General features: G+C 38.7%; 1 protein-coding gene and 1 pseudogene across 3 annotated transcripts; one reads left to right on the forward strand and one right to left on the reverse strand.

The window, feature by feature from the left end:
- Positions 1 to 5,607: 5,607 nt before the first annotated feature.
- Positions 5,608 to 70,568, reverse strand: RAP1B (RAP1B, member of RAS oncogene family). 3 transcript variants are annotated; one of them, XM_030866348.3, is made up of 9 exons: positions 52,074 to 52,234; positions 44,950 to 45,118; positions 15,785 to 15,866; positions 14,640 to 14,708; positions 13,336 to 13,392; positions 12,277 to 12,417; positions 10,119 to 10,262; positions 9,183 to 9,299; positions 5,608 to 6,952 (listed from the first exon to the last, which is right to left on the reverse strand). In XM_030866348.3, exons 3-8 carry the CDS (start codon positions 15,839 to 15,841, stop codon positions 9,213 to 9,215), a joined length of 555 nt encoding a protein of 184 aa, XP_030722208.1. In that variant the 5' UTR covers positions 15,842 to 15,866; positions 44,950 to 45,118; positions 52,074 to 52,234; the 3' UTR covers positions 5,608 to 6,952; positions 9,183 to 9,212. The 3 variants fall into 3 exon arrangements, with proteins under 3 accessions (XP_030722208.1, XP_060162063.1, XP_030722206.1); XM_060306080.2 differs by lacking the exons at positions 44,950 to 45,118; positions 52,074 to 52,234 and adding an exon at positions 70,541 to 70,568; XM_030866346.3 differs by lacking the exon at positions 44,950 to 45,118 and having other exon boundaries at positions 5,610 to 6,952; positions 52,074 to 52,233.
- LOC115858482 (small ribosomal subunit protein uS8-like) lies at positions 19,210 to 19,594 on the forward strand (annotated as a pseudogene).
- Positions 70,569 to 144,179: the final 73,611 nt, after the last annotated feature.

Raw genomic sequence — 144,179 nt, forward strand, 5'->3', positions numbered from 1 at the left:
GCAATCTCATGATAAAACTTCAACGGTTGATAATTTGCTTCCTGTGGATCAAGAAAGAGTGGTTTCTTGAGATGGAATCTACTCCTGGTGAAGATGATGTGAAGACTGTCGAAATGACAACAAAGAATTTTAAATATTACATAAACTTAGCTGATAATACAGCGGCAGGGTTTGAGAAGATTGACTTGAAGTTTCAAAGAAGTTCTACTGTGGGTAAAATGCTATCAAACAGCACTGCATGCCACAGAGAAATCGTTCATGAAGGGAAGAGTTGATCCATGTGGCAAACGTCATGGCTGTCTTATGTTAAGAAATGTCCACAGCCACCCCACCCTTCAGCAGCCATCACCACTGAGGCAAGACCCTCCACCAGCAAAAAGATTACATCTTGCCAAAGGCTCAGATGATGACTAGCATTTTTTTAAGCAATAAAATACTTTTAAATTAAGGTTTGTAGTTTGTTTTAGACATAATGCTACTGCACACTTAATAGACTACAGTACAGTATAACTTTTATATGCATTGGGAAACTAAAAAATTTGTGACTTGCATTATTGCAATATTCACTTTATTGCAGTGGTCTGGAACTAAACCTGCCATATCTCTGAGGTGTGCCTGTAGTTGCTGAACAGACATCCACAGACCTGGTACTAATCCGAGGATGGTATTTCTAAAACTATCCTATCATCTCCTTAGATTAGTAGCTAATTCCCCACCAAGAAGTATATAAAGAGACAGAAATTATGATGCAACGAGAGAATGAACTACTGCTGGCCTTACCAGTGTAAACCAAGTAGAGGGGGACACTGTCTTGCCATCAAGAATGCTGTATTCTCTGGCTATAGAAGGCTATTTGCTGCCTTCTACGCCCTTGTCTTTGTAACAGCAATCCTTTGTACTCCAACCTTTCTCCTCCCCATCCCACTGAGGCCAGGCTTTCTTACATTTCTTTCTCTATACTTAATCCTTATGAAAATAATTTCATTCACACTCATGGTTTCAGTTGCCTCCTGTATGTCAATGACTTCAAAGTCTAACTGTTAAAATCCACCTCTCCTCAGAAGATACCCTTTAAAACATTTCACTTAAAATAAACTTCATCATACCAAAAAGTTGTTTCGCTCATGCACTAAAAACCACGATTTCTTGTTGGCTTCTGTATTGTATCATCATTGGTTTCAATCCCTCTGGTTTGGCTCATATAACCCGGTATTTCACTCTTTCCTTCAGCTCCCACATCTAAGCCATTAAACAATTCTCCAGTTATTCCTTTTTAAAACTTTGTGGGCTCTCCTTCTCACCGCAGCTCCAACGCTATCACTTCATGCTTACACACCCAAGCAGCCTCCAAGCTGGCTGGGTTACCTCCAGCTCGACCATTTTACCTCCTGAGCTATCTTTCACACAGCTGTCAGAATCTGCTGATTAGTCATATTACTCCCACTCTATGCTGTAGCCATCTGATCTTGCTCCATTTCCAGTATGGAAAGACACTCATTTTTTTCTGCCAGCCATGTAGTTCTCCATCAGTGGTTGATTTGCTCAGAGAATCTAATTAACACTGACCTGAGTAAAACGCATAGAAATATAAATCAAATAGTCCATACAAGCAAAATACAATTTTTACTCTTAGTCACTTGGATTAGTGTGGATAATGGAGCATGAACTCTCTGTGGTTAGATATGAGGTACTAGATTTTTGCTTATGAGATACTTTCTGACTGGCCTTCCCCACCACTGATACATTAAGCACCTTGCCAGCAGTGACTGGGTTTATTCTCTCATTTACTTTTTCCTACTCCCCTCTCCTCCAAACACAGCACATTTCACGTCTGACAGAAACAGAGTTTCCTGTTCTGAACTTAGTGCTCCCAGGGGGCATAAACTACCAAACTATAAATAGAAAGTTCAATGGGTAATAATGGTAGGTGACAAAAACACTGAAGGCTTTGATCTCTGCCTATTTAAAAAACTGCTGTACCCTTTTGATTTAAGTGAATACTCTATTCACATTAAAACCTTGTATGATCTGCCTTGTTTAGTATTCAGGAAAAAACGTGCATTTTGACCCAAATGTTGAATATGGATAATTATTTAAGTCACTGTATCAGGAAAATCTGGTTAAACTAGGTTTGTAATATAACAAAACAGTAAAAATTCTCTCCACACCCTTTCAAATAAATCAGAATAGAGAAATTAACTGCCTACAAATGATAACATCTTTATACATATTAAAAACGATACCATGCTTTTCTAAAATCATTAAGTTGTCCCAAATAGAAAGTTCTGAGACAGTTTGTTTTACACCAATTGAGTTTTGCTCATTTGTTGACTCCTCCCCTCCCCCCAATAGAATGTAAGCTCCACGTGAGCAGAACATCCCTGCTGTATCCACACTAGCATAGTGAACAGTGCTTGAACCATGGTAAATATGCAATACTCAATGTGTTTGTTGGTTCTTAAGATACAAAAATCAGGTGGATATCCCTAATTCTGGAAAAAATCTTTAATTTTTAAGGTCAGTAATCTATAGGCCACACAAAGGGTGTTTTAAGGGAACAAGTTCAAAGTATGTGCAACATATGGATTACTTCTGTAGCATTTAGAAAACCGACCTATTCAGCAATAAGTATTTTATTTCTACCTTTCAAAGATAAATTAATGTCAAGCCTACAAACTTAGTTGCTCCATTAATAGGTTTAGAATTTTGACAAGTATCAACAATAGCATAAAAAGGACTCATACGTTCTTCTTTCAATGGTCAGTTAACGGAACAGAAGTTTAGTTCTGTTTTCTATTTCACTTCTCTCATACATTCATAAAATACCAGATGTACTGACGCACTGTAACAAATTATAGAACAGATTAAAAAATTTTTGAGTCTTATAAGTCACAATTTGTTAAGGCTCACTGCTAGTTTGAGAGATAAAGACTGCAAACACTGGGACTTCCCTGGTGGTGGTGCAGTGGATAAGAATCCGCCTGCCAATGCAGGGGACAAGGGTTTGATCCCTGGTCCAGGAGGATCCCACATGCTGCAGAGCAACTAAAACTAAGCCCATGCGTCACAACTACTGAGCCTGTGCACCACAACTACTGAGCCTGAGTGCCGCAGCTACTGAAGCCCGCGCGCCTAGAGCCCATGCTCCACAAGAGAAGCCACTGCGATGAGAAGCCCACGCACCACAATGAAGAGTAGCCCCCGCTCACCGCAACTAGAGAAAGCCCGTGTGCAGCAACAAAGACCCAATGCAGCCAAAAAATAACATTAAAATTAAAAAAAAAAGACTGCAAACACTATGATTATTTCTAAGATAAGGCTGTAGGAGTATTAATTATAAAATACTGTAACTCTACATTTCCATGATTTAAAGAGTGGCAGAATAGATGGGGATTAAATTCAATGAAGACACAGACAAACCAGAAGAAAAAATGTTGCAGTAATGAGTTTTGATTCTAAGCTATCTGCCCCACATCTAGAGACGATTTAAAAAAAAGCAAAGCAAAGTTATTCTCATAAGCAGAGGTTTTAAAACTTCCTACTCATAATATCCACGTGTGGTAAAGATTATATATTTAAGGAAAAGAATTGAATCAACATGCAAGTTAAAACAAGGTTTTTACACTTTTTAGAAAAATTACGTGAAATACCACTGTTTTTCTCCAAAAATTTGCTTTTCTCCAAGTATCCTTGGGGACATAAAAAGGGACTCATTAGTTTTCTGACTTAATTATTTTAATATTTTTGTCCATTTAAGTACCAGAAAAGTCAATCTACATATGATTTGCATTCCTAAGCTGCAGTTATTATTTTGTATGGGAGACAATGGTGTTTTTTGCCAAAACCACAGCCCCATTTCTGTTAGCAAAATACAAAATAAAAAGCAACAAAAATATTGACCTGGAGGATGACACTGGCCATGTACTTCACTCTCTTTAACTCCTGTGAAGTAGATGCTACTATCATTCCCATTTTACAGGTAAAGCAACTGAGGAAACTAACCAGGGTCACAAGCTAGGAGGTGGCAGAGCTGGGATTAGAAACCTAGGAAATCTGGTTCTGGAGCCCATCCTTATTCACTATAGTAAACTGTATTTTTTTTTTTTTTTTTTTTTTTGTGGTACGCGGGCCTCTCACTGTTGTGGCCTCTCCCATTGTGGAGCACAGGCTCCGGACGCGCAGGCTCAGCGGCTATGGCTCATGGGCCCAGCCGCTCTGCGGCATGTGGGATCTTCCCAGACAGGGGCACAAACGCGTGTCCCCTGCATCGGCAGGCGGACTCTCAACCACTGCGCCACCAGGGAAGCCCTAAACTGTCTGCTTTGTACCCCTAACACTCATCTGTAATTAATGTGTTGTTTCCCACCAGATCAACAGTTCTCAACTGGGGCAATTCTGCCCTTCAACACCCCTCTCCCCTTTCCCTGAATCTAACTTGGAGGACACTTGACAATGTGTGGAGACAATTCTGCTTGTCTCAACTTGGGGGCGGGGGTGGTATTACTGACATCTAGTGGGTAGAGTCCAGAGATGCTGCTAAAAACCCTATAATGTACAGGAAAGCCCCCAACAACTCATCATCTAGCATACAGCATCCACAGTGCTGAGGCTGAGAAACCCCAAAGTAAAGTATCAATCCTAGGGGGCCGGGTCCTAAGTTGATCTTGGATGCTGCTCTATCCTCAGACCCAGAATAAATGGCTGACAAGAAATTACTAAATTTATGTGTTGGATATTTATCTGTTTTTAAGAGCCTAGAACGCAGCCTGGCACATAGCTGGTAGGTAACAAACATTTATGAAAGTAACTGAATTAACGGTGGTGCCCTCAAAGAGGGCCAAATGGATGTAACAACAGGACATAATAAATTGAAGTGATTTTAGTGCTCCATAATTCCACCTCTGGCGGATTTAATTTTCTCCCAGTGACTTTAAATAAAACCAGTTCTGCCAAAACAAGTCTCTTAGTTAAGTGGGGTTTCTCAGAGAATATTTTTTTCTTTAGATAACATGGAACCTTTTAATATATGGAACTCTGTGAGTGAAATATGTAAGGAATAAGACATTTTTCTTTTTTAAAATGAAAGCTTTTAAATGTCCCATTCAAATATCAAGTATTTAGGGGATTAGCAGACATCCCTAAATTAGATGGTATCACTAGTTAATTGCTAATATGCTCAGTGGCTGGAAAATATTTTGATAAAGTTTGAGTTAAGATTCATTTACAGATTTCAAAAAAGAACTGAATTACAGCACATCTAAGACAAACACTCATTATATAAAAAGAAAGTAGTACTTGAGTCCACTTCATTGAAAGATTTTTATGACCACAAGTACAACTGCGCCCTATTGTTTTAAAAATAATCTAAGTGTAACACCTGCCAAAGTATTTTCAATTCTTCCTCCTATACCTCAAAGAGCTACTGAACACTGCCCAGAAAGCATACGTTCATAAGTAATATTGCTTGATTTACAAAATTCTTTCCAAAGGAAAAATTCAAAAGATGGTTATGTGGATATTCAAACAATACTAAGAACAATATCTGACTTCTTTCTCTCATCATTTCTGTAATTAATGAGTCTGCCCAAATGTTAAATTATGAAACCACGCTATGCAAAATGCACCCATTCCATTTAAAAAGAAGTTAAACCCATATTTATTTACTAGCACTGTTAAACATTACACAAAACACATTCAAGTGGCAAGTAATTATAATGCAAGCCCTTGCATGGCAATCCAAATTTATTGAACTACTGATGCTAAGTTATACAAAATTGCACCACTTTAATTAAGGCTTTTAGTTTACATTTGGCCACCTCAAAAGTAGTTGTAACATTAGGTTGGTCAATTTAAATACTGTGGCTCCCTGTTGGATAGACACACAATCTTTACACCCAAACGTTAATGCATACAAAGCAACAAGGCATTGTTAAATAAAACAGCAATAGTTACTGCAACTTAGGCCTTGTGACCAATTACACATGATTAAAATTACTTCCCACATTCACATCCACAGTACTCGTCCACCATTTAACATCTCAACCAAAACGTTACACATGTGAAACAATCACTAACAGGCAAAAATACTAAACCTGTATATTTGGTATTGCAAATACACTTATGCATGAGCAAGCAGGGGATTCACAGTGAGAATCTACAGCTGCAGAAGCCTGAAAATGATTTACAAAAATTGTTAAATCATTAAAAAATTGTTTGAAAATATACACTTCTTGTTGTAGACCCCCACTGTACACACAACTATAAACATTGTTCCCTATGTAAACAAAAAAGGAAACATATAATAAAAGATTTGAAAAGTCTGGACATTTCCTTCCCAACAGATATTAAAGGCAACGTCTTTAATCTAAGACATACTGAAAGGACTATCATATTTTAAAGACAAGATCACTGTCTCCACAGGTTTTTAAAAATTAAAAAAACTATATAGCTGTGTTAATCAAAGCGCTTATTTGTACAATACAATGATAATGACCTTGAATTTCTTAAAAAAAATTACAATAAGCTACAAGTATCAAAGAAGCGAAGTTATCTGGAGTAGTCTATATAGGAGCTCTTTGGACTTTCTTTTATTATGCTAAAATAGTGGTGCTTTTAGGATTTACATTATTGTACTCTCCAATACAAAGTATAGGGCGTGTTAAAGTATACAGTACACCATTTTCATACATGTACAACATTGGTGGATGAAAAATGTCTCTTAGCAGTAATACTGGATTGTAGCCTCTGGTTTTACCAGCTGCATACTCTAGGACTATTATATAAGTAAAAATCTCTCTTGTGATACTGGAAAGTGATTAGAATGTGCAAACTGATGTAGTAGCTTTCATCCGCCTCTTAAAGGGTACCACCACAGAAAGTCCATTTAAGATGTTGGTAGGTTTAACAAAGTTGGAATGCTGGCACTGTTGAATTGGGCAACAGTTCTTCAGACCTGTCAAAATGAGAAAATTAAATTAATTGAAAACATGGGGTGTAAACAGCACACTAAAGATCCAAAGGACATATTAAGACAACAGTGCTAAAGTGTCAGAAATAAATATAATACAGGTTCTTATCCTCGTCATTACATTATGACCAGGTACCACGATTCATGGCAAAGCATAGGTAGACATTTTCATCTTTTTTGGAATGACTTCATCTATTCTGCTGCCTTCTTGAAAGTCAGTCAAATGTAAGTTGAGTGTACCTTAATGCAAATTTCTTTGTATTACCTTCCAAAGATTAAAAGCAAGGAAAAAAAAAAAAACACCACATTAAAATTGTACATTAGGTCACCTTTACTAGAATTAGGATTATAAAACAGACATCAATATTAACAAAATGGCTGATCTATAAGTGTTTACAACCCTAGAATTACATGAGGAATACAGAATGCACATCTAACCAGGCTTTCTAGTATTAGAAAATCAAGACTTTTCTTCCCTACTCTTCCAATAAGAGTGGCTAAAAAGCTGGTGCAGAGAAGTGAACAAGATAGAATTTATTTCACGAAGGCTCTCTACAGTTGACAGCTATATACTTTTTAATTCTACATAAACAGATTCTACCAACTCTAAGATAGATGTCAGAAAAGGCTGTTATTACACTAAAATCATACCAAATTAAAAAAATTTGAGTGATGTAAAGAAGGTAAAATCAGAACTCACGGGTCTGTCATTTATTTATTTAACTTTGGATGATTTTCTGCACACATGCCTGGGCTAAAAAAATGTTTCTTTTTTTTTTTTTAACTGGTTTTCTGGGAATCAGATTTGTTGCAAGCTTCAGAAACGTTGTTAATATAGATGTAGCTGATGAAATAATTTCCACAAATGCTTTGAACTTTAAGCCCTCGTTTGGAGTCTGAATGAGTTTTCTAAGTTTCCTAAATCTTAGCAGGTTGAATGTAGCAAATTGGAAAGGACAGATGGGAGTGTGTGAGCTCAGGCACATGTGTGCTGCTAAGAATGGGCATGTGGTTGGAAATGAGAGGATATAGAACATGAGAGGTTGTATCTCTAAACAGAAAGCCTTAAATGGAGAGTAGGGACAAAAACTCTAGAGAGATACAGAATCAGAGTTCTATGGTAGTATAGGGCCATTTAACACAGGAAGCAGCAGAGCTACAAACATTCAAAGTTCCCAAGGATAAGAGTACAGTAAGATATGGTTTAACAATACCTGGCAAACAGCAGCTAATAGGTAAGGGTTTACCATGTGCCAGACACTGAACTAACTGCTTTACAAGTATTAACTCATTTAATATGACTGTTTTCAAAAACTATGTTACAGTGTTGTATGCTCAGTTTTCCTTTGCTGTCTCATCTCAGGGTTGTATTTGTGGTTCTCTCTTCCTGGGAACTCTTCATCCCCTACACAATTTCTACTTATCCATCAGATTTCGACTTACATGTATCTCACTCTGACAGACTTTCCCTGAATCCACAGTTCACATCTGACTGGTCTGGTGCCCCAGTTAAATGCTCCAATAGCACCCATAATAGTGACTAATTATGGACTTGGGAGACAGATCACAGTTCAAATTCTGAGCGATGTACTCAGATCACTAGATTCAATTCTGACTAGGCTATTCACTAATTGCAGGGCTTGAACAAGTAACAATCTTTCTGTGCCTCAGTTCACTCATCTGTAAAGTGGGAATTATAATTCTGCCTCACAGGATTGTTGTGAGAGTGCAATTAACATATATAGGCAGTACTTAAGACTGCCTGGCACATAATATATAAGGGGTTTTTTATTATCAGTACCATGCTGGACTTATTCTGCAATAGCATTTATCATATTTTGCAATTGTTTGTCTAATTCTCCAACTAGACCTTAGTTAGCTTAAGGCAACAAAGAAGAAAGCAGAGAAGAATGGTTTTCATCACCACTGTATTGTCAACACAAACCAGTGACCCACTGAGGCATGAGTATATACTGGATAAACTCATCTAGAATTCTCACTTATGTGGAATACCTTACTTCTGATGATGATATATAAATGAAATAATTATTTTAATTACTAGGATATCATATTAACTCGTATCTTAAAAGGGAAGTAACCATTTCTCTTTTAGGAAAAAAAATCCTATATTTACTTTCTTAACCCTTAATAAAGTTGAGGTTAAAAATTAGAGGAAACAAACAAACAAAACAGAGGAAAAGATAAATCAACATACCTGGCTCAGAGCTACAATGCATTTAGTATATTAAAGCAGCTGACATGACGACTTTTTGCGGGCCTTCCCAGGCACTGGAGTTTTTCTGTTAATTTGCCGCACTAGGTCATAAAAGATCTGCAAACACATTAAATTTTTAAAAAAATTTACAGGGGAAAAAAAGCCCCCAAAGAACTAAAAGTGAAAGAGTAAAATGAAAAAATTGAACTTTCCATGAACTTTTCTCCAGAAAGCAAATATTCTGTTCAGTTAAGGAATGAGAGTAAAGCCAGGTATTCTTATAATCGCCAAGTTCTTTTCTGTTTATTTTTTGGGAGGGCTAAAAATCGTTCTCCTCAAAATAAATACGGAGTTGAAGGAGCTGCAGGGATCTTAGTTCAGACAGAACATTTACCACCATCCAAAGAGAACAATTATGTACTCTTCTTCAACTCTATGTATCCTTATTCTACAACATTATTTTAAGTCCCTTCAAGGCAACAACCGTTCATGCCTTTTTGAATTTGTCCTTGCCTTCATATACCTGAAGACTTAATCTGTCTTCCCCATCCCTATTATTTTCTGTCCAGTTTTCCTTCATTTTATGGTAAATTCCACTGTACCAGTATTTAATAAAGAGGCTCAAAGAGCATTATTGCTTATTAACATGCATTTACTTAGACTTCTGCCTATATGATCAACACAAGACTTCTGCCTATATGATCAACAAAGCACCCTGAGTACTAATTAACCTGGGGTTGTGTTAATATAGACTCATTATTTTCCATTAATTTTGAATGCTAAATTCTGCCTATATGATCAACACAAGACTTCTGCCTATATGATCAACAAAGCACCCTGAGTACTAATTAACCTGGGGTTGTGTTAATATAGACTCATTATTTTCCATTAATTTTGAATGCTAAATTCCAAATCATGAGTTGTATTTCACCATACCTCATTAACATTTATTTTTGATTTTGCAGAGGATTCTAAGAATGCACAGTTGTTCCATTGTCTTGCTAAATTTTGACCTTGTTCCTTTCCTACAACTCTTTCATCTTCCAAGTCACACTTATTACCAACCAGAATCATTGGAACCTAAAAAGGGTAAAAACAAGTAAACAAATATGCAATATAAATTCAAATCAAAATTCAAATTCAAATATTTCTAAGGATTACTTTTTATACTATGCCAGAAAAAATGCTAAGTTAATAACGTGTAATAAAATTTACAGTTAAATATGAAAGCCTTGACAATGTTAATTTAAGAACTTTTCACATGAAATTTTTTTAGAAAACAAGCTATGATCTACTTATAAAAGAGGGTGAAAAACCCTTAAAATTATAACACAATGGACTTTTATTTTATTTCGGCCATACCGCATAGCACGCGGGATCTTAGTTCCCCAACCAGGGATTGAACCCGTGCCCCCTGCAGTGGAAGCTCAGAGTCTTAACTGATGGACCGCCAGGGAAGTCCCTCACAGTGGACTTTTAACTAATTATAGTAAGCAAAACACAAAACCTTTTTAAAAGGAAGTGCAAAAGGGTATACCATAAAAAGCCAATATATTCCGAAATTTTAAAATGTTTCTCCAAGGGACATAAATCAATTTAAAATTTTCTGGTTTTCTAACATGTATTTATTAAATACTCATTCCCAATTTCATAACACAAAAAGGAGAAATCTGGAAAGCCCCCAAAGCAGAACTTTTAGCTTCTCATACAGTGTATATTAAAAAGCCAAAAAGTAAAATCATCTTAATTTACTAAAAATCTAGACCATATTAATCACGTGTTTGGATACATGTGATGTTTGTAATTTTAGAAGGACACTACAGGGAAAAATACTACTTATGCTGCAAAACTCCTATTAATCATTTAGAGATTGTCTTTCTAAAGAAGTTTTGGAAAAAATCCAAACTAGAAAATCAAGAATTTTGGCTTTTTACACAACTACTGAGCCTGCGTGTCTGGAGCCTGTGCCCCGCAACAAGAGAGGCCGCGACAGTGAAAGGCCCACGCACCGCGATGAAGAGTGGCCCCCGCTCGCCGCAAGTAGAGAAAGCCCTCGCACAGAAATGAAGACCCAACACAGCCAAAAATAAAAAAAATAAAAAAAAAAAAAATTTTTAAGAATTTTGGCTTTTTAAGGAACAGATATATAGTATTATATTAATAAATACCTGTTTAATGCAACTGACAGAAAACCATAGTAGTTACCAGAGACACTGGTAAACAAACAGCTTTACCGAGGTTGCTGTAAGTATGTCAGGGTCCCCCAAAGTTCTCCTGCTTTAGAAGTCCAGGAAATGGCAGCATTTCCCATAGGTGCCCTCAAGCTCTCGAAATATTTGCTATAATTAAACTATACATAGTACAGTGGTTCTTAAAAATGAAGTGCCCAGACCAGCAGCATCAACACCATTTGGAAATCTGTTAGAAATACAAATTCTTAAGCCCTATCCCAGACCTACTGAGTCAGAAACTCTGAGAGTGAGGCCTGGCAATCTAACCAGCTTTACAGGTGATTCTGATGCAAGATCAATTCGATGCAAGATGAATTTATATATAGTGAAGAGGAATTAAAATAATCCATTTGAAGTTTCCTAAAGGGATTAAACTCCATTATGGTGTACTCTGAAGGGGCATGTAAATTTACATTAGAATCGAATATATCTGTTGCCTTTCTTTAAAAATTATTATTATCATTATGCTCCTTCTGTCACAGTTGCTTGAGATCTGTTCATATGTTGTTTTGATTCATGTTAAAAAGGCTCTTAAATCTGCCAGAAATGTGGCCAGAACATCATATGCTCTATTAGTAATATTTGCCACCAACACCTCTCCTTCTTCACCAAATCATGATTTTAAAACAGGAAGGGTATAAAGTTTATTTTACACAGGGGAGAGGAGGGTATTTCTCACTTTTTACATTATATATAGTGTTAAAGATATGTTTTTCCCCATCAAGGAAAAGCTTTTGAAAAACAAACAAAGCCCCCCAAATACATTAACTTTAAACTGGATTTAAATTCAAACCTTTAAGTTGGATATCACTATAATAAGGGTTTGAAACAAAATATATTTATATATTACGAAGCCAGCTTACATCATCAGTGTCTTTAACTCGAAGAATCTGTTCTCTCAGATCTTGTAAATCATTAAATGTGGACTGTGCTGTGATGGAATAAACTAATGCAAAGCCTTGTCCGTTTTTCATGTACAAATCCCTCATTGCTGTAAATTGTTCCTACAGTAGAAAGAAAGAATCATTAAAAAAAAAAAGTTAAAAAAATGTTTTGACAGATAATTTGACAATTTTCGAAGTCGATAATTAGAGCTCAAAGAAGAATGCAGTAGTGTTATGTAACATCTCTTAAAATTACAGCCTGTGGCTATTTGAAAAAATCAGTATTTCAAGAAATAAGTGTTTTACTTAAAAATAATACACCAGAGCAGATTTATGTGCAGTAAATATACTCAAGTGGAACAGAAATGTCCTGTGTCCAAATGCTAAAGGCAGCTTTTTAATATATCATAATGTGTAAGGCACCCAAATCACATCACGTTACCCACAGCTAGCTCACAACGCTCTAGTTCTATGGGGGCCACCAGCACGTTACCTGTATCTTGCCATTTTCCCACACTTTTCCTCCTTCACTAAACTGTAAGCCTTTGAGTGTAAGAATACAATACACAGCACATATCAGGTACTCAAACATTAGTTGAATGAATACCACATATCCAGAATAAATTTTCCCTTCACCTTCAGATACCAACAAATCTAGTTGGTCTGTAAATATATTGAAGGAGGAAAGATAGCATTCAAAATACTTCATATAGCCACTGAGGAATAAATGTACACTCTAATATTATTTTCCACATTATTTAATAAATGGTAATACAGTTTAACTTGTTTTAAAAGTACTAGCGGGACTATGAAAACTTTCATACAAAATTTCTACTTATTTCTTCAATAAATGACCCACTGCAATGGCAAAGCACACACACAAGAAAAGAATTCAAGAGGATAAGGAAAACAGCTTTAAGATTTAATGCAAGCAGTACTTTTAAATAAGCTTAACTAATGTTTGTCTACAGAATACTAGCATCTAAAGGTCAATACTGCACAAGCTGTGCATATACTTTGGTACTCTGTTTTACATACCGTTCCTGCAGTATCCAAGATTTCAAGCATACACTGTTGTGCATCTACTTCAACTTGCTTGGGGAAAAATTAAAATAGATATTCATTTTTTTAAACGTATACAAGACTACTTTAATATACCCAACAGCTAATATGATATTTGAAACAGAGACACAGATTATAGCAACTTCACAACTAATTTCAAGCAATCCTCACTTTAACAAAACAGGAGAAAAAAATAGCTAGAAAACAGGTCTACTGACCCCCAAATTGCATTAGGTGCAAAAACCATGTGTTCTGAATTTAACACAAGGATATCTATTGATACAAGATACACAAGATCCAACCTCATATGAATCACTCAGCACTTAAATCTGGAGAGGAAACGATTTCAAAATAGCTCAAAAAATTATTTTAAAACCAGTAATAGTTCCAATAATACCAGAAGTAACTGTCCATCTCAATTCTCCCATACTTTAGATATATCTTCATTTCTCTAGATAACCACATCCCCTTCACCATATTGGAACAACAAAATTTCTGGGAGCAAGGAAGCAGAGGAGAGCTATCAAATAAATTATATATCCCTGCTACCCTTTTTACCTAACATTTCCTAGGGAACAAAGTTATATACGTGGAAAGAAGAGTAATATTGCCTCACTGCTGGGGTGCAGAAAGGGGTTTCCAGTTTGTTTTGGTAGACTGTGGACACAGAGGGAGGAACGGAAACACAATGTCTGCACAGCAGCAGGGGCCAGGCTGGCCACTATATCAAGGTGGATAACTCTCTCCCTGCTAAATAAAAAATCTCTGCGCATTTATAGTTTTATTGTCACATGTTGTACAAGTGAACATATGGACAGAAATAAACCTTTCTACTATTATGAGCAGTGGAACTTTCTCAAGGAGTTGTAAGTAGGAAGGTTAGGGAGACTTTTGTACTTATATCTTTATATTAAAAAGAAGGGAGCCTGAGAGTATTCAGTCTTTGGGGGGCAGAAAGGGGAGAGAAACATGGAGCTACCACTTGAAATGCATGGCCCAGCTCTAAGGTTAGTGTGTCAAATTACAATTTTGTGGTCAGTATAAACTTAAAATTCTTTGAGAGAGAGAGATAAGACAGAGAACAAGAGTGACTGTTTGAGATTCTCAAGCTGGTAAACACACAATGCCAGGAAATAATCAGGTGTGATCTTTCCCCACTAATTTTATAAATTAACTCTGCTTCTTCGTCCTACTTTGTAAACAACATTTAATAATTATTAAGCTAAAACAAGAATTTATATTTAAAGTCAAAAGCAAAAGGCCTTCTAAAGTTAACATACCTTTCTATAAGAATCTTCTATCGTAGGATCATATTTTTCAACAAAAATTCCTTGAACAAATTGTACAGTCTGAAAAAAATTAACATACCATTATATTCCCCCCAAAAGAACATATTCAATTCTGCACATTTTAAAGTATTGACTTCATATAGCTAGTTATACCATTGATTAAAAAAACATAACCGCAACTATATTTGAACATACGCATGTGGTGGGAAAATTACTTTAGAAAGCTTTTTTAAAAAAAGTTAATAACCACCAAGCTCCTTATTGGTTAAGTCTAAATTTAGAGATCATATATTGAAAAATCATTAAATGGCTCCTGTTTCAGTCCTAAGGGCTTAAATTTGAATTTTAGTTAGAAAGTGGCTAATTATCTTGTGTACACACATATGTGCACACTCACAACACCTCCCCATTACTTTGGATATATTTACAAATGAAAAAGCAGTTCATGCTCCATTGTACACACTTCTCAGTTTGATCCAAGCATGTCGAATTCTGTGCTAGGTGTTTAAGTGGCAAAGTAAGATGGTCAATCTATCTTACTGTGGGGCTTTGCTAAACTCTGAACTGTGCATCAAGTTATTTCCCGTAAGTTTCTCTCCTTCCCCACCCACCACTGTCAAGTTGTGTCTTCTTTCTTGCTTTACTATTTCTTGATACAGAAAACATGGTGGGACAGTCAAAGGTAATCTTTGAAAAAGTTTTTTATATAAGGTGTATTTAATTTTTGTAACAAAATTTGTATTGTAAGCCAACTCACAATGAGATGGACCAAAATTTATTCCTGTCTGGCTCTGAAATGCAGACACCCATTTATATGCGCTGAAAGTCAGTCAGTTAAAGAACGGACTCACTTTGGCATAATACTTCTTTGTGTTAAATCTCTTTATGTGTTCTTTCCCTTCCGTGCTTAGTCCAAACTGTATTCTAGTCTGGAACCCATGTTTCAGAGAGAATATGATCTACCCAGATACAACTAAAAGTTGACTAAATTACAAGAAAAATATTATATTACTTCTAAAATCATTACGAGATTTCACCTTAACAAATAAATAAAGACAAATAAGCAAAACCTAAAACTCAACAGAAAAAGAACACGTCTTGGAGTAAATAGCTTGTGTACAGTGAGAATGTCTTACCAGAGCAGATTTTCCAACTCCTCCAGAGCCAAGAACGACTAGCTTATACTCACGCATGGTGCAAATTTGTAAAATCTAGTACCTTATTAAAGAAAAAAAAAACAAAAAGAATTCTTAAGTACTATCTTTGTATTCATGTCCTTCTTATATAAACAAGACATTCAAGCATTTATTTAAAATGACTACTATACCATATTAATATGGAGCATTTCACAAACAGACTTACTAAAGGATGCTGCTGGTGGTGCCCTTTACAAAACATCAGAGGAGGAAAGAAACTGCAGAATTATAGACGTGACTTTTAGCCCTATCCTAAATTCAATTACAATAAAATATTTACTCCATCAAGAAAAAAAGGGAGGAAGGCTGAAAAACAACATTAAGGGGCATTCTGTTAGCTATAAGATGGCAATAATAGACATGTTATCCCCCTTTACTGAACCATCTGCAACCCTGAATCACAAGCAGTTGAGTGCCTACTAAGTACAAGGATATACCCAATGAACAACAAAAAAATTCCTGACCTCAACTGAGCTAACATTCTGGTAAAGATGAACACGATAGGGGAGAGGTCTGCAGACAAATCCAACTGACTACCTGTTTTTGTACATAAAGTTTTACTGAAATACAGCCACACCCATTCATTTGTGTATTGTCAATGGCTGCTATCCTGTAATGGCAGAGCTAAGTCATTATAACAGAGGCTGTCTGGTTCACAAAGCCTAAAATATTTACCATGTGGCATTTATAGAAAAAGTTTGCTGGTCTGAGATACATAAACGGTAAGTGAGTTAGCAGAGAAAGCAGACCAAATATATATTCCTGAAGTGGGTGTGGGGTTGGGGGACAGATGGGGTGGCACAAGGAAACTGAAATGGTCAGGAATCAGAAGATCTCAAGAACACGAAAGCCCAGACTGAAAAAGTCTACTGAGTGTTCAGTATGCTGAAATGGTGGAAATCAAAACAAAATAAAACTGAAAAGAAACAATCCATACCAAGGCTCATCATTAGAAAATTTCAGTACACTAAGGAGAAAGAAAGAGAGATCCCGAAAGTTTCAGGGTGGGGAACAACATGAGAACACAAAGCTCCCACATTCCTAGAGAAAAATAATTGGCCAGTGGCCATGGTACAAAAGTAGCCACCAGAATAGGTTTTAAACCTTCTTAATCAAGAAATGACAGTTCTTTAGTCATAGTAACACAATACCAGGACTGGTTTAAACACATTTAACCAACCAAAAACCATTTGCTTCAGTGAATATGCTTCTGCAAACCAGCCTATTATTGATAGCCCCTTATTTCTGAAAGTCAGTCAGTTAAGAATGGACTCACTTTGGCATAATATTTCTTTGTGTTAAATCTCTTTATACGTTCTTTCCTTCCAGTCCACACTCTTAGAAGATAGCATTTGTTTTACCTATCTCTATATGCCATCTCTTTATTTCTTCTCAGGACGCCATGTCTAATTCCAAGGACTTCTTTTCAAAAATTTCTCCTTCACTCCCACCTTTAAATACATGGATTATTTCCTGTGTTTTCTCCATTCCTTAATGGGGGGGTGGGGGGGTCAGGGAAGCAAATATAAAAACCACCAAAGAAGTCGGCTGCTGACTTTCTCACTTACTAGTTCCTACATTTCTAAACTTACTGAACTCATTATTTCCATAGACTTTTTTCCAGTTCCGGAACACTGTCTCCATAACTTTTGTGAACTGCATGGTTCTTACCAGATATGATTTTAGGAAAAAGGATATGAAATAAAAGTTGAATCACCTTTCAGCTTTAAGAATATTCCACATGGTAGTCTGCATTTAATTTGGGACAAATAAATCTTTCTTTGTAAACATATAACTCCAGTCAGGTTTCTTTCTTTTAATGTAAAAAATCATTTAAAAATAGGATTACTGGGCTTCCCTGGTGGCGCAGTGGTTGAGAGTCCGCCTGCTGATGCAGGGGACACAGGCTCGTGCCCTGGTCCGGGAAGATCCCACATGCCGCGGAGCGGCTGGGCCCGTGAGCCATGGCTGCTGAGCCTGCGCATCCAGAGCTTGTGCTCCACGACGAGAGAGGCCACAACAGTGAGAGGCCCGCGTACCGCAAAGAAAAAAAAAAAGGATTACTTAGGTGATAATTCTATTCAGTTCCATGCACACATTAGCCAACCCCATGGACCTACATTAATATTTGAGAAATATTTAAAAATAAACAGGATTTTCATGAAAGATGCCTTCAAATAAATTTTTGTTTCTGAACCCATCTAGAGGGAATATGGTAACTTTGGGGACAAGAATTTCCTAAACATCCCAAAGAGCAAACCAACTAACTTTAACACAAATAAAATTAGACTCATCTCCCTGCATCTTTTATCCTTTAGGTAGCTGGGCTGTGTCACTTTTTGATGCCTTCTTTGTCATTGTTTATCATTAACTTAAAAAAAAAAAAGAAAAAAAGACTTACTTCAGTGAACACGCAGCAAAATGCCAACCAATCAGCAATTGCCTCACCTGAGTAACACTGCTTTTTACTTGTTGACATTAACTCACTCCTGCCTTTGAAAGTCTGTGAATCTTTGGACTCTGAAATTCCCTAAAAACCCTATAAGACTAGCAATCTGCTCTGCTCAGGGGAGGCAGTATCAGACCAGGATAGCTTTTCCTTAAGTAATCAATAATTTCAGCTTTGTGTTTTCTGTTTATATATTGAATGGTGTCTCTCGTTCTTTGGGACAGTCAACCTAAGACCCTCATTTGGCATCACTCCAAATGATGCCCTTAGACAAACAAGTGTACTGAATGGGCTGCCTGTGTCCAACTTGTTTGTTCTTTGATTTTCCTATCAGATGAGTCAATCTCAACAATGACGGGTGCTCCAATCAGTGCTTGAGCTCACATTGCTAACTTTGTTACCCTAGGATTTGTACCAAGTAGGTTTTTGTATAAGGCAATTAGGCCTTTTGGCTTTGGCTTGGAGTGTCCTATTTGATAAATATTTTTGCCATTAGTTTATAATTCTTCAGCTACTTGCTTTGCTTTTGTTCATCTACTTGCTCAAAATTTTGTCTCACATGTTTTGTTTTGTCCTGTACTGTCTTGCTTCCATTCATTGAATAAGGGAGTGCTCCGTGTGGAATGGATGGACACAGGCCTGAGAGCCTCCAATGCAATTCAAACTGGCCCCAAGCACTAAAGGTTAAAGATGAGTAACATCAGTGACCAATTCAGGCAAAGTTGAGTGATGGGCCAAACATCACCTCGGGTCACTTAAACTTTCATGACAGCATTGCAAGGTCAATAACCATGGGGTTTATTATGTGGCACCTTCCTAACTTCTGCTTGATCAGGGAACCTGAGAATCTGTTTGTAAGGACACATTTGTTAAAAAAAATTTTAAACTCTTTCTGCCATCTTTCTGTGCTGATATAATGGTGCACACGAAAGTCCTAGCTGATGCTCTCAAGAGCATCAATAATGCTGAAAGGAGAGGCAAGTGCCAGGTTCTTATTAGGCCATGCTCCCAAGTCATCATCCAGTTTCTGTGATAATGAAGCATGGTTACATTAGCAAATTTGAAATCAATGATCACAGGGCTGGGAAAACTGTTGTGAACCTCACAGGCAGGTCAAACAAGTGTGAAGTGATCAGTCCCTAGATTTGATGTGCAACTCAAAGATCTAGAAAAATGGCAGAAAAACCTGCTCCTGTCCTATCAGTTTGGTTTCACTGAGCTGACAACTTCAGATGGCATCACGGACCATGAAGATGCAAGATAAAAACACAGGAGAGAAAATCCTGGGATTCTTTTTCTAGGGATGTAATACAAACATGCAAATAAAATGCCTCAATGGGGACTTCCCTGGTGGTCCAGTGGTTAAGAATCTGCCTTCCAATGCAGGGGATGCGGGTTCGATCCCTGGTTGGGGTACTAAGATCCCACATGCCCTGGGGAAGCTAAGCCCACATGCTCTGGAGCACACCCTCTGGAGCCCATGCGCCACAACTAGAGAGAAGCCTGCGCACGGCAACAAAGATCCCATGTGCCTCAACTAAGACCTGACAGCCAAAAAAAAAAAAAAAAAAAGCCCCAATGGAAAAAAAATTTAAAGCACTCTTAAGACATTTTTATCTAGGAATAATTTACATCCAGTAAAACAAGCAGATCTTAAGCATACAATTAAATGAGTTTGGGCATATGCCAATACCCTCACAACCACAAACACAGCCCTCATTCAGATTTAAAACACTTCCAGGGACTTCCCTGGTGGTCCAGCAGTTAAGAATCTGCCTTCCAATGCAGCGGATGCGGGTTCCATCCCTGGTCGAGGAACTAAGATCCCACATGCCATGGGGCAGCTGAGCCTGCGCACCGCAACTACTGAGACTGCACGCCACAACTAGAGAGAAGCCTGCACGCCGTAACGAAAGATCCCGTGTGCCGCAACTAAGACCCGACACAGCAAAATAAATATTTGAAAATTTATATTAAAAAAAGATTTAAAACACTTCCATTACCCAGACAGTTCCCAATGTGCCTCTTCCCACTTAATTACCCCAACACCGTTTTCTTGACTCTAGTGATCTCTTTCTTATTTGCCAAGGCCATACCTCTTCTAGGAAAAACTTCTGTGTCTCTTATAAACTTCCAATATAATCTCAACTCTTGCACTTACACTGGTAAATTACAAAAATGGTGACTTTGACAACTGCAACATAACAACAGGACTTACGGCCAACTTTTTTTTTTTTTTTTTTTTTTTTTGCGGTACGCGGGCCTCTCACTGTTGCGGCCTCTCCCGTTGCGGAGCACAGGCTCCAGACGCACAGGCCCAGCGGCCACGGCTCACAGGCCCAGCTGCTCCGCAGCATGTGGGATCCTCCCAGACCGGGGCACGAACCCGCGTCCCCTGCATCAGCAGGCGGACTCACAACCACTGCGCCACCAGGGAAGCCCACGGCCAACTTTTAAAATGTCAAAATTAATACTTTAAGAGGAATTATAAATATAGAAAAATTATGAGACAAAAATAACATTCAATAATCAACTTCTCTAATTGGTATTCTGAAGCCTCAAAATAAAATGACTAAGATTGTCTCTCTTTACTCCCCTGCTCAAACCTTTGGAAACCTACCCTCCCTGAATCATTGTCTCTTTATACTATCCACAATACCCTTCTATTCCATCTGCTCCTTACTCATACCTCTGAAATGAACTACCTTTCTTGGGGGTTTCTCAGCAAAGGAAAAATTATACTCAACAACCGCCTCTTTAAATTGCTGAAGTGGAAGTCAGAGCTATAGAAACTGAATTTAAAGACTGGTCTAGAATTTAGTTGGGAGTTCTGCTTAAAGATTTTTCTAAATCTCAGGTAGACTGACAGAAATTTGTTGCAGGATCCCAACTTACTTACTAATTACTTAATTTCATCATAAGGAAAAAGGTTAAAAGCAGCATGATAGTCAAGACCAGATTCAAACAGCCCAGCCTGTTAAAAAAAAAAAAAATTGGCCTTGAGAGAACAAGAACCTATTTAGGAAATACACTATTTCAGGGCTAGATTGGTCAACATTTAGTATTGTAGACAAAATGAACACTACATGATAGGAAACAAAATAAAAATTGACTCCAGGAAATTTTAAAGGGAGACATGTCCCTTCTTTCTGTAAATGGGCTCAGACCTGAATAGGAAACTGAAAATGGAAAATCAGAAAATCTACAATAGTTGAGCATTTTCAGAGATCCTCACAAAGTAAACAAGCTAAAAAGAAAAATTAAACCAAAAGGTCTTTGTTTTCTAAGAAATGGGGGCCTATGGGTGAGGAAACTTGTACATACTGACTAAAAAAAGTAAACATTTATGTGAACTGCATTTCTTAATGCGATGCCTGGGGTCCTACTTCCCAGTTGCTTCATTTACCCATAAATGAGTATTACTTGTTGCTAGAATGAGTCAGGTTCATCCATATTATTGCTTCTATTAGTAATTTGTGTTCCTTCTATCTCTTTATTATTGATAAAAAGCAGATCCACTGTATGGATATAGATAACATTTTCTTTATCCATTCACCCGCTCATGGACATTTGGTTTGTTTCCAGCTTGTGGATATTATAAATAATGCTTATCAATTTGTTTTAATTTTAGTAACTCAACCAAGAATTTTTACTGCAGATCTCTAAGATCACAGGAAATTGAGAACATTTCAAATTTTGAAGTAGGAAATAAAGTCATCAATAGACTTTCAAATTTAAAAACATAGTGACAAAACATATCTAACTTACCAATAAGCAGCTTTCTAACAAGGAACACTGGTAAGTAACAACCACAAATGAACAGTCATTCTCTTTCATTAATTTTTTTGGCCAGTATTTCCTAATATGGACAAACGACCAAAATATTTTTATTTAAATCCTAATAAATACCAATGCTACGGATATTATTTTCCTTAAAAAAAAAAAAAGTCTAGCAGTATGAAAGCCAAGATTTGAGCTAATACCTGCTTTTCAAATCTGTGCCTTCTACTACACCAGCTTTGAAAAACTGTTCACATATTCTAAGCCTGGGATAAAACGTGGATTTCATTATGAATGCCAACTCTGATTGACTGGCAATGACCATTACTTCTGTTTTAAAAATTTCATGCACAATTTTAGGATGGGTAGAGTTATAACAGAATTTCAAAGGGATTTGTGATAACTGCTGTTTGAGACATTGAGAACAACTGTTCTCTTTCACTGAACTCCAAAAGAGGGACAATTTTGACAGCATAGCATAGTGGTTCACAGCACCTAAGTTTTAAATCCTCGTTCTGTATAAACTTGGCAAGTCATGAAACCTTTCAGAGCTTCCCTTTCCTTACAGGGAAAATGGAGACAGTAATGCCTACATGGGAAGGTTGTGAGATGGATACACAAGAGCATAAACTCCACAAAAACAATAATTTTTGTCTGTTTTATAATATCCCCGAACCTCAAACAGTGACTGACATATAGTATGTGCTCAACTAATTAAAGAATGAAATGTAGTGATTTCCCTCAAGAGTACTTACACATAGTAATAATCAATAAAAGATAGCTTTAAAAATAATTATAACAGCAATGGTCTGGGCTACTGCTCAATACAGTGTAGGAGAACTGATGTTCCCTCAGTTGAGAATCACTGCTCTACCCTTTTACCTACTAGCTTAATAAAACATTAAGAATGCAGGAGGAGGGCTGCTATCCAGCTTCTGTCTAATTTAGAAAGTTTCTTCTAGTTAGGCAAAGAGGTACAATGCATAGCCAGAACTATTTTATACAATGCATAGCCTAAAACTATTTTCCAATCATATGTGGGTTTCTATCCTTAATTTAGTCCTCCTGTCACTACAACCAGTTTGGAACATGTTAAAATCAACTGAACTATATTGTAATTCTTTAGCTATACTTACTATTTAAGCATCATCTAAGAGGCACTTTTATTTATTTATTTTAAACATCTTTATTGGAGTATAATTACTTTACAATGGTGTGTTAGTTTCTGCTTTACAACAAAGTGAATCAGTTATACATATACATATGTTCCCATATCTCTTCCCTCTTGGGTCTCCCTCCCTCCCACCCTCCCTATCCCACCCCTCTAGGTGGTCACAAAGCACCGAGCTGATCTCCCTGTGCTATGTGGCTGCTTCCCACTAGCTATCTGTTTTACGTTTGGTAGTGTATATATGTCCATGCCACTCTCTCACTTTGTCACAGCTTACCCTTCCCCCTCCCCATATCCTCAAGTCCATTCTCTAGTAGGTCTGTGTCTTTATTGCCATCTTACCCCTAGGTTCTTCATGACCTTTGTTTTTTCTTCTCCTTAGATTCCATATATATGTGTTAGCATATGGTATTTGTTTTTCTCTTTCTGACTTACTCCACTCTGTATGACAGACTCTAGGTCCATCCACCTCACTACAAATAACTCAAATTCGTTTCTTTTTATGGCTGAGTAATATTTCGTTGTATATATGTGCCACATCTTCTTTATCCATTCATCCGATGATGGACACTTAGATTGCTTCCATCTCCTGGCTATTGTAAACAGAGCTGCAATGAACATTTTGGTACATGACTCTTTTTGAATTATGGTTTTCTAAGAGGCACTTTTAGAATACATTTTAACATCTCTGAAACTGGAATGTACCTTATAGCAAACTCCCTTGTCAATACAAAAAGCTAATTATATGTCAGTATTTTTAATCATTTAAAAATGTAGTTTAGGGAGAAAGACTGGGAAATAACTCTCCTGTAAGTCTTTAAAAAACATTACAATGGGGCTTCCCTGGTGGCACAGTGGTTGAGAGTCCGCCTGCCGATGCAGGGGACATGGGTTCATGACCCGGTCCGGGCAGATCCCACATGCCGCAGAGCGGCTGGGCCCGTGAGCCATGGCCGCTGAGCCTGCGCGTCCGGAGCCTGTGCTCCGCAACAGGAGGCCACAGCAGTGAGAGGCCCGTGTACCGCAAGAAAAAAATATATATATATATTGGTAACTACTGGCAGTTAAAAAAAGGGGGGGGGATTGGATGAAGGCAGTCAAAAGGTATAAACTTCCAGTTATAAGTGCATAAAAGGGATGTAATGTATAACATGATAAATATAATTAACACTGCTTATATTACACAAAAGTTCCTAATAGAGTAATAAATCTTAGGAGTTCTCATTACAAGGAAAATATTATTTTCTATTTCTTTAATTTTGTATCTATACGAGATGATGGATGTTCATTAACTTATTGTGGTAATCATTTCATGATGTATCTAAGTCAGTTCATTATGCTGCACACCTTAAGCTTATACAGCGCTTGTACGTCAACTTTATCTCAATAAAACCAGGAAAAAAAAGTGGCCATTAGAAAATCAAAAATGCCAAGTTTAGCCTGTCACTCAACTCACAATGAATTATAATTATAAAATATTCATGTTGGCAAAAAAGGGAATTTTTCAGATAAATAACATGCTGATTGTGATGTATGTTTAAAGAAAAGACAAGCTTAAAAGAACCAATTAAAATTCTTTCAATTCTATTTTTAAACCTTAATAACTAGTATGCCTCTTCTCAAAAAGGGCTAAGAGTTAACTATTAAACATTACAAAATTAAACTTATTATTTTAAGTGCTTTATAGAAAAATACTCTATACAATGTAAATACTGACATTTTAAACATTTTCCTCTCTTATATAAGCTGTATTTGTCTTTTTTATTAATTATCATGCTAAAAAATCTGGAAAGAAAAGATAAATAGGGTAGCAAAGTATTTAAGTTCTAAGTACTTGGATTGTATTCTGAGAAGCCTGCTGATCTGTTGTGCCTTCTTGTACATAAGTAGGAAATAAGGATTAAGACACACACAAAGATACAAAGTATCTTAGAAATTATTAGAAGTATATTAGAAATTACTGACAGATGGTAACTAGACATCATGGTGATCATAACTTTCATAATGCATATAAACGTTGAATCACTTGAAACTAATATAACATTGTTATACTTCAGTAAAAAAAATTGAGAGTTCTGACTATTATGTATTATTGCAGTGGACTGCCATTTAAAGAGATGGGAAGAACAATTAAAACTATTTTATAATCAACAGAAAAACTGACACTGAAAGAGACTTTAACAACCTTCAAGTTAACGGCAACACCATCAAAAAGTGTTAGATGAAGATGTCAGCAATGGCGGATATCTCGGCTAAACATTTTGCCAAGAATTATGGTGCTATTGGTCAACTGTAAAACATTCTAGTTTGATTTCCATTGTAGGTGATGGGATTTGATTTTGTTGGTTTATATATGCTCTCTTTTATGGCATTTCTTGTACGTAATGGCATTTATCCAAAAAATCTGAATGCAGTTTGGAAGTTATCTGTAATGAATTATAAATTAACAATAACCTGTTTATATATTAATCTGAAATTCCAGAATTATTTGAATCAAGCTTTAATCTATGAATTCACCAATTATATTAACTCATTAGTTAATGAGGGAAACTCAGATGCCCATTTTTTGGGGGGTGGCTAAACAGGCAAGAACATAGAATACGTGCAAAATGAATTTATCAGTAGTGCCATTTCTCATTTATACTTCTTCATCAGCGAGAAAGTGCATATATACAAGTAGACATTTATCCAGTTATAAATATGAAGCATGATTCACACAGCTTCTCCAACAATCTAACATTCCAAATGAAGAAAATCAATTAAATTTGTAAAGAACTATCAAAACACGGAAAATTCCACTATGGTTACAACTGGAAGTATTTTCTACATTAATTTTTCAAATGTATAAATATTTCTGCTACTTATCTATGAATAAAAAATTTAGGGGGTAATTTTCGGTATTATATGTCGTTTGCATTTAAAGATTCCTAATTTTAGTTACTTATATAGATCCCCTAAAATTTGTAGGACTACAACCAACTCCTGGATCAATCGAAGTAAGTGATACATTAGAGACTTATCTTTGCTTTCATTGGTTCTTTTTATCAGTTTAAGCAAGTGTTTAATTCTAGTCTCAGAGAAAATCATAGCAAAGATATGTAATGACAAGAAAATAAAACCCCTATGGTTCCTTCTCAAGTCAAGTTTCAGTGTCGGCTTTGTAATTGCTTGAAATGAAAGTTGAGGAAAGAAGACACAATCATATTCTACATAAAGTTCAGTAAATTTATTTAAGATAATATTTCATCAATCAGAAATGATTGGCATTTTTACAAAAATACAGAACAATAATGGATGCTATAACGATTCTGAGCAGAAAATTCTGAAGACATTTATGAGTCAAAGAAAATAAAAATCAGTAAAGTTTTAGTCTAAATGTATTCACTATATAAAAGTACATATCAAAAAGCAAACAACTGATTCAATTATCTACCATTCTGTATTGCATATTTTTCCTTAACAAGACCTAGGGCACACCCAAGTTCAGATATTACTGTCCCCAATTAAGAACTATAAGAGTAAATCTAAATATCATCGGGGGAATTTTAAAAAGCATTACAAAATGATAAACAGATGTACTAAAAAAAACCTCTTGGCTATTTACTTCACGTTGACATTTACTGAAGACCTACAGTGAACCAAGAATTGTGCTAGAACCTGATGATTAAAAAAGAAAACCTAAGACATGACACCTTCTAATCAAGATTACTGTATTATAGCATTCAATATTCAACATTCATATGTGAGTCCCTTCTGTATGTTAGGCTCTGTTCCAGGCAAAGGGAATAAAGCAGTGAATAAAAGACACTGCCCCAATAATTTACTGCCCCGGCGTGGGGTGGGGGAACAAATAAAATCAATATAAAATATGTCAATCTGACAAGCACTATGGAGAAAAACATATAAAACAAGTTAAGGGAGATAGTGTGGGAATGGAGAGATTATAGCTCAGTACCCAGTCATTTCAACAAACTGATATTAAATCCTATTTTTAACAAAACACTCTACCATTAGGCTTTGTTCTGTTCAGTAACTTTAATATTTTTGGTGGGATAACGTTCCAACTAATTTGTGGCTGAAGTTAAATGTGGATTGGGGAGAGTCACAGAGATTTTGTCTAGGATCCACGAGAGAGCTCATGGCTTCTATGCCCCTTCTTCCTTTGCTAATAGGGGTATAAATGGGATTTCTGGAGGAATCTAAACATTAGCTGGTCTTAGGAGGTACCGTTATTCAACATGTACAAAATGCCCCTCGGTGATTTCCTTTGCCAGCTCTGGACAGGAGGATATTCATGATTCCCCCATTGTGTAGAAAGAATAACACATAGATCAGGATAGAAGAGAATGCTCCTGACTCATGAATACTCAGGATGCAGTCCTTAGGAGGGTAGTGTCCAGGAAACATCTTTGAAGTATTCCTCGCACTATCTCAGCCCACATTGATCGTTCCTCTGACAGGCTGCACCAAATACTTTAGGATTTAATCATACACTATCTTGTCTTCTAAGAGGAGGAAAAAAGCTGTAGAAAGCAACATTATCTTGTGATTTAAGAGGCTTGGCTCTATTTTAGAAGTTAAATAATTTGAGATAAATAAATTTATTCTCAATTTCCAGGTTCCTTTGTCTGTAAAATGAGGAAATAAGGGAAAGTGAAGTATTGAGCAGAGATGCCTTACTCAGCCCGGTAGGCATGCAAATGCCTCAAGCAGCAAGGTGTTAATATTAGGGAATGGTGTGGATTGCAGCCAAATAGAGCGAATGCTTATACAGCTAAAATCTTTCAAATTCTAAAAACTGTGAATATTGTGAAAACCAACAAATCTATTTGAGTTACGGAGATTTGGACACCAGTTTTTTACTTCTGGACTGGATGAACTCTAAGGTCCCTTTCAATTCCAAAATGTACTGTTACATCAAGTTTTGAAGAATTATAATTCAGATATAATTTTTAAAGTATCCTAATGTTATATTCCCTCTTCTTAATTAATATAAAAAACGATACACAGTTGACCCTCGAACAACATGGGTTTGAACCATGTGGGATCCACTTATACATGAATTTTTAAAAATAAATATGTACTACACAATTGGAGGTTGGTTGACTCCTTGGATGCTCAGGGCTGACTGTAGACTTATACTTGAATTTTCGACTGCACGTGTATTGGTCCACCTAACCCTCGTGTTGTTCAAGGGTCAATTGTAAAATTCTATGTTTGTAATAAAATTTAATGATAATGTAAATATTCTTTTCCTAACTTCATAATGGAGGGTTAATATTATATAGACATTTTAGAATTATCATCTTTCAAATATAATATAGATAAAACTAAATAAAAGACTGGAAACAATAAGGACAATCTCCCTATTCATAGGCTGTCCTATGGGAAAATCTGTCGACAACTACTGGGCATTCAACCAAGGCAAGATGCAAACGCCTTCTACATTTTCTTCTTCCTTCTGGCATGCTAGTCCAAGATGCTTTGTGCAGTTAAGGCTTCTTTCAAAGTAATTTAAGATTAGGGCATGGGCATGAGATTCTCCCTCAGGAAATATACTTCTCTTCAACTATCACCCCAAATGAAGAGATTGGTTGTAGAGGGGATTATACATATTGATTATGGGGATTAAGATTGGGAAGTAAAATATAAAAAGAAGTAAAAAGTGGTTGTAAAGGAGAAGTCTATATATAAAATATGCAAAAAATGTGGAGTGGGGACCAAATGTCACCAGGCTGACCCATAAAACACTGAATAATAGATTCTAATTAAAGACTGCTTTAATCCTATCCAGGATAAAATATAATACACCATCAAACCAAAGGAATTAAGGAAACTTTGGTTATATTAATCCAGTAACAAAATTTGTATCCACAAGGGTACCTTGAAAATGCTTGAAATCAAGATTATCTTGAAAAGCAAATACACTGATTCTTTGTTTTTAAATGATGGACCTATGTTTCAATAACACAAAGCAATCCTATATTTTAAGCAAAACAAATAATCAACTGATATTTTTAGAGACATTCCTTAACCAAGTGTGGCTAATTCATTATCAATAAATAAAGAAGCCATTTGGCTAAGTTTGAGGACCAAACTTAGTTTTTCCTTATACCATAAAAGTAAAACTTATACTACCTTTGCAGCCCAGGGTGGTAAAACATGGATTCTAGAAATAAGAAGACCTAGAACTGGCCACCTATGCAATTTACAAGTGACCTGTCACTTATTTCTAGGCTTGTGTTTTTATGTGTAAAATATGGACAATGTAAATACCAATTTCACAGAGTTGATGGGCAGATTAAATAAGAATATATATTATCTATAAAAGCCTTAAGTGTTAGTCATTAACATTATCAATTAGATGCAGAGTAGCCATTATTTATTTATTTTGGTGTTCCCTATTTGGTCTAGAAATGTTTGTTGAATAAAAGAATGACTATCTAAAGACTAATAATTCATTTCCAGCAAAGGAAAGAAATACTTAGATTTTTAAAAGGCCACTAACAAGTTACTTTTTTAGGTAAATTGCCATTTAAGTTCATCAGTTATTGACAGATGTCATGAATTCCAATGGAATTCTTGACATTAAAAAAAAATGAGGGGGACTTCCCTGGTGGCAAAGTGGTTAAGAATCCGCTTGCTAATGCAGGGGACACGGGTTCAAGTCCTAGTCCAGGAAGATTCTCACATGCCGCAGAGCAACTAAGCCCGTGCGCCACCACTGCTGAGCCTGCACTCCAGAGCCCGCGAGACACAACTACTGAGCCAGTACCAAAGCCTGTGCGCCTAAAGCCGGTGCTCCACAACAAGTGAAGCCACCGCAATGAGAAGCCCGCGCTCTGCAACGAAGAGTAGCCCCCGCTAGCCACAACTAGAGGAAGACTGAGTGCAGCAACGAAGACCCAATGCAGCCAAAAATAATAAAATAAATAAATAAATAAAAATAATAAAAAAGAGAAGACTTAAAAAAAAAAATGAGGGGACTTCCCTGGAGTTCCAGTGGTTAAGACTCCGCACTTCCACTGCAAGGGGCATGGGTGTGATCCCTGGTTGGGGAACAAAGATCCAGCATGCCACGCAGCGTGGCCAAAAAAATAAAGAAAGAAAAAAAAGAAAAGGAAAAGGGGGGAGAGGGGAGGAGAAGAAAGAACGTTTGAGATGCTTTGGGCATATATCTTTAAAAAAATTTTTTTTTAATATTAGTTTCTTATATTTGCCCTGTAAGAATTGTAATTTCAGTAGAAAAGAAAATGCTCTGGGCTTCCCTGGTGGTGCAGTGGTTGGGAGTCTGCCTGCCAGTGCGGGGGGGACACGGGTTTGAGCCCTGGTCCGGGAGGATCCCACATGCGGCGGAGCAGCTGATCCTGTGCGCCACAACTACTGAGCCTGCGCTCTGGAGCTTGTGTGCTGCAGCTGCTGAAGCCTGGTGCCTAGAGCCCGTGCTCCGCAACAGGAGAGGCCACGGCGATGAGAGGCCTGCGCACCGCAATGAAAGAGTGGCCCCCACTCACTGCAGCTAGGGAGAGCCTGCACACAGCAATGAAGACCCAAAGCAGCCAGGAATATTAAAAAAAAAAAAAAAAAAAAAGCTCTACAGCACAAATAGTATTAAAACCAACAACTTTTGGGTTCCAGAGACACCTACTCTCAACCCCATAATCTGACTTATTTATTATTATTTTTAATCTGACTTATTCTTTAAATCAGTCTCATTAATAAATGTAAAAAATAGGTTATAATAAGAAACAATACTTAAAAAGTGATCAGCGACATTTCATAGTTCCTTTCCATTAAAATTCTCCAAATAGCTACAGTCAAATTAAAATTCTTCCAAAACATTGGTAACTAGCAATTTTCCTATCCTCAAGTTGTTCAGCTACGACCTCCCCCCTTTCATCCCCCCCAGTTTGAAATTCTGTGATCTTAAATTATAAATAAAGGGCTAAGTAAAAACACTTAACTACTGGTTCCTGAAGTCAAGTGACACTACTCCCACTAAGCACTTTCTGGGGAGATGATACTTGATTTCTCCTTTCCGCCTCCAACTCCCGAAGTAGTATTTTAGCAGCTAAAGAGGATTACTGCGCTCTCTTCTCACTCCTAAATAAAATTAACTAATTCAAACATTAAAAGAAACTGGACTAATCTTTTGGACACAATGACAGTGTTCAAAACTTCTGAGCAGATTAAAAAATTATTTTTTGGAGGAAAAATTAAGAGGTCCAAACATTACCTCACACCCTCTTTTAAAAATGTTTCCAATCTTACTAACTTAAATTCTGCCAAGAAAGGTCTTCTCTGTGAACTAGATTTCTAAATCTAGTCGAGCATAGAATTTGTAGACTGTCAAACTGTTTTACAGCATTTTCTCTATTCTGACCATATTTATAACACCTCACAGAGGAATAAAATTCTTCCTTTACCCTTTTCATGGACTAATGTTGCCAGTAAATGAAGCTTATTCTAACATATACTATGACATGCAATTTAAAGTCATGTTTCCAGTTTTATTACTGGACTTTTCACTGTAGTTACCTTTCGAAGTTCAGTACTTGATCACATCTCTGAGAGAATATATTAACTACAGCATAAAAATTTATCACTAATCTAACAACTGCAGAAAAACCATATAAAGAAATCTTAATAGATTTCTCAGTCAACAATACATGAGCAACGTAGTTAAGTGACAAAAAAAAACAGAGATCCCAAAAATGTTTCAAAATCAGGCAAGAAGAAATAACGGGGGCTTCAAGATCACCATATTAGTTTCTATCAGATCCCTCCAAACAGGCTGGATTTGGAGGGATCTGACAGATTCCTCTCCCCTGCTCCCCAGGTCCTTGGACATGTCCTAAAAATTAACCTGTCAGTTTTTTTCCTCTGTCAGATCTAGCTGTAAATTCTATAGGCATACATAACTCAAAATCTGCTGTGTCTTCTGAACTGAATTTAGGTAACCCAAGTATGGACATTAACTTTATTATTTGCTATATATCTTAGAATCTGATACACACACACACATACTCACTCACTCACACGGAGGCCTTAGTTAACTGTATTTTAAATTGAAAAAACAAACAAACAAACGGTAAAATAGGAAAATATAACAACAGTTAAGAGCACAGGGCTTCCCTGGTGGCGCAGTGGTTAAGAGTCCGCCTGCCAACGCAGGGGACATGGGTTCGAGCCCTGGTCTGGGAAGATCCCACATGCTGCGGAGCAACTAAGCCCGTGTGCCACAACTACTGAGCCCTCATGCCACAACTACTGAAGCCCGTACGTCTAGAGCCCATGCTCCGCAACGAGAAGCCACCACAATGAGAAGCCTGCGCAGTGCAACGAAGAGTAGCCCCCGCTCGCTGCAACTAGAGAAAGCCAGCACGCAGCAACAAAGATCCAACACAGCCAAAAATAAATAAATTAATTAAAAAAAAAAAAAAGCATAGACTTTAGATCTGATTTCCTGGATTAGAATGCCAGTTCTAACACATATTAGCTAAGTGACCTTGGTCATGATATTTTAACCTCTCTGTGCCTCATTTCCTCATCTGAAAATGGGAAAAAACAGTACTTCTTAAAATTAAAAAAATTTCAAATAAAATAAATTATTCCAGGCAAAATGCTTAACACAAAATAAGCAGTCAGTAAATGGTACTTGAAAATTTTTTTATCCTATCTAGCTGTCTACAGTGCTTAAAACTTGAAGCACCTATAAGACTTCAAAAGCATACTATAGTATACTACAGAAAATTGTATACCCTAAGGAGTTGTCATTTGTCTCTCTTCTCCACCCCATTACCAAGTCTGATCCATTCTACCCTGATGTTTCTGAAATCAATTCCATTCTCTCCACTCCATTACCTCATAAGAACTCTCATTTCTCATGTGGAAAAAAGGGGGATACAGGATGCAAATATGAAGGGAAAAGGTTAATTTATTATACACTTGAATGTCCATGAACAGATTAGAGATGTTAGTTTTAACTGTGAAGACAAAGAGGTAGGGCATTCCAGAAATCTGAGAAAAAACAAATATGACAGCTATATTTCGGTGGCTTTTACATCCCAGAAGATGCTTTGTAAGTATGGAACTTTAAAATGTTTATAGTGTTTGTACTGTGTTAGCTCGCAATCAAGTCAATTTTACAGAACAAAATGCTATGGGTGCAGAGAAGAGAACTGTCTGACTGTAAGGATATATCAGGCAAGGTTTCACTAAGTGGATATTTAAGCCAGACCAGTGGATATTTTAAGGGAATAGGGAGGTTCACTGAGAGATAAGGGCATTCCAGGAAAAAGGACTAGCATGAGAGAATTCATTACATCATGAGTACATGGGGAAGGGGGTTAGGTACAAGAGGAAGGGGAGCCTTGACCTGCATTCTATAAGAAACAGAAACAAAGTTTGCAAGTTGGGAAATGATATGAACATATCTGTGTTTTAGAAAGAATACAGAAGCAGCTATTAGTTTCCTGAACTCTGGGAATTCAGTAGGAGTTTAATGCAGGTAAGAGATGGTGACCTAAGTCAGTGTAGTGGCAGAAGGAATAAAGAGAAAGGATATTTGAGAAATTTCTAAGTCAGACTCAAGAGAACATGAGGACAGACAACACTGGGTGAGGAAAGGAAGATGAGATGCAGCATGATCAAAAAGATGGATAGTGACACCATTAAAACGGATAGGGAGCCTAAGAGGAACACACTTGGTTTAGTAGGTATCTTTTATCTTTTGGAATAGGTCTCAAAGACAATGGAGGAAAAACTGACAACAGTATGGACATGGCAGTAGCATCTTTTATTCTCAAAGCGATTAGAAAGAAGATGCTCAATGCCTGTGTTCAAAAGGCTTCAGGTACAGAACGGACACTGATTTGTTTAGGAAGATTATAAATGTACCATGTGTAATTTGTTTCACTCAATATTTCTGGTGTATTAATTTGAAATATACAATTTATTTAGATGATTACAAATCTCAATTTAAGGTTTTATAATTTTAGTTGTAAGCCTTTATCTTTGATGGAGTCTTTTGCCAGTTTATGAGAAAAAGGAATATGAACAGAAAAAATTAGCACTGTACAAAACCAAAAATCTTTCTAGGCTTAATGAGCTTCTCAGTGTAAAATACTCAGTGACTAGCTTGTATTGTATGTACAATAAACCATAACATATAAAAATCACTTGCCTAGACTGTGTCTTTGGACTTGGTCCTTCGTCCTTTTCCTCTTTATCTTAAGCCTTCTGTAAACAGGGCAGAAGTAAGCACCTTACATCCTATTTCTGATTTCTCTAGGAATAAATAGATACTACGGCTATGGTGACACCATTGCTCGTGTTTACTCAACATTCTTTTAAGGTCTAGTCTAAAAATAAAATGTATCTATTAAAAATCAACAAAAACTACTACAAGCAAAGAAATGCAGATTTCCTCCTTCTCTTGTGAAAAGGACACCATTCTTTTTTGACTTTAATCTAAATGTTCCCATTTTCTTGTCTTCTCAAGTCTTTTCATCACCCAAATCCGACCTTTACATTTCTATACAGGAATATAATGTTGGATACACTTGCTTTAAAGGCTCAAGTAATTTTTCTACAACAATGTCCATGATATAAGCTGGCAAGTCTCACAAGGTGGCAAAAAGAACCATAAAAAGCTAAAATAACAGAAGGACTCTATTCACATTCTTAAAACAAGAAAAATAATGAAAGGATAACAACCAAGCACACCATCCCAGAAGAGCCTATTTTAGCCAATAGATTAATCAAATTAAGGACATCTTTTTGGTATAGGTAACAATATTTTTAATGGCTCCTTTGCATCAATACTACCAGGCACAGTGCATGTCTCAGAATAGTTTATGTCCCACAATGGCTCAACTGCTGACCAAATTTGTAAGGATTTTTAGTAGCCACTTTAAGTTATATACCTGCTATTAGAGAGATCTCAGCCATGGTGTTCTCTGATTTACATAACATGAACACATACAAAAGCTAACTGCAGCACAGGAATGACTAGGCACACACTACCCTAGATGTTTCCTTACAAACACCGTCTCTGTTAATCTGTGATCAAAGCTTAAACCGCTTTAAGAGGAAAATTTCAAGCTGCCTAGGACTTTGCTATATCTAATAAAGTACATTTAAATAAAGCATTAATCATCCGACAGATGATACAATTTTTAGTTAAGAAATTTAGTAGCACCACCTTCTGATAAGGACACCATGATGTCATACACAAATATATTCCTAAATAATTAATCAAATGCACTTCTGTATTTTCATTTGAATATTAAAGAACATCTATCCAAAATAAATAATATTCAGAAACTTAAGAAATAAAAGCCCAAGTGTCCCAACACCCCTCTCCCACTAAGCCAACTGTCTAGTTACCAGGCATTTATTAAACTGTGCTAACACAGTGATAAGCAAAAAAAATAGCCACATCAAAGTGAAATCAGGGTGACCAATAGTCCTGATTTTAGCACTCAGTCTTATGTCCCAAGAAATCCTCAGTCCTGAGAAAAACAAGGTGGCTGGTCGTCTTTTGTGGAATACATATTGATAGGAATTTGCTTCCTCTCATGTTTCATAATTTTAAAGATGTGGAACTGTGAAGGCTTAGAAAACATCTTGCAGGGACTTCCCTGGTGGCGCAGGAGTTAAGACTCCACGCTCCCAGTGCGGGGGGACCCAGGGTTCGATCCCTGGCCACGGAACTAGATCCCACATGCATGCCGCAACTAAGAGCTCGCATGCCACACCTAAGGAACCCGCCTGCCACAACTAAGGAGCCTGCCTGCCACAACTAAGACCCAGCACAACCAAATAAATAAATAAAAACATCTTCCCGGCAATCAATAAAAAAAAAAAATCTTGCAAATGTACAAGCTTATTTTTTTTCACAATGTGATCATACTCTTCTCTGAAATAAAACATGGACACTAAAAACCAAACTGTGTACATCACTTAGTATAAGAGCAAAGTTTGAGTGTGTATGGTAACAAACAATATTTGTATGGCCTTTACAATTTACAATGTATTTTGACACGACTTTTCTCATTTGGATAAAAATTCAAGGAATCTGTCATGAAGGAACACTGTCCCTTAATTAGAAAAGTATAGCTTTCATAGAATTAGTATCTGAATATGCATTAAGTGCAAGTGATCACAAGAGTTACAAAGATGAACGAAACATACTTGCTCTCAAGAAGCTTACAATTTTGTAAGAAAGGTGAGACAAAAATCATGGAAAATATCATGAGAAAAACAAAAATACTATGGAAATTCAGAAAAAGGTCGGCAGCAAAATGTAGGAATATGATTAGACTACAGTAGAAAGCACGGTCTGAGTGGACCGCAAGGTACAAAGGGACAGGAAAAAAAAATAGCAAGAGAGTCTACGGTTAAGATAATGAAGATCTCTGAGTATTAGTCAAGAGATTTGACTCATTTTGTAATCAACAGTACTGGATATTTTGAAGAAAAACATACCAATATTGAGAAAAACTAAAGCTACTTTTTTTAAAAAAATTAGTTTTATTTATTTATTTTTGCTGTGTTGGGTCTTCGTTTCTGTGCGAGGGCTTTCTCCAGTTGTGGCAAGTGGGGGCCACTCTTCATTGCGGTGCGCGGGCCTCTCACTATCGTGGCCTCTCTTGTTGCGGAGCACAGGCTCCAGACGCGCAGGCTCAGTAGTTGTGGCTCACGGGCCTAGTTGCTCCGCGGCATGTGGGATCCTCCCAGACCAGGGCTCAAACCCATGTCCCCTGCATTAGCAGGCAGATTCTCAACCACTGCGCCACCAGGGAAGCCCTAAAGCTACTTTTTAAATAAAAGGAGTTCTAACAGAAATCTGGACAATACATCTAGAAAAGTTAAGCATTTTATTAAATATGATTAATATGTGGCCTACTTTTAAAATGCATGGATTGATTTGCAAGAAAAACCTGTAACAAAATGAAAACCAAAATTAAGAGGTCAGAAACAATATGCTGCATAGAGGAAAGAAGTTGCAAGGGACTGGCAGAAGATAGTTAAGACAACTGGTAATTTCAGTTTTATCCCACAACGCCGTACGAACACTAAGTACCTACTATGTTCAGGCAGTACAGATACTAGATCCACACATCTTAAGCCTCCCCCTTTTAATAACAGGATGTTCACTTTGATACCACAGCATCTGATATTTAAAGCATACTGAGATTACTTTTAGTTAACACCACGACCACAGAACATGGCACTTAGGGTATTTGCCTAAGATCTCACTTGTACTGACAAATGAGGCAGATGTATGGGCCAGGCCATATTTTTCCTCAAAAAGCCCCTTTGGATATGCCTAAAGCATAAAAAATACTCAGTTAAGGCTTAAATAGTTCATGGCCAGAGATCTATGTATAATGTTAATTGTTGCATAACCAACACTTAACACAGTGCCTGGAATACAGAAGGCAATTATTTGTTGAATGAATCAAAACCAGTTTCTTGCCCTAGAGCAGGGGTTGGCTAATTCCAGCCCACAGGCTAAACTTCACCATGTCTGTTTTTCGTAAATAATGTTTTGTTGGAACACAGCCATACAACTGCGTACTGTCTATGGTTACTCCTACTAACACAGCAGAGTTGAGTGGTGGTGACAGAATACGTGGTCCACAAAGCCTAAGATATTTATTAACCGGCCCTTTACAGAAAGTGTGCTGATATGCCCTGGAAGAGATAAGGATAGATCTTGTCCATTAATTCACTGGTGGCAAATGGGTTTTAGCTCAAACAGCAACTCAAAATATTAATGGCTACCTGGAGTGCAGTGTTAATAATGATTCTGGACTCAAAGGGAAAGAGTTCTCAGTTATCAATGTCTACTATGGGTTAGGGAAAGGAGAAACAGGACTGTAACTAAAAAACATTTGAAAATTTCTGCTGTAGAATATTTCACATAGCTAACATGTTGTCTGATAGTTTTACAAAGATGAATTAGTTAGCTGCAAAATAATACGCAAAAACCTCTACAACAACAACAAAAACCTTGAAAGGAATCACTGAGGATGGTCCACCTGAATGCTTAAGACTGTCTATCAAAAACAATTTTGGTTCTGGCATAGTTGATGTTGCTCTATTTTATAACATTCAACAGGCACCTTATACACTTAGTCAACAGATTCAGCTGTCAAGGCCATTTGTGAGGATGATAAAAAACAGTGTTATTAGGGGAACCTAATGTAAGACCCCAACATATCCCAAAACTCCATCAAGCTTTACAGATAAAACTGAAAAGGGCATCTTGGGTAAAGCACTGAATTTTTACATTTGGAGCTAAATCTGATCTATTAAATCTGCTCACTTTGATTTTGGAAGTAGTTAACATAATAAACAGCTTAAGATTAAAGCATTCATGCCACTAGGGCTCTGCAAAGTTTCCTTTCAGATTTGTTTCAGAAAAATCCTTTGTGTCTTGGTCCTATGTTAAGTACTTGCACCCTAGCTACCAAGAGAGGCTGAAAAACCTACCATTTTCATTTTCTATAAAGCAAGGTTATACATCAAGACTCATTTAGGTCTGTATCTATTCAGACACTGATGAGTCTCTCTAAAGATAAATGTAAACACACACATCTGTATGTCCATATAATAAGACATTTTTCATCAGATATTATGTTTCTATTAGATGTAGCCTGGCCCATATGGGCCACACCCTGGCATGATAGGAAGTTAAGGAGCCAGGCATAGGGTATTTGAGGAGGTGGCAAAACAAAATCACTGATGGGAATGGTGGGAGGCGATGTCTCAAGGTCAGATCAAATTTAAATCTGAAGACCCAGAAGCCTGGGAGAAATTAAAGTGACATTAGAGCAGTGGTTTCTGTGATTATTGTAGGGAGTGGGAGTGCGTGTGTGTGTGTGTGTGTGTGTGTGTGTAAGTTTTAAAAAGCACCTCTGGAAGACTCTTAACACCTCCCTTCCTCCTTAAGACCCTAAGACCTATATCCTAGCAAAGAAAGATCAGGGTCTATCAGAGCTCATATTATTAGTCTTCTTTGATTCCAAGTAAGTGTCCCCTAATTTAGCACAGAAAAGGAAGGTCTCTGTGTTCCTCAGGTCTCCAGAAATCAGTATTTTAAATAATCCTCAGTCATTTAAATAATCCACTCTTAACATCTTAGCTTCCACATGTCACAGAAAAAAAGGACAACACCACTGCAAAGGGTTAAGAAGGTTAACCAGATGTTTTACTCTGTTCCTAGTGAAGCCACATTTTCTCCAAGTCTCCTGAATTTGTGATTCCAGAATGTAACACTTACACCGAAGGTGCTCAATAATGTTTGCTGAATAGGTTGCAGAATGAGATGACTACATCAACCACAGAGATATCCCCATTAGTTAGGGAAAATATGTGCTTTCATGCATTTTAAGAAATCAAAGTGAGGCTCTTTACTACCAGCAGACAGACCAGAATTCAAGTTAAGGGTAAGGACTCCAGAACAAACCACACCCACTTTTATGACTGGAAGAATGCCACAAATATTTCTTTTAACATAGATACTCAGATTTTATAATACACCACCCTCCACAAGGATGGGGGAACATTTTTTAAACAATTTTACAGTCTATTTCAACACAAGGTTGAATTCAGAAATAAACAGAATTAGTCTTTCATGAGAGAAGGAACAAATGACTACAATTTTTTTATTTCATTTTACTGTTACCTTCCTAAGATTAAGACAAAGCTTAATATGACTGCCCCCAAATGCATTTGAAGCCGTAATAAGAATGCCATAATTTCAGATTGTGGGTTTATAATCTGCATTGCATTCTAAATGAAATTTCAAGACCAGGACATTCCTAATGGAAAATCCCCTAGTAAATGTGCCACAAGTTCAGAGGAGAATAATTAACCAACTAACAAAAAACAGTGGAAGCACAGGTACTTCTCATAGTTTTCTCTAATAATTTTAACATCTTAATCTAAGCAGCAGTTTATGCTAGTTAATGCCCACACTGGCTTGTGCAGCTAGCTGTCTTATAAAGTTGTTTTAGACTAATATAACAGTTCTTCCTTTTATACTCTAGCCTCTTCAGTTTATTCAAAGAGGCATTTAGTACCCAGTATAATAAAGACCACTTAGAAAAATAAAAGGCACGCCACACTTTGTAAGCCATAAATAATGCTTACATTTGGTTTTTCCATACATTATTCCACTTACTTGCATAATTATTAGGTCAGTAAGCACTTTTATTTTTTATAAAGCAGTTTTGAAACATGCCTATCTTGGCAATTCTATAAGATACAAGTCAATATACAAAAATAGCACACACATGTTTTCATTCTTGGACATTAATATACACCAAATGAATGGATAAAGACAATGAGGACTGAATCTGGGTGTTAATTAGGTTGCAAGAATAAGGAGAGCAATGGGGAAAACACAGAAAGCTAGCAGGCACTTCTTATAATCAATCCTGAGTTTCAAAGTAGCATCTTCAGATATTTACTTCTTTCCTTGTCAATACCAAGTGATTCCATCAAGGATGTTAAAACAGATTACATTAGTCCTACAGTATTCCTATTCTAACCTTCTCTTGTGCTCTTACCTCACAATTATATGTATTATGTAATGCTTACAAATCTATCAATTGGGACACAAACTGCAGAGTTTAAGACTTTAAAAACTGATAAAGAAGAAATCGCATCTAAAATATGAGCTCTCAAGCATTACACTTTTTTTTAACATTTACTATTTTCCAGGCACCTATATACACTGATGAATTTCCACTACTTCCAAACATTTAACCAGACTCTAAGGAATTAGGTGGTTCTCCCATACCTGTAAAGACTCATCACCCTCAGTAGTGCCTTCCACCCTCAGTCTGTGTCAAAAATTCCTTGGCAGAAACTGTTTCTAAGCTAATTGCCTCAAACTAACATTTTCAGACCTTGATGTCCTCCCCAAAGACACAAAGTAATAAAGAGTAAAGCCTTTCCAACTATTTCAGACCCACTTCTCACAGAAATTCTGAAATCAGAAAATCTCTGAAATCTGCAAGTTTAATTTAGCGGCAAAACCTGACCCAACATAAATTTTTTTCACAGCAAAACTTCACCCAAGCACTGATGTGCGGCTATTTAGTTTTTATTTATCCCATTAAGTGTAACTATTCATATTTCACTTTAGAAATATTAAGTGCTTGATTACTCTTACTAATATGCAAAATAAATCTTTCCAAAAAGTTCTGAATTCCAAAATACCTGGCACCAAGGGTTATATAGGTAAGGTATTACAGACCTATAATCCATTTCACAAACATCTACTAGAGCAAAATACTCTCTTAAACATACTCTGCACTTTTCAATTTCTAAATTGTTGTCTACTCTGATTCACTGTTAGTCTAAAACTTACGTACCCTTTTAATATCATGTACAGATCCCACCTCATTTTTTTTTAAATTAATTAATTAATTTATTTATTTTGGGCTGTGTTGGGTCTTCGTTTCTGTGCGAGGGCTTTCTCTAGTTGTGGCAAGCGGGGGCCACTCTTCATCGCGGTGCGCGGGCCTCTCACTATTGGGGCCTCTCACTATTGGGGCCTCTCTTGCTGTGGAGCACAGGTTCCAGATGCGCAGGCTCAGTAGTTGTGGCTCACAGGCCCAGTTGCTCCGTGGCATATGGGATCCTCCCAGACCAGGGCTCGAACCCGTGTCCCCTGCATTAGCAGGCACACTCTCAACCACTGCGCCACCAGGGAAGCCCCCACCTCATTTTTAATGTCTTCTTGGACTACGAAAGCCTAAAGGTTTTCACTTCTTCCTTTGATTCTATAAGCACTCATCTATATCACTCATTTGGGTATTATTATTATTTTGAACTATTTACATTTCATGATGATTAAACTTTCATGTCTTTGTTAAGAACCTTTTGTGCATAATTACTCAATTTAATCATAACATACAGCAACTGAGATCAACCAGATCCAATTATAGGCAGTCAGATGAACGACTCCTCAAAAGACAGATGCCCTAAGTAATGAGGGATTATAGTTGGAAATAAATGTAACACTTAAAAAAATTAGTGTAAGAAGTAGCCTATGATGGGAATTAATAAGGACAAACCACTGAACTCTTCATGTATTCTTTCAATTAAAATAAAACAAATTTGAGCACTTACTATGTGTGCCAATTACCATTTGAGACTGTGTTGGAAAAGTGACATGGTGTTTCTTCTCTCTTGAAACATTTTCGAGGGGAAGAGAGGATAGATGAATAAATAAATATAATTATTTGGTAAGAACTGTGAAGGTAATAAAGAGGGGATAGTCCTTTATATAAGGTGATCAGGAAAAACTTCTCTGCAGATGAGACATCTGAACTGAGATGTAAGGTTCAGACTAAGGCAGAACTGCGGACAGCTGAAGAAAGAGCATGACAGACAGAAAGCAGTTGTAAGCACCAAAAACTCAAAAGGTGGTAAAGGGCTGGTGGGGTCAAGATCAGAAAGAAGTCCAGTATGGCTGGAGCTTAGTGAGCAATGGAAAGAAGATAAAGTTGTGAAGTAAGCAAGAACTGGACCTGGTTTTTATTTTAAGCCACTGGGGTAGGAAATTGGGACTGGAGGGTATTACATGATCTGGTTTACATTTTTAAAGGATGACTTTGTCTTCTGGGTGAAGACTGAGGAATGACAACAAGTTAGAAAGTTCCTGTAGGAGTCCAGGCAAAGATGACTGCGGCTTTAACAAGGGTGATATCACAGCAACACAGGATTTTAGAGCTCAAAAATACCTTAACTGTTAATCAAACTTTGTCTACATAAAGATAAGTTCTAAGAGAGGAGTTAACTTGTTCTAGGCTTCATGGCCTGTGCCAGAGGGAACTGAAGCCTAGATCACGCAGGTCAAAGTTACCACTACTAAACCATGCTACTTAAACAGGGTAGAATCAAACTACTCAAAACTAGCACATCACGACTTCCCTAGCGGTCCAGTGGTTAAGAATTTGCCTCTAATGCAGGGGGTGCAGATTCGATCCCTGGTGGGGGAGCTAAGATCCCACATGCCTCGGGGCCAAAAAAGCAAAACATAAAACAGAAGCAATATTGTAACAAATTCAATAAAGACTTTAAAAGTGGTCCACATCAAAAAATAAATACAGCATATTCTAAAACAAACAAACAAACAAAAAAGCAAAACTAGCACATCATTTCTCAGTTTAGCCCTCATGCTCAATGGAATCAGTTAAAACTTATGAGAAAAAGTGAAATAAGTTAAGTGTCCAATCCGAGCACCTGAAGGTTCAGAGAAAAGTGCATAAGGGCCTGTTGGGAGTAAAAGGAGCAAAAGTACTCTCAACTCACACTGCATAATTATGAAACTTCTACTCTAATACCATAATCTCTAACTGACAGAAAATATCAATTTATCCTCTACATAGGACCCACTGGTGGACAAGACGTATCAATCACTAAAGCACCGTAAGTGCTTTTCAAAGTGGAGTTTATCATTTTTGCTCAACCAGAACTCTAAAGTGAATAGCAGTAACAGCAGCCCTGCTCATTAGAAAGAGAACCTCTTAATCACCATCTTCACTCTTTTCTGTTCTACTTCCTGCCCTTCCACCTCTTCACTATTATCACCATCATCACTTTCATGGAAACAATAGAAAACTTTTATAAATGCTCTTCCGTCCTTAAAAGCTTGCAAATCCTGTATTCTCTTTGTTCAACGAAGATCAAGTAAGGTGACAAGGCTCTTGGAGGAAAAAAAAACTTAAGTATAAAAAACCTAAAATACAGGGAATTTCAAACATTTTTCAGCTAGCAACTTAAACTATATAAGCAATAGTGAGTGGCAACTTTGTGACTAATTTGGATGTCCAGGACATAAAATATGATCTCAGTATGTTCCCTAATTCAGAACAGCTGACCAGTTAATTATTTAATATAGGGAGAACTAAAGCTTCCTATTAAATGAACGCCCCCTACTGTGGGATTAGCTCACGGGGGCAGGAATTCTATAGGGCTTATTCCCTGAAGCTATCCTGAAGCTAGTTTTTTACACTTATTTCTTCCCTAAACCACTCCGAATCTTTCTCTTTCTCTGATGCCAACCCTGTTCTTACAAACAGTGGTGTTCAGACTCAATACTCTCTTTATTCACACCCATTTTATTATTCCTAGGGAAATAACTGGCACTAAATTTCCAAGAAACTGGGTGCAAACTACAACTACAAACTACAAACTACAACTTATGTATCTTACTTCTTTCATAACCTGAAACTTGTTACTTGAACCAAATGCAGGTTGTCCTAAAAATCCTTTAAAATTTGGAATGGTCCTAAGACATGACTTTTATGAAAAGAGTTGTTTAACAAGGATTGCTACAATTATTCTTAAATAAACATGAAAAAGAAAAAACTTTCTCCCAGAAGGTAAAAACATTCTCATTTGTTTTGGAAAAGTATCTAGACAACATCAAATTCTCAGGTCAAGGACATCAAATTCTCAGGTCAAGGACACATGATTAAACTAGAAGTGGGAAAAAGTACATAGCTTTACTACATGAAAGCTACTACATATCCTAAAATTGTGAAAGTCAACTATTAAAAATCTGTTTAGGGTTATGTCAAAACTTGAACATATAAGCAACCTATCTATGGTTGAGTAATCAGACGTACAAAACAAGTATTAAAACCAAAAATTGACTTAAAAAATAACAATTACCTAATCTCCTACTGCAATCCAAAGTTGAATGGGGGGAATTCCCTGGCGGTCCAGTAGTTAGAACTTGGTGCTTTCACTGCCAGGGCCTGGGTTCAATCCCTGGTTGGGGAACTAAGATCCCACAAGCCGCGCAGCGCAGCAAGTTGAATGGACTGCTCAATGGAAAAAACTGCAAAGAAATTAAACTTAAAATGATTATATATTAATGAGATTCTAAGATAAAGCACATGAAAACACTGCCTCACATTTATCTATGGTTCCTATTCTTCTCTACTCCTCCAACAAAAATATGTTCAATATACTGCAAAGCATGGAAAAATGAGTAATACACACAAAAAAGTAAATAATAACCAGACATTTGGGAATATTTTAATGGCCTTTCAGATAAATGTGGATATTCTCCTTTGATACTATACCAAAACTCAATTGGCTGAAATATATTGGAATGGGTAACCTTATCAATAAACTCTACATTCACATTAAGACCCACTGGTCTTGGGGGCTTCCCTGGTGGTGAAGTGGTTAAGAATCCACCTGCCAGTGCAGGGGACACAAGGTCGAGTCCTGGTCCGGGAAGATCCCACATGCCGCAGAGCCACTAAGCCCATGTGCCACAACTACTGAAGCCCACGCGCCTACTAGAGCCTCTGCTCTGCAACAAGAGAGAAGCCACCACAATGGGAAGCTCATGCACCGCAATGAAGAGGAGCCCCCACTCGCCGCAACTAAAGAAAGCCCGTGCACAGCAACGGAGACCCAACGCAGCCAAAAAAAAAAAAAAAAAAAAAAAAAATGATCCATTGGTCTAGCTAGATCTTTGTTTCTTATCCTTGCGTGATCTTATAATATCATGCACTGGTGACTTGGAAAATATTGGCTTACAGAGTCATGTGGATCTTCAAATATTGACATATTTCATTATACATTATTTTAAAAATCATGTCCATTAACATCACCAATATCATCGGAAAAATCTTCCAAAATTCTAATTTTCCCTTGAAAACTAGAACTTTATCATTGCCCGTAAATACTGTCAATCTTTTCCTTTTAAAGATCCAGGTTCGCTTCTTGAGAAAATGTCAGTCTAATACCCAAGTCTGAAAAACTTCTTCAGTTTGTCAAGCATTCTTTCAAGTAAAAATGGTGTTCATGAAGAAAGTGGCTAATTCAGCTTGCAACTCAAAAATCACACAAATGCTTTCCCTAGAGGCAACCATATTTCAGTATGACAGCAGAAAAAGCGTTTTAAGCATACTTCCTATTTTGTCACAGTACATTAAAATGATATGTACAAAGTTGAGATCTGATAATTTTTTTTTTACTTCTTCATCAAGTGCATTTAGACTTTTTTTTAAACTGTGAGTGCATGGCACTGAAGGATATGTACCATGACTGCTAATACAGGGAGGTACTCTCACCTGATTTGTTCTTAGATGTCAAAAGTTTTACCCACTTTTGCTTTTGTACATTGGTATAGATGTCAACACAGAGAAAAGGCAAAGGACATCTCAGTATTATTGTAAACAGTTCTGTACTTGTAGACTCCCTCAAAATGTCTAGGCAATCCCCAGGATTCCTTGAACCATACTTTAAAAACCACTGAGCTACACAATTTATTTGGTCACAATCACAATTATTCTTCCTTACTTCTCATTCATACCTTAATAGGAATCTTAAAAATTAAGCAATCTAATCAACTTCAATTGGCACTAGCGATGCTACAGGTGAACAGAAGCTTTATACGTCATCTTTCCCACTGAGGAAGCAAAGAGGTTCGGAAAGCTTACAAACTTTGCCTAAAAACTCACTGCACTGGTATGATTACAAGCAATACTTATTTTCTTCATTATACTTTTCTGTATTCAAAACACTTTAGTGCAAAATCTCAAGTTCAACAATTTCAAGAGCAGAATAACAGATGCACATGTTTATATACCTCATTACTATCCCTTGTTATTATCTGTACAGTACAGAATTCAAAGTTCCTGAGGAATTCCCAAGTTTTGCTATAGTTACTGAGGAGCTTAATGATAACTTATAAATCTTAGAAGCAGCAGCTATAACTATGTTAGCATAATGTAGTCTCACTGCAATCTAACAACACGTAGGTAACAGTTGGATGCGATATGCACACCACTTTGACACCTACAAACTATTAATTAAACAAAAAGAGCTTATATTTATAGTCTTCATTCCCAGTAACTAAGAACTTTTAGAAACTCCCCCCCCTTTTTATAGAATACAGTGACTTGAAAAATATATTCTAATAAGAAGGATAAATTATAGAAAACTCAGATAATTAGAATTTTGCATAACATTTTCCATTTCCTTTCTAGAAGCTTTTGCCAAAAACTGTTATTAAATGGACAGATTTTCTTTCATCTTTGTGCCCTTCCCACAAGGCAAAGAGGAGGAAAGCAACAGGTAAAGGTGATCCACCAATGGGGCAATTAGTTCACTGTATATTTTCAAAATAAAGTTACTTAACAAAATGCTAAGTTTTAAATAGAGGAGAGAAAACTATTTAATTAAAAGTACATATTTACTGAAATAAATATTTAAGGCAACTACTGAAAAACTCAGCAAGAAGCTCCATGATGTAGCAAAAGTGATGATTCCAAGAAGTCAATAACTGAAAATGTTCAAAATTACGTATAACTATTTTTTTTTTTATTTTTTTTTTTTACGTATAACTACTTTTAATGGATGCTCTCTTCCTTTAACATCTTTAGTCTGCCTGTACAACAGTTAAAAACATTCTATCCCCACCACTGGAAAAGATTACCTAGCAAGTTATCTCATGGGATCAGAATCCAGCTTAAATTTAAAATGTCTCACTGAAATAAATAAATACATACATACATACGCACACACATACAACTACAAAATTACAAAACAGCATAACTACAAGAGTTAAGCGTTAGGAACCAGCCCAATATAAAATTCAAAATCAGAACGTTAGATAATTATTCTGTATAGTTAGACTAAGATTAATTTAAAAGTGAACACATTTCTAGTACCTGAGCACCTCATATATAATTTTAAGTGTGGTAATACTCCAGAATATTGTTCTGTATAGTAAAAACCAAATGGAAATTCTGCAATCTATGTTGTAATTTTTTATTTTTTATTTTTTGGCCGCCGCGCGGCTTGTGGGATCTTAGTTCTCTGACCAGGGATTGAACCCTCCGCCCTCTGCGGTGAAAGTGTGGAGTCCTAACCACTGGACCACCAGGGAATTCCCCAAATATTCATTTCTTTCTTTTGTAAGTTTTAAGGTTCCTTGGAAACTGTTTACAAATTTTGATCCACTATTGATGCAAAGAAAAATTCTTCATAAATCGCTACTGAAATAATAATCAGTTGCTGTTGTAGCCTTAATTTGACTAACATTGGGAATAAACACACCAGTGTTAGGAAGTATGGAGAAGTGGTATTTCTTTTTGTTAGTGGTGTATTTTAAGAAGTGATTTTAATTTTTTGAAGGCAGCACAAAAGTTCCTGATAGTCTTTCTTCTCTAAAATACAAATTCTATGACTAAAGGGATTGGTCTTAGAATCCAGTGATCAACTAGGTTCAAACAAAGTACAAGAGATTATACAGCAAGCCAGTCTTTACTGCAAATAGATAAATTCATCCTATTCCTTGCACCTAATGCTTCCATTGTGTTCATAACATTTCCAAAGGACTAATAAATGAAAAGACTTAAGTTTTCAAATGGTAATTAGTACCTTTAAGTACTATTGCAAAATATCTTAACACTGAAAAACATCAGGCTTTCAGCACAAGGGTAAGCCACAGTACAGACCTCCTGCTTGCTGAAAAATCTATCCAGTGTTAACAACGAATCATTGCATCAGCCAAAATATCTGTTTCTTAACTTTTTCTAAAAGAAATCCAATTTGAAAAGGGTAACTGTAAAAACTTCAGCCTAATCTCTGACTCTAAGGGTCTCAAAAATTATAGGAGGGGGAAGAAAAATCAAGGCATAAATTTAGTCACAACCCTATATGATCTTACAGAGTTTAAGATCAATCTTCATCAAGATTTTCTATAGACTGAACATGTGACATTACTGCCATAATACAAAAGACAGCTTTTGAATATTCAGTTCATAAATACTAAACTATTCCTGGTGCCAGTCAAATCTAAACACTACAGATCAATACCCACCCCTTCTTTACCAATACATAACACAGAAACACATTATTTTGAGCCTTTGGGAAAATGACGACACATGCATACCAGTAAGACCTTAATATTCAATAATAAAACTCCCTACTTACATTTTTGGAAGAAAAATAAACGACACCTTTGCAAAATCAGTCAAATCCTATTTGTATGAGATCCAGTTTCCCTATTTAATTTCACTGCCTTAATAAATATTGATCAAATACCTACAACAGAAGTCAAAGAAAACTGAACATGGACAGTTTCTCATTCAAATCTTAGACTTTATATTTAAAACAACATGTATAATTAGTTACTATGTTATCAATCTCTGCATAGGTCTTCTACCAATCTTGAATTATATTGGAAGATACACCTGTAAGATCCTACTGTACATGGATCAAAGTTTTTTATGATGAATTCCCTATCACACCTCGCTAGACCCTCCTTACATGGTGGCTCCTTACCATGGGGGCTCACTTTCCCTTTACACAGCTAAGAGAAAATACTGAAATTCCACAGTAAAGGACTGTTTTGAGGATAAAATCGAAATCAATTTGTAAACTTAAAATGGTTCCAAAACCAATGTGGAAATGTTTCTTTTTGAAGGAAGACAAAGTTCTCTTCAAATATCATCTCTTTAAATGTTTATTACAGTTAATCCCTAAATCTAAGTGCTAAACACTTACTATGTGCACAGGCAAGGTTCTAGTAACTAAGATACAGTAGAAAATAAAATGGACCAAGTCCCTACCCTCATGGTGTTTACATTTAACAAACTGGTATTGTCTCTGTGCAAAGAACACATCCTGTCCATGGAGTCTATAATTTAGTGGGATAAGAAAAAACACATATAATGATAACAGGAGGTAGGAAGTGACGCTTGTCATAGAAAGGAAGAGAGATGACTTTCATAGGGTGGGGGAGGGTGGGAAGGGGCAGAAAGAGCAATCATTTTCATGCACCCATACCAAAGTTTAAAATTAAGCCAGTTTATTATTGGGTTCTTCAGTTGTATTACCATACTTGGCACATTAAAACCAAACTGGATACACGTGTTTCAAAGACGTACTTTCCGGCTTCTTCAGATAAGGGAGCTTCACAATTTATTATGAATGACAAAAAGAAAATGCAAGTGAAACTACTTTCCCGTAGTGCAGAGATCAAAAGCATGGATGGGCTCAAATAAGACTATCATTCAGGGCTCTGTGTCCTTAAAGTTAATTCACCATTCTGATATCAACTTCCTCTCTTAAAACCTGGTAATGAAACTACCCAAATGATTCTACACTGTTTGACTAACGTACTCACCTTTTTTGGGGTATGATGGGACGACCATTCTCTGTAAAATGTAATTCACTATAAAAATGTCATATATTTCCCTCCAGGTTCTCTATTATGGTACGTTACTGTCCTACAAGTCAGCAGGACCACTGACTAGTTATCTTATCTTTTCCAGGCCTCAGTTTCCTCCTCCGTAAAATCAGAGGGTGGGACTGGATGATCTAAATAGCCCTTTCCGGCCCTTAAAAAGTCCCATGACTCCATATGACTCAAACACAATTCAAGGGTCAGCTTTTAGGAGTAATACCAGCCTTAAGTTAAATGAACGTCTACCCTTTTTATGTTACTTCTTGCTAAGCTAAGGTTTTGTTGAACAAGTCCAAATAGCATTCTAATTACAAAAAAGAGGGTTAAAAAATGAATTTACGAGTTGGAAGCTTTAAGTTTTATAAGCATGATAAATTATATTTTAGATATTTATATATTAGATGCTGTGCTACTAGCAAAACAAAAATCCAATCAGGTTGAATTAATTTTAAAATATTAAAATCACAATCTTCATTTAGCGTCAACTTTCTACCCCGTTAAAAATGTGATTTCCCGTTACTGTAACACAGAACTGCTTATGTTCACACAAGAGCTGCAGGGCAAAAATGTTGTTCTGAACTAATAAAAGGGGGTGGGGGATCAGGAGAAGGGGAAGAAAATCGTCTGCTTAAACTCAGCAAGGATGATCTTTTCTCCAAAAGCCATCAGGTTTTTTTCTTTTTTCCACAAGAAATATTCGGATGGCCCGATTCACTGGGGGTAATTTTAAATAAGATTCACGGCGCTGACAGTCAACGTTAGGATTACACACATCGAGATGGCGAAAAAGAGAAGACAAACTTCCTGGATTTTCTCTCCCTCTGTAAGAGAAAGAGATTTCCTCTTGCTGACGAAGGGAAAGGCCCCTTTAACAGTTTTTCTCTACGCGGTGGCCGCTGCCAGACTAGGTGGGGCTCCCTCCGCTGCCTTCCTCCTGCCACTTCCCGCAACAAATGGAGCAAACCAGCCCCGTTTCAGGCAAACTTTTTCCCTGTCAGGCTCGAGCCCGCAGGACGCCGGGGAGTGGTTTCCCCCGAACGCTCCTCGCCCCAGCTCGGGACTGGGGGAAGCTGGGTCTCCTCAAAGGATAACTTTCTGGTTTCCGTTCTAACTTCCACTCACACCCGGGAGGAAAAGAGGCGGCCGGCGAGGGGGCTCCGGGGCAGGGGGGACGAGTCTTACGGGGAGCCGGCGGGGGACCGCGGGCAGCGGGAGAGGCTGTGGCGGCCGCGGGCAGGAGGGAGCAGGCGGGTGGGGGTGGGGGGGTCCTCGGGCTCTCACTTCCTCCGCCATATTTCAGACATTTGACCCCTTCCGCAAAGCGCGCTGTTCCCCCGCGGCGGCGGCGGCTCATGCCCGCCGGCCTGGGAGGCAGCGCACTCGCCGGCCGGGCCCGAGCCCTCGCACCACCTGCCGCGCTCTGAGGCCGCCGTCGCCGCCGCCCCGGCCCCCTGACCGCCGCGCGCGCGCCCCGCCCGGCCCGCGCCGCACCCCACCCGCTCCCCTCTGCCGGCGCCCGGCCCCCGCCCCGCGCGGCCACCGCCGCCGCTCCCCTCAGCGGCCACGCACGCACTCTGCGAACCTCTCACGCTGTCACCGGGTCCCCGCAGCCAGCGTCGCTTCGCGCTCCCTCCGGGTCGCTGCTACCGGCGCCACGGCGGTCCTGCCGCTACCGCCGCCGCCGCCGCTCCGGCTGGCTTACACGCCTGACTCTGGGCGAGGTTTGGCGGTGTCGCCTTGACGTCAAGCGTTCAGCCTCGCTCTCGCTTCCGCCCGCGGGCGGGGCGCGCGGGTGCGCGGCCGGGAAGGGGCGGGGCCTAGGGGAGGGGCGAGGGGAGCCGAGGGGCGGGGCCTTCCGCGTCCCCGCAGCGCAAACCGGGAGCGCGCGGCGCTCTTCGTGGCGTTTCACCCGCGGTGTTTTTCTCTCCCTCTTACTGCCTCTTCGGCCTTCCCTCGGCTTCCCAAATCCTAGCGGGTTACAACGGTGCGAAGAGCTTAAAAACCGTACGAATTCAAAAGGTGCCTTTCATGCAAACTGTAATTCAGTCACCAACGCCACCAAACATTTGGTGCTCCCGTACTCCTTTGTGCTGGGGAAAGTGGCTGGAGAAGTAACAGCGCTCAATTTCCACACCTAGAGCTCCCGTGAGGGTGCCTTGAATAGGGCACAGTCTTTTTCATTCTTGAAGTGGTTTCTCGTGAATTGTCAAGCGTCTTCACCCAGGACAACTCTTTGCAAATTATCCTGTCAAACTCAGTTAACTAATCCAAGATTCCAAACAACTTTGTACCTAAATCAACTATTTATATGAGTAAAATAAATCGCACATTTAAATGCGTGACTAGAGTACTTTAAAGGGTTACCCATAGGTGGTCTATGATGTAACTACTGGGCAACAGAAAGGACTTTCTGTTCCAAATGCCTTGTTTCAAAAAGGGTGGGAACTTAACAGTGGAATTTACCATTATTAGAGAAAAGACTAAAATACGACTACCCTTTATACAAGATATTATCTTTTTTATGAAAACTGGGTTTTGATGGGCAAAAATATTCAAAGAGAGAGCAAAAATATTCAAAGATGGGCAAATATGCAGGGAAAAGTAGGGGTTGGGGGTCATTAAAGGCTAATTTTTGCTTAGTTCAGAGTTTAACTGGGCCCTGTGTTATAAGGCATTCTTTTTTTTTTTTTTTTTTTTTTTTTTTTTTGCGGTACGCGGGCCTCTCACTGTTGTGGCCTCTCCCGTTGAGGAGCACAGGCTCCGGACGCGCAGGCTCAGCGGCCATGGCTCACGGGCCCAGCCTCTCCGCGGCATGTGGGATCTTCCCGGACCGGGGCACGAACCCATGTCCCCTGCATCGTTAGGTGGACTCTCAACCACTGTGCCACCAGGGAAGCCGTATCAGGCATTCTTGAAATAAATTTTTATGAACTTTTATAAATTTGGAAGATGAGCAAAAAATATGATTAATTTCACTCCTTTTAAGAATACTAGTAATTGAAAACTAAAGGAATAGATAAGAATGAACTATAATTATCCTAAGTTTTCTGTATAAGTGCTTTCTAGGTGTTTCACGATTTAGGTTAACTGAATATGTTGAATATTTTGGTAATTTCTGTTTCCTTAGAAAAACCGTTTTTTGATGGGAATTTCAAAGGCACGTGTCAGAGCAGTCTGTAGGAAATACTGTAAATTCTGAATGAATGAATTTCAAATAAATTGACTTTACTAACTTTTCAATTATTGCATGAAACTTTGAGAAGTCTGAAAGCCTGAAACTGAGTTCATGGGAGAAAATGTTACCTGGGTATACTGTTTTTTCTTTTCTCTCTCTCTCTCTTTTTAACTCTTTGACCTTTGTGCAATTGATTTTCTTTTTTCCCCAGAAAGAGTCAGTTTCAGAAGATTGGAGCTAGGATTATTTAGAATTTGAGAGAATATGTAAAATAGTTAGATTAAAAATACATTTGTTTTCTTCTGTTACACTGGAAATCGTTTCACTCGTATTAAGCTATTATCTCTATGCAGAGAATGCCAGACTGTACATCTCTTAAGCACCGAACTCACTTATGGGTTTGAGCTCCTCGTTCCTATCCCCTTGAAAACTTCACCAGGATATTCCACTGGCAACTTGAACAGGTCATGTGTGCAAACTGAACTCATCACCTTTGTCACCAAACCAGTTTCTTCTCCTTTTGTTAACTGTATCGCCATCTTTTAAATGACCCAGTCTTCAATCCTGATACTCCTTTTTCTGCCTTTCCTGAACCCATCAGTCAATTGGCACATCTATTAGATAGCAATTCATTTCTACTGAGACCACACTTGTTTGGGTTGGCATTACTTCTCAACTCCTGGACTTCAGGTGAACCTTCCTACCTTGCCTGTGGCCTCCTGTCTGTTTCTGCTGTGATCCATTCTACACATTGTTGCCAGATGAATTATCTTAAAGCATACTGACCAAGTCACTCTCTTTGCCAAAGAGCATTCATTTACTCCCCTGCCCTACTGAAGTTAAAAATCCTTGTACCTTATTTTTCCCTTTCACTTAAAAAATGCCTTACGGTCAGGTAGACTTCTCATCTTGCCCAGACATAGTGCTTTCCCACTTCTCTGGTGTGCAGAGGTGATTTCCTCTGTCTGGAATGCCCCTTTCCACCTCTGCCCGTTATTCAAGGTCCATTTACTTTCTCCAAGAAAGAGCACCTTTTCTGATATTTCCAATTTAATGTGGGCTCTCCTCTATTGAATCCCCATAACACTATTGCTCTCTTTTTTTGTCACTTGTTTTCTACCCTCCTACTAGAACAAGGGCTTGCAAACTTTTTCTGTAAAGCCAGATAGTAAATATTTAAGGCTTTGTGGGCCAGATGGTCTTTGGTACAACTACTCAATCCTTTGTTGTGCAAAAACAACCATAGGATACATAAGGAATGAGTGTGGCTGTATTCTAATAAAACTTTATTTATGGACACTAATTTGAATTTCATGTAATTTTCATGTTTCACAAATCTTCTTTTAAAAAAAAATCATTAAACATGTGAAAACTATCCTAGCTCATGTCTGTAACAAAAACAGGCTGTCATTGTTTGCCCTTTTGTACTCAGGGCCAGCTTCGGAGGCATGTGACAGGGCCCTGTGCTTAGAAAGTCCCCATGATCCTTTTCATGCTCTGATGGCACCATCTTGAAATTTTTAATGATTTTTCAACAAGAGGTCTGCATTTTCATTTTGCCCTAGGTCCCTCAAATTATGTAGCAGGTCCTACTGGTACTAGGAGATAAAGTCCATAAGATAAGGATAAATATTTCTCATGTTTGGTATGGTGGTTTTCATATAACAGGCATTGTTGAATTTTCTGTTCCTAAGGTACTGTGGAATAGTGGACAACATGAGAGTCAGAGTTCAGCTCCACTGCTTATTAGCTGCATAGTCTTGCACAAATTCCTTAATCGTGTCGAGGCATAGTTTTCTCATCTGCAACGTGGGGATATATAACCTCTGCCTTACAGAACTGTTGTAAGAGAAAGTAGAGAAAATAGCCATGTCTTAGCCCCTGAGACTAGAAGCAGCTCAAAATTAGTTTTTCCCTCTTTAGGGGAAGTGAATTAATAGTGTGCTCACCCATAACTCTTGCTGTATTTAACCTGATATGGTATTTCTGATTTTCCATGTATTTGCCTCTTTAGAAGTTTTACTTCAAATACCATTAGTTTCATTTAAAAAGTCCACATAAGTAAAGGTCTTATTGCAACTGCAAAATTAGATTTAAAAAAACCTTCACACTTACAATTTTCCTAATTAATGGTTAATGATTATTTGCATTAACAAGAGTCATGCTGTTTAACTTCCAATTAAGCATGGTTATCAGTAGCATTGAGAGTCATTAACCCTAAATATTATGTTATTTCATTCACAAATGAACAATATCGAAATTTGATCCTTCAAGGCACATTGTTACTGGTTTTTCCCTCTGTCGTGTAAGTGTGTGTGTGTGTGTGTGTGTGTGTGTGTGTGTATAGTATATGATTATATAAATGTAGTTCTATTTTTTTGCAACACCTTGGAGGCTGGGGTTGGAGGTTGAGAAGGATAAGAGGGCTGCTTGTTGATACAAAAGAGGAAAAACAATGACTTAAATCCCAAGTTAGTTTTGTTCTGTTTCCTTGGTCCAAGATTGTTTCAAACGCTATGCAGTTATTTTAGAAATTCTAGCACAATCACGTGAGAGACCAGGTAAGAGCATATTAGATCATTGCTATTATAGGAGAACAACTCAGGACTCATACTCTCCTAGGGTAGTTTGTGTTTCTCTAAGATTTCTGTTTTGGGGAAACCATGTACTTATATATAAGAAAAATGAGGCAGTTTGGCATGTTTTCTACTCTGTGTAATAGCTATAATAACTGCTTATTTGTCTCAAGACATATTTCAAATTCTGTCTGTACTCTCTTTCAGCAGTTGTAGTCTTGACCGCCAAACCTGCCTACACCACATTAACTCTAACAGTTCTGTAATTTTGTCACTGATAATGTCTATGGTGTAAGGAATAGATTATACTTAAAATTTCCCCCTTTCTTAAGCTGTAGCTGAGAAAAACCATACAAATGAAAATGACATTCCCAGAGCCATCATGTAAATGAATGTTGAAGTAGAAAACCACTGGAAGAACCAGCTTCATGAAATTCCCCCTGTCATGAATTTTCAAAAGAAATTTAAATTAAGAAAATCTTCAAAAACCGCACATAAATACTTTCAGAATCTGGGCTGTCTCCAAATCAAACAGCTAATAAAATCATGCCAAAGATGCTCAAGAGTTAGGCATCCCCTTAGAACTTATCATTATGATAGTCCTGGCTTCTACTCCCAGTCACTCCCAAGTCTTGTGTATGAATCACATACCTCAATAATGATGACCAAATTTCAGGAGGTTGGTTTGAATGATCCATTATACAGATGAGAAGCCTAAAGCTTAGGAAGGCTAAGTGACCAAGGCTATATATAAATATGTGGGCAGAGTTGAAATTTATATCTTAGTTTGCCTGCCTTCCTTTGGCACCATGCTGTGCTATTATTCCTCTGTAATGCTGTTCTTTCAGCCAGAAAATCTTTCCTGTCTCTTTTGTATTTATCTAAATCTTAGTCATTGTTCTAGATCTAGTGGTTTCTTGCTTCTCTGAATCTCCCTAATAATTATTGTTTGTACCACTCATTTGGTACTTATCAGACATTGCCTTACTTAAATTGCTTTTGTCTTCTCTCTATCCTGAGATCCTTGAGAACCAAAAGCATATCTTACACTTCTTTGTATTTACCATACTGCCTGGCATCACATATTATAAATAAAATGTAGTGTGGGGACTCTTGCTAATCTTGGTGTGATTCTCCAAGCTGATCATAGTGGATTTGTGACCTCTGGCCGTTATTTAACCTTTCAGAGTTTATTAGTAATCTTTAAAAATGTACATAAAAGTATCTAAAGTGTAGGGTTTTAATTTTTTTAAAAATAAGGGACCAGGGGCTTCCCTGGTGGCGCAGTGGTTGAGAGTCCGCCTGCCGATGCAGGGGACACGGGTTCGTGCCCCGGTCCGGGAAGATCCCACATGCCGCGGAGTGGCTGGGCCCGTGAGCCATGGCCACTGAGCCTGCGCGTCCGGAGCCTGTGCTCCGCAACGGGAGAGGCCACAACAGTGAGAGGTCCATGTACTGCAAAAAAAAAAATAATAATAAGGGACCAGGTATAAAAACGGAAGTAATACAGGGTAACAGTTAAGTGGATTGGCTCTGGAGTCAGATTGCAAATTCAAATGGAGGCTCCATTCATCTTAGGGAATTTACTTCTGGTGCCTGTTTTCTCATTTGTAAAATGAATACAGTAGAACCTACATTATGGTATTATTGTGAGGATTAAAAGAGTTAACAATACAAATAGAATAGTGCCCACCACAAAGTAAGCACTCTGTAAATGTTAGGTACGTCATCATGAAAAGATTCTCTATAAATATTGGTTCCTACTACATCCTCTGGCACAATAAAACTTTTTACAAACATGGTAAGAGTTCAACAGATCCTTGTTAAACTTTCCTTTTGCTTTGCTTATGACAGTTCTCAGTGAAGGATTGGTTGTGTTCTAAAGTTTCTTTATGTCAGTAGTTTGTAACTCAAAAATACTTATGCAATGGAAACAATGCTATAAAGTTTATGGTGTGGGTACCTTAAAATTTATCTGATTATTAAGAAAGCTGAAAAAAAAACCTGTTTTAATCCATTGACACTAAAAACACAGTTCCAAAAGTACTATTTCAACTGCTACTAATCACCATTTATAACACTGTTCCCTTAGTTTTCATGGCACCTTATTCTTGGGGTTTTGTTCTTTTCTCTCTAGCTTTTTCATCTCCCCCTCTTTACGCTATCCCTTCTTCCTCCTGACTTTTAAGGGTCGGAGTCCCCAGAGCTTGATTCTGGGTCCTTTTCTTCTTGGATACTTTCTTCTAGGCATTTCTAGTCTTTCCCATGGCTTTATATGCCATTTAAATGCCAGTGGCTCTTAGATCTATATCTGCAGTTCAGACTTCTTTGCCAAGCTCCAGTTGCATAGGGCCAATTGCCTCCTGGAAAGCTTTCCTTGGTTGGCCTCTCCAAATATGCTCTTCCTCCAGGAATCCTCTATTCAATAAATGGTACCAGCTCCCTAAAACAGAGAACTATCACTTCCCTCTGCCTTTTCCACATATCAAATTCTTCACCAAATCCTGTTGATTCTACAGTTGACCCTTGAACAATATGGGGGGTTAGGGCCACTGACCCTCCACCCATTCGAAAATCTGAGTATAATTTGTAGTTGGACCTCCTTATGAAGAGGGTCCTCCAGATCCCCAGTTCCTCATCAGCAGATTCACCCAACCTCAGATAGTGTAGAACTGTAGTATTTACTATTGGAAAAACATCCTCATAATAAGTGGCTCCGTGCAGCTCAAACCCACATTGTTCGAGGGTCAACTGTACTTCCCAAATCACTAAAATATGACCACTTTTCTCCATATTCATTGTCTGATTGGTTTATGTACTTTTGCCCTTCTTCCCATCCATTGTCTAAAAGTGGTCTTAATTTTTTAAAAAAGCTTTTTATAATGGAAAATTTCAGTTACACATAGAGGAGCCCCTATGTACACATCTCTCAGTTTCAACATTATCCTAATTTTTGCTACTCTTGTTTCATTTGTCCCCTCCCTTTTTTTTTCTAGTTGGAATAGTTTAAGGAAAATCCTGTAACTAATTTAGTATGCATTTCCCACAGATACGAACATTTAAAAAATATAACCACAATGCCGTTATCATACCTAACAAAATTTTTAAAGTTTCCTTAACAAAATATAATACCAGTCCAAATTTAAAATTTCCTGATTATATCAAAGATGGCTCCTTACTGCTGGTTTGTTCAGTTTGCCATCCAAAAAAGTCCAGACATGATATTTAATTGTTATGCTTCTTAAATCTCTTTCAATCTCTAATAGCCCCTCCTCCATTTGCTGAGTGGATGACCATTTGTATTCTACTTTTGTGCTGTGCCTTTCCTTATCTTTCAGCTTCTCTATAAATGATATCACTTTTGGTGGATATCTGTGGCAAAAATCCTATAGCCTTGATATTATACATCTTTATCTACAAATGCTAGATTGAGAAAGTAAGGACCTCCCTTTCACATATTCACATTATGTGAAGAAAATATGGAAGATGGATTGAAAACTATTCATTCATATCAAAATCCAGATAAGAAGTGCATATACTACATACTAAGAACTTATCTCACTCGATTCTTTAAAAAATCCTTTGAGTTTTTTATCCCCGTCTTCAGGTTAAGAAACATATTGAGAGAGGCTAAGTAAAAAATATGGGGCTACGGTGTCAGTCTGAGACAGGGCCAGGCCAGACTTGAAGCCCTGGACTCTTTTTCCCAGGCACTCATTGTCTCTTCATCCAGTCATGCTGCTGTAGTAATAAAGTAATGAAGTAATGAAGGATGGTTTAAATAGGGGAAAAACTACCAAAAGACAATTCTGGTAGATGCTTTACCAAGATAAAAATTTAAAAAAAAAAAAAAAAAAGAGTCCTACCCGAGTCTATATAAGGGGGAGTAGATTATTTTGTTGTAAGGTGAATATATTTGAGAAAATAATTACTCAGTGGGATTCTGATAAAAATTGGTAAAAGTCTGATGAAAGTTGAACAGTGGCAGAAGCAGCCTTCTAAGGGCATTTGTCTCTGAGTGCCCTCCTGCTCTATCTGATTTTGTCTATTTCTTTTTTCTTTTTAAATTACATGCTTTTGTCTTTTTAAGACGGACTTTAACATCACTAATGTGCTTATACATTTCCTTCCTGCTTCGCTGTAGGCCTCAGAACCACAGCTTCTTTTCGCTAGGATCCCTTTCCTCTCCTAACTGTCTCTATCTAAATTCTTCAGTGGCTTGTCATGTCCTTAATGCCTAAAAAAGCTTGTCAAAAGACCATGTTAGCCAAGGGAGAGAAATTATTTTTAAGATATATTGGCCTGAAAAGTTCTGTTTCACCAGTCTGCCTGCATGTGCCTGCATCTACCCCAGCTGTGAGTTAGCCCAGCCTCCTCCTGCTGTTCTTCATGCTACTAGCTTAAGATAACACAAGAGTCTCCCTAGCTAATTACATGTTTATAACTGATTCATAAATGGAGACATCCACAAACAACAAACAAAAAGCAAAGAGTAACTGACCAATAGCAAAGAGAAGGAAAGTATTTTAAATGTCTTGGTTAATGGATATATTCCCCCCAAAATTGAAATGTCAGGGAGAGTAGATTACTTTGTTCAGAGCAGCATTGCTCACAGTAGGCAAAAGGTAGAAGCAACCCAAGTGTCCACTGATGGATAAATGGAGAAACAAAATGTGGTGTATACAAACAATGGAATATTATTCAGCCTTAAAAAGGAAGGAAATTCTGATCAGTACTACAACATAGGTGAACCTTGAAGACATTATTATGCTAAGTGAAATAAACCAGCCACCACAAGACAAATTGGCATGATTCCACTTATATGAGGTCCCTAGAGCAGTCAAATTCATAGAGACAGAAAGTAGAATGGTGGTTGTCAGGGGCGGGCGGGAATGGGGAGTTAGTATGTAATGGGTACAGAGTTTCAGTTTGGGAAGATGAAAATATTCTGGAGATGGATGGTGGTGATGGTTGCAGAATAACGTAAATGTACTTAATGCCACAAAACTGTACACGTAAAGATGGTTAAATTGGTAGATTTTAGGTTACCTATATTTTACCAAAACTTAAAAAATTGGTTAAGAACCTGGGCTCTGGGTGAGAAAGCCTGGGTTCAAATTCTGACTCCATCACTTATTAGCTGTGAGAATCCACACTATTTCCACATCCTGAGTTTGAGTTGCTTCATCTAAAAAATTGGAATAAGAAGAGTGCATACCTAAATGTATGACAGGGAGAGCAACAATTTCTAACCAAATCTGTCTCCGCCCCAAAAAACAAATAAAAGCCTTGTGAGGATTAAATAAAACAGTCTATCTAATATCCTTCGTACATTGCCTTGCACATAGTCAGCACTCAATGTTAGCCACTATAATTTTATGATCATTTATTTACATTTAATTCACTTTTAAAGATTAGATGGGTAGATTTTCTTATGTGTTTTAGAAATTTACTCCAGATTTAGATCTCTTAATTATGTGACTCCAGGAGGGTGATTTCAGTATCTAGATCAGCTACAAGGATAGCTGATCCAGAGATACTGATGAATAGCATGAAGTTCTAATGAGTTTGCCAAGTTTAGTGGAAAAAACAAAGGTATTGGAGTAATGATAAAAGTACCCCTTTATGTTTGGGAAATGAAATTTTCAGCCACTTTCTCTCAGCTCTCTGAAAATAAGTAGCAAGGAAAATAATATTGATTTTTGAGTATCCTGAAACTTGAGATAGTTTTTCAGTTGTCTGGTAACATTTGTTGTGTAATCCAAGAGATACTGTCCAAGTTGCAACCACAGGAAAATTTCCCCCAGCCTAGATCATGGCTCCCTAGGAAGTTGGCCACTGAGTATATATACATCTGCTAACTTGAATAATTACAGAACCATAATTGTGAAATGTCTCAATTTTACACTCAGCATTATGATTCCTTTGTGAATAATTGTGTGTGTGTGTGTGTGTGTGTGTGAAGGAGAAACAGTGGAAGAAGCTGTGGAGTTACTGCTTTTGGAAAAGGGTAAACCTGAATAATACAGAGGAGACAGTGTGCCAGGCTTTTTGTAAACGAATCCTCAACCCTTCAACATTGCCGCTATCATCATTGCATTTTAAAGACGAGGAAACAGGCTCAGAAGTTACCTGTGTGAGCAGTGAACTGGAATTTGAAAGTAGGTTGATTTGACTCCAGGCTGCGTTCTTTCTCTCAAACCACACTCCCCAAACCAGAACTTCTTGCCACCTGTTACTGTCACTGGCGCTAGTGTCACTTTTGGAGCTGCTCAGGTTCTGAAATCACCTTCTGGAGACTGCTGCTGTCCCTGGACGATTGTAATGGTGGCTCTTTGCTCACCAACCCACCCTCTGCTAAGAGGGAGAAGCTGCTCCTCAGAGGAGGTGAAACAGAGGGCACAATAAAGCCCTACTGCCCAGAAATATTCCTTCTCCTCTTTTCTGACCTGCAGTGGCCACTATTAAAGCCACTCAGTTTGGAAAACAAAAGTGCCATTATCTTCAGAAAGCCCCTGTTTCAGTATACACATGCTACCTGGGAGTCAGAAGCAGGCAGAGATTCTTCCAGCTCTCTCTCTCTGTCTCTCATTAGCACAGTTTAGTTTATCAGATAAACTCGTTGTCTCCTGGAAAGCCTAGAAAGACTATCTCAGGGAAGACATACCTGACAAGCAAGTGTCACCAGTGCTCCATGAGGCCAGCAGGTCTGGGTAGGGGTCCTGAAACCCACATAGCGATGGGACCCTGGGAATGGGCCTCAGTCACGGCTGCCTGGGGTGGTGATGATCTGTTGGCTGCAAGTAGGAGATACCAACCTGAGCTACCTTAAGCAGAAAGGGAATGGATTAGAAGAATTAGGGAGGTGTCTCAGAGAACCGTGGAATTATGGGACAGCCAGGTCTCAGGAAGGGAGGAGCCACGGAAAGGCCTGGGGCTGCAGTGGCAGCTGGTAGAAGTCCTAGCCTAGAGCACTCAGGGACTTGACTTGGCTCCTGATTCCAGTATATCTTAAGCCTCAAGTGAGAGTGAGAATATGATACGTTCAGCTGAGCTGATTGTTCACAGTTGGCTTGGCCAGCGATGGTTGCATGGGGGAAGGGGCAGAGATTGGTGCGGTGAGAAGTTCACACAACAGAAAGAGGAACCCTCCCTGTGGGGTGATGAGGCAGTTTCCAGATAGGAGGGGCTGGGCTGACACTGTATTAGACACCTACCACATATTCCTTAGATCTTATATGGGGAGTCATTCTGGAGGGGGAATTGCTTAGAAGAAGTGCAGCGTGGTAGTTAAGATTGCTGGCTTTGGAGCTGGATTGCCTGAGCTTGAATGCCAACACGGCCACTTCCTGGGCAACTTGCTTAAGTATTCTGTGTGTCTGTTTGCTTCTCTCTAGAGTGGTGATAATAATAGTACTTACTACATGAGAGCATTAGGATTAAATGAGTTAATACCAGCAAAGAGCTTAAAACAGTGCCTGGCACACAGTTAGCCCTGGATAAAATCACTATTATTATCTGGCTTTTGAGGCATCATAATATTCATTGAAATTGTCAAACAGATTCACCTTACTTTAAAAATACCCAGTGGAGCTCTTTTAACATGTAATTTTATGAAAGAAAGAGGAACGCAATGAGATAAACACTTTGTTATGAAATACCTATTTGGCTGAACTCAGGCATAAATACAGATGCAACAAATATCAAATATCAAGAAAAGAAGTACGACAAAGAAAATAAAAACACTAAAAGAAAAAATATGGTTGCAACATCAAAAGCACAGTCCACAAAGAAAAGAATTGATAAATTGGGCTTCATCAAAATTAAAAACTTTTGCTATTTAAAAGGTGTCATTAGGACTTCCCTGGTGGCACAGTGGTTAAGAATTTGCCTGCCAATGCAGGGGACATGGGTTTGAGCCCTGGTCCGGGAAGATCCCACATGCCGTGGAGCAACTAAGCCCGTGTGCCACAACTACTGAGCCTGTGCTCTAGAGCCCATGAGCCACAACTACTGAGCCCACATGCCGCAACTACTGAAGCCCACGCGCCTACAGCCCGTGCTCCACAAGAGAAGCCACCGCAATGAGAAGCCTGTGCACCGCAACAAGAGAGCCCCGCTCGCCACAACTAGAGAAAGCCCGCACGCAGCAACAAAGACCCAACACAGCCAAAAATAAGGGAATAAAAAAAAGAACATAAATACATTAAAAAAAGGTGCCATTAAAAGAATGAATAGACAAGCCAAATATTTTGAGAAAATATTTGTAAATCATATATCTGATGAAGAACTTATATCCAGAAGAAAAGAACACTTACAATTCAATAATAATAATAAGACAAATAATAAGACAAACCAACTAACTGAAAAATGGGCAGAAGATTTGAAAGACATTTCACCAAGAAGCTATCTGAATGGCTAATAAACACACAAAAAGATCCTTGACATTCTTGTTTTGGGAAATGCTGATTAAAAATCACAGTGAGATACCACTATAAACTCTTTGAAATGACTGTGATCCAAAAGATTGACTTTATCAAGTATAGGAGGTGTGGGGAAACTGGAATGCATACCTACTACTGGTGAGAATATAAAACAATGCGTTCACTTTGGCAAATACTTTGGCAATGTCTTAAAACAGTAAAACATAAATTTAGCATATGACCCAACCATTCCTTTCCTGGGTATATACCCAAGAGAAATAAATAACATATGTTCACACAAAGACTTGTCTAAAAATGTTCATAAAATTATTATTCAAAACTGGTTATTTAAACTGGTTATTAAACTGGTTATTAAAACTGGTTATTTAAACTGGTTAAACTGGTTATTTAAACTGGTTAAAATGTGGTATTATATAATACTATTCAGCAATAAAAAGAAATCATTAATATATGCACAATATAGGTGAATCTCACAAACATCATGCAAAGTGAAGGAAGAAAGACACAAAAGGTTATATCTTGCATATTCCTATTTATATGAAATTTCTGGAAATGGTAAATCTACAGAGACAGAAAAACAGAACAGTAATTGCCTGGGCTGGGCATGGGAGTGGGGATTAACTACAAATGGGAATGACAGAAATTTTGAAGGTGATAGAAATGTCCTAAAACTAGATTGCAGTGACAGTTGTACAACTGCATGAATTTACCAAAATCACTGAAATATATACTTGTTAACAGGTGAATTTTATGATATGTAAGTTAGATCTCAATAAAGCTGCTTCTGTCCTATATTCATTTTGACTGTTACCAGTGAAAACTACAACTAAAAATAATTAAGAAAAATATCTCAATTATTAGATTAAGAAATCTAAGAAATCTTAGACTGAGAAATCTCTGTCTTAGTCCAACACTATTTGCTGAAGCTCATTTTGGTTTCATAATGTTTTATGCCCAGTCCCACCCCATTTCCCCATTGATCCACCCTAGTGTAGTGACTTTCTGTTATCAGGGCTGGTAAATCATGTATAGACAATGGAGTCTAAGAGTACTCTGCATCGGAACTTTAGGGAGGGTATCTTATAAAAACTGTATTTATATAGCTCTAGCTATTCCCATTCCTATTTGCTATTGAACTGATTCAAGCATTACTGGAGTGTAAGAAACCATTCTCCAAGGAAAATTCTGATTTCTACAGCTGCCTGCGAATACCCAGGAATTTTTTTCCTCTCTCTTCAATGTGTCATACTGCCCTAACCATGACAGGAAGAAAACAACTTTTAGGTTGAGTGGGACATCAAAAATGCTTCTCCTATAACTAAAAAAAAAAAAAAAATCATTTGCTTGATAGTTATTTCCTGTGTCAAACTATCAAATGTTTCCCGTGACTGCAGCCATCTGGGGGTTTGTTGTTTGTTTCATGCCAACATGTTAACATAAAGTGCCTGAAGGGAACGACATTCATTCATTTATCCGTTCATCCATCCATCCATCCGTCTATCCATTCGTCCATCAACACATTCGACAATGATTTCTTGAGTACTAGCTATATATCATACACCATGCTATTAAGGATGCAAAAATGAGTAAGAAAGACATGGTCTCCACCCTCACAGAGCTTAAAGTCTGTTTTGGATGACAGCCAAAAGCCAGCACTGAAGACACATTTTTCCACTTTCCAGGTTTTCTTGGGCTGGCCTCAGCTCCTCCAGTGGCGGCACTGGTGGCGAGTCAGGCGACCTGGTGACTATGCGGTGCCTCTGGTAGTGGAAGCAAGGGGCTCCCTGCTCCTGGCAGCAGTTTTGATTCATCGGCAGTGGTTCCTTTGGCAGGCTTCGGAAGGACAGACTTTGAAGAAGCCTCCTCTTTAATGGCAAGTGGGAAAGTTTTAGGGGGTGGCTACAAGAGGTCTTAGGTGGCATCTGTGGCCTCCAGCGCCTCTGCAAATTATATAGACGTCAAATGCAAGTTAGGAGGTTTTTTTAAAGTGAAAATATGCCTTCTGTACTTGCTTGGAAGCATATCAGATCTGAAGGTAGAGATGAGAATTCATTTGTTTCTCAAATATTTCATATTTTTGTGAATACATAGTAAATCAAGGTTGCTCTACAACTCTTGCAGTATTTTCAGTTCAGTGGTGTGAGGTAGTTACACAATGTCATTATATAATGTTGTTTTTAGAAAGGGAAATTAAAACTAATGTGCTCAGTTGGGCCTCTACAGAGAAAGACAGTAAGTAATCAGCCAATTTATAACTAGGACCAAAAGATAGAGTTCCAACCTTTACTTTTGAAGGAAACAATACGAAAAAATACAAAAATGGGACAGTGCTTTAGATAATATGTTAGTTAAAACCTCATAAGAACACAGAATTTGCTGGATAGCATTTCTGGCTTAAACTGACTCTGCCTATGGTGGAGTCTGAGGCTTCTTGAGTTAAATGATTTGCAGAATGCTGTAGTGTCTGATCTACTTAAATATATCAGTCACGTGGAACTGCTATGGTAGTTCCTTTTCTCCTGCCCCTATGGAGATTCCCACTATTGAAAGTACTTCCTGTGAGGTCAGGGATGACAAACACATGGCAGACATGCCCATGCCCAGAGCACCAGCTCACTATTACAGGCCTCTCTACCACTGAGCCCAGGTATGGCCTCAGCATCCCAGGTCCCACTACCAACCAGTTGGAATTAACACATGAGATGAAGCCTACTTATCACCCTTGGACTAGAGAATGAAAACAGTGGTGTTAACTTTAAAAGGTTATAGTGGAATGGAAACATACTTCCTGACAAGGAAGAGATTGCCTTGACCAGGAGTAAGAGTTTACTTTCTATGAGATTAAGACTTGGTTCTGAAGAATCAGGACGGAGAGTCTGAGTAAGAGGAAGACAAAGAATGGTAGTGACCAGGTCTGGCAGCCTGAGGGGCAGGTGCGGCCAGGGATGCAGCACAGTGAAGAGTGGGAGATGAGAGAAAAGCCAAAAGTGGCTTCTTTCACAATTCCCTGGGGTCATGACACTCTAGCTCTGTCTTTCCTTAGCACTATCCTGAGGAGTTCGGTGGAGAATGACTTAGAATGAGGGCTCTGAACAGTGAGTCAACTGCCACTTCCTGCATTACCTGGACTTTTTGGGAAGCTTTCCACCAAATACCTGTTAGAGAACCCAGCCGCATCCACCTTGTGACAACTAACAACATGGTGCTTTGAAGCAAATCTGAATAAACAGTTGAACGTCCATGTGCCGATCATTCTAGCAAAAACAGAAATAAAGCTTTTAGTGACTTCAGAGACAGTGAGGTTTGTGGCCTTACAACGAATGGCTTGAAGTCTCGTGAGTGTAGCCAGCCAAATCTGGGAACTTCCACTTAAAGTTCTCTGATAAAGTAACTTAATGATGGGGATAATTTTATTGGCCCATTTAATAGAATGATAAAGACCATAAAGCAATCTCACAAATTGGCACTTTCTTTTTTACTAAATGTGTGGTCTTGGGCAAGTCTTTCTATTTCTCCATTTTCTTGCCTATAAAGATGATTCCTTTCATAAAAAGAAAAGTGACAGCAAAATGTATTGAATATATACTGTTTGCAAGACACTGAGGTTGATCCTGGGGAGTCATCAAAGATGGAATAAGCATAGATAGTGGTCTCAAGGAATTTAAGACTTAACAAAGAAGAATAAAGACAATCAGAGCAGTAACAATACAAGGCAGACCAGGAGATGGGTTTCAAGAGAAATGCAAAAATAGAAATGGTAGACGATAGATCACTGACCGCTCACCAGTCATTGAATTTATTTGGGTTGGAAAGGTGTTCAGTAAGAGCTGGTAGAGGTGATTTTTCATTTTTAGTTTTATTTTTGCTAGGGGAGAAATAAAAGGCTGATTCCACATATTTTATTCTCTTATGCATTATTCATGGAAGAAAAAAACAGTGAGGTGGTAAATAGTTTGAAATTAATACATATGAGGCTGTGGTGTATGTTTCAAAATTATGAAGAGCTCAGCCACAATACATTAACGCTGGGAAACGTCAAACTTCCACCGACATAAGCCAGAGGTTGGGAACTAGTAATGGTGTCGAACAAGGAACAGAACACAGGTCTGATGTCTTCAGATCAAACCGTCTGCTCACTAGAGGCAGGCTGCCGATGTGAAAGAAACTTTAACCTTTTGTCACTTTAAGAGACATTTACTCTTCTTTTGACTCCAAGCTGAAAGAAGCACTGAAGAATTTTAGGCAAGCTAAAAATAAACTGGGGATTTCCCTGGTGGCACAGTGGTTAAGAATCCGCCTGCCAATGCAGGTGACACGGTGTTCAAGCCCTGGTCCGGGAAGATCCCACATGCCACGGAGCAACTAAGCCTGTGCGTCACAACTACTGAGCCTGCGCTCTAGAGCCCGCGAGCCGCAACTACTGAGCCCGTGTGCCGCAGTTACTGAAGGCCGCGTGCCTAGAGCCCGTGCTCCGCAACAAGAGAAGCCACTGCAATGAGAAGCCGGCGCACCGCAACCAAGAGTAGCCCCCGCTCGCCGCAGCTAGAGAAAGCCTGCGCAAAGCAATGAAGACCCAACGCAGCCAAATAAATAAATAAATGAATAAATAAACTGGTCTTCTATAGTCCTCTTCCTTTCAACAGTAGGATTCTACTGTTGAATTAACAAACTTATTTAAATGAAAATAAAATTGTGATCAGTTTCCTTACGTCTTCCTTCTTCTCTCTTCTGTTGAATCCCACTGTAATTTGCTAGAATTTTATTTTGTTGATTAACACACCTCCCATCCAATGGGTTTCATATTTCTACAGTTTTGCACACATTTTTTCCCCTAGAACATGAAGAGTAACCCTAAGAGAAGAGACCCGGTAGCAAGAATTCTCTATCTACATCTCTTCTTATTCACCTTAAACATGGAGCAGATTACTATATTTGAAATACACATGTTTAGCCTCAACTCAGCTGAAATACATTGAAAATGAAGTCAAACAGAAATAGAAGAAATCATGTCACTGATATTTCATTCAAACTGCTTTTCTAAATTAAGAGTTTCAAATGCACTATGATAGCCTAATTGTGGTTGTATCATCATTTCTAATGTATTAAAAAATTTTAAATAATTTACTGTAAACCACATAATAACTTAAATAGGGCTGAAACAGAGCCCAGAACTGGTGATTTCTAATGAGAAGGGGCACCTCTGCCCTACTACATAAGATGTCACATCACCTGGCTTGTCCAATTGTCCACATTTACAAGCCTGCAGACTCCCTTCCCAATTCCTACTAAGTAATGCATTTTATTGCCAATGAAACCCTTATTTCCTGTTCTCATCTGTAGGACTAGACTGGTTCTTTTGTCATTAGAGCCACAGAATATATATCTGAATTTTAATATATATGATAAATATACAAACAGTATGCTTTTGTCTCAGTAATGTATTTCATTTATTTTTGAAGTATTTGATGGGCATCTTTATTTATCTTTTAAATTTATTTTTGAAATATTCTCCTATTCATTTGGAGGTTTACAGCTATATCCTTTTGCATTGGTTTGAAGCTGTCTTCCTCCCTTTCTTTTCCTTGCTTGCTTCCTTCCTTCCTTTCTTTTCTTCTCTCCTTCTTTCTTTCCCTTCCTTCCTCCCTTCGTGCCTTCCTTCCTTCTTTTCTTTGTGGGATTTCTATTATTTTATAAAAATTAAGTAACAAAAACTTAGAAATCTAATAAGAGTCTCAGATGCCTAAGTATTTTCCCTTAAAATGTGACTAACCTTGCTTAACATTGCATTCAAGAGTCAAGTTCAGACTAAATTATTTGGTGTCAAAGACAAAAACAACAGCAAAAGTCTACTTACCAAATGTCAGGAGGACAAAGCAGTGGGTGAGATGCCTTTTCTCTCTCTCTCTCTCTTTCTCTCTCTCTCTCACACACACACACGCATACACATAGCTCACTTGATAAATGGTTGGCAATTTTTGTGGTGAATACTCTGGGGCGTGCTATTTAAAACAGACCTTATTCAAAGCTTTTTTACTTGAAGTAGGTCATTCTATACTTTTCAACATTCAGATACAATATTCTCTACAAAATCTAGGACTTTTGAGGGGAGAAATTAAATTCACTTCATCAAATAATGTGTTGACAGTTTCTTATTATAAATATTTTAAAATATTTACAGAGCTGAAAGAAATATATCTTTATCACGTTTCTGTTTTATGTCAGGCATCTTACATTGAGTCCAGCACCTGAAGATAGACTTTGTAGATTGAAAACTGAGCCCTGTCACCCTCCACCTGCATGAACTGGGCAAATTAATCTTACTGTATCTTGGTTTTGCCATCTGTAAACTGGGGATAATGACAGGGCTCAGTTCATCTGCAGTTGTGAGCATTAATTAGAGAATACCATACAATATTTAGCACAGTACCTGGTCCTTAATCAGCATTCATTCTTACTGTTGTAGTTAGCTACCTTCACTTAGAGTAGCTCCCGCAGTCCTTATTATCCTGTGAGACAGGCATTATTGCATCTATTTAACAGATGAATAAACACATAACCAGTGAAGTTTAGTAACTGACCCCAAGTCCCAGAGCTTTGCACCAGCAGAGCTGGTATTTGCACTTCATCTGTCTAGTTCTAAAGCCTATGCACCTCACTGTACTGAGTTCTGCCTCTGCATATAGATTGTAAATCATTATAGTACATTTTCTATATGATTTTTGACTTTTAGGATAAATTAATAAACTTGAATTTATCAGGTATTCCAACAACCAATTAATTCCAGCAACAGGAATATTTGTGGCCATTCTAAACTTTTATGAGAAAGAAACAGATGATAAAAAAATCAGTTGATAGGGAAATTTAGCTGAAGAAGATGGAGGAGAAAAGAAAGGAAGAGGAAGAGGAGGAAATACACACACACACACACACACACACACACACACCCCAAGCATGAATTCCAAAGTGCATTTCAAATTTGGGACAGATTCAAACCAATCTCTTGCCCCATTTACATTATGCAAAATTATTTTGAAGGCATCACAGTGTGGCTTGAAGAACACAGACTTTGGAACCATATAGAATCCAGTTATTTGAAATCCAGCTCTGCTGACTTTGGGAGCTTCAGCCTCTGTTTTCTTATCTCTAAAATCAGGGCAATAGTATATGCTTCATAGGTCTGTTAAGAAGATTAAATGAGACCAGGTTTGTGAAATGCCTGGGATGGTGCCTAGGACAGATATGATGCCCAGTGAATGTCAGGCTCTCATAGCATACATAGCTTTTATAATAATTTTTTGAGATTGTATAAGGTTCTCAAAAGTCTCCTTAATAATGCTAAAGGATGTTCAATATTAGCATGATCACAACACTGTGGAATTTTAGAGATGGATGGTAAATTAGAGAGTTTTATAGTTCAATTACTTCATTTTATGTTTGAGGAAATTGAGACCCAAAGAGACTAAGGGAACTGCCCCAAATCACATAGCTAATTATAACCAGAGTTGGGACTAGAACCTGGCCTCTTAATTAATGGTTCCCCTAATATTTTTAAAGTTTTGAGTGAATGATCATACCACTTGAGCAATAGATTATGAAATATGATTATCTGTGAGTAGAGTTTAGGATTTCAAAGAACAATTTTAATAAAGTTAGACATATATTTAATGATAGCCATAATTATTATTGTGCTGCATGATAACACGGCATAATTGTAAGTAGTTCATATTAAAGTGTCGTAATTATTTTGTACCACCAAGCCCAGAGAGGGGAAAATAAAATGAAGAAGAGCAGGAAACTACTCGGAGTGCCTCTTTGCAGGCCTGTGAATCTGGGGCCTTGGTAGTTGTGGTTTTCTGACAAAAGGTAGGGGGGCTGAGAGGTGGTTTTGGAGGAAGGGACAGGAAGTTCTCTTGAAGGTGAGGTGAGGGACAGGCACTCACCTCCTTCTGTATTGGAGGAATCAGCCAGTATTCTCCTCTTCTTTCTCCATCAGCTTCTTGCTGGGATCTGGAAGTTTCAGCTACCAGAACCCAGTCCTTAGTCAGCAATGCCAGAGTCAACACCTAGCGTGGAGTGATGGACTAGCTTTTCTTTTAGCAAAACTATCACCTGTTTTCTAGTATCACTGTGTCTGGACTCTCAACACTTCGTAGTCATCGTCCTGATACACTGAGGTATCTTATTGGAGACAAAAGTGCCTCCTCACATGATTGTTATGAGAAACAGAGGTACTTTATGAAAGATACCTGGATGGAGCAGAAACTTAGTTAATGGTGACTGAGATCATTATTTAAATGGGCACAGTTCTTTTGGTCAGTATGAGATAGGTAGCCCAGAGTTCCTGAGGTGGGCATGGAAACTAGGACACTTCTCATGACCTTGTTATAGTTGATCGGTGATTCATGGATTGTGTCTAGGGTAATCTCTGTCCCCAGGAAATGTAGCTAACTTCAAGATCTTATTTCTAAGGCATTCTGGATAATGGGATTTTATGGAAAAAATTTTTCACCGCTAACAAATTAATAAATCATTGGACTGTTGAGCCTTTTCTTAATGAACCCAACTTGAGCACAGAAATAGCTGGTCTTTTCAGAGCTGGCCTAGTGGTTGTAGGGACCAAAGGCAGTGTGACTGTCTCACGTGTGTTTAGTTCCTTGCCAGTAGGATATCATTGAGAGAGACATATTATTAGTATTGCATGGTCCTATTGCCTGAACCCAAAGACAATGGCACTGGGTCTGTGGCCATGGCTGTATGTAGCCATGGAATTGTTGATTTGGAATCGATCTCTAAAATATGCCCAAAGAAAGACGGTGGGTCCCAGCCCTCATCTTCTTTGAGACAAGGCAGGAAAGGAGTTCCTCAGAGCAACAGCATATTAAGGAGGGGCTCCTCACCCTGGTGGGTGTTCCAGGATAACATCATATATACTGATATGAATATTGATATCCAAAACAATACAGATGCCCTTACTAATACCAATATTCTATTAATGTTGATGCCAAACACCAATTCCAATATTATTAAATGCCAATACTAATGCTCCTACTATTTCTGATACAAACTATCATTTCCTGAGCATTAATATATGCCAGACACTATGCCAAGAACTTTGGAGGTAATATCACATTTAATCCCCACAAGACTTTTTTTTTTTTTTGCGGTACACGGGCTTCTCACTGTTGTGGCCTCTCCCATTGTAGAGCATAGGCTCCGGATGCGCAGGCTCAGTGGCCATGGCTCACGGGCCCAGCCGCTCCGCGGCATGTGGGATCTTCCCAGACCAGGGCACAAACCCGTGTCCCCTGCATCGGCAGGCGGACTCTCAACCACTGCGCCACCAGGGAAGCCCGTCACAAGACTTTTTTGATGATAGAATATATAGTGCTTGGAATATGCCAGACGTGGTTCTAGGCGTTTTACAGTTATTTACTTACTTAATTCTCCTAACAACTCTAAGAGACAGATACAATTGTTATCAGGAAACTGAGGATCAGAATGGCTAAGAAACTTGCCCAAGCTCACACAGTTAAGTTAAATATGTGGCAGAGGAAAGATTTACATTAGGTTTCTCTGACTCTAAATCTGTCAGATTTAGTATTGTGTAGTGCATTTCTTTGTTTAGAATTGCCAGGACACATTTATATATTTTCTGTATGATTTCTGTATCTATTAATGAAATTTCTGAAAAATTATCTCAACAGAATACATCTTTTTGTTAAAAGATCATTTTATCCTCAAGTTTTGCTCCACTTAAAAATATCTTTTAAAAAAGAAATATTTTCTCTTGGTTTTTCTTAATTTCACTGAACTTAGTGAAGTTTAGGCTTCCAAAATTATGCTAAGGCTGGGTTACTGTCCATTTTTATAAATAACACTGAGGCTGTCTTTTCAGATCTCCTGTATTTATTTTTATTTTTTTGCAGTATGCAGACCTCTCACTGTTGTGGCCCCTCCCGTTGCGGAGCACAGGCTCCGGACGTGCAGGCCCAGTGGCCATGGTTCATGGGCCCAGACGCTCTGCGGCATATGGGATCCTCCCGGACTGGGGCACAAACCCGTGTCCCCTGCATTGGCAGGCGGACTCTCAACCACTGTGCCACCGGGGAAGCCCCAGATCTCCTGTATTTTTGAAAAAATTTCAAGCATATTCTTTGTGATGAGAACTTGATCATCTCTTACTTGGGTATGTCTCCTTAATAGTAGACAAAGACACCAGAACTATTTTCTTCAACTGTTCTTGTCAAGCACCACTTTATTGTAGAAATTTCTTTCACTAAATTGGAGTTTGGGGAGTAGAGCTTAATGTTTATGGGGAATTTTTGAAAGCATTTGATTTTTATTATTTTTCTTAGTTTCATATTTGACTTTAATGTTCAGAAGGATGCACCAAATAAGGCCTTTGAGACTGAGGTCTCTTATCTGCAGATAAGCCAAAACATAATCTGTCCAGAGAAAATGTATAGCCATTTTCCTGGGTCTCAATGAGCCACTAAAGAGATCCTCAAGGGGCTGGCTGGTAGTTCACTTTTCCTTTAATCCATGCACTGGCCTATAACTGCAATCTGATGTCATTTGTCATTTGCAGTGGAATTAACATTTTACAACACAGGCCTCTCTGGATGACAGTGACTGGAATCAGACATCCATACATTACGGCTTTCACAAGGTTCTTGAACTGTGAAAGGTGCTAAAATCCAGGACCAATCCTGTCAGGCATTAATCGTCTCACAATCAAGAACTCCTATGTGGTCTCTGATGGAATGCAGAAATCACGAGGATTCTGTCATGATCTAAAGTAGGGTTCTTAACCTGGGAGTCATAGACTCCCAAGGCAACTGTGTTAGAATTAAGTGTTCCATGGACCTGACTGGAAAAAAATCCATATATTTATTTTCACTCATCTCTAGCTGAAACTTAGAATTTCCTTTCCTTGTGAAGGTAGGCTACAAACCACAGTAGTATTACCTATTGATAATACCTGTGATTCTGTCTTCAATAGAAATCATAGGTATTTTCCCTTTATATTACAGTTGTTACCAATGTCACAAAATATCATTTATCCTCCTCTCTACTTTAAGTCATCGTAATTATTTGACATTATTGTACATCTTAAAATTTAGTGCTTTAATAAAGAAGCACATATATTACAATATCAAATTCAAAAAATATGTTGATAACTGTACTTCGATATTATTGGCTTGCAATCCTATTACTTTAATTTCATAGATTTGAAAACATTTTTCTAAAAGGGCTCTACCAGATAAAAGGGAGCCCTCATACATGTAGGAATGCAAACTGGTGCTACCACTAGGGAAAACAGAACGGAGGTTCCTTAAAAAATTAAAAATAGAACTACCATATAATCCAGCAATTCCACTCCTGGGTACATATCTAGAAAAGTCAAAAACTCTAATTAGAAAAGGTACATGCATCCCAATGTTCATAGCATCACTATTTACAATAGCCAAAACATGGAAGCAACCTAAGTGCCCATCAACAGACGATTGGCTTAAGATGTTGTGTATATATACAATGGAATATTACTCAGCCGTAAAAAATAATGAAATATTGCTATTTGCAGCAACATGGATGGACCTAGAGAATATTACGCTTAGTGAAATAAGTCAGAGAAAGACAAATACTATATGATATCACTTATATGTGGAATCTAAAAAATAGTACAAATGAATCTATATACAAAACAGAAACAGACTCCCAGACATAGAAACAAACACGGTTACTGAAGAGGAGAGGGAGGGTGAGGAGGGACAAATTAGGAGTATGGGATTAACAGATACAAACTAGTATATATAAAATAGAAAAGCAGCAAAGATTTACTGTATAGCACAGGGAATTATACCTGAGGGCACTCTGGTCAAATGTAGCCTCTAGGCCAAACTCTCTGTGTGGTGTCCAGAACATCTTATGAAAGAGGAAGAGAGCCTCATTAACCTTTCCAGCTTTCAGCAAGGATGATTGACCTTCAGTCTAAGAGATCTGAGTCAGAACTCTTGAACATAAAGAAGACCAGCCAGCCCATGGCCAGGGATGTAAGCAGGTCCCAGGGGTCAATAGCCAAGGTGCTTCTATCCACAATATATGAGGCATGAATCCAGGTGGATTGTGGATTTCTGTATAAGTCCTCCTATACCAAGACTGAGGGGAATACATAACATGTATAATATGCTGACTCAAGTTAAGTCCTTATTCTTAAAGATGCATACAGCTTTTACTCTTCCAAATTTCATATGGATCTAACAACATATCCAGAGGTTGACTCTGAACTTGGGACAGCTATTATCTTGAGACAATCACCCCCTTCTCTGATTACTCGTTGGTGACAGCATTTATTTTAAAAATAATAACCTTAAAATAGAAATGATTTAGGAAAATTATGTGTATCAGTTAGGAATAAGATCTGCTGCATATAATTGGAAACCCCAAATCACAGTAGCTTAAACAAAATAGATATTTATTTTCTCTTGTGTAAAAAAAAGTTCAGAGGTAAGAAGTCTAGGAGTAGCACACCTCTGTAAAGTCACTGTCCCAGGCTCCCTCTGTCTTTTTGCTACTCCATCGTTAGCAAGTGATGTCTAGTCTTATGATTCAATATGGCTAATTGAGTTCTTGCCATAACATCTGCATTCAAGTAGCAGGAAGGGTTTGAGGAGAAAGACGTTCAATTTGGGACATCTTGGATTGAGGTGCCAGAAGACATCCAAAGGAAAGTGCCAGGGAAATGGTTAGAAATGCTGGCTCAGAGCTCAGAGGAAGTGCCTGGTGAGAGGTACAGGGCCAGGAGCTCACTGTGTGTAAAATGATGGGCACCCAGACCAGGGGTGTGTGAGATGGCCCTGATCTAGCGAATACCATTAAGACGGGGCCAAGGACTTCCCTTGTGGCACAGTGGTTGAGAATCTGCCTGCCAATGCAGGGGACACGGGTTCGAGCCCTGGTCTGGGAAGATCCCACATGCCGTGGAGCAACTAGGCCCATGAGCCACAACTACTGAGCCTGCGCGTCTGGAGCTTGTGCTCCACAACAAGAGAGGCTGCAACAGTGAGAGGCCCGCGCACCACGATGAAGAATGGCCCCTGCTCGCCGCAACTAGAGAAAGCCCACGCACAGAAACGAAGACCCAACACACATCCAAAAATAAATAAATAAAATAATTAAAAAAAAAAAAAATGAGAGGGCCAAGGAGAGAAACTTGGAAACATTAACAAAATAAATTTTTTTTCAAACAGAAAGATAAGAGAGTTCTTCTCTCAGCTGACTTGGCTTCTTTCTAGCAGCCTTCTCAGTAAGTAAGCTATTCAACACTTCTGCTTATATTTCATTGACCAGAACTTAGTCACACTGCCCCACCCAGGTTTAAGGGAGACTGGGAAATGTAATCTCATAATTAGGTGTCTTGTTGCCTCCAATTAAACTGGAGTTTTACTTCTAAAGAAGAAAAGAGAATGGATACTAGGTGGCAGCTATGGTTCCTATGACAGTATATACATGAGGACTTGGGTATATACATGCTTCAGAGAAGCACTTGAGAAAGAGCATCGGACTAGCAGACAAATGCCCTGGGTCCTATCCCTGCCTCCACCTTAAACAAATTACTGAGCTTTCTTGAAAGTTTAGTTCTTTCGTTTTTTTTTTTTTTTTTTCGGTACGCGGGCCTTTCACTGTTGTGGCCTCTCCCTTTGCGGAGCACAAACTCTGGACACACAGGCCCAGAGGCCATGGCTCACGAGCCCAGCTGCTCCGCAGCACGTGGGATCTTCCTGGACCGGGGCACGAACCCGTGTCCCCTGCATCGGCAGGCGGTCTCTCAACCACTGCACCACCAGGGAAGCCCTAGTTCTTTCATTTTTAATGTGGATGTGACCATTCTTTTCCTGGTGCTTTCCATTTGTTGTGAACCTTAACTGCGAAAGTGCTTTTACAGCTAACTATAAAAGCATTGCATAAATGCAAGGTATGTTGTGTCTGCAGGATGCCTGAAGCTGTAATCAGAGAACAGTAGGTTCAGCAGATCTCCCAGTAAACCAGTCACACCTGAAACCCTGAGCCAAGAAACAATCCCATCTCTATATTGACCTGTCAACTTCTGATAATGCATTTTCTGAGTCCAGGTAGAAATTAAACTATTGTGTCATCAAACCATTACATGATGCCAGCTACATGTCCTATAATTGTGATATGGGTAAAGAAAGTGATTTTCAAAGATAGTATCATGTCTGATAAACAATGCCTTAAATGCAAGTCTTGGTCACTATTGAGAGGACTGAATCAACTCTAACAAGCAGAAGCAGAATGGAAGGTATTGCAGGATTTTAAATGGCTTTACAGAATCACTGGGGAGAGGGAGCTGAAGAAATAGCCCCTAGGCTGAGCTTCAATGGACAACTACCAAAGCCCCCAGAGGATTGCACTGCTGCTCCTGCCATGATCAAGAAACCATCTGTTAAACCATGAGTCTTGCTTGAGGTCCTAGCTCCAGGGTCACACAGCTGCAGCCTATATCAGATCCAGCCTGATCCACACTAAATGGTGCCCTGTGCTCTTTCTCCCCTCACTTAATTCCAAAATCAGTTCCCGCATGATTGGATCTGATTGGTAGATGCTCAATCAATCCAGAACCCTAGCTTCAAAAATCTAAGAAATAGAGCTTTTGCCTTTACAACCTATGCTAGAAGCATGTTGGAATATATGCTATATGGGCCAATTGTCAATTCAGTGTCTGTCAGAATGAATTTTATGGGTACCTGTGAAATGGAAATTGCTATGTGAGGTCCCAAAACACTGGCTGCATGTCTTAGAAATGAAATGATCTCAATGCAACATAATAGAATGAGGGCAGAGGAAATTCATTATACTCAAATATGGATTGAATGAAGAGGAAGAAAACATAGGAAACATTCATGTACATATATCTGTAGCAAGTTATTCCTTTTTTTTTTTTTTTTTGCGGTACGTGGGCCTCTCACTGTTGTGGCCTCTCTCGTTGTGGAGCACAGGCTCCGGACGCGCAGGCTCAGCGGCCATGGCTCACGGGCCCAGCCGCTCCGCGGCATGTGGGATCCTCCCGGACCAGGGCACGAACCCGTGTCCCCTGCATCAGCAGGCAGACTCTCAACCACTGCGCCACCAGGGAAGCCCTGTAGCAAGTTATTCTTAAGTTAAAACATTTGCACCAGCATTAAACACAAGTTAGGCAAGTAGATGGTTCATTAAGGATAATATTTGCTCATAAGTATAAATTTCTCCTTACTTTCATTGATTAGGACCAGAACAACTTACTCATTGTAAGGTATTTACACATATGACGAAACCACAATAATTCAAGTTCAACACGTGCATGGAGATGATCTAATGAAATTTTATTGACTAGGAGAGGTCCCAATAATTATCTTTCGCTTGAACAGCTTAGCTAATACAACAATGGGCTAGAGTCATAGAAAAATGGCCACAGTTCTTAATGATTCTAAAAATATTGTGGGAGAAAAAAATGTATTCATTAGAGTGAGAAGATATTTTTGTTGTAGTAGGTCAGAGCAGCTTCCGAGAAGGGCAGGTTCTCCATTTGATAGTGCAGAATTTCCTCTGTAATAAAGCCATGACCTGCCACTGAATGGTATATGGGAGAAGCAGACAAAGATGGCCAGCAGATGGAAGAATTAGATGGACATTTCTAAAGATTGCTTAGGCAGGGCTGCTGAAGAAGGTGAGAGAAAAGGGAAGACTGGGCAATGGGGCAGTGAGAAGATCCTTGTTTCTAAAACCTGTTTGTTTTTCCCTAAGAAAATGGTTCTCAACCTCTTTAGTCTCAGGGTCCTTTTAAATTCTTAAAAACTGTAGAGGCCTCCAAAGTTTTTGTCTTTGTAAGTTATATCTATCAATATTTACCATATTCAAAATTAAAACTGAGAAATTTGCAACTATTTAAAAGAACAATCATAAAACTTTTACATGTTAACATAAAGGTTAGTTGTGATCTGAACCCATAGCAATAAACATTTTGTGCTGTTACATTAAAAGTCAGTGGTTTGGGGAATTCCCTTGTGGCACAGTGGTTAAGAATCCGCCTGCCAATGCGGGGAACGTGGGTTCGAGCCCTGGTTCAGGAAGATCCCACATGCCGCAGAGCAACTAAGCCCGTGCGCCACAACTACTGAGCCTGTGCTCTAGAGCCTGCGAGCCACAACTACTAAGCCCATGCGCCTAGAGCCTGTGCTCTGCAAAAAAGAGAAGCCACCACAGTGAGACGCCTGCACACTACAACAGAGTAGCCCTCACTCTCCGCAACTAGAGAAAGCCTGTGCAGCATCAAAGACCCAACGCAGCCGAAAAAAAAAAGGTTATTGGTTTATCTCATACTTTGTATGAATCTTTTACAAATTTTGATTTTGTAACACCATTCGTTGGTCATTTGGAAAATATTGGTTCACTGAATTATGCAAATATCTCAAAGATTGACACAATATATCATACAATATCAAAAAAATTACATTTGTTAATGTCACCATTGATGTCATCAGGAAAGTCTTTAAGCATTGGGAAGCTATCAAGCTTAATGTGGTGGACATAAATTTTCCATAACTCTTATTTTCACTTTATCCTTGAATTCTATCATTGGCAACAAATACTGTGAGGTATTTTCCTGGAAGTGACAGTTTCACTTCATTCCTTTTTTGAGAAATTGTCTGCCAAATACCCAGGTCTGAATCATGATGGTTTTTCTGTCAGTTGTTCTTTTAAATAAAAACGGTGGTCCATGAAAAAAAGTGGCTTGTACAGCCTCACAACTCAAACAATTGTACAAATGCTTTTTCTAGAGACAGTCATTATACTTTGGTATACAGAAGTGCTTTATGCGTACTTTCCATTTCATCACACAAAATGTACCCAGAGGTCGAGGTGTAAGAAACTAATACTTTTTACTTCATCAAGGACATTCTTAAGTGGAAGCAGCACCTTTTTTCTTCTTTTCTTTTTTTGCTGTGAAGGCATGGAAGTGATGAATGCCATGACTATTATTACAGTTAATGTCACTTCCTTGATTCGCACTAAAGTGCCAGCAATTTTGTCCAATGTCATTGTAAATATCAATAGAGTGAAAAAGACAAATAATGCCTTAGTTTTGCCATGAAAATAAATCTGGTCTCATGAATTCCCTGAAATACTTCCACAGTGGTATTTGAATTGATGGTTCCTAGGTAGTTCCCATACTGGGATCTGCAGTAATTGACATTGGCAGGGACATTTGGGTTTGCAGTGAGGAAACCACCATCTTGTGCTAGTCCCAATGCATGAAATATTGAAAGAATATTAGATTATTATTTGTATATCATTAACCTTAATCATGAATTGTTACCTGAGAAACACTTCCAAACAAAATCCATTAGCCTGAAAAAAACTTAATTTTGTTTATGATTCCAAGGTTCTCTCCTTGGCCCTCTTCTAATGGTATACGCTCTTTCTGGGTCATCTCATCCACACCCCTGGCTTTCATTTTGTATACAGTTGACTCTTAGTTTGGTACCTCCCACCAGGCAGCTCCTCTGAGCTCTGAATTGGCGTATCCAACCATTTCCCTGGCACCTTCCCTTGGGTGTCTTCAGGGACCTCAAAGTCAAAGTATCCTGAAGTGAACATCTTTCTTCTCAAATCTACTTTGCATTCTCTAGTTCCTCTCATAGGTGCCCAAACCAGAAATAGAAGTAATTCCTAGACTTGATTTCCCCCCAGCTCCATTACAAACTGATCGTTAGATCTTGTTGACTATTTTCTGGCCTTTGAATCACCCTGCTAACCTGTAGCTCCACTGTGAGTCCCTGGAGAAGTAACTGCCTCTGGTATCCTACCTGATCTCTCTGCTTTAGATTTGCCCTACTACAATTCAATCCTTTTTATAGACACTAATATTTCTTTTTCCTAAAGCCAAAAAGACTGTAACTCCTCTGCTGAAAATCCTTCACTAGCACTTTCAGGACCAAAGGGAAACTCCTTAGCATGGCATACAGCATCCTTTAGTATCTACTCTTGTCTCTTCTAGCCTTATTTTCCTTTATGTCCTCTGTGCTCCCAGCCACAACATTATTCTAATAGTCCCTTTGAAGTACCATACACTTTCCCCTTGGTGATTTTGCTCATGCAGTTCCCACTGCATAGAAATTCTTTCCCCTTCATTTCCTTAGCTGTATTACACTTATTCTTCAGTATTCAGCATAAGTACTCAGCGGACACATTTTGACCCTTCAATCCATGCCCTCTAGTATATTCCCAAAACTTCTTGCACAAATCTCTAGTCGAGTACTTGCTATACTATATGGTTATCATTGACTTTCTTGCCAATCTCCTCCAGGACACAATTTTTTAGTACTGAATTTGTCATGTAATGTTCATCTCTTTCCCTAGTGCCTACCATGCTGTTGGGCACATAGATGAATTTTTAAAAAATTGAACTAGTTAGGGGCTTCTCTTGTGGTGCAGTGGTTGAGAGTCCGCCTGCCGATGCAGGGGACACGGGTTCGTGTCCCGGTCCAGGAAGATCCCCCATGCCGTGGAGCGGCTGGGCCCGTGAGCCATGGCCGCTGAGACTGCGCGTCCGGAGCCTGTGCTCCACAACGGGAGAGGCCACAACAGGGAGAGGCCACAACAGTGAGAGGCCCACGTACCACAAAAGAAAAAAAAAAAAATTGAACTAGTTAAATTGGGTAAAATAATTTTTTAAAAAAGAATTAAAAAATTTTGTCTTTACATTTTTTTGAGGGTAAGTATCTATATGATTCTACATCAGCATAATTAACAAATTGTGGTGGAATAATGCCACATTTTTATACAATTTCACAGTTCTTCTCTAGATTTGATTGGGTTTCAATTGGTTTCATCTACCTAACTCCTTTGTGGAAGCAGCATCATGTAATGGATAATAAAGGGTCCCTGAGTTGGGATGAGGTCAGTAAGAAAATGTCTTGGCTTTGCATAAACATTTCCCTTTTCAACAAGGATGGCCAAAGTACTCCTGTGTAGTAGTTTCCAACTGCTTGAGGTAGGATGGGTAGTGTAGGGTTTGGGTTGGGTAAATCTTACCATTAAGCTTAATCCTAGAGAGAAGAGAATCTAGAAGGCAGGGTCCTTTTCCCTTGCTTATCTGGGAAGGCTTTTTGAGAGCGCTCTCCTGGAGATCAAGGCACTCACGATTGCCATGAATTGGCTTCAGGTTGATTTGCATCCTAGCTGTTCTCAATTATGGCTGAACTATAGAGGTGAGAGGCAGAATTAGGAATTCCGCCAGGGACTGAATGATGCTGTGGAAGCCACATTTGGGAAAGCTTCTTGAATACGCAGGAAATGAAGTTCGTGTGTGATGTCCTGTGTGTCATTAGGAGAATCTCATAGTTTTATGTTTTCTCCTGTGAATTCGTAGAAACACACAGAAATTATTTACTGAATGTGAGGAGTCTTCAACATTTCACAGCTTGATGGTTAGAATTTACTTTAGCTGGTTTGATTTAACCACTACAGACTCGTACTCAAAATTAAAAGGCCTCTCATGTGAAGCGGAGGAGAATTTGATTTCAACAAACAATGTTTCTGACATCACTGGGAGGGCCCTGGTTGGGGTGACTATGGAAATCTGCTATTTCAGAAACCTTATCACAATCTTTTCTTTGGTCTATTTTTCTTCCCTCCTCTCCCTTAAAAAAAAAACCAAAAACCAAAAAAAAAAAAACCCCAAAAAAGTCTTGTTCAGTTTGGTCCCTCCTTCTTTAAACTTATTATCACAAGATGATGAAAATATGTTTGGTCCATACCTTTTTTTAGTTGAATACACTATCTTACGCAAAACTAGATCTTTTCCACAGTAAATACTTAATTTTCTGCCAGGATTTTTGAAAACAAGGTATCTCTCATTCTCAAGAATAATCAGATTTACTTTTTAACCTTACAGTTTTCTATGTAATAATATATGTTCATTTTTGTTGAGGTCTGGAGTGGTTATATGTACAGTTTTTTAAAAATTTTATTTTTGGCTGTGTTTGGGTCTTCGTTGCTGCACGCGGGCTTTCTCTAGTTGCGGCGAGCAGGGTCTACTCTTCCTTGCGGTGCGTGAGCTTCTCCTTGCGGTGGCTTCTCTTGTTGCGGAGCATGGGCTCTAGGTGCACAGGCTCAGTAGTTGTGGTGCACGGGCTTAGTTGCTCCGCGGCATGTGGGATCTTCCCAGACCAGGGCTCGAAGCCTGCATTGGCAGGTGGATTCTTAACCACTGCAACACCAGGGAAGCCCTATATGTACATGCTTTTACTCCTTTTTTGGGGAATCTCGAATGAGTCTCCAGTCTATCAAATGTGTTTCCTATGGTATTTTTGTTTTTTGTATAATCACTCAATGTGGAATAATGCCTCACCTGCCAGTACCTCTGTTTAATCACGTCTCAATATTATTTTTGTCATTTTACCAAAATTTTTCTCTAATCCCTAAATATAGATTTTAATCCCCCAACACATTTCGTTTTCTATGTTTATGTATCTCAATTTGTATAGTTTCTATAAATTATATGGTTTCTATAACTACTTGAAACAATGGGTTCATAGGCTGTCAAATAATGTCACAAGAAGGAAATGCATAGAACTAGAGTTCCCCTGCATTTCATTGTGTTATTGATTTACCAGTAATCTCATTAACTGTGCTACGTTCCAAAGTGACCACAAACATTACTTCAGATTGCTAAGCAGAGAAACTGTCCTTTGGAAATGAGTACAGATAATTTGCAGAACGGACACAGTCATTGTAAAGCATGTTTTAGCTAAAAGCTAAAGCAAACAAAACCTGCAAATGAACTAATAAAAAAGAAAAAAAAAAAGGGTTTGAAAAATAAATCTTGTGCTGCACTTAGGGAAGAGCTGTATGACATTTCCTTTTGCTGTAATAATGGTATTCTATTTGGTTGACCAGCTGGCCAGCCAGCCCCTAAAGACTTCATATCTTGTTTTCCAATTATAGGACTACAAATTAATGCATCTCCAGTGTTGAGCAATGACATTTTGGATCATTTAACTAACTCCTTTGTACAGGTTACCTTCCTTTATCAGCACCATAAAAATGAGACTGATGGCAGTATATTACGGTCACTGCAAAGAGTAGCCTAATAAGCTGGTTGAGTCGTGAACTCATTCTTTTCTGTTGCCCAGCATTTCTAGCAGAGCTGAAAGGTTGAAGGAAAATGAACCATACATTTTGTAAACAGACAAAGAAACGTGGTGCTAGGTTGCCTTTGACAATTTTAAAGCTAGGATGAAAAATCATTTGTTCGCCATATTTTAAAATTAAGGAAACCATTGCTTAATAATGAGGCTCAAATTTACGTAATTGGTAGAATCATGATATGTATCAACTGACAATTATACTGAAAATCATCTGGAGCCATAAACATTTGTAGAATTTCTTCCTCTTAGAAAAATGCCTCATAGGCAGTTTATTTTAAACCATATTTCTGTAACATTTTAACAATTCCAGAAATGATGTTAGGATATTAAGTTAAATTTTTTGTGTTGCTACTATCATAACATTTGACAAATGAATAATATGAATACGCTTGTGCTCTGCCATTGACTTGACTGGCATGGTAAAGGCTTCTTTTGTTTTCAGGGTTTAAATTGTTTGATTGGACAGTATGGGAGAAATAACTGCATATTGCATCATAAATTCTTCTTGATGGGATGATGCTTTCAAAGGAACTCAGACTCAAGCTCCCTTCTTCTTGTGAGATTTGAGTGGTCAAATTGGAAATCCAAAATCTAAATCTACCGTTTTCTTCCTTGCTCTAGAAGAAAGCACATTGTCAAGTATATTTTTCCCTCATAGGGAATAAGGTCTTTTCATGGCTGGGAATAGTCATATTCACAAATAATGTGAAATTTGGAGTTTTGATGTGCCACCGCCAAGTGTGGTCATATGTAGAGTCTCAGTGCCAGATGCAGTCTACGACTTTAAATGTGTATATTATCACTGTGTATCTAATCCCCATGAATTATTGTTTTAGAATAAATCCTGCAATTGTCTTGTGACTATCACATTGTTCGGGGGGTGGTGAGGTGGGAAGAGTGTTAAAAGTATTACGTTGCCAAATGTTAACACTTACGTAATTTTTGTAACCCCGTTCACATATTTTTTTCCTTTTTAATGAGACAAGAGGCTCACAAAGAAAAAGAAAGTGGCTCTTTTTTGAACTCTGAGAGACTTCAAGAATATATACAAAGAAAAGACTGATGACCTAAATGATTTTTCCCTAAAAATACTCAACTATGTTTTTTATTTATATTATTTATTTTTTATTTTTTGCGGTACGCGGGCCTCTCACTGTTGTGGCCTCGCCCGTTGCAGAGCACAGATTCCGGATGTGCAGGCTCAGCGGCCATGGCTCACGGGCCTAGCCGCTCCGCGGCATGTGGGATCTTCCCGGACTGGGGCACGAACCCGTGTCCCCTGCATCGGCAGGCGGACTCTCAACCACTGTGCCACCAGGGAAGCCCTCAACTATGTTTTTTAGAAGAGTGAAGTAATATTCAAGGAAAGGCAATTAGGGAAGAGAAGTTGGAACTAAAAAAAGAAAAGAGACTAAAAAAGAGAAAGGACTAAAGCTATCAAAATATAAACATTAGCCAGCCATGATTTCAAGAAGCGCTGTTCACCTTTTGATTATTCAAGCACTGACTAGGACACACCTGCACATTTTACTCTTCTGTGAAACCTGGGAATGCCCTTTTTCAGCAAAGCACAAATGCAATTAATGTTTGGACCCTAGACAGTGTTAGTATTCTAAGTTTAATACCAGGGAAGCTATTTTCCTTCTTGTAAACTGCTTCATCAAGCATCCAAATTGTAAATTGTAAGTGGTGATATTTTTCTCACAAGTACTTTCTCCCATTGTGTCTTCAGTGTTTCTTGTTCTTTTTATGATGCTGCTTCCTGATGCTGTTTCTTTTATATCTACCCTATCCATGACGATTTGCTGCTCAGAGCTCTGCGTATAGCCCTACGTATGCTCACAGTCCCAGGCTCATATCTTATTTCCCCCTAATGGCACCAGTTGCGATATCTCCCCAGATGTGCAGAACTGATATATACTAAGTTCTCAAGGTGTGGTCCCTGGACAAAGACCATCAGCATCACCCAGGGACTTGTTAGAAATGCAAAATTTGGGGCCCTACCCTAAAGAATGAGAAACTCTGGGTATGGGGTCCAGAAATCTGTCTTTTAATAGATTAAAACTCTACAGGTGATTCCAATGCATGATAAAAAGTGAATATTTATGTTTTAACAGGAGACAATATCTTCACCCAAAGAAATGCATTTTTTCGTAGAAGAATTCCACAGTTCAGGTTATCAGGGCCAAAGGGAAGTTATTCTACTGTCTTCAGATTATAGCACTAACTCCGCCCATGCATAAAAATGGATGTTGCTTTGGGTGCAAATGCTAAAAGAAATCATTTAAAGCTGCAACCATTCAGATGGTAGGCAGGTAAGAGTGGGTATAGTTGCTTAGAAGTGGGTTGGAAAAGACTTGGTTTCAGTTAATTGAAGTAGGGAAAAGATTGAAAGGAAATTTGCTACATTTTTTGCAAACAAGGGCAAGCTTTGTTTTTTTTTTTTTCTCTGTCTTTTTGCTTTTGACCTTGAATGATTACAATAATGGCTACAAAGCCTCTAAAAATTAAAGCTCATTTTACTACAAAGAATTTTTATGCAGTAGCTTTAATGTTGAACTTAAATTGAACTAGATTCCAGACTGCATACTGTTATTAACTTTCTTGGTACTTTTATTTAAATGAATTAATTTGCCTCTCAATTTCTCTTTCAACTGTAGATCTTTTCAATATATGGGCATAGTATGGGAATAGAGACCGTTAATAAAAACTATCAGAAAGTGTTTTTATAATGCTTTACTCTTTCTAAGACATGATCATGAATATCAGTGTGCATATTATATTGACGTAACTAAAGCATGTTTTCTCTTTTGTGTCTTTTACACAGCTACTACTTGTTAACTGCAGTTAGATTACCTCGGCAACCTGGGGGGATTATATGAACTATATACTAGTCGAACTATCACTGTGGTTGAGAGTTTAGGCACTATTTCCAGCCCTGGTGTGTACTGCAATGACACGTAGATGAAAAATGTGTAAAGGCACAATCTCCTTAACAAGAACAAAATGCAAAAGCAACTCCAATGGCTGATTGTTTTGTGGGAACCAATCCCCTTTCCCCCCTTTTTTTGTGGGAACATGTAGCTGGCACACAGTAGTAGGCTTATGAATTGAATAATTGAATACATTATTAAAATAAGAGCAAATTAAACAGAAAGGATTTAGCTCATCTTTAGTTAAGAACACGAGTGACATTTAGCTCTGGGAGCATATGTTGGAAGGACAGAAAAAAGTGATCACCCGGGCTTCCCTGGTAGCGCAGTGGTTAAAAATCCGCCTGCCAATGCAGGGGACACGGGTTTGAGCCCTGGTCCGGGAAGATCTCACAAGCCGCGGAGCAATGAAGCCTGCGAGCCATAGCTACTGAGCCTGCGTGCAGCGCGCCTAGAGCCCATGCTCCACACAAGAGAAGCCACAGCAATGAGAAGCCTGCTCACCGCAACGAAGAGTAGCCCCCTCTCACTGCAACTATAGAAAGCCCGCGCGCAGCAACGAAGACCGAACGCAGCCAAAAATAAATAAATAAAATAAATAAATTTATATAAAAAGAAGTGATCACCTAAGTGATCAAGCGTATGAAGATCCATGAGGTTTTCACATAGATCCTGCAGAGTTCAATTTGATAATTATGTGATTGCATTTTTTTTACCTGCTTCTGAAAGAGTGTTCAGAATTAAAGGGCAGTTTGAGGAGCAGGGGAGAATGAGAAGAACACCAACTTTCCCAAAAGCTGGCAAGGTGGTGACTATGGCTGGGATACCTTTAATATCTCGCAGGGATATCTAAACCAGCAGCTTCACGTAAGGGCCCAAAGTTACTGACAGAGCAGTCAAACCAGTCCGGTTTATGTCTGATCCATCTCGTGGCAGAATAATTTTTTTAAGCTAGCATTTTTCTTCTAATTCTTTCAAAGCACCATGCAAATAATTATTGACCTTCCCAACATCTGACAAAGAAGATAGCAAAGCAATGTATTTTATAAATTGCTGGTGGGTGGATGGGTATACTAGGAAGTAATTTAATTATCTCTTGGACTTCACGTCCTCAGTTCTATCTACCCTACAGTGCTACCTATGTGGTAACATAGGCAGTAGGTGATAGAAGAAAGAGTGACTTTCCAGTCAGAGATCGGGGTCTGCACCCCAGACCAACCACTTAATTAACCTTGTGACATTGGACATGTTACTTAACCTTTCTGAACCTCAGTTTCTTCATTTGTAAAACAAGCATAGTAATGCTAGCTTTTGTAAACATTAAAAATGCTATGTGTGACCAGTCAGAATGGCCATCATCAAAAAGTCTATAAGTAATAAGTGCTAGAGAGGATGTGGAGAAAAGGGAACCCTCCTACATTGTTGGTGGGAATGTAAGTTAGTGCAGCCACTATGGAAAACAGTATGGAGGTCCCTCAAATAACTAAAAATACAGTTACCACATGATCCTGCAATCCCACTTCTGGGCATATACCTGGACAAAACTATAATTCAAAAAGATACATGCACCCCTATGTTCGCAACAGCACTATTTACAACAGTCAAGACATGGAAGGAACCTAAACTGTCCATGGACAGCTGAATGGGTAAAGATGATATGATATATATATAATGGAATATTACTCAGCCATAAAAAAGGATGAAATGATGCCATTTGCAGAAACATGGGTGGATCTAGAGATTACCATACTAAGTAAAGTACGTCAGAGAAAAATAAATATCATATGATACTACTTATATGTCAAATCTTAAAATGATGATACAAACGAACTTATTTACAAAACAGAAACAGATTCACAGACATAGAAAACAATCTTATGGTTACCAAAGGGAAACTGGGAGGGAGGGATAAATTAGGAGTTTGGGATTAACAGATATACACTACCATAGATAAAATAGCTAAACAACAAGGACCTACTGTATAGCACAGGGAACTACATTCAATATCCTATAATAACTTACAATGGAAAAGAATCTGATAAAAGAATATATATATATATATATATATCCCTAACCCTAACCCTAACCCTAGCTGAATCACTTTGCTGTTTACTGGAAACTAACACAACATTGTAAATCGACTGTACTTCAATAAAAAATTTTTTTAAAATGCGTGTGTGAAGTGTCTGGTGTCCGGCAAGTTCTCAACACAATAAAAGCTACAACAGTTACTTTATCTTTAACATTATCTATTATGTCACACGAAGAGAAAATGCTCACACTTTCTGATCTCGGGCATCTGGCATTTGCTGTCTTCAGCAGGATTTCTCAGTTGTGCATAGATCATAGTCCCGAGTCAACTTTTTAACCCCTGTGACAAGGCATCATAATGAAAAAAATTCTAATTTTATGTAGGATGTATTTGTTAATCTGTGGTCAACTTCTTAGCCAGATCTTTTGAAAGATTCCTTTGAAAGTCCTCAAAGAAAGAATTCATTTGGTATTTACACTTGATCACTCACATTTTATGTATTTTAAGAGTAGGCAACATCTGGAATCAAGGTCTATTTATACAGTTTGTTTTTCTTTTTTTTTTTAGCCAACAGATGACTCCTGCTGGCACTCTTCTGATGTGACTTGGTCCAAGCCTGCAGGGTGATATCCTGGGGACCAGCCACTGCCCCCTCACAGACTCTGAGGCAGCAGGCCCAGCTGACCTCTGCTGGGCTCCCTGGGTCTGGCCCCTGCCTGGCCCTCTCGCCCTCTCTCCGGGCTGTCCGCTCGGCCTGGCCCACTCCAGCTGCTTCCCCTTCATTTCCCGGCTTCATAGCTTGTAGAGGGCTTGGGAATACTTCCTAAGTGAGGCAGTGATCCGCATTCTTCACAGCGGGCAGTCTTCCGGCCGAACAGGAGTCTTCCTCCTGCAGCATCGCCCACCTGTGAGCAGCTGAATCGCTTCTGGAGGCGTCCCAGGCAGCCAGAGCTCAGAGCACGTGACAGACCTCAGCGGAATTCCTGCCTCCGTTGTCGGGAGGCCACCCACTGCACACTGGAAATCCCCCCTGCCCGGCTTCCCACCTCCGACCCGAGGGGAAGCATCATCTAAGCAGATTTATACACCGTTCTTGTTCTGCCCTGGTCCCATTTCCCCAAGTGAGAGCCCTGAGGAAGGTCAGCAGGGCTTGGAATCAGCTAACCAGGGTTAAATCACGGGAAACACCAGTCAGGAAACAGGAGCCAAGAGTGGTTTCAGATAGTTGACAAAAATCAGGATGGGCTGAACATTCACCGCTGTGGATAAGTGGAGCCGGCCTCTGCCCGCTGCGATCTTTGTGCCTCCGCCGCTGGGGAACTCCAAAGGCTTCACGCAGTGCCTGAAGCTCTAGTTCCTAGCCCAGCTTCCTTTTTCCAGTAAAAGCAGGGTGTGGTGCAGCATTTTCCAGAGTGTTCTGTGGAACAAGAATCCCCTGAGATGCTCCTTGAAGGTTTCCATGGTTGAACAACATTGTGCAACGCTGCACACTGCCTCTGGCTTGAGCAGATTTGCAGAGTGCCTTCATAGGCTAGAGGCTCTTGGAAGTTCTGCTTTACCCAGAGGTTCTGAAAGTTACTGGACCACAGAATGCTTCTTTCGGGAAACACCTCATAACAACCAGTGAAATTAGTGTACGATGAATATCCTGTTCTTTCAACCTGCCAAGCACACACCTACCTCAGGGCCTTTGTTCTTGCTGGTCCCTCTGCCTGGAATGCTGTTTCTATGGATATTCACATCACTAACTCCCTCACTTGATTGAGGTCTCCGCTCCAGAGGTGTCTTCCATGACTATCCTATCTAAAAAAGCCTCCTCTTTCACCCCCATCTACTCACTTTCTATTTATCCCCTTCCCCTGCTTCATTTTTTTTCATAGCACTTATAACTCTCAGCAAGACAAGTCAGTTATTTGTTATTATGTAAGAATTAATTTAGTTTTGATAAATCTACTGTAATTTAAATTAAGCTCCATGAGGGCAGAGACACTGCTTTGCTCTGATTCAGCTTCAGCTCTGGAATGGTGCTCAGCGCAAAGCTGACATCACAACAAATAATTGTTGAATGAATCCATGAAGAGTGGAAAAGGGCAAGGGATCTCAAGCAGAAGACCTGGCATTAAACCCTGACTGTACTCTTTTCTTTCTTGATGTGACCTTGAGCAAATTCCTTCAATGCTTGGACCCTTGATTTCTTTATATAAAATGAAGAGAAAAAAATAACATCCATCCTGCCTATCTTACAGGAACATGAGAAGGATCAAATGAGGACTTGGCTATCATGGTGCTTTGTAAACAGTTAGGGGCTGTCTTAGTCCATTAAGGCTGCTATAACAAAAATACCACTAACTGGGTGGCTTATATGAACTACTGAAATTTATTTCTCACACTTCTGGAGGCTAAGTCTTACATCAGGGTGCCGGCAGATCTGGTGTCTGATGAGAGCCTGCTTCCTGGTTCGTAGATGACCTTTTTTTTTTTTTTTTTGCTCTGTCCTCACATGGCAGAAGGCAGGAGGGAGCTTTCTTGGGGTTTCTTTTAGAAGCGCACTAATTGCATTCATGAGGGCCCCACCCTCATGACCTAATCACCTTCCCAAGACCCCACCTTCAAATACAACTGCATTGGGGATTAGGTTTCAACATATGAATTTTGGGGTGATGCAAACATTCAGACCATCCAGGCTAAGCAAATATAGGTTGTTATTATCAAAGGTAAAATGCAGCAAAGAAAAAGGGAGGTAACCCCCATGGTGGGGATCAGATTCTCTGGTAGTGTGAGGATAGGTCATTTTGACAGAAGGGAAGGACAGAAGAGGTAGTTTGATCTAGAGAGGAAAGACCCCTTGATATTGTCCTCAGCTGCAGGGAGCTGGGAGTACTTGGGAGTATGGGTGGGGGAGAAACTGTACAAACAGAGGCTGGTGAGTGCTGCTACGCCTCTGATACGTTGCTTTTCAAACAAGTTTATTTAATTCTTCTGAAAGCCCTGATGGGGTAAGTGTTTTATTTATAAGGTAACTGAAGCAGACGGGGTTTCAATACTGTAGTCAGGGCCATATAGGAAGTGTGAGTCCAGATCTCAGTGCTCCTCTGAGGCTGTGTGACAGTGCAGTCTTGGCTCCCACAGAGCCTAATGGGGTCTGCTCCTCGCCCTGTTTGGAGGTGGCCCCGTAAGAGCAAGGGCAAGGGCCACCAGAGAACATCTGTTACCCTCTTCCTCAACTCTTAGAGAAAAAGAGTTTGAACTACAAATCTACAGATACTGCTGAGACCTAGGACCACCCACTGGGGTTTCTCTCTGGTGGAGGGAGCAGGGGAATGAAAGAGGAAGATAGGAAGTTGTTAAGATGTAGCACTGGTTTTGACTTTGTTTTTAGCGGAAATGTACATATGTTCAGAAAGCGGAAATGGTGAGGCTGGGGCAAGTGGAGATTGCAGGTCGCTTTGTTTACTTGTTATTTTCTGTTGCTAGGGCTAATTTCTTCTCATATCTTGTTTCTCTTTATTTTTTAATCATGTGGGGTTATTATTGTTTGCATTAACTAGTTATCTGTGTGTCTCCATCTGAGTCAACCTGAAAATCATAAATGACTTCAGTAACAAATCTGGGAATTTTGTCAACTGCATGAGATCTAATATTCTTCTCTGTGTTACCAATGTTTACCTAATCAGGATTTAAATCAACTTGGAAAAAACCTTAATGTATTTGGGTGTTAAATTCAATAAAGTTTTCCTACAAATCCAGCTGTTAGACCTGATGTGTGAAACTTGCCCCCACTGAAGATGCCGGGAACTTTGCCCATAAAATAGGGGACCATGGTTGGAAATCAACTCTTGACATTTTTAGAAAATAGAATAAAATGAGCATGATTAATGTTGTTTCTACTCCATGGAGCTCATTTTCCTTATAACAGTTGTCAGAGTGAGTCTGGAGGGAAGATTTGATCATATGTGTAAAGTGGCAAATCTAAGCAATGATCAGGATAATTCAGCCCCCAACCCAAACCTTTCACTTGAAATAAATAGGTAACCGATATTTGGAGGTGAGGATGGGCAGAGGGAAATGTTTTTCTCCTTTTTTTTTTTGTTTTTGGTTTTTTGTGAATAACGCTCTCAGTTTTCTCAGTTCAAGTGAATGGACATTCTGCTTGTGTGTGTGTGTGTGTGTGTGTGTGTGTGTGTGAGAGAGAGAGAGAGAGAGAGAGAGAAGAAGCATTCTAAGCTTTTCAAAATTTCTCTCCCTCTCACGTCATGGGCTCCCCACTCCCCGCAGGCCCCATGCACATCTCTGTCTCTGTGTCATGATCATGGGTCTAGCAGACGGACTAAGGACGGAAACCCTGGCTGCAGACTCAGAATTTGAATCCTGGCTTCAGCACTTTCTTCTGGCCTTGATGCAGTTTTTAACCTCTCTGTCTCAGTTTTCTCATCTGTAAACGGGGATAATAACAGTCCTTATATTTCCAGGTTGTGTTGAAATAAATTTCTAGGCTCAAGATGAAGCTGCTCCTGCCCGGGTATCACGTCAGCAAACAGAAACTGAGATAACTTTTTGTGTCCCTGTGAATGTTCCTCTTGAGATAACTTTTGTGTCCCTGTGAATGTTCCTCTTGACCAGAAATGCAGGATGTCCAGTCAGCCAATCCCCAAACGCCAAGCCAACTCTGGGCCTTCTCACCCCCAAACAAGGCGGACTATGTAGACCCAGCCAATCAGATATTTTCTATTTGTCTTTCCTTGTTGTTTATTCTCTAGCCTATCAGAGCTTCCTGCCTTCTGTCCGTTTTTGCAGTTCTCAGGAAACTGAGAAACTGTCCACTTCATGAACTGTTAAATAAAGTTTGTTTGTATCACCTAAATTGTCTTCTTTAATCATCTTTTGAATAGTTGTCATGAAGATTATATAAGATAATCATGTGGGGCATCTGGCACATGGTAAACCACTCAGTAAATACTAGTCAGAATTATTTTTACTACTAAGGTATTCCTTTCTTGAGGGAAAGAACTACTTTACTCATCTTGCCACCCTCACAAGACCTTGTATGTGGTAGGTGTTTAATAACTGTCTATTTAATGGAATGGAATCCACATTTTTTTTTTTCTTTTTTGCTGTACGCGGGCCTCTCACTGTTGTGGCCTGCCCCGTTGCGGAGCACAGGATCCGGACGCGCAGGCTCAGCGGCCATGGCTCACGGGCCCAGCCGCTCCGCGGCATGTGGGATCTTCCTGGACCGGGGCGCGAACCCGTGTCCCCTGCATCGGCAGGCGGACTCCCAAGCATTGCGCCACCAGGGAAGCCCTGGAATCCACATTTTAACAAGACTCAGTGTGTTGCAACTGGCCCTGGGGTTTCTCAAAAATATGCCTGTCATAATCTGCATATTCTCCTTGCAGGTATTGTCAGGTGTCAGGATGAGAGTTTGAACGCTCCACGGCCCTAAACATAAATTCATGGTGTATTTCTCAAAAGCATATCCTATGCATCTAAATGTCACCTTATTTTTTGAACTTGCACTTAGGTAGATTGGATCCTACTGTTCTGTGGTCTTCCCTGGGAGCCCGATCTTTATGGAGCTGGTAGGGGTCCTGGGCACATGAAGAGATTCGCAGTTGTGGAAATCAGACAATTGAAGTTCTAAACAGCTTTGCTGAGAAAACAGTCATTTCTGTTTCTTCTAGGTTACATTCTTGTCACCTGCTTTTCCATGAGATGGTCAAACAGAGGCAGAGGAAAGAAAATTAATTAGGAGACTCATTGCTATTATTCTTATTAATACCTTTGAAAGGCTTTGTAAATTGGGTATTTGCAAAGGAGAAGTGCTTTAGAAACAGTACAATCATTCACTGTCCATCTGGGACAAATAACTCTGTGGTGCTGACTGCAGAAATCATTTAGGTTGTACAGATCAAGCTCCAGGAACAGCATTTCATTGCAGAGGGATGGCAAGAATTGACTGTCTTATTAAGAAGCAATGTGATGGTAAAACATGATTAAAGTGAGTCAAAAGAAATTACCAAGCAGCGGTCAAGAAAGAACGGAGGGAGGCTTGATCATGGATATATAGGACCAGATAAATGAATTCTATGGGCGTTTGTTTATAATAATTATGCATAAATATGTGAATAATAATCACACCCCCGAAATTAACTGAAAATTATACTCTTTTCAATTGCATGAAGCAGTTTACATGCCCGTTATCAACTGAGCCAAGGAACATGTAACAATGTGAAAACTAAGAGTACCGTGAAATGTTTCCATAAAAAATGACAGTCAGTTTTTCCTTTACTTACATCTACTTGTCAATTTCAAAGGACTCAAATTTCATTATACCGTATAAATAAAGTATCCTGAAGGCACTAGCTCCTGCTGTTTCCGAAAGCTACCCTATATTTAGAAGTTTTCTGTGGCTTTCAGATAAATGTAGTTCCTTTAGAAAGCAGTTCTCATACCCTAACCTAAGTGGACAGAGCAAGGGCTGTTTCTAATGAAACTAAGGAATTTGTGATGTCATCTTGTGTGTGGCAATCCCTCAATTAAGAGGGGAGGATCAGAAAATGCAAAACCCTATGATTACACCGAGCAACTTAAAGGAAATGCATCAAAAGCTCCTTATGCATGGTGACAGTTTGCAGAACCCTCTAGAAAGTGAAAAGGTCTGCTCTTTTATGTAACTTGACTTTGGAAGCCGGAGGTGACAAACTTCACAGATCCACAGCCTCCCCTTTGAGCAAATGTAGAAAACCACTTGTTGGTTCCTCCCCTCTAAGCACCCCTCCCTGTGGCTCCGCTTCGTTTTTAAACTACTTTATTTTTGGTAAAAGTCAAGCTTACCAAGCTCTAAATTACACGGAACCTCCTGCTATCCATCCCAACACTGCAAGCGGCCCCAAGATGAAAACTGGTGCATCACGTGTAACAAGGCAGAGGAACGTTATTTTATTATTAGTTGGCACCAGAATTCCTCCTAGAAAGGGAAATGTATTTACTTTGAAAAATACCCTGATAAGAGCTGAGAGAGTAGAAGAGAGCTCCGGAGGGCTTAGGGTGTGGGCGGAATGTTTCTGAGACAAAGGGAGCAATTTGGCAGTAACTTCCCAGAGCAGCATCCCGAGAGACAGGGGAGGGGCCACAGCCACTGAGAGGGTGGAGAGGGCCTCGCATCTGCCCACGTGACTCTTCCTCCCCTCACTCCCGCACCCAGCTTTGCTGAAATTTACTGAGCTGATTAAATATTTGGTGCAAGTCTTTTATTTATTTGTTTATTTACTTATTTATTTATAGAAACGTGTAAGGGCTCGGCCTGTGTCTAGATCACAGAGTAGAACAAGAGTTAAATTGTGTGGACCCAAGAGTGGAGGCAGAGAAAAGCCTCTGAGAATAAGTGTTAGGGATTTTTAAGATGCTCACAGATCTAGATGGGTTTACTGAAATCTCTGAAGGGATGAGAGAGCCCCTCATGGCATCTTGGTTAAACCAGCTACTTTACGGGCAGAATCACTACTTTGTGATACTGTCGTCATCGATGGGAAACTACTGTGTGTCTTAAGCTACTTCATGGACAGGTACATGGTAATTGATGCAGTAAACACCAAGCATCATAGTTGATTTTGCAGTCTTTGAATTGGCTAGACTTCAAAATAATGTTAATTTAAGAGGCTGGCTGATGGAAAATAATGGTTTTAGTAGAATATCAAAGAACTTTAAGATCCCAGCCTTACTTTTCATAAATGTCGAACAACACCAGTTTTTCAAAATCAATTCAAAATCCTGGAGAATGAGGGATAAGTTCAGAACTGTATAAATTGGGTATCTAATATTCCCAAGGGATTTTTCATTACCCAGATTGCTAAGGTGCAGGTGAAGATGGACCAACAAATTGGTCCCTTTGCACATGATTATCATACCTGTTCTAGCATCAAACCTAGAGGACCACAGTGTAAACCAATGGACAAAAATATATTTGATTATGGTTCACAGTGTGTCTTAGGACTTTTGGGGTATAAAGATAATAATGGTACATCACCTAAAGAAATGATCCAATGTCATTAGATATTTCTTCCAAACGGAATGATCAGACCCAAAGTTTCAGATTGCACCATCTCCTGAGAGATGCCTTCTCTGACCCCACTGATAAAGTTTTTCCCTGCACATCACTCTTTGGATTTTCTTCACAATACTTAGCACCACCTGGAGTGATCCTGTTCATTTATTTTTCACCTGCTTTTGGTCTGTCTGCCAACCATTGCAATATGAAGACCATGAAAGCAGGGAACTGACACTCCTTGTTCATTTCTGCTTCTCAAGATCGAGGATAATGCCTGGAGCCCAATCAGAACTCGATAAAATATTTGTTGAATCATTTAATGAATTTCACTCAGCATCTAATCTGTAGAGATTATCAAAATCCTCATAGGCCACTACAAATATAGTGTGGTTATTTTTATTATTATTTACGGTACACGGGGCTCTCACTGCTGTGGCCTCTCCCGTTGCGGAGCACAGTCTCCGGACGCGCAGGCACAGTGGCCGTGGCTCATGGGCCCAGCCGCTCCACGGCATGTGGGATCTTCCTGGACCGGGCACGAACCCGTGTCCCCTTCATCGACAGGCGGACTCTCAACCACTGCGCCACCAAGGAAGCCCGTGTGGTTATTATTATAAAGAAAAGACATACTGGGGGATTCAGTGGCTGGTATTTTGATTTAATTCCTTTTGATTATCATCCTAATCTTGGATCATGTAAATGATGATCATATTATACCCATCAGGATACTTTGCAAGAAAAAAAAATTTCAGAATTATAGCTGCTCTGCACTCCAAGTATCTAGAGGTGCAATTAAATGACAAAACAGTAGAGTTCATTTTTCATATAGAGGGATGTTTTCATGTTCAATTTTAGCTTTAGGTTAACAGCATTATTAGATTACATTCTTGGGTCATTAGAAGAATGGGTTCACTTTTTTTTTAATTAAAAAAAGTTCAGTTGTGGAAGCTGGATAGTAATGCCTATTTATAAGATTTAGCAAGATTTAACATTATTTCTGATGTAAAATTTATTTGAAACTGTGAACAGGGAATGCATAAGTTTCTCTGAACTGAGAACAAATAACAAAAATGTTCTTTAGCTCCATATTGTGGATAATTAAAAGAATATACACTGGTCCCTTGGCCCTTGGTTGTGGGAGATTGTTTCCAGGATCCCCCACCCCTGCAGATACCAAAATCTGCAGATGCTCAAGTTCTCAAAGTCCTTGGATACAGAGGGCTGACTGTATTTCAAAATACAAATGCATTGTTCTGAGAGAGTGGAACTTTTTTTGGATGATCTTATTTGTGATGTGTTCTCACAGGGGACTTGTTTTTTAATGTAACTAGACTTATTAGACAAGGAAGTTTTTAATTTTATTCTGTGTATACTATTGTTTCCATCTTCATATGAGAAGAATACAGAAGTACTGCTGAATTAAGCTGAGTGTATAAAAGAAATTTCCAGGAACTTTTCAAGATTTCCTTTCTGGAATTGGTAAGTGCCTATTTATTACTGGTGAAGTAAAGAAAGAACTGTTTTCAGGTGTTTATCTATACACAAATTGTTTTGGTTTTGTGTCCAAAACAGTACTGTAATCATTTTAGTTATCTATTTCTGCATAACAAATTACCACAAAATTTAGTGGTTTAAAACAATAATAAGCATTTATCCCTCATGGTTTCTGTGAGGAATTAGGGAGCAGCTTAGCTGGATGTTTTGGCTGGAGGGGTGGTTTCATGAGGTTGCAGTCAAGATGTTGACCAGGGCCACAATCATCTGAAGGCTTAACAGGGGCTGGAGGATCTGCTTCCAAGATGGCACACTTACATGGCAGGCAAATATGTGCTGGTTGACAGGAGACCTCAGTTCCTCAAGATGTGTACTGCTCTGTAGGGTTGCTACAACATGGTAGTTGACTTCCTCCAGAACAAGTGATTCAAGTAAGCAATGTGGAAGTTGCTATGTTTTTCTATGACCTAACCTCAGAAGTCACACACCATCACTTCCACCATGTTCAACGAGTCACATAAACCAATTCTTACATAGCATGTCAAGAGAGTACAAAAGAGCATAGATACCAGAAGGTAAGAATCACTGGGAAAAATCTTGGGTTTCCCTGGTGGCGCAGTGGTTGAGAGTCCGCCTGCCGATGCAGGGGACACGGGTTCGTGCCCTGGTCCAGGAAGATACCACATGCCGCAGAGCGGCTGGGCCTGTGAGCCATGGCCGCTAAGCCTGCATGTCCGGAGCCTGTGCTCCGCGACGGAAGAGGCCACAACAGTGAGAGGCCTGCATACCGCAAAAAAAAAAAAAAAAAAAAAAAATCATTGGGAAAAATCTTGAAGGCTGACTGTCACAGTGAAAATTATCAGGGTTACCTTAAAATCTCCCACCAACTTTTAATTGGTTACTAATGTGCACTAAAAAGTGCTTTGCAAATTATCGAGTGGTGCAAAAATGGAAGTAGCATTTAACAAAATGGCCTGATAAGTGGATAAATAACATTTCCCTCCAAATATTATGAACAAAGTATATCATCATGTTGCATAAAGCAAATAAGTAAATACTGTCAAATCTGTTTCATAAGGTTATAAACATCCTCTACTTTTGGTGGGGAATGAGATCAGATAATTGAAAAAAAAAAGATGGAGGAAGGGAAATATTGGAGAACAGAATAATAGGGTCGGGGCGGGGGGAAGTAGAAGAGAAGGAGAAGGGAAAGAAATGGGGATAAAAGGGATGAAAGAAGACAAATGGGAGAGATAATAGCAGAAGATATAGAAGACAAAGATATGGAAATAAGCAAAAGAAATGTAGGAAAAAGAGATGATCTGTTAAAAAGAGACAGGAAAGGGGGAAAAGATCAGGAGGAGGGGAGAGAGAGTTTTTAAAAAAAAGCAAAATAGAGATTAGCTTTCTCATTCTTTTCCTCTGTCAAGGCCTTTTCCACCTCAGAACAGGGCCAGGGACTTGTAGCTTCTCTCTTGGTTTTTCTCACTGTTTTTCCTGGCTTCCCTGGAGTTCCCTTTAAGGCCTGGTTCCATTTAAGGCCTCATTCCCTTTAAGGCCTGGTTCCCTTTAATGCTTGATTTTCAGCTTGTTGCTCAGACTGGGTTGGCTAAGGGTGTCTGAAGAGGAGAGAGGAATGACCACTTTATTTAATATCCAACTTGTTCTTCTTAAGGACACATTATCTTGTTAGATAATATTTTTCTAAAAGTATTAAAAATATAATACATCAGAAAGAAGAAAAACTGGCACAGGCAAATGATTTTCTTAGAGAATTTTGGTTCTGTAAACAATTATTACCATATTTGGCTTTGGTTCCCTTTGTGTTTCTGCAGATTAGTATAGTTCATTTTGGGTTTTTGATTCAGGGTTCATTTTAGTTCAGGTTCCTGATTCAATTTACGTTTCTGTGATTGAACCAAAGTTCCAGTTAAAAAAGTACTCAGTGGGCTAGGCTAGATTCCTTAGCCAATACTTTTTTTTAAAACAGGAGAACATTACATAATACGTGCGTCAATAATGTTTGACTTCTAGATTTAAGGGAAATTTGGATAAACATTTTTCATATATTAAAATATTAAATTGATTTTTTTCATATATTTTCAGTGTACTTTCTGATGTACAAGTTAACTCACAAAGGTAAATTTAAACAAAGTAGCTCATATAATATGCAACCTTCTTTTTCGACTGTCTCTTGCCCCTCTCTTCCCAAACTGGTTTCTTTTGCAAAAAGCTATTTAAATTAAAAATTTTTTCAAATATGGAATAAATTCAAAAAGTTCAAAATTTACCCCTCTTGGAATTCATTTGGACTTCTTGAATTTGTGGTTAGGATCATTCACTTGGGAAAATTCTCAGGTCTTATCTCATCAGATATTGTTTCATTCTCACTCTTTTTTCCTTCTGGAACTCTGATTAGAGGCATGTTACTTTCTCACTATCTTCCATGTCTTTTAATCTTTCTTTCTTTCATGTGTTACATCTCTTTGCCTCTTTGTGCTTCTTTCTAAACAAGTTATTCTGGTCTATCCTCCATTTCAACAATTCTTTCTTTCTTTTTCTTTTTGGCCTGGGTATTTTATTTTTTTAGTTTATTTTTGGCTGCGTTGGGTATTCGTTGCTGCGCGCGGGCTTTCTCTAGTTGCGGCGAGCAGGAGCTACTCTTCATTGCGGTGCATGAGCTTCTCATTGCAGTGGCTTCTCTTGTTGCAAAGCAGCGGCTCTAGGCGCGCAGGCTTCAGTAGTTGTGGTGCACGGGCTTAGTTGCTCCTCGGCATGTGGGATCTTCCTGGACCAGGGCTCAAACCTGTGTCCCCTGCATTGGCAGGCAGATTCTTAACCACTGCGCCACCAGGGAAGTCCCCTTTTTAAAAGTTTTTATTGGAGTATAGTTGATTTACAATGTTGTGTTAATTTCAGGTATACAGCAAAGTGAGTCAGTTATACATATATCCATTCTTTTTGGTTGTTTTTTAGATTCTTTTCCCATACAGGCCATTACAGAGTATTGAGTAGAGTTCTCTGTGCTATACAGCGGGTTCTTATTAGTTATCTATTTTATACATATTAGTGTGTATATGTCAGTCCCAATCTCCCAGTTTATCCCTCCCCTCCCCCCCAATCTCCTGGTAACCATAAGTTTGTTTTCTACATTCATGACTCTACTTCTGTTTTCAACAATTCTTTCTTTAGGTATGCCTAACAAGCTGTTAAAACCATCCATTTAGTTTTTAATTACAGTTATTATAGTTGTCAGTTTTTGAGGTTCTATTTGATTCTTTTAAAAAATCTGCTTGGTTATTCTATATGGTTTCTTATTATCTGGATTTATTTTCAAGCTTGACTTTTTAAAATTATTTATTTATTTTTGGCTGCATTGGGCCTTTGTTGCTGTGCATGGGCTTTTCCTAGTTGCAGCGATCGGGGGCTACTCTTTGTTGCCGTGTGCGGGCTTCTCATTGCGGTGGCTTCTTGTTGCGGAGCACGGGCTCTAGGTGCCTGGGCTTCAGTAGTTGCAGCACACGGGCTCAGTATTTGTGGCTCGCGGGCTCTATAGCGCAGGCTCAGTAGTTGTGGCACATGGGCCTAATTGTTCTGCGGCATGTGGGATCTTCCCGGACAAGGGCTCAAACCCGTGTACCCTGCATTGGCAGGCGGATTCTTAACCACTGTGCCACCAGGGAAGTCCCTTGACTTTTATTTAATAGAGTAATCATAGTCATTTTGTAATCTGTGTCTGATAATTCCAGTATCAGAGGTTTTGCAGCTCTGTTTCTGTTATTTCTGCTGGTTTTTGCTTTAGTGCTTTGTCTCCTAAATGACTATGAGCTACTCATTTTCTTTAGAAAATTATTTGTGAGCATTCTTTGAGGCCCTGGACGATGGTGGGTTCTTCCAGTGGGGATTTATGTTTGCCTTGGCTGTGCCTGGGACCACTATCAGTTCTTGACTTTTTCTTGGATCATCCAGGTTGTGTGAATTTGTAAATCCTCATGAGGGCTATCTGTTATTACAACTCATCAGGGGAATTCCTTTCCTTTATTCTTGCTTTCTCTGGGGCAGGAGTTGTGGGATTTATTCTTATACCAAAGGTTCATCCTTTTACCAGTCCTCGGGGATCTGAGTGTCTTATTTAATTCCCCAGGTAGGCTCTGGGCTTTGGCTTCTGTTCTGCCACATTTCCTGAGGCCACGGAAACCAAGGCTGAGATTGGTGAGGTTTGGCAAATGCCCTCAGTGTCCTATTCACTTCTGGGTTCCTACATTCACCAAAAGTTAGGCTTAATAATTTCTTCTTAACATTCCTTTGATGCTTTTAAGATTTTACTAGTATTTTATCTAGTATTTTCAGTTGGAGGGTTGTTCCAATTATTTAGCCCACTCTATTACTGGAAATGGAAGTCCTGGTAAAAATTCAACAAGTACAAAAGGGTATAGGGTAATAAGTCTCCCTGTTATTTCTGTCTTCCTGATTACCATATGATCATCTCAGTAGGTGCTGAAAGAGCATATAAAATTCAGAACTCTTTTACACACTCACCCACTCACATATACAGACTCTTAGAAAACTACGAATAGAAGGGAAACTTTAAAAGCCTGACAATGGTTTACATCATACTTTAGAGGTGAAAGTTTGGAGGCATTCTTGTTCAAGTTAAGAGTCAGTTAAGAGCCAGACTAAGAGGCTTCTGCCACCACTTCTATTCAATGTTGTATTGTATAGCAAATGCAATAAGAGAAGGAAGAGAATTAATATATAGAAGAGGAAAATAAAAACTTTCTCTTATTTGTAAAGGATATGATTGTCTATAGAGACCATCTAAAAATTCAGCAGGTTTGTAAGACACAATAGCATTCTTATATTGATAATTATTGTTTAGAAAATTAGTAGAAAATATATAATTCATAATAGAAACAGAACAATAAGATATCTGAATAAATCTAACAAAGTATCTGTGACACTTTATGGAGAAAATAGAACATCACTGAATCACATTAAAGAAGATCTGAATAAATAGAACTATATACCAATTTTGAGAGAAGGAAGATTGAATATTATAATTATGTCATTTTCTCCAAATCAATCTACAAATTCAGTGTTTTCTGTGGAACTTGTCAAGCTGATACGAAAATTCATTAGAAAGAACAAAAGTTAAGCCAATTTTGAAGAATAATTTGAGGGACTTTCTTACTATAAACCTAAGGTAACTAAAATAATATCATATTTATGCAAAGATATAGAAATACAGTCATCCCTCAGTGTCCATGGGAGATAGGTTCAAGGACCTCCCCAATACCAAAATTCACAGATGCTCAAGTCCCTTATATAAAATGGCATAGTATGTGCATATAATGTATGCATGTATGCACATCCTCCTGTATACTTTAAATCATCTCTAGATTACTTATAATACCTAATACAATGTAAATGCTATGTAAATAGTTGCTGGTGCATGACAAATTCAAATTTTGCTTTTGAAATGTTCTGGAATTTTTTTTCCCAAATATTTTCAATTTGTGGTTGGTTTAATACCTGCATATGGAACTCACAGTATAGAGGGCCCACTATACATATATGTAACAGAATAGAAGGCCTAGAAAAGAGCCATATATGTTTAGAGATATAGCATATGACGTTACAAATAACTGGGAACAGGACAAACTATTCAAAATATTGTCATGGAATGGATGGCTATCCACACAGAAGAGAAAACTGTCACACTGTACACTACAGTGTTAATTGCAGGGGGATTAAAGACCTAAATATGGGACTTCCCTGGTGGCGCAGTGGTTAGGAGTCTGCCTGCCAATGCAGGGCACACGGGTGCGAGCCCTGGTCCGGGAAGATCCCACATGCCGCGGAGCAACTAAGCCCGTGTGCCACAACTGCTAAGCCTGTGCTCTAGAGCTTGTGAGCCACAACTACTGAGTCCACGTGCCGCAACTACTGAAGCCCACGCACCTGGAGCCCGTGCTCTGCAACAAGAGAAGCCACCGCAATGAGAAGCCTGCGCACGGCAATGAAGAGTGGCCCCTGCTCGCCGCAACTAGAGAAAGCCCACACGGAACAACGAAGACCCAACGTAGCCAATAAATAAATAAATAAATAAAAAATTTTTAAAAAGACCTAAATATGAAAAGCCTTTAACATTTTAGGACATTTTAGGAGAAAATGTAAGAAATATGTTTTTGATCTTGGGACAGGGAAGGATCTATTGACTAAGACAATCAAAAGCATACACCATAAAGGCAAAGATTGATAAAATAAAAAACCTTTGCTTAACAAAAACACCATAATCAAAGTTGAAAGAAAAGTTCAGAATGGGAGAAAATATTTATATCACGTACAACTAATATAAGATTTATATTCTAAATATGTAAAGTACCCCTACAAATAAAAAAGAAAAAGACAAGCAAATCTAATAGAAAAATGGGCAAAGATATGAACCAGCTGTTTAGAAAAGTGGCTAATGTAGTGGGTAGTGCAGCTTTAAGGCAAATCTATGTATGTGCACAAGAGTTTTCATCATAGCACCGCGTATAATAGGAAAACACTGGCACATCCTAAATGTCTCTCGGTAGAAGAAGGAACAAATGGAAGTATAATATATTCATAAGCTGGAATACCATACTTCCATCAAAATAAGTAAACTAGAACTATAGACATCAGTAATTATAAATATAAGATTTTTTTAAGTCAAAAAACAAAGCAAAACCAAGCTGCAGAGTGATAATACAGTATCATGCAATTTATATACAGGTTGAAAACTACTGCATAGTGCTCCATATTACTGATGATTTCTTCACATTTAATATTATAAACATGTCCATGGTAACGATAAACTTTTAATTAAGGGTAATGGCTATATCTGAGTAGGGAGCAAGGGGAATGGAATCTGGGAGAAGTATATAAGGGACTTGCCTGTACTGATGAATTTCCTTTCCCCCCTCCAATTATATAAGTGTAGCAAAATGTTCAGATTTGATAAAGACCAATGGCAAATAATACACAGGTGTTTAATATATACTATATTATCTATTAAATATAAGGTATAATATAAATTAAATATATGTAATACTGTCTAGTATGTTTGGCATATTTCATAAGAAATCATCGAATGGAACCCTATAATCAATTAGGATGATTCAACGTCGGGAAATATATTAATGTAATTCATCACATTAGTAAACTCAACTGGTAAATTAAAGAAGTGCTTAAGAATATAATAAGCAAGAAATGGGTAAGATTTATAAAAAGAAACCCAACAAAACTTTAACTGAGGACACAAGGCAAGACTGGAATAACGAGAGAAATGACCATGTCCTAAGGTAGGACAACTTATATTGTAAAATTACCAATCCTCTCCAAGGTGATATGGAAACAATGCAATTCCAGTTGGAACTTTGATGTTTTGAGTATTTCAAATTAATGAGTAAGAGGGGGAGCAGGACAATTGGCTATCCATGAGGAAAAGAGTAAAGTTTGTCTTATCTTACCCAACTTATAAAACTAAGTTTCAATTTGATTAAAGAGCCCAATGTCAAAAAAAAAAAAAAAATTATAGGGCTTCCCTGATGGTGCAGTGGTTGAGAGTCTGCCTGCTGATGGAGGGGACGTGGGTTCGTGCCCTGGTCCGGGAAGATCCCGCGTGCTGCGGAGCGGCTAGGCCCGTGAGCCATGGTCGCTGAGCCTGCGCGTCCGGAGCCTGTGCTCCGCAACGGGAGAGGCCACAACAGTGAGAGGCCCGCGTACCGCAAATAAATAAATAAATAAATAAAATTATAAAATCATTGGAAGGACATGTGAAAGAAGTCTTTTAAAATCCTGGAGTGAGGGACTTCCCTGGTGGTCCAGTGGTTAAGACTCTGCACTCTCAATGCACGGCGCCTGGATTCGATCCCTGGTCAGGGAACCAGATCCTGAACACTGCAGCTAAGAGCCCGTGTGCTGCAACTAAAGGAACCCACATGCCGCCATTAAAAAAGATCCCGCAAGTGGCAGTGAAGATCCCACGTGCCGCAACTAAGACCCGCAGCAGCCAAATAAATGAAAAAAAAAAAAAATCCTGCAGTGAGAATTACCTTTCTGCACATGATATTAGAATCTTTTTCTAACAGACTCACAGACATAGAGAACAGACATGTGGTTTCCAAGGGTGAGGGGGGCAGGATGGAATGGGAGTTTGGGGTTAGCAGATGTAAACTATTATATATGGAATGGATAAACAACAAGGTCCTACTGTATGGTACAGGGAACTATATTCAATATCCTGTGATAAACCATAGTGGAAAAGAATATATCTATATCTATACCTATATATCTATATATCTATATAACTGAATCACTTTGCGGTTCAGCAGAAATTAATGCAACATTGTAAATCAAGTATACTTCAATAAAAAATAATCTTTTTCTATAAGGAAAAGATTGACAGATTTCACTGTATAAAAAACTTTAGTATGCTTTAAGACAGATTAAAACAAAACAAAATGAAAAATTAAAGAGTGGAAGAAAATAATCACTGCAGATAAATGATTTCTGTCCATCCTGGTCAGTGAGCTCCTATGAATTGCTAACATTTATCAGGCATTTCTCTTTGTGCCTGGCATTGTTCTAAGTGCTTTTTAATTTTAAGCCATTTAAAATTCCACAACAACCCTACGGGGTAGGTTCTAGCGTCATCGTCATTTTATTGGTGAGGAAACAAGTACAGAGAGGTTAATTAACTTCTCCAACGTCATGTATCTACTAAGGGGTGGAGATGGGATTTGAATCCAGCTAGGCTGGCTCCAGCTTCTGTTCTCTCAACTACTCTCTTGCTTATAAAGCAAAAGCGAACAAACAAATAAGCAAAAAGAAAAACCCAAGTGAAGAATAAGAAAAAGGAAAGAAGAAATTTCATGGAGGAAGAAATACAGTGGTTTACAAAAGTGTGAAAATGTGCTAAACCTCATGAGTCATCCAAGAAACGAAAATTAAAAGAACATGAAATGTCACCTTTTGCCCTCTAGAGTGGTAAAAAAATTTTATTTTTTAAAAGACTGTAATAAGGAGATAACATTAAAACTAAAAAATTGAAATATGGTAATTGGTAAGAATTTGTAGATACTGACACTTATACTTTGGTGGTGGGAAATAGGTGGCTTTGACACTTTAAGGAAGGCAATTTGGCGGTATTAATCAAAATGAAATTCGCACACCTTTAGATTAGCAATTTACTTTTTGGAATTTAGTTAACTATTCTTTCAGCAATATACACAGATGTGATGGGGCTATACAACAGTGTGACTGAAACATTAGAAATAGTGCAGTGGATCTATATGTTCTGATATGAGAAAGTATCCAGAGTAATGGGTATAGCTGATATATTTGGGTTAAAAAATGCATACGTCTGTGTCAAGAGCAAGCCCCTCTGTATACTCTCGGGGACCGGTGCTTTTCTCAGAGTCTCTGTGGTGGTTTTCTAGAATACTCCTGACTTTTCTAGTCTTAGTCCCTCCACAGGAGGGATTAGTATTGAGTGTCTGCCGGGGTTGCCTGTACTTATGACCCCTCTGGACACAAGGGTCCCTTCTCCAGCTCAGATTGTCTTCGATATTGCTAGTAAATGTTTGTCCCTTTGCCCCAGTTCCCACTGCTGATGTAGGTTTGCTCACATAGATGTATTTTTATTTCCTGGGTCATTTCAATGAGATTATAGGAGAGAGGCAGCTGGAAACACGTGTTCAAGCCACTGTATCACCTGTAATGTTTTTCATACCTTCTTTTCCCCTACATTTCCTCTAATTACTTAGGGATATTTTGGGAGTTGTAATGCCAAATAGCTAAACATTTGGAAGAGTGCATATCTGGAATTTTGCCAGAACCAATTAAAAAAGCAAAGTTTTGATAGAGAAACTGATAGAGTGTGGTAAAAATGAATGAAAACTTATTTAAGGAACATAGTTTATTTCGCATAGTTAGAATGGACTTTATCTGTCCGCTTAAGACTGTGCAAGGATTTTAATTGAATTCAGCTCTTTTACTGTACCTGAAGGGACAGTGTGCTCAAGGATCAGACTGTGATACCAGTGACTAAAATAGGTCTGTTTTTAAAGAGCATGTGATATATGGTGATTATCATTCAATAAAGCCAGCAGGAAGCAAGGAGATGGAAATGGTCCCAATGAAGACAAGAAGGTATTGTCACTCATTAACAGGGAACATATCCATCAGCCTTGCAAATAATTAGAGATATTAAAAATCACAACTGAAAGAGCATATGGGGAGCTCTGCATTAAAAAAATAAGTTCCTATTTGTATATTTCACCTGAGTTTATAATGTGCTTTCACATACATCATCTCATAGAATCCTTACAACCATCCAGGTGAGGTGAGCAGTGTATTATTATCCCTACTGTGTAGATGAAGAAATTGCTAGTCAAGTGGTTAAATGATTTAAGGTCACACATTTAGTTAGTAGAAATTATCATATATAAAAGCTTTTAAATCAGATCAGCTTTTTAAAAAATTTTAATTAATTAATTTATTTAGGCTGCATTGGGTCTTCACTGCTGCATGCGGGCTTTCTCTAGTTGCAGTGAGCAGGGGCTACTCTTTGTGTGGTGAGCGGGCTTCTCTTGTGGAAAACGGGCTCTAGGCGCATGGGCTTCAGTAGTTGTAGCATGTGGGCTCAGTAGTTGTGGCTCATGGGCTCTAGAGCACAGGTTCAGTAGTTGTAGTACACGGGCTTAGTTGCTCCGCGGCATGTGGGATCTTCCCAGACCAGGGATCGAACCCGTGTCCCCTGCATTGGCAGGTGGATTCTTAACCACTGTGCCACCAGGGAAGTCCCCAGTTTTTTTTTTTTAATATGAAACTTTCAACAGCTATAGGGGCAAATTAATACATGGTGATATTTTAGCACATTACTAAGTTTTTTCACATAAAAGACCAAACTAATGTAATTCGTTGAACTTTCATAATATTTCCATTGAGATTCAATCACAATGGCAAACCCTGAAATTGGCCATCAATCCTGAAATTCCTAAAAATGCTGGGAGACATACCAAACTTCTTTTCCCCAGCCTAAGAGAAACTAGTAAAGCAAAGGAGAGCATAGGCTTATATGCTAATTCAAAGTGTGGTGTCCTGTTCTTCATCTATTCATTTTCCATTTTACTGATTTTCTTGAGAATCTGTGTTTGTAGGTGAATAGGAGTAAGCTGAACACAGTTGATTAACAAGCATTTGTTGAACATCCCTTATGTACCTAATGAATAAAGAAATGTACATAGCACTTAACAAAACATCTGGGGTGATATAAGAGAAAAAAGAAGTGGTCATGATTCCTGAGAAACATAGAATGTAAATAGGCAGAAATAAAGTCAAGGAGAAAAAACACAAAATGATATGTGGAGAAGTATGAAATAATTTAGGCCATATAAAATACATCACTAATAGGAGAAACAGAGTAAATGGTCAAAGCAGAACTGGGCCAGTCTTAGAAAACTATCTGCAGTTGGTGAATGCTGAACCAAAATTTGGAATTGGTTTTAGTCTAGGATTAATGGACATGAGTGAGATTGACTTCTTCGGTGTGGCAGAAAGCATGGGGCCAAGGGAAGGATGGTAAGTACAAAGGGATTGCCAGGAGAGATAAACACATATCTCTAGTGAATTGGGAAGTGATTTAAAGAAGTGAATCTGGAAAGACAAACTTAAATACACAATCTGTGACTCGTTTTTTTAAAAACAAATCCTTTAAAAATGTTAGGGAAGGCTTGTTGTTTGAGAAGAACCATGTTCTGCATGAAACTGTTTGAAATTTGTTTTTGTTTTGTTTGGTTTTAATTTTTACTTTATATTGGCGTATCGTTGATTAACCATGTTGTGTTATTTTTAGGTGTACAGCAAAGTGATTCAGTTATACATATACATGTATCTATTCTTTTTCAAATTCTTTTCCCATTTAGGTTGTTACAGAATATGGAGCAGAGTTCCCTGTGCTATACAGTATCCTTGTTGGTTATCTATTTTAAATATAGTGGTGTGTACATGTCAATCCCAAACTCCCATTTTATCCCTCCCCCCACCATCTTTCCCCTTTGGTAACTGTAATGAAACTTGTTTTTGGTATTGATGATAGTGGGTAGCAGAGCTTAAATAAAAGACAAGTAGCCAATATATATAATACATCAATAATCATATACTTAACAAATTAGTGCAACATACAAATGTCTCATTTCTGTAAGCTGATAAGTAATTGAAATAACATGGACACTTTTTGGACCATGTGTATATTTGAGATGTGCAGGTGCGCATCAAGGAGGCAGTTGTGATAAGCTCTTGACTTGGAGTCAGTGGCCTGGGCTTCAGATCTTGGCTCTAATATTGATACTTAATATACCTATAACTTGGGGTAGGCTGCTTAGATGTATTCAAAGTCAATGTTACAGGTTTCTGTGAGGATCAAATAAGATAATGTACGTGGAATTACCTGGCCTATGGTAGACACTCAATGTGTTTTTCTAGCTTTATTGTTTGCCCCAAGAAGTGGTGGGTCTTTATAGAGAAGTTGTAAGGCTTGGGTGGGAAAAGAGATGAAGATGGAACATCTTTTAGGTAAAGCATGAAGCATGTCTTTTATATCCTTTCCATAGACGCATTCAGTATGTTCCATAACTCTAAACATCACTCCTTTTCTGAAAGTGGTCTGGGTGGAAATAGGCTTGCTCTTAGCCAATCACAAGGATTGACATTTTACTGCACAAACATTTACAAAAAATAGCTTCCCCCCCCCTCAGAACTTAGTTTATTATAGAAAATTTTGGAAAATCCAGAATGTGAAGACCATCTGTAATCGCACTAGCCAGAGAAAACTATTTTGGTGAATTTTCTTCCGATCTCTTTTATATAACATATATCTAAATTGGAATCAACCATACATATCTTTTGTAACCTGATTCTTTTATCTTTCACTATACAGAAAGCATATTCTTATGTCATTGTACATAAGAATATTTTAATGTAATTTTGAATGGTTATGTAGTATCCTACCAATCTACCAATAATTCATCTAATTTTTCCCTATTTTAGAGGCTATTTAGAATATTTGCCATAATACATAGCACTGTAACGATATGTAAATCCCTGATTTCTTTAAAATAGATGCCAAGAAATGGAATTATTACTTCAAAAATTAAAACCCCTTTAAGCCTCTTAATTCATATTGAAAAAGTAGCCTGTGGAAAGGCTGTACTCCTGTCAGCAGTGTATGAGACTCAGTATTTCCTAGAACCCCAAGCATTTCTGTGAAGACTTCCTTCACAAGTGATTGCCACGCCTATCTGTGCTGATTAATTTCTGGAAACCTTTATTAATCGTCATTTACTAAAAATTATTGCCATTATATTTAAGGCTTTTCATTTCTTGCTTATCTTCCTCATAATTTACATGTTTTCTTTTAAAAACAGCAAACCAGTAAAAGCGTTAATAAAACTAAAATGGAGATTTAATTTCTTAGATTAAAATTAAGACAGGCTGACAAATTCAGACTTGTGGGAAGACTGGATGGATGGTTGCCTGGGAAATATTTTATGAATCATTGTTTTTAAAACCTCCAGAGCCAGGAAGAAGGGGCTGATTAGCTGGGATGGGCTACCATATTCCCATTTCATATATTTCTAGAAATAGTACAGTTTTGTGCATGTGTTAAATGGTCCAAAATTAATTTATGATGATAAAACCAGGAGATGAGTTGCTTTAGGCAAATTTGGTCCCCTGACCTATGTTGGTGCGTTTAGTCATGAACCTCTGTTAAGTAGGATGAGCAGTCCTTCACCAATCTCTTATGTGTTTGTATTTACCCGTGTATATGTCTGTCTCCTTCACTGGCTAGTAGAGTTCCTTGAGATGGAGAATGAGTGTTTTCATGTTAGTTTTAGAGCTGTAGGACTGTAGAACAATATCTGTAAGAGAATCATGTAGATGAATGATTACTTGATGGCTGGCTAGTAAAGGACTTTTTGAGCATAATAGCAGTGGAAGAAAACCCAAAGGAAATTATTAAAAGATTTGAATATATGAAAAGTTAAAATGTGTCTATACTGCCCCCTCCTCCATAAACATCCAAGCCCATAAACAAACTTACATGAAAAAACAAATAGGGAAATATAGTTTCAATAAAATCAACAGCAAGAGATTTAACGCCTTTACTATATAAAGAACTAATAAAAATCAATAAGAAAACTATTGAGCCCAGTAGTTAAATGGACAAAGGACAAGAATACATAATTCACCAAAGAGAAAATAGAAATGACTAACAAATATTAAAACTGCCCAACTTTACTTTTTTCAAATTTTTTTATCGTGGTAAAATACACAGAACTTTCATCATCTTAATCATTTTTAAGTGTACAGTTCAGTGGCCTAAAACTGTTTTAATTGAAGAAATGCAGAACAAAATAATCAGATACCATTTTTGATTATTAAATGAAAAAAATCTCTTCAAAAATGATAATAAACCTAGCAAAAGCAGAGTTAATAGAAATGTATTTTGGTACAACCTTTCTGGAAAGCAATTTGGGAATATGTATCAAAATCTTGAAAGTATATTAACGCATATATGTGGAATCTAGAAAAGTGATACAGATGAACCTGTTTGCATATCAGAAATAGAGACATAGATGTAGAGAACAAATGTATGGACACCAAGGGGGGAAAGGGGGAGATGGGATGAATTGGGAGATTGGGATTGACATATATACACTAACTAATATGTATAAAATAGATAACTAATGAGAACCTGCTGTATAGCACAGGGAACTCTACTTCACTTTCCTGTACAGTAGAAACTAATGCAACATTATAAAACTATACCCCAATTAAAAAAAAAAAATCTTGAAAGGTGTTTATACTCTTTGACATAAGAGTCCCACTTTTAGAAATTTATTCTAAGGAAACAATCTGAAAGGTGAATAAAGTGTTTATAATACACAATGCTATTTATCTTACCAAAATACTAGAAAAATTTTAAAAAGTCAACAGTGAGAGATAAATACATTTATGCCAGATAATGGATTACATATTCATTAAAATAATGTTAATGGAAAAAATTTAATAACATGGCAAAATACTTTGAATTGGAGAGTATTTATAGAGTAGACATTTATACATACTTGTATATGTGCATAGAAAAATTACTAGAAAGAAATATACCAGTCTATTAGCAAGAACTATTTCTAAATAGTGGAATTACAAATGATTTCTCCTTCATAGTCTATGTATTTTTGAGCTTTTAACAATGATAATGTACTGCAAGTATAACTTGAATTTAACTGTAGAGATTTATCTTAGAGAAAGTTGGTTAAAGAAAAGCAAGGAATAAGCAAAAGGTGGAAGGGGTCACGAGAGACATTTGAAAGCTATATGCTGCAGGAAAGAGGTAGTGAAGAGGGAGAGGTTAAAGGTCTGAGGAGAGGTTCTCCTTGGGGCTGAGGTCTGAGGGCATAGGGTTGGGTGAGACCTGAGGGGGCATCCTCTTCCACTGAGCCGTGAAGGAGGAACATGCAGACGAGTTAGTCAGTGGGAATAAGGAAACAGCAAGATTCTTGCTTGATGACTGCTATTATTCCTGAAAGAGAAACAAGTGAGATTCTCTGCTGGGCATCTTCAGTGAAGCTTGAGAAAAGTGTGAAGTTTGAATTTGCCACTGAACAGAAAGGAAGGAGCTCATGTGTTATTTCCCTCCAAAACCTGATCCTTACTCTTATTCCTCTGATCAACAGTTGGCACCAATGAACTGAGACAAAATTCTAGAAATTATCTTCCCCACTCTTATTGCTCAACAAAGTTCTCATACTTCAACCCCCTAAATATCTCTGGAACCAGTCTTCTCTCCATCTCTTCTCCATCTTCTTGCTGGGGCTGCTGCAGTAGATTCCAAACTAGTCTCTCTAGGCTCATTTGTCTCTTCTAACTCCCAATCCACCCATCATACCGTCGCCAGACCTGTCTTTCAAAAACCCAATAAGGCATTTTGTTGTGTCTGTATTTAAAATACTTTAAGGTCTTCAATTGCCTTTAAGATAAAATCCAAATTCCTCTGCAGGATATGAAAAGCACTTCTTGATCTTGTTCTTGTACCTTTTCAACTTTAATTTTTTCTCATCATTTATTCATCCATCCACCCTTCCATTGATTTAAATGCCTACAATATGCTAGCAAATGTGCAGGCTAGGTGCTACTGAAATAATACAAAGAAGTCTAGACATGGTATTTGTGTAAGAGCAACTTATGGTCTGGTGAGGAAAATAAATCTAAATAGCTGTGATAAATGTTATAGTCACCACAGTATATACAAGGTGCGCTGAATACACAAAGGAATGTGTGTTAGGTCTCTGAAGGAGGAGTTGGGCAGGGAGATGAAGTCAGAAAAAGTTTCTTGAACTTAATCTTCAAAGGTAAGTAAATTTGGGGATCTTTTTTTTTGTGGAGAAGATGGAAAAACGTGTTTCGGGTAGAGGCATTAGTGTAAGCAAAGGCGTGGAGCACAGAGTGCAAGTGTGTGAAAGAGAAGGAGGCCAGGGCCAGATGCTGGAGTTCCAGGCTCTGTCTGAAGGCAGTGGGAAATAATTGACAAGTTTTAGACAGAAGAGTAAATTAATTAGATTTGGGACTTAAAACGATCTGGTTGACTATAGCATGGAGGATGGACTGGAGGGGTGTAAGATACTGGAGGCAGTGAGCCCATCTGGAAGGTTGTTATTTAGAGGAGAGATGATGAAGGCCTATGGGCTGAACTAAGGAAAGAAAGTGGGGTGCTTTAGAAATGTTAAGGGGGAATTATGTTCTATAGCAATGCGTCTCAAAGTACGGTTCCTAAACTGATGACAGTCTATGAATTGTTTGTTACCATCTGCTGTGAGATAAATACAGAAGTTGAGAGTAAGAATTAAGGAATCAGGGACTTCCCTGGTGGCGTAGCGGTTACGAATCCGCCTGCCAACGCAGGGGACACGGGTTCAATCCTCTGGTCTGGGAAGATCCCACATGCTGTGGAGCAACAAAGCCCATGCGCCACAACTACTGAGCCTGCGCTCTAGAGCCCACGAGCCACAACTACTGAGCCCACGTGCCACAACTACTGAAGCCCACGCGCCTAGATCCTGCGCTGTGCAACAAGAGAAGCCACAGCAATGAGAAGCCTGCACACCGCATCGAAGTGTAGCCCCCACTCGCCACAACTAAAGCCTGCGCAGCGACAAAGACCCAATGCAGCCAAAAGTAAATAAATAAATTAAAAAAATAAAAAAGAATTAAGAAACATTTGTAGCAAGTTAAAGGAGTAATTTTACATTTGAAAAATCTAACAGAGAACAAATTGGACTTGGATTTTGTAGATCTTTGCTTTCTATTTCGTTTTTCTAGTTACTCATCTTTACTGTATTTTATAAAAGTATTGGACCGCATGGGCAGGAAATACTAAGTGGACCACATTTGGCTGACAAGCACTCACCTACAGGACTTAGTGACTGAATGAATATGGGAGTAGGTGGAAGGAAGGAGTGTAATATGACTCTTGGGTCTGATAACTGGAGTGGTAGGTACAGAAAGTTACAGAAGCAAACATTTTTTAAGAAAGATGTTAAATTCCCACTTCTCTATTGTTTCATGCAACAGTCAAAGTTTTTAAACTGCATTTGGGGAAACACGTCACAATCATTTATTCCTCTAGGTTTTTGCGTGCACCATTTTCTCTACCAGAAACATTCCTCACTCCCTTCTTCACTTGGCTAATACTTAATATAAAGACAAACGTAAATTCATTTAAGTATCATCAACATTGCACTAAATGCCTTACATTTATTATTTTTTTACTCCTCACAATAACCCTGTGAAGGAGGGGTCCGGTTTTGTAGATGAGAAAACTGAGATTTAGAGAGGTTAGGCAATTTGTTCAAGGTTATCCAGCTAGTAAACTAGTAGAGCTGGGCTTTGAACCCAAGAAATCCAACTCAGGAACCCATGTGCCTAATCACTGAAACGTACTGCCTCATGAAGACTCAGCTCAACTGTCACCTCTTCCAGGAATCTTTCCTTGTTGCCCTCACTTATGGGTGCATCTCCTGTGTTCCCACAAAGCACACGCACATGCCTATCTCCATCATGGCACTTGCCATTCCCTATTACAAGCGTGTGTTTGTTTGTTGGTTCCTTTTTTTCCCCTAAGCTGTGAGCTCCCTGAGGGCAGGAAGGATTCCTTACATCCCTGAATCATCAATCCAGAGCACAGTGCCCAGTATTCAGTAGGAGCTTGGTAACTGTTGAATAAATGGAGGCATGAGAAAACCTAATATGTTATTGGCAGGATGTTGGATGAGGCCAGAAAATAGAGGATCTGGGCTAAACCTGTGCAGGAAGCTTGGGGTCAGATCATGAAGAGTGCTATGCTCGGTTTAGAAACTTGCAAGCAACAGTCACAAAATCCTTTATTCTTTTCACATCCATGGATATAATGCTTTTCAAGGTATAACTCTGCAATGGGAACACTAACCAGAGTTGTGCTAGCACATGTTTAATAGCTGCTTCCTTCCCTTTCCCTGCCAAAGTTCTGATGTGTTGTATTTTTTTTAATTTTATTTTTAATTGAAGTCTAGTTGATTTACAGTGTTGTGCCAATCTCAGCTGTACAGCGAAGTGACTCGGTTACACACATATAATGTTGTGTTTTTTTAATTACTTAATTTTAAAACCTTTTTCTTTTATACTGGAGTATAGTTGATTAACAGTGTTGTGATAGTTTCAGGTGTACAGCAAAGTGACTCAGTTATACACATGCAATGTTGTGTTGTTTTTAGTTACTTAATTTTAAAAACTTTTTATTTTATAATGGAGTATAGTTGATTAACACTGTTGTGATAGTTTCAGGTGTACAGCAAAGCGATTCAGTTACACATATACGTGTATCTATTCTTTTTAAAATTCTTTTCCCATTTAAGTTGTTACATAATACTGAGCAGAGTTCCCTGCACTATGCAGTAGGTCCTTATTGGAAGGCATAGTTAGGGAGTTTGAGATTGACATGTACACACTGCTATATTTAAAATGGATAACCAACAAAGTTGTGTTTTTTTTTATTTCCATGGTGTACACGCTTCTGTCACTGCCAATTTCTTTTTTAAAAAATTTTATGTATATATATGTATATGTATTACTGAAACACAGTTGTACAATGTTATATTAGTTTCAGGTGTACTACTTAAGGATTTGATGTTTGCATACATTATGAAATGATCACCACAATAAGTCTAGTAACCATCTGTCCCCATATTAAATTATTACAGTATCATTGACCATATTCCTTATCTGTCACAGTCCATTTCAAGCTACCAGTGTGACGTTACTGAACGTGGATATGGGAAGAGATTAGATCCACAGTATTATGCCATTAAAAAATATTTCCCCCACACAGTTACAATAGACGTAAATGACCTGAAGAGCATAGGTAAGAGTAACATGTAGTGAAATAATTAGGAAGCAATGAGTTTTGAGTGTTTATTACCTTTGTTTTTATTATGCCGTTAAGTTTATGTAATTTGATTTTTAATAATGACGGTGTTTAACACCTGGCTTACAAAATTCCTTCAATTTTAACAACTGGCTCTCATGATTGGATAGGAGCTGACTCCTCCACACCACTGTCATTACTCCCTTTCCCTACAGATTCATGCCAGCCCAGTCTCCTGGGACTGGTCTTCTTCCTAAGCAGGTCACTTATACGAAGCCCTGGGTCAGTGGCTTTCTGAGGCGGCATTAGCTCTTTCGTTGCATGTTCTAATCCTTGTGAGCCTCGCCCTCAGTACTCAAGTCTTTCTTTGTTTGCAACAACCAAGGTGTCCTACACAGACCACCAAGCCTCCAGACACTGCTTTTTGTCCTGAAAGTGTTTCCTTCTGATGCCTTCTTGACTCAGGGTTGATCAAATCATACAAGTTCTGCTCTGCACAGTGAGGCGCCGTTCACATGTGGACTTCTTGCTTGACCATCATCACATGCTACATTGCTTTGTTACTTACTTGCCCCACACTACTGTCTCAATATGTGCCCTGGCATTTGCACTTGCTTTGACTCTATTTCCTGGTTCTTCTATCCTGCATATGCTCTTACTTTTGGATCTACCTTTGGATTCAAGGTTCCTTTTGCTTCAACAGCTGAAACCTGGCCTTATTGCATGATCTGATTATACGGCTGTCTGGCTTCCTAGCTTTGGCCTTGCCAACCACAACACTCAAATCCAAATGCTGATAAACAGCAACATGAGAAAATGACCTGACTTAAGCAGATATTACTGTTTTAGTGTGATCAATATCTGCCAATAGTTGCAAAAACCACGCCTGCCTTACTTCTAAACAACTCCTGGAGATTCAAGACTGCTGAGAGCTCTGAAGGGGGCCTAGGTTAAAATAATGGAGCAGCTGAATTAAACAAATGGCAGCTCTTCCCCAGCTGTCAGTTCAAAGAAGGTTCAGAGGAGATTGAGTAAACATGTAGGTCCTTTATCAATTGAGTTTCTCCTTGCCACTGCTCAGAGGAAGGACATATGGGATAAATCTAGGCTAAGCATTAAATGGTTTTGAGACGCACAGTCTTATACTTTTCTATTCTTTGAACCTAATAAAATCAAGGCTCTTCATTAAGAAAGGGGGCTTGGCATTTCTCTTTGTGTTCAGTTGATATTAACACTGGTAACCTAATAGTGATACAAAACTAATGTGAACAGATTTCAGCCTTGAATATTCTTGAATGATTTAGGAATCAATTTGCAAAAAATCACAAGGGAAAAAACATGCTAAAAAAATTCAGTTGGTTCTCTCAATGGGAATAAAAACTTTTAGTTGTTGGTTTAGGACTCATGTTGTTGGTTGGAGGTGAGGACTTTCTCAAGTGCCTCAGGCTTCATTGATGCTCTGTCCCTGCTTCAAGGTGACTGGGGCAGTTCCCAGACCAGGAAAAGGTTTCTGAGCTTATCATTGAACAGAGAGAATCCTTAATAACTCAAAGATTGATTTTCCCACATTCCAGGAGAGCAGTTATGTTTAATGACATACTAAATAACTTCCCTGGAATAGGAAGTTGGTTTTCTGAAGAACATTTCGATTCTCAGACTCTTTCCATAGAAGGAGAATTACCTTAAGTCTTTTCCTGGACAAGGTAGGGTTGGTAACAACTATTCCAAGAAATAAATAAACAATTGAGTGAAGTTAGAGAGCTCTCTGAGTCTTACCTTCCTACCAAAGAAAAGATGCCCAGCAGGGCCGGCTTTGTAGATATATGATGTGTACACACAGAGTCCTGCACTTAGAGGGGTTCTGCACTTGGCTTAATGCTGTTGCCATCTTGGAATTCTTAATAATTTTTTCCAGGTTCATTTTCATTTTTCACTGGGTCCCACAAATGATGGAGCTGGTCCTGATGGCAAGAGAGGTGGAAAAAAGGCTTTCAAAGAGGTCTTTGGTTTTTTTGTTTTTTTCTGTGAGGATGCTCCAGGACAATACTGAAAACATGCCTTGAAAAAAATGTTATAGTTTTTATTTATCCATCCAGGCAAGAGTAAACTGAGAACACGGCAATCACGAGTGGTGTTATAAACATCCAAGTGCATGTAACAACAAACATTTGTATGGTGCTCATTACCACGTGCCAGGCTTTGCATACATTAGCTCACTTAATCAGCATTTTATCCCCATTTTGCAGTTGAAGATAGGAGGTACAGAGAGGGTGAGAAAATCACCAAAGTTCACATAGATAAGTAAGTGGCAGAGCCTAGATATAAACCAAGGCAGTATGGCTTCAGAATGTTAATGTAATGTTTCTTCTTTCTACTAAATGGAATAATGACATCAGTTTGCTGAGAGATGCTTTTCAGTATTTCTGATAGTTCTGGTTATTACTTTTGAATTCAGAGAAAACTGATTAGCTAGGGCCCTTTAAAGGCTTAAGTCTACGTGCACTTGGAAACTAATAGTGAAATGCACCATAGGGCAAACACATCCTTTCCTTTGGAACATCAACTACAGACTAGGTACTAAACATATCACACTTCAGTGTCTCATGACTGGCGTTCAATTTTGACTCAAAAGATTTTTAACTATGCTACTAAGCTTACATGCCAGAGGCCACATGTTCATCCTTGGATATTTACACTATACTTTATTCCTTTCAAGGAATTGGAGATTTGGCTCATACTTGCTGGATATGTTAAATGATCCTGTAAAGCCATTTTTACATTAAAGAGTCTTCCTCAACTTCATTTTTTAAAATCTACGTAGGTACCAGAGCATATTGGTTGAAAGGATGGGCTCTAGCATCCTGTGGCTACCTTTCTGGCCCTGAGATTTACTTCTGTAATAAGGATAATAAAAACAGACACCTACATGGCTGCCATGAGACTAGGAAGTATCTTGCACTCCCCAAAACATGGTTAATACTCAATAGAGGTGAATAATTGTTTGATTTATAAAAACTGGTATAGAATAGTGCAGTTATATCTTAGGGATAAAAATTCTTTGAGCCTCAGTTCATTCAGCAGAAAATAAAGTTAATAACACCCATCTCACAAGGTGTTCTAAGGATTAAATAATATATATGAAGTGCTTAGCACAGGGCCTGGCATATAGTAATTTCTTACTAAATGGGAACTTCTTTATTCTATTTGAATTTTTTGTCTGTAATGTAAGTCTAGGTCATTTCACAATAGAATTTGGGACCCAGTATAAAACCATTCTGTTTTTAATAATATTTTTCATCTTTTTCTTCTTCGTAGGTCACATTCTGTTAGGGGAATGAGATAAATATTGGTTTTTACTATGCACTGATACTTTTTTGTAGTAATTATGCCCTTTAACAATACCCTTTGGAAAATGGTTCTGATGAATCTAGGGGCAGGACAGGAATAAAGACGCAGACATAGAGAATGGACTTGAGGACACGGGGAGGGAGAAGGGTAAGCTGGGACGAAGTGAGAGAGTAGCATTGACATATATACACTACCAAATGTAAAACAGATAGCTGGTGGGAAGCAGCCGCATAGCACAGGGAGATCAGCTTGGTGCTTTGCGACCACCTAGAGGGGTGGGATAGGGAGGGTGGGAGGGAGACACCAAGAGGGAGGGGATATGGGGATATATATACGCATATAGCCGATTCACTTTGTTATACAGCAGAAACTAACACACCACTGTAAAGCAATTATACTCCAATAAAGATGTTAAAAAAAAATACCCTTGGGCTTCCCTGGTGGCGCAGTGGTTGAGAGTCCACCTGCCGATGCAGGGGACGCGGGTCTGTGCCCTGGTCCAGGAAGTTCCCACATGCCGCGGAGCAACGAAGCCCGTGCGCCACAACTACTGAGCCTGCACTCTACGAGCCCGCGAGCCACAACTACGGAAGCCCGTGTGCCTAGAGCACGTGCTCCGCAACAAGGGAAGCCACCGCAATGAGAAACCCAAGCACCACAACGAAGAGTAGCCCCCGCTCGCCGCAACTAGAGAAAGCACGCACGCAGCAAGGAAGACCCAATGCAGCCAAAATTAAGTAAATAAAATAAATAAATTAATTAATTAAAAAAAAAACTACAATGAGGTATCACCTCACATCAGTCGGAATGGCCATCATCAGAAAGTCTACAAATAATAAATTCTATATTTAAAAAATGCGTTTATTTAGGGTGTGGAGAAAAGGGAACCCTCCTACACTGTGGGTGCAGTCATTGTGGAAAACAGTATGGAGGTTCCTTAAAAAACTAAAAATAGAACTACCATATGATCCAGCAATCCCACTCCTGGGCATACATCCAGAAAAGATGAAAACGCTAATTTGAAAAGATACATGCACCCCAATATTCATCGCAGCACTATTTACAATAGCCAAGACATGGAAGCAACCTAAATGTCCATCGACATATGAATGGATAAAGAAGATGTGGTACACATATACAACGGAATATTACTCAGCCATAGAAAGAATGAAGTAATGCCATTTGCAGCAACATGGATGGACCTAGAGATTATCATACTAAGTGAAATAAGTCAGAAAGAGAAAGACAAAAATTATATGATATCACTTCTATGTGGAATCTAAAAAAATGATACAAATGCATTTATTTACAAAACTGAAGCAGACTCATAGACATAGAAAACAAACTTACGGTTACCAAAGGGGAAAGAGGGGGTGGATAAATTAGGAGTTTGGGATTAACAGATACACACCACTAGCTATAAAATAGGTAAACAACAAGAACCTACTATATAGCACAGGGAACTATATTCAGTATATTATAATAACATATAATGGAAAAGAATCTGAAAAATGTATATATGTATAACTGAACCACTTTGCTGTACACTTTGCTGAAACTAACACAATATTGTAAATCAACTATACTTCCATTAAAAAAAGCTTTCTGAAGTTAAATATTATTGAAGAATATCAGATGTGTTAAAATGGACCCAACTGAGGTCATTTGGCAAAGACATCAAATGCTTTTAAGGAGAAACTCACCATAAGAGAAAGGAGAATCTGGAGTGGTGATGAAGGCTGTACACCTCTAGTGATTAGAATGGAATGGAGGAGGGTTGGGTCCTGGATGGGCTATATGAACTTAATAAGGAGGCTTTAAGATAACACTGCGTGCACATGTATGTGTAAGCATGTACATTCTGGAGACCAAAGTCATGGAAGGGCTAACTTAAGAGTCCAGTACTGAAGTGATTTGGGGTGTCCATAGCTGGCCTAATATGGAAGGAGAGCCATTTGCCCTTGCACTTGAGAAATTCTTGCACGCTGGGGCAGCAATGAGTCAGGTACTTCATGCTCTTTGCGGGGAGTTTGGAGTCATAATTTCCTGCAATAGGGCAGGAAAAAAGACATAAAAGGCATACAGATTAGAAATAAGGAAGTAAAACTCTATTCACAGATAACATGACCATTTACATAGAAAACCCTATGCAATCTCCAAAGGGCTCTAAGAACTAATAAGCGACCTTGTAGCAAGATTGTAGGATACAAGATCATATACAAAAATCAGTTGTATTTGAATATACTAGCAATGAACAGACATTGAAATAAAAACATCTACAATAACATAAAAATATGAAATACTTTAGAATTAATTTGAAAAAAGATGTGAAAGACCAGTACGTGGAAAACTACAAAATGTTGCTGACAGAAATTAAAGAGGAACCAAAATAGAGAGATATATTATGTATAGAGATTGGAAGACTCAATATGGTTAAGATAGCAGTTCTCTCTAAATTAAAATATAAATTCAACACAATCTCAATCAAAATCTTAGCACTTTTTTTTCTTTTAGTAGAAATTGATAAGCTGATTCTAAAATTTATATGGAAATGCAAAGGACCTAAAATAGCTTAAACAATTTGAAATAAGAGAACAAATGTGGAGAACTTACACTACTGGATGTCAAGGTTTATTATGATACTATGGTACTCAAGACAGTGTGGTATTGGCATCAAGGAAAACAAATAGATCAATGGAACAGAATAGAGAGTTCAGAAATAGATCTACACATATATGGTCAATTTTTGACAAGGGAATAAAGATAATTCAGTTTAAAAGGATAATTTTTTTCAACAAATGCTGCTGGAACAATCAGATATTCATCTGCAAACCTCCATACTGTTCTCCATAGTAGGTGTATCAACTTACATTGCCATCAACAGTGTAGGAGGGCTCCTTTTTCTCCACACTCTCTCCTGCATTTATTATTTGTAGACTTTTTGATGATGGCCATTCTGACCAGTGTGAGGTGATACCTCATTGTAGTTTTGATTTGCATTTCTCTAATAGTGATGTTGAGCATATTTTCATGTTCCTATTGGCAATCTGTATGTCTTTTTTTGGAGAAATGTTTATTCAGGTCTTATGCCCATTTTTTGATTGGGTTGTTTGTTTGTTTGATATTAAGCTGTATGAGCTGTTTATATATTTTGGAGATTAATCCCTTGTTGATAGCATTGTTTGCAAATATTTTCTCCCAGTCTGTAGGTTGTCTTTTCATTTTGTTTATGGTTTCCTTTGCTGTGCATAAGCTTTTAATTAGGTCCCATTTGTTTACTTTTGTTTTTATTTTCATTACTCTAGGAGATGGATCCAAAAATATATTGCTGCGATTTATGTCAAAGAGTGTTCTGCCTATATTTTTCTCTAGTAGTTTTATAGTATCTGGTCTTACATTTAGGTCCTTAATCTATTTTGAGTTTTTTTGTATATGGTGTTAGAGAATGTTCTAATTTCATTCTTTTATGTGTAGCTGTCCAGTTTTCCCAGCACCACTTATTGAAGAGATTGTCTTTTCTCCATTGTATATTCTTGCCTCCTTTATTGTGATTAATTGACCATAAGTGCATGGGTTTATTTCTGGGCTCTCTATCCTGTTTCACTGATCTATATGTCTCTTATTGTGCCAGTAACATACTGTTTCGATGACTGTAGCTTTGTAGTATAGCCTGAAGTCAGGGAGCGTGATTCCTCTAGCTCTGTTCTTCTTTCCCAAGATTGTCTTGGCTAATTGGGGTCTTTTGTGTTTCCATACAAATTAAAATTTTTTTTTTCTAATTCTGTGAAAAATGCCATTGGTAATTTTATAGGGATTGCATTGAGTCTGCAGATTGCCTTGGGTAGTATGGTCATTTTTTTTTTTTTTTTTTTTTTGTGGTATGCGGGCCTCTCACTGTTGTGGCCTCTCCCGTTGCGGAGCACAGGCTCCAGACGCGCAGGTTCAGCGGCCACGGCTCATGGGTCTAGCCGCTCCGCGGCATGTGGGATCTTCCCGGACCGGGGCACGAACCCATGTCCCCTGCATTGGCAGGCGGACTCTCAACCACTGCGCCACCAGGGAAGCCCCAGTATGGTCATTTTAACAATATTGATTCTTCCAGTTCAGGAACATCATATATCTTTCCATCTGTTTGTGTCATCTACATACTTCTTTATGTTATAGCTGCAAACACATTTCTTACCACCTCTACAAGCCTGAAAGATTCTTGAAGGTAGTGACCTATGTATTTATTATTTAGCCCAGTGTCCCAGTGATGTCTTAGAGAATGTCTTATAAATACTAACTGTATATATACACAATAAATATGTTCAACTGAGGATTTTTTTAATAACTGAGGATGGCCCAAGGGTTGAAAACATTTTGTTGTATTTAAAAAATATGAAACTTTTCCTGATTGTGGTATATGCAACCTTCATATGCATAAGATTGGGGAATTATTTCCCTTATATTTAGGTTGCTTAATCTCTTAACTTGTTATGTAAATACCTTTTGTCTGTGATCTCTAGAGACATTTCTCATTACCTAAGTACTAGAAGCTATTGTTTGTAGTGGATTTGTAATTGTTTGATGATCACCTTCATAATGTGTACACTTACATCTTGAGCAAAAATAGCAAAAAGAGTCAATGATTATATTATAGAGAAAATAACAAAAGTCTTTTTCTGGAACATTTCTTCATATTTTTTGACATCTTGTTGAAATAAGGAAATGCAAGCCCTATCTAAGAAATAGGCCACTGATAGAAACCTGAGAATAATTTTGTTGCAGAGTTAAAGTGAATTAGAAAATAGGCCAAGACGAGAGCTTTAGTTCAGTTTCAAATATCTGACAAAATTGGGAAATTGGATAAAAGGAGTTTAGGAAATTGTACTGGATGAAAATGTACTGATGTTTTGTATTTGTTCCAACGTAAAAGCATCTATTTCCCTCACAGCGAGATGGATACATAATGGTTTCAGATCTAATGGAAGTACTCATTTCCAGGGGTATTGTAGTTTTGAAATGGGTGTGTTTGAGGTTTCTGGGTCTAATTTCATATTATTAAAATCTGAAATTACAGAAGCCTTTCCGAAGTAATCCTTGAGTTTCAGAATGGCCTCACGGTGCACCATGAGCTTGTTGTGTACAAAGTTTGAAGGGCTTGTTTGCAATACAATCCCTTTTGTTACAGCCAGAGCTATATCTTAGTTTTTGCCTTTCCCATGGGCTGGGTTTCTTCCTCTGATCAGCCTCAGAGCTTAGCCTGGGTGATGGAGTGACAAACACTGAAGGTTTCAAAAGCAGATCATAGGGCAGAGATGACAAGGTCAGGGTTTGGAGGTAGACTTGGGTTTGAATCCTAATTCTATCACATAGGAGCTCTGTGGCCCTGGTTCAGTTGTCTAGCTTCTCAAGCTTCATTTTCCCCATCTGCCAAAGGCTGCCATGAGTGTCAAGAGCTTAGCGTGGTGCCTGGCACAGAGAACACACACTCAAAATGTATGCTAGTAGTATTAGCAACCAGAAATTATCTTAGTTTTACTTCAAGAAAATAGCCCTAGCTGTGTGCCGAGGATAATTTTTTTAAATTGATAGTGTGGATGTCGACATTTTTCTTAGAAACATTTCTAGAGGAAATTCCGTGGTTGTGTATCTAAAAGGCCTGCCCAACTTTACCCAAAAGATACACAGTATCAGTGCCTCCAAATAGATACACCAATGGTGTTATGGAACCCCAGATATTGTCCACTCAATTCACTGTGGGCAGGAAGAGGATCTATTTTTAAGGGGAGGGAAGAGGACTATAACTGGTTAAAAATAGGATTCTCCTCCATCTTCTCTCTGCCACTTTTCATCCGTCATTTTTCCGTCCACCCCATTTTTCCTGAAGTCCTCTTATCACCTCTGTTCACCTCCCCCTTCTCTTTGTCTGCTTTAGAATCGGTACATACTATGAAAGAAAAAATACTTGACACTATCCCCAGAAAGTCAGTGGTGGGGGTAATGCATTTTTAATCCTAATCACCTGGTCTCCCTTTATTTGGCTGCCAGAGTGGGAAGGTTTTTTTTATTATTCAAAAAAGTCCTCTTGCTGGTGCTCACATATGACTAAAAAGGTTAATAAATTTCAGACTCTGCTTGGTAATCCAGGGAGATAGAACTCTGCAAACACAGACTTTTCTTTTTAAGTTGAATCTGACATTATGAAAAGCTACCCCTCTCTTCCCACACTCAAAGTATTTATCTAGGCTTTAAACACTGGGTAGCAGAAGTGTGGCGAGGGAGCTAACATTAATCGTGGGTCTGCATTGCAGAGGGAACCTCACTCACATTATCTCATTTAGTGTTCACGACAGTCCCATGGGGAAAGCATCACAGTTCCCATATTTCATAGGTGAGAGCATGGGGGGCTTCAGCGTGCCCCGTGAGGGAGGGACTCACTCTAGTGCAGTTTCCCTAAGCACTGGTGACCCCGTGCAAGGTTTACCCATCTTACTGCAATACCTTGATATAAGTGCTTCTCTGCTCACCATACAGTGCCAATTATGATAAGACATAGCTTCCAATTCTGTCCACCCTCTCTGGCCAGTCAATTCTTGGGACCATGGTCAAGTGCAGAATCCACCTTTCTAGGAAAGGGTGCTGGGAAATTGATATCCCCTCCCTCAGCATTATAACCACAACATTGATCTCCCCAAATCTCTTTCCTTTGCTCTGATTACATAGAGGCAGGTCTGCACATTAGTCCCTCGATGCTGGGTGGTAGTGGGGGGGATGATAGTGGGTGGCAGGCCCAGTTCTCTGAGCTGGGACCTCTCAGTACACCCTGTGGGGCAGTGGCAGGGAGACATGGTTGATTTGCTCTTCAGTTATAATTCCGAGACAAGTGCATCATCTACACGTAGATTATCGACTTTAATTCTTATCAGAACTCTATGAGGAAGGTTCTGTTTTGATCCCAGCATAGTGTAGTGGTTACAGACAAACATGGGCTCGGGTTTGAATCACAGCTCTTATACTATTAATGTGAAGTCCAAACAACTTGTTGTCTATGTGACTTTTACCTTCCCATGCCTCAGTTTCCTCTCTGTATGATGGAATAATAATAGTACTTACCTTTATACTGTTTTGAAAAGCAAATGAGATAGTTTACACGGTAGGAAGTGCTCTCTATTATCTCCATTTTCCAGATGGGGAAACTAACACCCAGATGGGTTATATAACTGTCCAAGGTCACACAGCTAAGCAGCATTTCAAAACCCGTGCTCTTAGCCATTATTCTGTGGTGGGACTTCTCAGGGTTTTTCACATCTTGGCACACATGGAAAATGATATTACTCATATGACATTGGGGAGAATGAATGGGACAGCTCAGGGCTTGAGGTAATTGGTCTCTGGGTCTCCTACCACCCCAAGCTCCTTCTGGTCAACTGGTACTCTGCTGTACTGGAACAGAGGATTGGAGCTCCAGGCCAAGGATGTCAGTAAGTCTTCCTGGAGAAAATGAAGACTTAGCTGGAAAAGTTTGTAAAATTCAGTAGTGAAGGGAGGGGGTGATAATGGGTGAGAGAGACTGCTTAATTTTCTCTTCTGAAAAATGGAGACCACAAGAATATCTATTTCACAGGGTACTTAAAAACTAAATGATGGCTTGTATAAGGAAAAGCCTTTGTAAAATGTGATAATTTTAGCTTAAGAAAAAAGAACAAAATATTTGAAATCATAAGAGTGATCTGGGGATAGTGGTTACAGAGATGGAATATTTCTACCAACCATTTACTTGGGGAAAGTTACAGTTTAATAGGATAGACCTCCCTCCCTCCCTCCCTTCCTGCCTTTCCTTCCTCCTTTTATCTTTAACCAAATAAAAATGGACATTAGCTTCCTCCAAGGTTTCTTATGAGGCTGAACCTATTTTCATCAAGTAACTGGAGCAAGTGGGAATAAGAACAAGAATCCTACAAGCCCAAGTAGGTGTATCTCTGAAGTTCAGACTAGTTTGGCTTTATCTGAGGAAATGGCATGTCAGACTGTCTCTATAACATGGGCATCTTTGGTGAGGATTTCTTCTTGACAGGTAAGGCAGCCAGGCACAAGCCAGACCCAGAAACAAAGCTTTGGTCAGTGGAGGGGAGGGATTTAGGACCATCAGCCAAGTTGTCTCCTCCCAGGGCCTGATGTCCAGTGTTGACATTTTCTTTCCTGAGTTTAATGTAAAATTCAAGTCAAGTAACTTGCACAAATGCATCAATATTTTAAAAGCTACCAATCTTACACATGAAAAAAGGCAGCTTACAATCTTCAATAATCTTTAATGTAATACATATTCATTATATGATATATGAGCCCTCAAAGGAGAAGGTCCTGTTGTCTAGAATTCTAAGTGCTACACAATGGCGGCTTTGGGATAGGTAAACACCACATATTTGCTTTGTAAAACCATCACCGAGTGACTTCAGCAGGTTAACTCTGAAAGTCATCACAACTTTTTGTCTTTCATAATCTGGACAAAGCTAAAGGAGAGAATTTTCTCTGATGCGACATTCTTGTAGTCAGAGTTTTAACCAGATACCCTCCTTGAAATTTGACGCTGATGTTAGAATGCTCATTAGTTCTGAAAAGCTGACTCATTCTTTGTGGCTGAACTCAAATGTCACCTCCTCTGTTAACTAGTCCCCAACACCTTGAGCAGGGTTAATTGCTCCCAAGGAGCTTGGTACATGCCTCTATTATGGCATCATTACCATAATGCTGTTTGTTTACCCAATAAACTATGCACTCCTTGGGGGTAGGGATGGTTCTCAGCATGGGAGGCACTTACTTGATGACTGTGGAATTAAAGAGTATATCTATCGTAGAGAGTATATTTAAAATATAGATAAATTTGTGCACTTCTACAGACTCAGAAAAAAAAATGTTCAAGAGACTGTTGCCATCCAGATATAGAACTGAAAAAAAAACCCTCAAGAATTTTAGGAAGTTGTCATCTTAAAATCTTATTAACTGGAAAGGTTCAAGAAAGATCAACAATATGCTGAGATGAATGAGTGAAGATTTTTGTGTCATCTAGTGTGTGTTTGATTTATATCTATAGTTAAAGCTAGAAGTCAGGGGAAAGGAAAGGGATGGGTTTGAAATTGATTGATTGACCTCTGACTGCTAGGTTCTGTATTAGATGGTTTCCATGACATGATTTCCCTTTGGGTACCACCCCCCCAGATCCCCCACCCCAGTTGGTTGGATCCTATTAGCTCCTTTTGTCAAATGGGAAAACTGAGTTTTGGAGGTTCAGTAATGTGAACAAAGTCTTTCCATCTAGTAAGTGACTAAACCAGAATCTGAACCCAAGTCTGAAAAAAGTTCTTAGTGTATGTCTATATGTGTTTAAAAAAAAAAGGGGGAGGAGAACTCAGCAGTTACTAAGATAATTCAGGACAGCCCTCACCTTGTAGCCTACACTTTCACCCCTTAAATATCTAAGGAAAAGGGTCAGGCGGGTGGGGCTTGAAGTGGGCAACACATGTGGTGCTTAAGCAAGTGGACTCAGAGTCAGAAACCTCGGTAGAGAGCCTGGCTCTCTCACTTTCTAGCGGTGTGAACTTGGGCAAATTGTTTAATATACTTGAGCCTCAGTTTCTCTAACGATAAAATGTAGAAGTAGGTGGAGGGGACTAATCATCATTTGTAGCTCACAAAATGTTGTGAGAAAGAAATGAGAGAAGGCACTCAGCACTTAGTCAAGGGCTTGGCACACAGTAATGCTCAATGCATTCTTATCATAATTACTCAAATGCTCTCTGTTTCTTGCCCAAAGTCAACAGATAATCGCTCATCTTCCTACTTTCTTAATTCAGCTGTGCAATCTTAAAGTGGAAGAGAAGTCCACTGAATTACCTTTGCCCTGTGAGCTGCAGCCAGACAATGGGATTTGGACTCATTTGATAGGAGTTTGGTTCTCGGTTCTGCTTTGTGATCTTGAGGAGACAGCTCACTCAGTTTCTCTGGACTCAGTTTTCTTATCTGTAAAGTGGAGATCAAAACTACATCTATCATACAGAATTCTTTCCAGGCTTACTTGACCAGTGGTAAGATAAGGCGCACATGAAAGGGCACCTAACCTGGTCTGAGAAGAGTGAGGAGAGTCTTCTTGAATGTAGTGGAGTCCAAGTGGGTCCAACTCCAAAAAGAGAGGAGCCTTGTAAACTAGGACACACACTTATGCCAGTAATAATTACGCTATCATTTTAATAACATAAGTATATGTAACTGATATTTAACCTTCTTTCAGACTACATTTCCCACTCCACTGGTTTCACTTTCTGACTTAACCTTTGAATTTCATTAAACTTTTAAGGGGAGGAATACTGTGATTTGGGTTTTTTTGGTGTTTTTGTTGGACTCTAATTATCTCCAGTTTGGTCCATCATTTTCTTGAAGGTGTTTCTAGTAGAACTTTATTATTCTGCTGTGTCTTCAATTATCAGCTGTGTAATGCAAGAACCCAAATAAATATAGACTGTGTAATTCTTTCTGGCTTTCATACTGAATGGGATAAGTGAGTGTGTGTGTGTGTGTGTGTGTCTGTGTGTGTGTGTGTGAGAAAACACATGTATACATCTTGGATTTGATCCTGAGTTACTCCTTGGGTGTAAATAAGACACTGAAAGGCACATTAACTTTTCCAGGTCACCAGGGTTTTCATTAGATTGCTGGACTATAAATAGTTCCCTAGTGGTGGAGTGCAAATGATGTACCATTCCTTCTTCCCCCCCAGAGAGCTTAGCTACCAAAAAGCAACATTCACTTGCAAGTGTCTGGCTCACTGTGTGCCAGTATTGTACAGAAGGTCAAATTTTGGATTAACCTTTGAAATGGAAAAAAAAAAATCAACAAGGGTGTCTTTGTGAACATTTTGTTTCTTAAGGAAAACTATTTACATGGAATTTACCTAGTGTACCACATAAAAATTCTAAGCATGGAATATCTAGCACAGTGTACAAATTTATTTCCCTTGAGTTACTTAAATGTCATCATGTTTGGTACAAAATTGGAAATACCTCATTTTGCAAATATTCTTGCCAGAGCTTCTCTGCCATGGTGCCATCTGCACAGAAAAAGATAATTGAGTAACTACTTGGTGAATACAAACACAGAGCCAGCCACAAGAGATAATTCAGAATGCCTTTTCTGTTTTGTTATCCTTTAAAGCAAGATTATCTGTCCGAAGAATTTGGAAAATTACCTCTACTGTTTCCAACTGATTTTGTCTAATCTGTTTCTGTGAGATGCACTGAACACACTATGCTAGGATAAAGCGGATTTGTTCGAAGAATAAGATCTGATGTTTGGCTGAGCTTATCAAGTTTCTACTAGACTATAAGCTACTCAAGGACACAGACTGTATTGCATTTATCTTTGAATCTCTCCTGTGTCAGGAATGTAGTAGGCATCCTCTAAATAGTTACTGATTTAAATTCAGTTTATTATAAAAATTATAAGAATCATTTCTGGGCCTCCTAAAAATCAGATAGTGTTTGAAAAATATATTCCTGGATGTTCTTTTTTTAAATTATGTCTGGTTTAATTTCCTGTGGGGAATCCATGTATGTTGTGGAAACTTGGGTATATATTTGTGATAGAAAATTATGGATTCTGACAAGGAAAGCAGTAGCAAAAATTGTTTAATATTTGGTAAATAGGGGTAAAACAAATGAAGACATGTTTGGTCTAACAGAATTCATATAGATTAAGAGTTTTTGAGAACTGTTTTCATGGATTTGGTACATTATACAGTTTGTCTTACTTTTCTCTTTTGGCAGTTTTATTACCAAGTAAGCCTGAAAATGAGGCGAGGAGATGCCTCTGTGTGTGTGTGTGTGTGTGTGTGTGTGTGTGTGTGCGTGCGCGTAAACAAGAGCTAAATGAAATTTCACACCAATAAGATGAGTTCTGCTTAGAATGATGATAATGGCTATTAATTGAGAGCCTAGTATGTGTCAGGCTGTCTTTAAATCAATAACATATTTTATGCATACAAAAACCCTATGACTTAATCATTTTTCCAGTTTTAAAGATTAATAAGCTGATGTTCAGAGATGTTTAATAACTTGCTCAAGTTCACATGGTAAGTGGCAGAGCTGAGATTCAAACCCCAAACTCTCTGGCTAGTAAATTGGTATTCTTCCCACGTATTGTACTTAATGCAGGAGGCACCTACGCATGGTGATTCTTAACAGTGTCAAAACATCTTTTTTCTTTTGGGACACCGCGTGCCTGTAATTATTACCTGTAGAGTCTTTCTTGGAGCCTTAAGTCCAGATTAGCACTTTGTTTGTGTAGAGCAATAAAACAGTACAGTCTCAGCCTCCAGTACTGGCACCGTTGTCAGCAACTGGACGGAATTGAGTCACCTTGAATAAAAGAAAAAAAAGTGAAGTGAGAGGTTGTTTAATGCTTTGTCTTTTTTTTTTTTTAACACAACTAATTAATCAGTTTGAATTCTGAGTAGAAAGAAACAAATGAAAATGTTATTTCACTTTTCAAAGTATGTTGAATCACTATCCTAGAATTTTTACCATCAGGCAGTAATGAACAAGCACAATGGAAGAGCTACAGTTGGAAGAGGTTGAGAAGGATCCTGTGTTTTATCAGTTGATATGGGAGCCAAGGTGGTGTTTGACTGGGGAGGGAATGGCGATATAAGAGAAGCATTAGCTAGTTCCTAGTCAATCTCCTTTTCTATGTGCACGAGATAATTATAAAGTCAAATGTTAAAGCTGAAAAATCATTTAAATATCTGGCTTTTTGCTTCAGGTGCTGTTCTACTCAAAAGCAGGCAAAATAGCAAAAAACAGGTCCGGTGAGATGGGCATCTAAACACCTAAGTTTCTTTGTTGTATTCTGTGCTAGGTGTAGTGGTGAACCAAAGCAGCCTGGTTCCCACCTTCACGGAGCTTACAGTCTAGACAAAAAAGACTTAATAATTTCACATAACAGTATGTGAGCTCTTTCAAAGCGATATCATAGTCAAAGAAAATTCAGCAACTCACCAGGAGAAATATTGCCTCCAAAAGGCCCCTGGAGCCAGCCCAAGGCAGGGAGTATTCAGAGGGACTGTGGGAAGACAAGATAATGGAGAGGAAAAATAAGGGCTCCCATCAAAGTTTGCGACTAGTTAAAGGTAATGTAGGATACTGCACTGCTCCAGTTGGGGCTATTGGTGGTGTTAAACAATAAAGAATGCCTGGGTACCATAGTGGTTTAATGCAAACTACTTTTTATTCAGGGGTGACTTGAGGCTATGAACTCTAGCAGCCAATCACATCCACTTTCTGTGAAGAGGCTCTCATAATATTTAAAAAATATATATAATATATATTATTTATTTATCTTATTGAGGTGAAATTAACATAACATAAAATGAACCATTATAAAGTGAACATTTTCAGTGGCATTTAGTATATGCACAACGTTGTGTCACCACCACCTCTAGTTCCATGATATTTTCATCACTCCAGAAGGGAACCCCATACATATTAAGTAATTGTTCCTCACTCTCCCTTGCCACTGCCTCTGGTAACTACTAATCTTTGTTCTGTCTCTATGGATTTACCTATTTTGAATATTTATTAGAAATGGAATCATACAATATATAATCTTTTGTGTGGCTTTTTTCACTTAGCAGAATGTTTCTGAGGTTTCATCCATGTTGTAGCATGTATCAGTACTTCTGTCTCTGTGGATTTACCTATTCTGGATATCTATTGGAAATGGAATAATACAATATATAATTTTTGTGTGGCTTTTTTCTCTTAGCATAATGTTTTTGAGGTTCATCCATGTTATAACATGTATCAGTACTTCATTTCTTTTCCTGGCTGGGTAATATTCCATTTAATGTATATATATATATACCACATATTAATGGATTCATCCATTAATAGACATTTGGGCTGCTTCTACCTTTTAGTTATTTTAACAGTGCTTCTACGAACATGTGCCCGTTTGGGCTGCTATAACAAAATACCACAGACTGGGTAGCTTATAAACAACAGAAATTTATTGCCCTCAATTCTGGAGGCTGGAAGTCTGGGATCAGGGTGCCAGCATGGTTGGGTGAGGGCCCCTTTTGGGACACAGACTTCTTGTATCTTCACATGGTAGAAGGGGCTAGGGAGCTCTGTGGAATCTCTCTTATAAGAACACTAATCTCATTCATGAGTCCTCCACACTTGTGACCTAATCATCTCCTAAAGGTCCCACCTTCTAACATCATCACATTGGGTGTTAGGATTCCAACATGTGATTTTGGGGGGAACATAAACATTCACACCATATCATGTGTGTACCTGTACTTGTTTAAACACCTATTTTTTATTCTTTTGAGTATACACCTAGGAGTAGAATCACTGGGTCATTTGATAATTCTATGTTTAACTTTCTGAGGAACCACCAAACTGCTTTCTAAAGGGGCTGAACCATTTTACATTCCCACCAACAGTGTACGAGGGTTCCAGTTTCTCCACATCCTTGCCAACATTTGTTATTTTCTGTGTTTTTTTTTTTTATTATAGCTACCCTAACGCATATGAAGTGGTACCTCATTGGGGTTTTGATCTACATTTTTCTAGTGATAAGTATCTTTCCATGTGTTTGTTGACCATCTATATATCTTCTTAGGAGAAATAAGAAATGTCCATTCAAATACTTTGCCCACTTTTTAATTGGGTTGTGTTGTTGTTGTTGAGTTAGCATACTAATTTTTGAGCCATGCACTTCAGCTGTTTCATGATGCAAATCCAACACCCATAGTAGTCTTAAAGGTGGAATGTGGGCAGGGAGAAGAGGAAGCAAAGAGCACAGGAGAGGTGGAACTTGGGGTGTGGCTGAAAGGGTGCTGATACACAGCTTTATCTTCCTCAATAACTTAAGTCTGATAACTCAGAATAGGAAGTGATAGCTTTGGCATGGCACTTTGATGGAGATGCATTTCTAGAATCTGTGACTTCAACTTTATTTTCACTGCCATTGTATAGCTCAATAATAAGGAGCTACCATTTTTTAGTGCACTTCACACACATTATCTTAAACTTTGTAGCCATACCTGGTTGGTGCTATTATCCTAATTTTACAGATTAGAAGAACTGAGGCTTGGGGAGATTAACTGGTTCAAGATCACACCTTGAAGGAGGCTGAATGAGTAGCGATTCCATTCTCACAGATTCATGTCCTCTCCTTATTACCCCATGGATGGCTTATCACTTGTTTGTATTATTGCTCTAGTCTCCTAACTTTTCTCCATTTCTTTAGATTTATCTTCCTCAGTCTCCACACTGCTGACACTGGGGTTGTTTCTAAAATGTAAATCTTACTGTGCCACATCTTTGCTTAACATCTTTTAATGGCTTGTCATCCTTCAAGATCCCCTGTGTTTCAAGTTATCATCTCTTGCTTTTCTCATTTGTACCCTACCTTATAGTCATGTCAAACTATTCCCAATTTCTGGAATCTGTCAAGCTGTTTCATAACCTTGTGCTCAAAAGAGAGTTGTTTCTTTCTGGAATGAATTAAAGACCGCCCTGCCCACCAGTACTACCTTATGAACTTACCCCTACACCATAAAATGCACAAATATTGGCAAGTGAGGTAGTCAGGGGAAAGAGGGGAAGCTGTCATTATTTACATACCTCACCTTGACTACCTGGAATATACAAGAGAATCAACTGGAAGCTAACAAGGCAGCTTAGTAGTCAGATACAAGATTTAAAAAAAATCAATAGATCTCCCAATCACCAGCAGTAAGCAATTAGAAAATGTAATGGCAGAAAGGATCTGACTCACAAAAGGAGCAAAAATTATAAAATACTTAGAAGCAAACTTAATAAAAATATGTAAATCCACATTTTTAAAAAGCTCTAAACTGTTATTGAAAGATAGAAAAATAACACTTGAATCCATGAAAATACACTGCATGTTTCTACACGAAAAGTTTAATGTGGTGGTTATGAGCCTGAGGTCTGACTGTGTGAGTGTGAATGCCACCAATTCCTTTCTGCGTCATCTCAGGAAAGTCGCTTCACTCCTCTAAGGCTTAGCTTCCTTGTTTGTAAAGGGAGAGTAATAATATTAGTTAGCTCGTGTATCAAGTATGAAAATTAACTAAAATGATCTGACTAAATTAAATGATCTGTTTAGAGCACTCAGCCCAGTGCCAGGCACATAGTAAATACTTAATAGGTTATCTATTATACTAAAGATGCCAATTGTTTTTAAGATAATCTGTGTATTTAATGCAACTCCAGTTGGGCATCTGTTTCTGTGTGTGATTTGTAGGTTTATTGAGAGCTCATCTTTAGAGGGTATTTTTATTTGTTTGGCTTGTTTTATATTTTTGGAATCATGTGTCTTCTGAGTTGTGGATAACTCCCAACAGAGGTGTTTTGGTTTTGCCTTTGCTTGTGCCAGCCCGATACATATGTCTCTCCCTCCTTCCCTTTTTTCTTCCTTCTTTCTTTTGTTCTTTTCTTCCTTTTTCTTTCTTCCTTCTTTCCTGTCTCAAGTTCACAAAGATATTCTCATATTACTAAATGAAAAGAAAATTTTCACAATAATATATATAGTGTAAAGTCATCTAAGTATAATGCAAAGCAACTCTCCTTTTAAAATATTTCTGGCAATAGATCTGGAAATCCACACACAAAACTGCTCATAGTGGTTACTTCTAACATGAGACTGGGGTGGAGGGTAGATGGAGAAAGTCTCTCATGGAGTTTTTCATCTTCTTCTGTTTTATGTGATTTGTTTATTATTTGAGCACAAGTAATACAATTTCTATTACTTGTATAATTTAACAGTCAGCCATTTTCCCTCCTCCAGCTCAGGCCTCAGGCCCTTGACAGCCCTTGCCCTCTCCTCATCTTCTCGTCCATCATCTGTGCTCCAGTCACCTGACTGTCTCTCTGTCCCTTGAGAGTGCCATTCTCCTTTTCACCTGAGGCCTTTGCCTTTCCAGTTCTCTCTGCAATGTTTTTCCCTCACCTCTTTGCCAAGGTCACTATGACTCATCTTATGTGGCTCTCAATTTCTACAGCATGTCCTCAGCGCAGTCTTCCCTGAAACTCAGACTAGGTAATGTTTTCTGTCATATGCTCTCCAAGTATCTTATATTTCTCTTTTGCAACATTTACCACAAGTTTAATTAATTAATTAATTTTGAAAGTTGTTATGTTAATACCAGGCAACTCCAGTAGAACATGAGCTTCATGCTGTCAGGGACTAGAGCTGTCTCATTTGCAGATTAACTCCCTGGGCCTAGCAGAGCACCTAGTACATAATAGGCCCTTGATACACACTCACTGAAGGAATCAACAAGTAAGTGAGGGCTTCCCTGGTGGCGCAGTGGTTGAGAATCTGCCTGCCAATTCAGGGGACACAGGTTCGAGCCCTGGTCTGGGAGGATCCCACATGCCGCGGAGCAACTGGGCCCGTGAGCCACAAGTAATGAGCCTGCGCATCTGGAGCTTGTGCTCCACAACAAGAGAGGCTGCGACAGTGAGAGGCCCGCACACCGCGATGAAGAGTGGCCCCCGCTCGCCGCAACTAGAGAAAGCCCACGCACAGAAACGAAGACCCAACACAGCCATAAATAAATAAAATTTAAAAAAAAAAACAAAAAACAAGTCAGTGAATGAGATTTTGGGGGAATCTTGAGCATAGTTTCTGATTCTTCTAAGTCCCTTCATGGAAACTTAAGGATCTGAGGCTCCTATGTTGGGAAATATTCATTCCTTTTCTGCTCCTGTTTAGGACTGATTTGTGCATTGCAGGTAATGTTGCTCTGCAGTCCTTTATACTTGGAATGCATTTTGGGAACCTCCATAAAATGCCTCCTCTAGAATTCCCAGTGCCTGTAACTCTGTGAAAGTCCTCTGCCCATGAACTAAGGAGGGACCTAATAGACCTCTAACAGTAGGAGAGGTACTTATTTCCTGAGCTGAGCACTGCCCAGGAGACTCTCCTTCTATCCTCAGGAACCAATTTCTCTATGCTTGTCTCTGGGCTTCCACCATCTGACATCTTCAACTGCAGATGCAAGCGGGTCTCTCTCTGCCTCACTGGAGTTCCTCCATTGGACAATTTCCTGTCCATGGATCCTCACGAGATTATGCTGAAATTTCATTCCCAGTGTCATCAGGAGTGAAACGAACTAAATTGAACTCTAGAGAATGTGCATTAATACATATGAACACAGCTAAGTAATTGCTATGTTGAGCAGGGGAGGAAATCAGTCACTATAAAACTCATGCTGTAGGAGAACTCATTTCCAAGCAAGATCATAATGGGAGTCATCTAAACAGAATTAAACTTTTATGATTTTTTAAAGGACCATCAGACTACGAGAAATATTTCACTTCACTTAACTAAAAGGTCAGAACTTTTTGATGTCCCTGTTACATGGGCATTGTGTTATATAGATGCTCCTCAGAAGTTAATGGACGACTTCTTTTATAAAGAAGTTCAGCCATGTTGAAACTCCTGCTGGATGATCCCTAGTGGACAACCCTTCTTGTTACTCACCCTATAATTGGGTGTTATGGCTATCCACATGATTCTTTCCAATGATTTCTAAAAATGAGAGGCCACTAGTTCGGATGTTCCTTTTATTGCCTGTCAAAGGGCAATTTTCAAATGAACATCACCCTCTAGGAAGCAGAACTCTTCCATTCTCAGAGAAAAGTGATGATAATTGGACTTTACACATGTTTCCCTTTTTGAGATACAGACCACAGAATTTGTTTATGACTATCTTTAGCACGAACAGGAAACTTACAATGAAACTCAAATGGAGGGGAATAGAGTTAAAATGTTATAAAACTCATAGGAAATCTGTTCCAAATGATCCAGTGGCTTTAAAAAGTCCATTTTTAAAACATGAGAATGATAGAGCATAGTTGTTTTGTTCAGTAGCAGGGAGGGGCATTGCTGTGGCAGCCACACTTTCTGGCCCTGTGACCAGTTGCTCATTTTCTGTCAGAAAAATAGCTGGGTGCGACCACGGCTACAGTCTCCGGTTGTGGGAAAAGTGTTTGTCTGTGAGCAACTGACAAGTCTGTATTAAAGGTCACACTAGGAATTCTGGCTCCTTAGCAGCACCCTAACCCTAACCTTAACCTCAACGCTAACTTTGGTTTCTAAACAAGACCGTTTAGATGAGTAATCCAAGGAGACAGCATTCCAGGGCATTCACATCACCCCTTAAGAGGGCACCAAACATTCTTCACCACTCTTAGTTCCTCTATGGGTCACATCTGCACCATAGATAGGGTATGCCCGTCAGTTGGAATAGGCCAGGTTATGCTGCTGCAACAAAAAAGCCTAAAATCAGCTGGCATTGTTTTAGGGATTGCTGGTGGATGGTGAGAAAACGTTTTCTGAGGCAGGAAGGCTGTTGCTCCTTCCCTCCGACCTGCAGACAGACAATGGCGGAGATGGTGGCTGCTCCATCTACCTAGGTCCTGGAGTGAGGAGCTGAGCAGCACAGCCCCAGCTGACCTGCAGTCCAGAGAAGTTTCTGTGATTATCCGCCACCAAGATTTAGTGCCATAACTGACTAATATCACATCTCCTGCAGTCTCACAGGTGAATAAATGCACACTCACGCAGGTGAAATAGATGGCCTAGGACTCTAGTCAAGGGCCAGGGAAACGATGTCTGAGCTCTATTAACATGGCAGGCTGACTCATTTGTGTCTGGCAGATCCATGAAAGGCCACTGATTTTTCCATCAACTATTGAGACTTCAGTCTGATGGGGTCATTCTGACCCCATCAGACTGAACTTGACCCTCAGAATGAACTTAGTCTTTTGCAAAGAGAGCAAAATAACATTTTTTTTGGTTTAGCGTCGCAGGTAGGGTGACCAACCATCCCTGTTTGCCTGGGATTGGGAGATTTCCCAGGACACAGGCCTATCAGTGGTAAAACCAGGAAAGTCCCAGCTAACTGGGATGAATAGGTCACTCTAATTGCTGAGGTGATATCTCCTAGTAACACTTAAGAATTATGCAGCGTAGACTCCCATTGTACCTTGTAATTCTTTCTGTCATAATATTTATTACATTGTGTTGTAAATGACTCAGACTGTGCAGTGTCTATCTGCCCACCAAACCCTGGGCTTCTGAGACCAGGGGACTGTTTCTTTTCCATTTTATATTCCCAATACCTTGTATGGTGCCTGCCACTTCAAAAGAGCACAATAAATATTTATTGAATGGATGAATGAACGCTGTTTCTCTGTTATTTTTCATTCCCAAAACTGGTGTGGTGTGATTGGCTTTTTCTTCTTTGAGGATCAATTCTGCCTAGTTACTAGTTTAACTACAAAGAAAGGCAGGACTCTGCCCTGACTGCAGCTACAAGCTTGCATAAAGCTTTCAGCGTGACCTGTAATGTAAAATTACATAAACCCAACACTGAACTTCAGCATAAACTGATTCCTTATTAGACCGACTGAATAATTGAATCTCCTTTTTTGGCATTTGTTTAAAGACAGAAGGTCATGGGACAAATGGTGGGTATTTGAGGCTGTGGAAACAGTTGTTATAAATTTGGTTTATCTGTTTCTGTAACTGGGACTATTGTGACTGAAGACCCAAGCTTCCCAAGTCTGCCCTCCACCCTTGGGAATGCAGAACAACATGCCCTCCAAACCAGAGGCAGGAGGAAAATCTCTGTGGGCATGCCTCCTGAGAGACTGCATTCATGCCTAGTTAAGGACAGCAAACAGTGAACTGAGAAACTTGCTCTGGAGAACTAGATCCAGGTCTCAACCAGTTGAATATTTTCATAACAGGCCTAAGAGGTATGCTGAGAAAGAGTTTGCTGGTTCTTGACTTACACACTAAATACTCAGACATTTTTGTTTTCATTAATCACCCACAGTGAGTCTCTCCTAAGTGACTC

The sequence above is a fragment of the Globicephala melas genome, chromosome 10 (assembly GCF_963455315.2).
Source record: "Globicephala melas chromosome 10, mGloMel1.2, whole genome shotgun sequence".
NCBI lineage: Eukaryota > Metazoa > Chordata > Mammalia > Artiodactyla > Delphinidae > Globicephala > Globicephala melas.

Excerpts from the sequence above, each read along its gene's own strand:
- RAP1B (XM_060306080.2), bottom strand. The coding sequence starts at position 15,841 with ATGCGTGAGTATAAGCTAGTCGTTCTTGGCTCTGGAGGAGTTGGAAAA. Across the intron at positions 10,263-12,276 it reads GAGTTAAAGACACTGATGAT|GTTCCAATGATTCTGGTTGG; the intron begins GTAAGCTGGCTT and ends TACCCTTTTTAG. Across the intron at positions 9,300-10,118 it reads CAAAAATAAATGTTAATGAG|ATCTTTTATGACCTAGTGCG; the intron begins GTATGGTGAAAT and ends ATGTGTTTGCAG.